We start from the raw sequence: 121,896 nt of genomic DNA, 5'->3' as shown, positions 1-121,896 counted from the left end.
ATCGATTAGTATTGGTGTCAGTACTTTTAACCCCCCACCCCAGCTGGTGTAAAACTTGCCATGGAATTCTGCTTTAACGTGTTTTTCTTTGCAGTTTAGTATACTTTTATTCATAACATCACATATTCATGATATAATCAAAATCTGTGTGACTTCCTTGCCACCAGTCAGACAGAAATTCCTAAAATTGATCCTTTGGACCCTCCAAGGACATAGAAATCTCTAATGAAAACAGACATGTCATTTCCAGCAAGCGCCATAGATAAAGATTACCCAACCACCCAGCAAACACAAGCAATGTACACAACTGCTATTGTCCAAAGTCAATACACCCCCAACAGAGATCTTTGCTTGGGCTGCTCCATCTAAACCATTCAAGATACTTGTTGAGACACCTGAGAGTCATGTCTCCCCCAAAAGTCGTCCTCCTTCTCGTGATCCTCAGTACCCCTTTGGCATGGGGGCAACGCAACAAGAAACCACCACCGCAAAATCCAATTGATAAGATACAGAATGTGGCTAACTTTGACATTAACAAGGTAAGAGCGCTGGCTGAACAAGTCTGTTACAGCATGATAGATTGTTTCACAAAGCACAAAGAATAAGGATCTTTATTTTAGCCATATGACTGTAGTTTTCAAATCGCACTAAATGAAACTGAGAATAATGCCGCGTACACACGATCGGAAATTCGGCTATCAAAAGACTGATGAGAGCTTTTGGTCGGAAAATGCAATCGTGTGTATGCTCCATCGGACTTTTACTGGCCGAATTTCGCCAGCAAAAGATTGAGAGCAGGTTCTACATTTTTCAGTCGGAAAAAGTTCCTATCCGAAAATGCTTTCATATGTATGCAATTCTGACACGCAAAAACTCACGCATGCTCAGATTTAACTACGAGACAGAAGCTATTGGCTACTGAACTTCCTTTTTCTAGTCCCATCGTATGTGTTGCACGTCACCGCCTTCTTGACGGTCAGAATTTGGTGTGCCCATGTGTATGCAAGACAGCTTGAGCGAAATCCCGTCGGAATTCCGTAGGGAAAACCATCAGAGCTTTTTCCCGATCAAAATTCCGATTGTGTGTACACAGTATAACTGTTATGCCCTATACACACGGTCGGACATTCCAACCACAAAATCCATCAGATTTTTTCCAACAGATTTTGACCTAAACTGGTGTTGCATGCACACAGTCGGACAAAATTGTCGGAAAATCTGATCGTTCGGTACGTGATGACGTTCGTTCGTTACGACTGGGCTACATTGAGGCTAGTAGCCAATAACTTTGGTCTCGTAATTTGATCTGAGCATGCGTGGCACTTTGTCTGATGGGAAATTCTCTACAAACGATCGGAAAAAGTCAGATCGGATTTGTTTGTTGGAAAAATTTGAGATCCTGCTCTCAAATTTTTTCTGTCGGAATTTCTGACGGAAAAAGTCCGATAGAGCCCACAGGCGATCAGATTTTCCGATAACATAATCCGATCAGACTGTTTCCGTCGGAATTTCCGACCGTGTGTACAGGGCATTACTTTTGTGTAAGGATCCCGGTCCTAGAGTATTAGTTTATGTGCAACAAACGATTCTGTGTGCAGTAGACAAGAAAAGGGCTTAGCAAATCCCAGAAATCAGATAGATAGGCCCCATTCACACTCTCAATCCTGCATTTAAAGTGGAACTTCCACTTTTCATCCTCATTCTCCCTTCAACTTTTATCATTTCATTTTTTTTTTTTTTTGGGGGGGGGGGTACCTGGTTTTACCAGGTACCCACTCCCACTCGGATCGCCTAGGCCAGTGATGGCGAACCTTGGCACCCCAGATGTTTTGGAACTACATTTCCCATGATGCTCATGCACTCTGCAGTGTAGTGGAGCATCATGGGAAATGTAGTTCCAAAACATCTGGGGTGCCAAGGTTCGCCATCACTGGCCTAGGCTATCTGAGGCTATCTGAGCGGAAGTTCAGCTCACTGGCATCCATTATTGCAGTATAACATAATACAATGCCGCCTATGAGTGCCCACCTGTGCCGCCTATGAGTGCCCACCTGTGCCGCCTATCAGTGCCCACCTGTGCCGCCTATCAGTGCCCATCCGTGCCGCCTATCAGTGCCCACCCATGCCCATCTGTGCCGCCTATCCATGCCCACCTGTGCCGCCCATCCATGCCAATCCATGCCAGCTATCAGTGCCAATTTGTGCCACCTATCAGTGCCCATCCGTGTCGCCCACCAGTGCCACCCATCAGTGCCACCCATCAGTGCCACATATCAGTGTCCATCAATGCCACCTCATCAGTGCCACTTCATTGGTGCCACATCATTGGTGCCCATCAGTGCCGCCTTATCAGTGCCCATCAGTGTAGCCCCATCAGTGCCCATCAGTGAAGGAGAAAATGTACTTATTTACAAAGTTTTGAAACTGAAACAAAAAAAACGTATTTTTTCAAAATTTTCGGTATTTTTTTTATTTGTAGCGCAAAAAATAAAAACCGTAGAGGTGATCAAATACCACCAAAAGAAAGCTCTATTTGTGGGAAAAAAATGATAAAAATTTCATTTGGGTACAGTGTAGCATGACCGCACAATTGTCATTCAAAGTGTGACAGCGCTGAAAGCTCAAAATTGGTCTGGGCAGGAAGGTGTTTAAGTGCCCTGTATTGAAGTGGTTAAGCCTAGGTTCTAATGCAGTGTGGGAAACATCATAATCCTTGCGTGTTTCCAACAGCACATTCAAATTGCACTGTCCTTGCAATCCAAAGCAGGTGTCAATGCAATCTTAACGACAACCCAAACAGATGGCAAGCGCAGTGTATTTGCTTGCATCGGATCGCATTGTACAAAACGACCATGCAATCCATTTGCAGTATGGCTCTACAAAAAGGTGCATACATGTTTTCAGTGTGATGTGATACCATGCGGTTTGAGCCTATTGAAAATGAATGGGCTCAAATCACTGAATCGCATGTGAATTGCACAGGAATGCGGTGTGGTTCCTAACGTTTCTAAATGCAGTAATCTAGGAAATCTAAATAAATATTATGCTTCCAGATTACTTTTACCTAGGTTTAGATGTTCCCGATTTAGGGTTCATACACACAGTGGGTTAACAGGCATTTTATATGCCTAGCATAATTTCCCCACACTTTCACATGTATTTTTCGGACATGCAAATTTAACTGTTTAAAAATATGTTGGACATCCATGTAAAGAGGCATCATCCATTACAAGAGCACAGTCACAACCTGCCATACAAGCGACATGTGGCACATGCGGCTCATGAGCAAGGGAAAGCATTGGGAAATTATACTAGTCATATAAAATACTTGTTATTTAATGTCCCTTTACATAGTTAATTTGACAAAGCAGGCCCAAACATATTTTTTATTGCACTAAAAGGCGTGCTGAACACACTGTATTAACTGTATGCAGTCATATACTATATACAGAGCTGTGTTCTGGCGCTGAAGTCCCTGTCCCACTCCAGGAACAAAATAGAGTCGGGCACTGCTCAGCCATTCACTGGAAGCTTTGTATTCTATAGCCCCATACAATATCAGATTCTGCTGATTTTTACCTTGAGATTTACCAAAACCATATAATATGAGGTCAGAGGTGGCTCTCTAATTAGGCAAATTAAGCAGTCGCCTAAGGCCTCACACTCACAGGTGCCTCGCGACCGCCTAATTGAAGAGCCGCCTCTGCTGACAACAATGGCGCTGCGCTTCGGCCAGCAGTGATTTAATGCTGCTTGTGAGCTCCATGGCCAGGCAGTGGAGAGAGAGAATGGAGCCGTGGCTGTGTCTTGAGCAGCAGGCAGGGCCAGCACTGTGTTGTCTGGGGGAGAAGAAGGGGAGGAGACTCATTCCAGCCGGATTCCCCGCTGCTCCGGAGACGCAGATCGCCGCCCACTGGAGTGCTGCGCTGAGCGATCCCTGCACACCTGGAGGAGGCATCTGGTGTCTGGCATGCGGTGGCAAGGCGAGGGGAAGAGGAGGGCTCCGCAGAGGAGGCATCACCAGCACTGTATGAAACCGATGGAAGAGGAGGTAAGAAGGAAGAGGTGTCTGGGCCTCCCTTCTCTGGGGCTGTCAATCAGTGCGGGGGGATCCGGGGCTCCAGCTGCAGGGAGAGGCACAGCTACCATGCCACAACCCCCTTCTGCAGCCAACTACCACCATGCCACGACCCGCTTCTACAGTCAGATACCACCATGCCACGACCCCCTTCTGCCAAGTTTTCATACAGTTAATTTTTTTTTTTATTACTTGAATTATTTTTCCCATTATGGGTGTGAGTGGGGCCTCATGTCTAAGTTTTGCCTCAGGCCTCACAAAGCCTAGAGCCGCCTCTGTATGAGGTCAATCAAACCTTAGGTGTTTCAATTTGTATGCAATCAGGCAGGCCCTTGTACTACATGGTTTTGATAAATCTGAAGACAAAAATCAGCAGATACATACAGTACTAGTCTTTCCTCAGCCTTTATGGTAAGCAATGACAGCTGCCATATTTCTGTTCTTTCATATTATAGCTCCTGGCCATAAGCCTGTGGTGCAGATTCCCCCTGCAGCGCTGCCAGCTTCCTTCCTCTTCTCTCCCGTCGGATGCTGCTGTGGGCACACAAGGGGATGTTTCAGGATGGATAGCAGGGGAAGAGGATGATAAATACTGTATGTCATTTACCGGCCCCTTTCTATTCTGAATGAACACAGAGAGCGATCGGTACTGATCACTCACTGTGTTCATTCATAACAGAAACATAGTTAACTGTTTAATATGGTTAAGTTTGTGAATGAACAAGAAGTCGCTCAGCACAGGGCACTTCCCATTCATTCACTGTCCAGTGCAACCGAGGCTGCAAAGAAATGGACTGGGGAATCTCTGTCCTCAGCCCCCTTCTCTGTCTCAAAGGTGATATATCAACAAACCTCCCAACGGGGCTCCTAAAAAAAAACTGTAAAAAAAAAACTAAAAAGAAAAATAAATAAAAATACTGACACCTTTCACTGCCCTACTGACACCAATATCTGCCCTGCTGACACATCCCCTGCTCAACTGGCACTGCCCACTGTTGTTGACACCATCCACACTGTTGTGGGTCTTGGCACCCATATTGTCAATGCGTTTCTCAGTAATGCCGTTTATTTAGGTGTGGAGTTTTTTTAAACACGATGTGTATTTTTGAAACAGTGCTGTCCCATCTCACCGAAGTGATATCATATATGTAATATGGTCGCATATCAAGCATAACCATTTGAAAAGGGACTTTACACACCAAGGAGTACCCCAGGTTTAGCCCCCTTGCCTGGCCCATGAAGGGAGCCCCCAAACAGATGTATATAATGGCATGATCCTGACTGAGAGAGATGTACCATTAAACTTGACCAATGTAGATTGTATCATGTACTCTCCCCAGAAAGGTCCCCAGCAGGATGCAATCGTGCACAAATGGTGGGCAAGCGGTGGTGTGGGTAAACAAGAAGACAGGAACTCCAGAGTGGCGCAATATGAATCTATTCAGAGACACCCCCCCCCCCCCCCCCACAAGCCAGGCTAAACCTGGGGAAGTCCTTGGTGTGTAAAGCCCCCTTACAAGTGGTTGTGACTGATAAGTACCTATCAACCCAATACATGATATCCCTGCTGTGAAATGCATATGTTAGACAATCTGACCACATCATGTGTTCATAAAGAGCCCAAAGCGGAGCACCACTGCAAAACACATTGACAATGTGGGGGCCAAGACATACACAAATGTTTAAAATGGATTACATCTATGCTCAAAGCAAAGGAATGAGGCTTGTATGTATCTAATTGATTGTACGAACACCACTAATTAAATTTAATGTATACAGAATACAATTTTAAAACCTAAACCTAAGCAGTCAATGTTCCCCATCACTGCTACAAGCAATGTCACAAAAACTATTTCAGTTTGTGTATAGTTGAAGTTTTGCAAACAGGTTTATCTAACTGCTTTCTTCTCAGGGTAATAAAAGTCTAATTTTGTTGCCCCTCGGACAGGGCCACTTAAGGGCCTGTTCACTCTGGTGTGCTTAAAAACACAGTTTGCGTTTTTTCCAAAAAAAGCATATTGTCTTTTTTACACATTATTGCATTGCATTGTAATGCATACGCATTTTAGATTTTAGATAGTTTTGCAAGTGCTTTTATCCCTGGTCACCTGAAAAAAATTTGACATGCGACTCAAAAAAAGTACCAAAAATGCACTGTGGTGTGTTTTTCGATGTTCCCATTGATTTTGAAACAGGACACCAAAGATGTAGCATGCTGGACTTTTAAAAAAAACAGTGCACCTGCACCACAGTGATGTGAACAGTTACATACGATTTAAAAAAGACAAATTTTCATTCATTTTTGCAGGGCTGGAAAGGTGCTTTTTAGCATGGCAAAATTGCACCAGTGTGAACAAGGCCTTAATGGTAATGACATAATTTCTTTGTATGTGAGAGAGTAAAGCCTTAGCCCTTGTACACACGGTCGGAGATTCTGACAACCAAATCCGTCGGAGTAATTCCGACTGATTAATTCCGGAAGAGGTCCGGAAGTGATGTTGCATACACACGGTCGGACTAAATTGTCGGAAAATCCGATTGTACATAACGTGATGATGTTATTTCATTACAACGGGACTACGTTCAGGCTAGTAGCCAATAGCTTTGGTCTAGGAATTTGATCTGAGCATGCGTGGCACTTTGTCCGTCGGAGTAGGCTACACATGATCGGAGTATGTCCGATAGGAGCATTTTGTCGTAAAATTTTACCGGCGAGTTGGAAAACTTGGTCCGTCGGATATACAGTCCGATGCAGACCACACACAGTCGGAATATCCTACAAAACAGTCCGATAGGACACATTCCGTCGGAATTTCCGACCGTGTGTACAAGGGCTTACAGTGTTCTCCTACAGCCAGTAGGTGCAGAATTTGTGACTCTTCTGATTCACATCTGGATGTTCTAGAGTCACAGACAGAATTGCGTGATTCTGCCCATGATTCTATAATGTGCTAAAACCGCCACAAAACATGCAACGTGTATCTGAGTGGTAATACTGTGAAAAGGCACCAAACGCGCAAAATAAATGGGTGTTTTGTTCCATGGCAAAACGTTCAAAAACATGCCAAAGTTGGCTCCAAAAATAAAAAGATATAGGAGCTACTTTTGTATGTTTTTGGGGCAGAGAGTGGTCCGTTCAAATGAAAGGTGCTGCTCTGAAAACACACCATTGCTAGATGAGAATGGGGCTTAATTGAGATTCACAGTTTGCTGACTGAAGGATCATGGAATTGAAAAAAATAAAAATAGTAACAAACATCTCCATTTGCCAAGCATATTGCACATAGTTCACTTTGTATTAATCTGGTCTGAGAGTCCTCAATTTTTGTCTGTACAATCAGTTTGCAGGGAAGTGGTACCTACTGTCCGTGGCCTCTGAGTGTAATTATCTGAAAATCAACAACCATCGTGTGGAAGCCACGTTAATTCAAGCATCAGCCTCCAAGAACTCCCAGGGAGCGGAGATCCTAGCTGTTAGCACATTCAGAGAGCTGTAAGTGTATTGTATTTGCATTGTATTCCCGGACAAAAAATTGTACCGATTATGGTGGAATATGTTTTTATTAACACGTTTCAGATGATTACAATCCATCTAAGTGGATGCAATAAAATATCCATGAAAACCATTAAAAACTGTACCGATTAAGTGAAAATCATGCAAACTGGTATCGTAGAAGAAAGATTTTCCATTTTGTCTCTTCAGATAATTTCGGACAAAAGCTTTTTAAGAACGATCAGATTATCATACAAGTGCTTCAAAAGCGGCATTTTTTGTACAATTTTCTGATTGTGTGTATGGGCCTTAACCACTTTGCGCCCACGCTATAGCCAAAAGACCTCTGCAGCGTGGACGCTAACTTCCGGGAGGCCGTCCCTGGACGTCCTCCCTTTAACTTTCCCTCTGCGCGTCACCGCGGGCACGCATCGGGGAAGTTCTGTGCTGCCCGTGTCTCCTGGACACAGCCAGTCACAGATCACTGTAAATGGCAAATCACAGCGGCCGTTTACAGCGTGATTGGCGTGCCCAATGAGAGATGATCTCATATGTAAACATATGAGATCATCTCTCATCGCCGGCTTTCCCTCCTCACATGCTGTGTGAGGAGGGAGAGATGAACCGATGCAGCGGTCAGTGTAAAAAAATAAAAAAATAAAAATAAAATGAAAATACAGTGCCCATCTGTCCCCACTGCCACCTGTCCCCACTGCCATCTGCCCCCAGTGCCACCTGTCATCAGTGCCATCTGTCCCCAGTGCCACCTGTCATCAGTGCCACCTGTCCCCAGTGCCACGTGTCCCCAGTGCCATGTATAAGTGCCATCTGTCATCAGTGCCACATAGTGCCACCTGTCATCAGTGCCACATAGTGCTATCTGTCATCAGTGCCAAATCAGTGTCACGTGTCATCAGTGCTACATATTAGTGCATCAGTCATCGGTGCCACGTATCAGTGCCATCTGTCATCAGTGCCACCTGTCAGTGTCACGTGCCATCTGTCATCAGTGCCACGTATTAGTGGCATCTGTCTTCAGTGCCATGTATCAGTGCCATCTGTCATCAGTGCCACGTCGGGGGCACATGTCATTGTCCTAGTGCTCCAGGGCCTTCAAAAGTGTAATAGGTAGTCAACAAGTTAGATGTGTAATTTATGCTCCTAGAACACGTGATGGCGCTCCCTGCATGTTGGGCCTCTCTATGTGGCCAGGCTGTGGAAAAGTCCCACATGTGGTATTGTAATACTCAGGAGGAGTAGCAGAATTTATTTTGGGGCATTATATGTGGTATACACATGCCATGTGAGAGAAATAACCTATTACAATGACAATTTTGTGGGAAAAATTTAAAGAAAATAAAAAATCTTAATTTTGCACAGAATTGTGGGAAAAAATTACAACATCAAAAAGCTCACAATTCCTCTTACTAAATACCTTGGAATGTCTACTTTCAAAAAAGGGGTCATTTGGGGGGTATTTGTACTTTCCTGGCTTGTTTGGGTCACAAGAAATGATATTGGCCACCAGTACATCAGATGTGATCAATTTTGTATGATTCGCACCACAGCTTGTAGACTCTCTAACTTTCACAAAGACCAAATAATATCCACTAATTTGGGTTATTTTTACCAAAGATATGTAGCAGTATAAATTGTGGCCAAAATTTATGAAGAAAAATTCATAATTTGCAAAATTGTATCACAGAAACAAAGAAAAATGTTTTTTTTTTCGAAATTTTTTTTCTTTTTTCATTTATAGCGCAAAAAATAAAAAACCCAGAGGTGATCAAATACCACCAAAAGAAAGCTCTATTTGTGGGAAAAAAAAGGACAAAAATTAATTTGGGTACAGTGTTGCATGACTGAGTAATTGTCATTCAAAGTGTGAGAGCACCGAAAGCTGAAAATTGGTCTGGGCAGAAGGGGTGTTTAAGTGCCCAGTAGGCAAGTGGCCCCTTTCACACATGCGGATGGTATGTCCGTATTTCATCCATCCGTTTGCGGATGAAATGCGGACATACATTCATCCCTATGGGATAGCAGGTGTCTGCGGATGAGCATCCGCAGACACCCGATTTCGTCCGCCTCCGCAACAGTCCGATTCTGCAGACGGAGGAAAATCCTATTTTTCTATCCGTCTGCAGAGCGGATCGGATGAACACGGACAGACGGTCCGTGCTCATCCGATCCCCATAGAGGAGAATGGAGAGCTGACAGGGCGGTCCCTGCACAGTGTGCGGTGACCGCCCTGTCCGCAGCCAGCTCAGCGGGGACAACGGAGCGATCCCCGCTGAGCGAGCGGATCTTCACGGGGCGGATCATTACTGATCCGCCCCGTGTGAAAGAGGCCTAAAACTCTGAGCACACAGGTAAATAATTCTACCAATAGCTTAGTGGAAACAGTGTTACAAAGGCGAATAAACAAAACAAAACAAACTCCATCTAACACACACACACACCTGCATCCCCTCTTCTCCCGAGTGCATTGCAAAATCCAAGAAGCATATGGAAGCAGTACCCTAAGAAATCCAGTGAGGACACTTCCAAGGAAGAGGTCATAGATGTTTTCCAACCATGGATTTCAAATTTTCTGAAATCTTTTGGGGCATGCTCTGCCTTAATATATTACTTTGAACTTGGGTTACTCTGCATTAACTGTATGCGAAACTTGATTGGGAGACATGTCCAGAAAACATGATATAGAGTGGCTGGAGAGACTCCACATTAGATCTCATCGAATGCACTGAGCATTTAGAGTGAGACTCATAGCAAGTACCTGTCTGGTGTGTAATGCAGATAATAAACACATTTAAATAGGATAAATTTGTCTGCTGTGCTAATTATATCGGCAAACAGGTGTCTGTTGCCTCCTCCCAGCTATCTTCAGAAAGGTCCGGTATGAACTTCAACCATTTTGTGTAAGAGGATGCATATGGTTGTGGTCCTGAAGCTTGCAGAATTTGGTAGAAGGTGGTAGTCAATTTTGTATGATTGTCCTTAAACAGAGTCCGTTCCATAGGTCGAGGAGCCAGTGTTTAAGGCTGGATTCACACCTATGCATTTTTTGTGTTTTTTGCATTTTGCAGATTTGCACTGCAGAATATGTTGCATAGGAAACCACATTAAAGTGGTTGTATACCCACATTTTTAACTTTTACCTACAGGAAAGCCTATAATAAGGCTTACCTGTAGGTAAAAAAAATATCTCCTAAACCTGAACGGTTTAGGAGATATTCCCCTCGGTATGCGCCGCTGACTGCAGCGGCGCATGCGCACAAGGGGGTTCTCGCCGTCAAAATCCGGCAGCGGCCGACCGGCCGGACTGAAATCTCCCACGCGCATGCGCGGGAGTGACGATATCGCGGCTCCGGCCACTCACAGCGCCGGAGCCGCGATACCCGGAAGAAACCCCGAGGGAGCATGTCAGCTCCCTCGGCGTGGATCGGGCCAGATGTCGGGGCCTCGTTCTAAGGTAAGTATTTCATAATGAGCTAGTATGCGGTGCATACTAGCTCATTATGCCTTTTGCTTTGCAGGTTTAAAAAAAAAAAAAAAATGTGCGGGTTTACTACCGCTTTAAATGGACTGTAGTGCAAATCTGCAAAATGCAAAAAGCACAAAAAATGCATAGGTGTGAAGTCAAGGAACCAAATTGGTTATGCATGTCTTATTAACAGGTATTTGAAGAAAAATTGTTAGAGATATTGGAAGGAGCCCACAGATCTTCAGAAAGATCCCAACAAATAGACAAATAACTGTCCAATATGAGTGATTCCCTTAGAGATCCACCAGGTAGAATCTGGATGGGCCAAGAGTTCTTTAAAGAGTGGATTACCCCACAAGAAGATAAGAGAAGATGTACTAGCATCTGTAAGAAATAACAAATCCAGCTATTAGCCAGGCCAAATAGGAGACATCCAAAGGAGATCTTCTGTTACAGGAATGTATTGTGATGCCAAACAGTCTGTCATTGAGGACCTGGGAGAACCCAAAAGAGCGGCAAATAGAGCAGCAGCCAAACTAAGGATAGGACAGTGCAGCCAGTTATGTATGTTAATGGGAACACAATACAGTAATTATACAGGCACGGGACAGCTAACCCACCATCAGTTGTAGCTCTTGTAGGGATTATTTGGCAATTCTGGTTTGAGCATTTTTCCAAAGGGAGTAAAAACATAACCTATACGTTGAAAATGTTTATTGCTAAAAAAGGGGGGGGGGGGGGGTGTACTATTGTTGCTGGGGAGGTCTATTTTTGCTGGTGGGGGATCTTTTTTTTTTTGCTGGCAGGGATCTACTGTTGCTGGCTGCTGGGAGATCTACTGTTGCTACCAGGGGTCTACTTTTGCTCAGGATTTTTTGTTGTGAGAGAGGGGTCTGTTGTTACTTGGGTATTGTTGTTGCTGGCTGCAGGGGATTGATTTTACTGCGCTGCTTGTTATCATTAAAGCGGTAGTAAACTTTTTTTTTTAAACCCTGTAAGACAAGTGCATAATGTGCTGGTATACATCGCAACACAAACAAAACATCCATTTTGCGAATCTGAGCAGTCGCTTCCAAACAGGTTTTGGCCACTCTGCAAAATCTGCCGCTTCCAGCGGCTAAGGAGGGACTAGAAAGAAGCCGTAAGCGGCTTCATTCCAGTCTCCTAATTGTAAACACGGAAGCGACGTCATGATGTCACTTCCGGTTTACTTGGCTGCCAATGGCGCCAGATTTAAAAATATATACACTATTCAGAATCGCAGAAAACGGCGATCTGAATACTTTGAAGTGTAAAGGAGGGATCGGGGGTCTTTTAGATCCCTCCATAAAGAGTACCTGTCACCACCTATTACTGTCACAAGGGATGTTTACATTCCTTGTGACAGCAATAAAATAAATAAATAAGTATAGCGATACCCTCACTTAAGAGGGCCGCAAGTTTGGTTTGGGCCCTGAGCACAGCTCCGCCAACCCCCCCCGGCAATCTGCTCTACCCACTCTGGCACAGTTAGTATCTAGCAATACACATTAAATCGCTTATACTCTAAATATGTGTGTGTGCGTGGGTGGGTGGATAACTCAAGCTCATAGACAATCTTTGAAAGTATATAACTGACTTTACTTGTTGTTTTTATAAAAGGAATAACATGAATCAAACATTTGGATTGCAACACATAAGCAGGTCCCTGCAGTAACCGTAATAAAGATAAACAGAGTAATCAGCATAATAAAGTATTGCTATGCAACTCTAACGCTGCCCTTTTTCAGCTACTTCCCCGCATGGGTAAACTAACACCCAGCACTATCTACCTATGCAGTCAGGCCTGACTGATCTAGATGGAAGTCCAGTAAAACAATATTCGCTAGCAATCTTTCGGTGGTGCACTTGAAGAACAACTTTGTAATCCAAACGAATAATAAAGATAAAGCATCTGTCTTTAAACAGCTCTCACCACCCGGACAAGTCCAAGTCCGTTTTCTCTGCCTTTTCGTCTAGGAACAGGAATCCACCGACCTCCGAGTCTTCAATCCTTCTGGTGTACTGCAGCAAGGATAAGAAGATGTCTCTCAGGTGCAGCTAGGCTGGCAGAGGGCTCTTTGGAAAAGAGCACAAGGCCCAGGCTTCAGGCCTTGTGCCTCCAGCAGTTCAGCACAGATCTCCTCTTGCTAGGAGAGGGGGGGGTGTCCAAAGAGAGCGAACTAGGCCTCTCCCCCTACTTATATGCCCTCCTCCATGAGTCTCTGGGGCATAACTCCAAACATCCTGGGAACCAGTGGGGTTCTGGGAACAGTAGTTTTATAGTCCTTAAAGAGACCCCGCTACACACTCTTTGGTCCCCAAAGATACATTTTAACACATATCCTGTACCAATTTTGAAAGTGCTTGGTATGATGTTGGTACAGGGAATTTCCACCAGAACTCAGAGGTGGGATTCCCTGTCCCACAGGTCACACTGGCATGAGTGGCCTGCCTAACTGTGCCAGAGAGTGAGCTGGGGTTGCCCTCCACCAAATGGTCAGTGGAAGGATTAGAGCGTTCAGCACTTCTTCTAGCAGTCACAACAGAGTCCTCAGAGCTCTCCCCCATTTGAGAGTAGGTTAGCTTCTTGGGGGGTCTCACAACTCGGCGAGCTCTCTGTTCTCTTGGGACTTCAGGCTCTGGTGCCACAGGCTCTACTTCAATAACATATTCTGACAGCATCACTGGTTCTGGAACATCGGTTCCTTCCTCTTCTGAGTTAATGCTAGGGATATCTTCCCAGCCGTCAGGCACACCACTAGATGGAATGAACTCTGTAGCTTCTGGGTTCAGTGCCCCATCCTGTGTATCCTCAGTAGGTGGGAGATCTATGGCAGAATTTCCTGGAGTTGATGAAGGCCACAGCCACTCAAGCTCTCCTCTTCCACCTTCACCTCGTTGGGGATCTTGTCCATCTCTAACCCGGGAGGTCTGAGACCGAGTGCTAGGTCCCGGGGTATCCAGAATGGAAACAGGTTCAGGTGAATTTCTCACTGGAGGTATTCTGACTGCTTCAGTAAGCGGGAGCAAATGATTCCTGTGCCAAGTCTTCAAGGGCCCCACTTTCCCCTCTGGTTTTAACTTATACACAGGCAATCCAGGTAGCTTTCTGCAAATGACATAGGGCTCCGATCTCCATCTATCAGCAAGCTTGTGCTTCCCAGGGATCCCCAGATTGCGTAGCAGTACTCGGTCCCCAGGCATCAGGTCTTGCACTCGAACCTTCAGATCGAAGTTCCTCTTGTTGCGGGCTCCCCTTTGGTCCGAGGCCGCCTGAGCTCGTTCATGGGCCACTTTCAAATTGTGTCTAAGTCGGTCCACATATCCCTTGTGGGAGGTAGCAGAGGCATGGTCTAGGGAAATGCCAAAGGCCAGATCCACCGGCAATCTTGCTTCTCTCCCAAACATGAGCCGGTAGGGGGAGTAACCCGTCACATCACTTGTGGTGCAGTTGTAAGCGTGCACCAAAGCTGATATGTGTTGGCTCCAGTGTTGCTTCTTCTCTGTCTCTAGAGTTCCAAGCATGTTTAGTAAGGTCCGATTAAACCTCTCAGGTTGGGCATCTCCTTGTGGATGATAAGGTGTAGTCCTGGTCTTCTCTACTCCCAATAAGTCCTGTAGGTTCCGGATCAGACGACTCTCAAAGTCCCTTCCTTGGTCTGAGTGGATTCTCTGTGGTAATCCATAGTGGACAAAGTATTTTTCCATGAGCACCTTGGCCACAGTGGAGGCCTTTTGGTCTTTGGTGGGGAAAGCCTGGGCATAACGGGTGAAATGATCGGTTACCACCAGAACATTTCCCAATCCACTCAAATCGGGTTTGAGGCAGAGAAAGTCAATGCACACCAGATCCATTGGACCCTGACTCTGTAGGTGGCCCATTGGGGCAGCTTGATGGGGTAGAGTCTTCCTCTGGATGCATCGTGCACAAGAACGGCAATATTCCTCCACTTCTGCCCTCATACAGGGCCAATAGAACCGGCTTCTGACAAGCTGGAAAGTTCTCTCCGCCCCTAGATGGCCATGCTGGTCATGTAAGGCAATTAGTACCGTCTCTCGGTGCTTCTCTGGGAGAAACAACTGCCACTTATCTTCTGAGTTATCAGAGGGGCCCCTTCGGTAGACCACTCCCTGATGTACTTGTAGCTTATCCAACTCTTTCCTCAGCAGGCGAGCCTCCTTGGAAGGGTGATGTCGAAGTCCCTCTGGATTCTCGTTCTCCAAAGCTTCAAGGATCAATCTCCCCATGGGGTCTTCCAATTGGTCATAGCTCAGCTCCTTTCTGGACAGCTTTGGCAGGAGTTCCTCTGCTAGTTGAGTTACCCCACAGTAGGGTTGAGGGACTCCCACTGCGGTGACTCCTATCTCCTCTGCTCTGGGGCCCCCTCTTGCTTGAAACTCAGCACCCTGACAGAGTGCTCGCACTCCTTCCGGTGCTACCTGGGTCCAGTCTTCCCAGTCATTGACCATGACATGAGATCTTCGGGACAGGGCATCTGCATCCCTATTTCCAGCCCCTGGTCTGTACTTTAGACTGAAGTTGAATCCGGATAATGCAGCCAACCATCTGTGTCCGGTTGCATCTAACTTTGCAGTAGTGAAGAGGTAGGTCAGAGGACTGTTATCTGTCTTTACGGTAAACTCCGCCCCATAGAGATAGTCCTTCAGTTTGTCTACTACTGCCCATTTGAGGGCCAAGAACTCCAATTTATGAGTGGGGTAGTTCTTCTCCGAGGGAGTCAGGCTCCGGCTCACATAGGCCACTGGTCATAGCTGCTCTTCATACTCTTGATAGAGCACTCCGCCTAGGCCCTCATGACTGGCATCGACATGTAGCTCATATGGTCTGGTGGGGTCGGCATAGGCCAGGACTGGGGCCGTGGTAAGGCTCCTCTTCAAGGTTCGGAAAGCCTCTTCACACCTTGGGTTCCACTGATCTTGAACCAACTCACCGGCCCTCCTAGGTCCCAAGCCACCCTCTTCTCCTTCAGTCTTGAGCAATTCGTTTAGTGGCTTGGCAACCGGCCAAAACCCATCCACAAATCTTCTATAATAGGAGCAGAACCCCAAGAAAGATCTGAGCTCTGTGACTGTTGTCGGTCTTGGCCAAGAGGTAACTGCCTCCAACTTCTCAGGGTCTGTAGCCACTCCCTTTTCAGACACTATGTGTCCCAGATAGTTCACAGAGGATTGGTAAAACCGGCACTTCTCGGGAGAAAGCTTGAGTCCCTCTTCGCTGAGTCTTCTCAACACCTTCTCCAACCTGGCCTCATGTTCTTCCAAAGTCTTCCCGAAGACAATGACATTGTCCAAGTACACAAGGACTTCTATGAGGTTCATGTCTCCAACGGTCTTCTCCATGAGGCGTTGAAAGGTAGCAGGGGCTCCAGACAGGCCCTGAGGCATTCTGTTGAATTCGAAGAATCCCACTGGGGTTATGAAAGCTGTCTTCTCTCGGTCTTCCTGGTGCATGGGGATTTGGTAGTACCCACTCTTGAGGTCCATTACACTGAACCACTTGGCACCAGACAAACTCTGTAGGGCATCCTCTATTCTCGGTGTGGTATACTGGTCAGGGATGGTCCTCCTGTTGAGAGTCCTGTAGTCAATACAAAGCCTCAACGACCCATTCTTTTTCCTGACCACCACTATGGGGGAGGCATAGGGACTTCTAGACTCCCGAATCACGCCAGTCTTCTTCAACTCCGCAAGCTGCTCTCTCAGATCCTCCAGGTCAGCTAGAGGGACCCGCCTAACCCTTTCCCTGAAGGGTTTGTCTTCTTGGAGGCGGATTCGGTGGGTGGCACTCCTGGCACATCCCACATCAAACTCATCCTTTGAGAAAATCCTCTCCCATCTAGTCAGCTGGGCCTTGGCTCTCTCCTTCCAGGCTCCAGGTAGGTCCGGGATCTCCATGGAAAGTTTCTCCCAAACATCTCCTCCTTCACCCGTTCCTTTTACTTCTGACCAGCTGACTGGGGCCGCAGGACTCACCTGCCCCAACAGCATCCTGGCAGGGATCTCTATGGGTCTCTCCATAGGGTTTCTCACACTCACTGGGACTCTTCCTCGAGCCTTCTTCAGGGCCTTGATTGAAATCACTTCCGGTATCACTTCCAGGCCTGAGTGGTCCTCCCTTGGATCGGATTCCAGCATTACAAAGGGGCCAGGCTGCTCCCAGGTAAGCTTCACCGTGGCCCTGAGGCAGGCTACCTCTCCGGGCTGCAGCACCACTCCCTCTCTCCCAAGTCTCCACACCTTCCCTATCCCCTCTTCTGGGGTCTTCTGCTCTAGGACCAACCGTTGGTAGGCTGTCTTCAGCATGGGATGGATATTGGGATCTTGATGGTTTCTCGTCTCCACTAGAGGGGTCAGAAGTCTTCGCACCAGATCCGTATTGGTCCCTATGATGAGGGACATCTTGTTGGCCCCGGGCGGTCTAGGACACACAACTGCCAGGGTGTCAAACACCTCTGTTTTCCCCGCCACAGAGGGATCGAAGGTCAGCTTTATGGGCAGGTAACCATCGTAGGGGAAACTCTGAGCTCCCAGGCCCCATATCTCCCGCTCTTCTATCTTCTGTATAGGCAAATGGCTCAAGTGCCTATCATAGAAGTCTCTGTACAACAAAGTCACTTGAGCTCCAGTGTCCAGGAGGGCCTTCGTGTAGACTCCTTCCACCTGGATGGAGACAGTGGGGGACGGGCCGACCAATTCTTCTGGGTAGGGCCGGGTTGAGGCCACCCTCTTCTGGGGACCCGTCTTCATCCAGTTGGTTTTAGACTTTATTCTTTTTCGAGCCTGGTATGCATTGACCCTCCCCACAGTAATGGGAGTACAAACCCGCTGAGGGATGTTATTGTCTCTTATTTGTAGACATTCCTTCTGAGGGGTCTGGTTTTCTCTCTCTCTCTTCCTTCTATTCAGTTTGGAGTTCACTGAAAGGCATGGGCACCCGGTTGACTCCCTCACCGGGGCCCTCTGAAGTTTCCCGCCGGCTGGCGGTTATCTATCTTCTTCTTCTTGGGACTGGAACATCTACTGGCGAAGTGGCCACTGCCCCCGCAGTTGTAGCATAGCATCTCTTCTCGGTCTCGAGTGGGGCTTGGTGTTGGTGTATCTGGAAACAACTCCTTCCTAGGACTTGGTTTCTTGGCTCCCCCTTGACCTTTAGCCATCATAGCAGTCAACATCTCCATCACCTGGGACATCTGTAACTTCAAAGTGTCCACCTCTTTATCTCTAGCGGGAGTCATGGCCGGTGTAACTATTGCTACCGGTTGTTCAACGGGCTCGATGAGATGTTCTTCCCTTTTCTCTTCCAGTAGGGCCTCTTCCTCTCTGATCATTCGGATGAGGTCAGTGTACTCCAGATTCTTCCCATCCAGTCGGGCACGCAGTGTCCATGCAATAGAATCCATGGGTTGAGCTCCCCTCAGTACCTGTTGAGCACGGGCCTCATCTACTTTTCCTGGGCTGATCCCCTTCTTTAGGATCATCCTATGCAGGATTTTATCTAAACGTCCCATGTAGTCTGATAGTTTTTCACCTTTCTTCTGGTAGCAATGCTCTAACTGATACTGTAATACATCTAGGTACTCCTGCGCATTACAGTCTGTCCTGCTCATCTTCAGGTTGCGTACGGCCTCTAGAGCAGGCCCCTTTAGACTTTCCACAATCCTCTGCTTCTTTCTGCGCTCTGGAACTTCCCATTCCTCTAGTGCCTGTGTTGCGCTATCTAACCACTCTTCAAATCCCTCTTCTTCCGAAGGTACGGGTTTCCTCCCTGAAAACATCCGGAGTTTTCTGTACCCCGACATCGGGTAATCTGTGGGATCCTTCTTGCACTGGGCCACAATCTCCCCCAGGACAGCACACAGTTCTGCACTAAGGGTGGCCGGTGCTGATCTGAGACTCTCGGGTGAGGTACGGGCCGCAGCCTGCGGTGATCCCGTTGGCGATGGCTCCTCCTTTGTTGCGTGCGCCAACCTATAGGATCTGTTGTCTTGTGTCCGTACACAGTTTCGCTTGCAAGCCTCCGGCATCCCATCCCAGTATTCCACTAGCGCGTACTGATATGAGATGTCTGGGTCTGATTTTATCTCCATCACCCATGGTTCATGGTCTGGGGACACTGACTTCGACCATTTCTCCCCTGGGAGGCTAATGACCACTGACTGCCTTGGGTCGGCCTTAGCCGCTTCACACCACGCTCTGACTCCCTGTGGGTCCATGCCGGTACCTCTGGCGTGTTCACCGCTGTCTCAGAAATCCCGGATTTACGAGCCCCCACGTATAGCGATACCCTCACTTAAGAGGGCCGCAAGTTTGGTTTGGGCCCTGAGCACAGCTCCGCCAACCCCCCCGGCAATCTGCTCTACCCACTCTGGCACAGTTAGTATCTAGCAATACACATTAAATCGCTTATACTCTAAATATGTGTGTGTGCGTGGGTGGGTGGATAACTCAAGCTCATAGACAATCTTTGAAAGTATATAACTGACTTTACTTGTTGTTTTTATAAAAGGAATAACATGAATCAAACATTTGGATTGCAACACATAAGCAGGTCCCTGCAGTAACCAGTAATAAAGATAAACAGAGTAATCAGCATAATAAAGTATTGCTATGCAACTCTAACGCTGCCCTTTTTCAGCTACTTCCCCGCATGGGTAAACTAACACCCAGTACTATCTACCTATGCAGTCAGGCCTGACTGATCTAGATGGAAGTCCAGTAAAACAATATTCGCTAGCAATATTTCGGTGGTGCACTTGAAGAACAACTTTGTAATCCAAACGAATAATAAAGATAAAGCATCTGTCTTTAAACAGCTCTCACCACCCGGACAAGTCCAAGTCCGTTTTCTCTGCCTTTTCGTCTAGGAACAGGAATCCACCGACCTCCGAGTCTTCAATCCTTCTGGTGTACTGCAGCAAGGATAAGAAGATGTCTCTCAGGTGCAGCTAGGCTGGCAGAGGGCTCTTTGGAAAAGAGCACAAGGCCCAGGCTTCAGGCCTTGTGCCTCCAGCAGTTCAGCACAGATCTCCTCTTGCTAGGAGAGAGGGGGTGTGTCCAAAGAGAACGAACTAGGCCTCTCCCCCTCCTTATATGCTCTCCCCCATGAGTCTCTGGGGCATAACTCCAAACATCCTGGGAACCAGTGGGGTTCTGGGAACAGTAGTTTTATAGTCCTTAAAGAGACCCCGGTACATAAGCAAAACATTTTTTTAAAGCGCCCCCCCCCCCCCCATCGCCGCGAGCTCGTGCAGCAAAGGAAACGCATACGGAAGTCGCACCCGCATATGTAAACGGTGTTCAAATCACACATGTGAGGTATTGCCGCGATCGTTAGAGCGAGAGCAATAATTCTAGTACTAGATCTCCTCTGTAACTCTAACCTGGTAACTGAAAAAAAAATTAAAGCATCACCTATTGAGATTTTTAGGTACTATAGTTTGTCGTCATTCCACGAGTGCATGCAATTATAAATTGTGACATGTTTGGTATCTATTTACTCGGCGTAACATTATCTTTCAATTATGCAAAAAAATTGGGCTAATTTTACTGTTTCGTTTTTTTTTAATTCATGAAAGTGTCCCTTTTCCCAAAAAGTGTCGTTTAAAACACCGCTGCGCAAATACCGTGTGACATAAAATACTGCAACAATCGCAGTTTTATTCTCTAGAGTCTCTGCTAAAAAAATATATAAAATGTTTGGGGGTTCCAAGTAATTTTCTAGCAAAAAATATGGATTTTAACTTGTAAACACCAAATGTCAAAAATAGGCTTAGTCATGAAAGGGTTATTGTAGACTCTTCTTTCTTCCTGTTGATGGACTGGATAATCATTAATGTCACCTTTTGTACTTTTTTACGTGAAATTTATTATAGACGAATTGAACCGTAAAATATTTTTCAATATTAGGTAACAGGCAGACCTGATTGGAGGCTCCATTCAGGCCTGTGCAGCAGCAGATGTTAGCGGTGACATGTCCGCTGTCACCCGCTGTTATCCGATCCAATCCTGTCTCTGAATTCCAGACGGATGGAATCATCCGATGGGCGGTCCGTTTTCAACCGATCTCCCCATAGAAGAGAGTGGGGCTCCAACAGGTCCATCTCAGCACAGTGAGCGGAGACGGACCTGTCATTTGCCCTGCTCAGTGGGGATCCATTGACTTAGCTTTCCTCTATGGGGGGATCGGATGAAAACAGACCACCTGTCGAATGATCCCATCCAGACGGATGGAAAATAGGGTTTCCATCCATCTGCATTTCACGGACATGATCAGATCAGATAGCAGCGGGTGTCAGCGGACATGTCATCGCTGACATCTGCTGCCCCATAGCGCTGAATGGAGCCTCTGGTTAGGTCCACTTGAAATCTGACAGGCGGACCTGATCGGAAAGCCCGTATGAAAGGGGCCTAAGTCCCCATCCAAGAGACTTCCCTTCATTTTCTGTCTCAGTAAGAACTGACACCTGGAGAGGAAGTGAGAGTGAATCTGCCCAGCTTAATTGCAAACAGCAATACAACCTGACAGAGGTTCTACCCTTCACCACATTATTTATTACTAACAAAAATGTTTTAGGAAATATTCTACTTTAACATAAAATTATTGGTCTGCTGGGTTGTTGCATGTGTTCAGGTGACAGGTCCTCATTAGGCTGCATTCACACCTGAGTGTAGCGTCTTTAAACGCTTTTCTGGCAGTTTTTTGTGACTTGAGCGCAGCTTTTTGGGCTTTGGAATTTTTTTTATTAGCCAACAGAGAAAACTACTATCTGTTGCATCATTTATTGCTATGTATTTCAGCTTTTTTTTTTTTTTTTTGCTTTTCCATTAGCTTTTATTTCTTATTTTATTATTATTATTATTAATTTATTATATTTTTTCGTTAGGGTAAGGGGTTCGAGCTCAGTTTAGGTTAGCTTTAAGATTATGGCTATTTTATATTATTTTATTTAAATTGTATTTATTATTATAAGAATAAATGTAAAAAAAAAAAAAAAATACACAAATAAATAAAAAATCATAAATAAAAAAAATAATTCAATAAATTAATACTAAGTAACAATAAACAATTAATTACCCTTAACTTTAATCCTTACACCTTAAAAAATAAAATAACAAGTAACTAAACACCCTTATCCTAACACAAAAAAATATTATTATGATTAATAATGTCTTTTTTGAGTTTTCATTATTATTATTATTATTATTATTATTATTATTAATAATAATAATAATACATTTCATATTTAAGGTTAGAGTTGAATTATTAATTAATGTATTATTACATATTATTAATTTATTTGACTTATTTATGATGATTTTTAGTTATTTGTGTATTTATTTTACATTTATTTAGGATAGTAATGCTCCAAAAACATGCGTCAAAAAAAGCTTCAAAAGCTGCAAATTGCTCAGGTGTGAATGCAGCCTTAGAGCATAGATAAGTGCAGCTAATGTGATAATAAACCTTGCATAGTGGTAATTATCTTACAGTATATATTTTTCTGTTTCAGGGACGGCATCTGTTGGGAGATTAAACATGCCTATCAGACAAATAAGATCAAGGGTCGGTTTACCATAAAAGGTAGGTACTTACATCATTATATATATATATATATATATATATATATATATATATATATATATATATATATATATATATATATATATATATATATATATATATATATATATATATATTTTTTTATATATTTTTTTTTATATATTATATGTCATAACATATCTGCTAAAAGGGGGGGGGGGGTCAAGAAGTGAGAGTGCCATCTTGGTTCACACGGCTGTGATCCAAATTTGATCCAACATTCAGTTGCGATTACATAATGTAACGTGAATGATACTGCTTTCGTGCTACTTTGAAGTGGTTTGCATATTTTATGGGGCCAAAATCGTGCTAGAATTGCACCAATGTAGTACAGGAACCTTTTCCAAAATGACACCGTGCTGTGCAGCTATAATGTGAACAGGCACCACTGAAAACAATATGATTTCCATTGTCATTCAATTCTGTGCAACTCAAGTTATATCTGAAAGCACAATAGTGTAAACCAGGCCTCATAGTTCCAGCTGATTTTTATGTGTCAAATTGGGGCTCACAGGAGTAGCCAATGGGGGGATTCGATAAAGCTGCTGCACCACTTTTTTGGCATTGATTCCTTATTAATGAGTTTTACCAAATTCATGAAACATCTGTGTCACTTTTGGTTCTGACAGCAACTCGTGCGCCAGTTTTAGGTCTACACCACACTCAAAAAAAAATAGACCATTTATATCTTACAAAAGTGGACCAACTTTCTCTTCGCATACAAAGAGAAACCCTGACACAGTTAGATTTAGCAAAAGTGACTCACTCTGTGTTCTGAAAGCACCTTGTGCCAAATTCAAGTACAAGTTCTAGACAGGTACATGAATTTCGGCCTCTAGCGGGAGTTAAAAGCGACCCGCTAGCAGCCGAATATCGCTATGCTAAAATGACGGTAAAGCGCCGCTAAAAATAGTGGCGTTTTACTGTCCACGTCCGCCCGCCCCAGTGTGGAAGTAGCCTTAAGCCCCATACACACGAGCGGACTTTTCAACATCCAAAGTCCGACGGAATGATTCCGTCAAACTTTTCGATCGTGTGTGGGCTGCAACGGACTTTTGATTCGCAAAAGTCTGACAGACTTTAGAAAATGGAACATGCTTCAAATTTTTCTGACGGAACTCCGCCGGACCGAGTTCCTACCGAAAAATTCGCTCGTGTGTATGCTATTCCGACGGACTAAAACCGACGCTAGGGCAGCTATTGGCTACTGGCTATGAACTTCCTTATTCGAGTCCAGTCGTACGTCATCACGTTCGAATCCGTCTGAGTTTGGTGTGATTGTGTGTGGCCAAGTCCACTCATTCGAAAAGTCTGTCAGAACTCTGTCGGAACTCCGGCAGAACTCCTTCGGAAGTCTGTCGGACATAAGTCCGCTCGTGTGTACGGGGCTTAAGAATGCATACAAGGCACTTTTCCAAAATGAATCTGTGCCCGACTTTATGAATTGGGAATGGAAAGGGAATAACCGACATTAGCTGGCCATAGATGAGTAGAATTTTTTATGAAAATTCATAGAAAAAGAAACTTAATTTGTTTTTTCTAATCATTAGTGGGTCAAATCGATGTTCATGTTCGACCACAGTGATAAGAACATTTGAAAGAGCAGGATGGAAATTTTTTCTTTATGGAAGGGTGGCAAGAAGAAAGCCATTTCTCAAAGATATCCATAAAAAGTCTTGTCTAAAGTTTGCTACAAGCCACCTGGGAGACACACCAAACATGTGGAAGAAGGTCCTCTGGTCAGATGAAACCAAAATCGAACTTTTTGCCCATAATGCAAAACGATATGTTTGGTGTAAAAGCAACACAGCTCATCACCCTCAACACACCATCCCCACTGTCAAACATGGTGGTGGCAGCATCATGGTTTGGGCCTGCTTTTCTTCAGCAGGGACAGGGAAGATGGTTAAAATTGAGGGGAAGATGGATGCAGCCAAATACAGGACCATTCTGGATAAAAACCTGTTGGAGTCTGCAAAAGACCTGAAACTGGGACGGAGATTTATCTTCCAACAAGACAATGATCCCAAACATACAGCAAAATCTACAAAGGAATGGTTCAGAAATAAATGTATCCAGGTGTTATGCCGCGTACACACGGTCGGATAATCCGTTGGAGTGCGTCTTATCGGACCGTGTCGTCAGATAATCCGACTGTGTGTGGTATGCATCGGACTGATTCCGTCCGAATCTCCGTCGGACCCAATTTTCCAACATGTTGGAAATATTTCCCGACCAACTGGGCCGGCCGGACGTAATCCGATCATGTGTAGAGAATTTTGATCGGACCAAGTGCCACGCATGCTCAGATCAAATTCCTACATCAAAGCTATTGGCTACTAGCCTGAATGTAGTCCCATCGTAACGAAATTACGTCATCACGTTCTGAAAGATCGGATTTTCGCCAACTTTGTCCGACCGTGTGTATGCAACAGTTTCGGACAAGATCCGATGGACAAAATCCGATGGGCAAAATCTGACGGATTTGGTTGTGGAAATCTCCGACCGTGTGTACAGGGGCTTAAAATGGCCAAGTCAAAGTCCAGACCTGAATCCAATCGAGAATCTGTGGAAAGAGCTGAAAACTGCTGTTCACAAACGCTCTCCATCCAACCTCACTGAGCTTGAGCTGTTTTGCAAGGAAGAATGGGAAAGAATTTCAGTCTCTCGATGTGCAAAACTGATAGAGACATACCCCAAGCGACTTGCAGCTGTAATCGCAACAAAAGGTGGCTCTACAAAGTATTAACGCAAGGGGGCCGAATAATTTTGCACGCCCCACTTTTCATTTTTTTATTAGTTAAAAAAGTTTCAAAAATCCAATAGATTTTGTTCCACTTCACAATTATGTCCCACTTGTTGGTGATTCTTCACAAAAAATAAAAATTTTATATCTTTATGTTTCAAGCCTGAAATGTGGCAAAAGGTTGAAAAGTTCAAGGGGGCCGAATACTTTCGCAAGGCACTGTATATATATTATGTGGGATGCCTAAATCTTTTGAATGACATTGCAATGTTCTGACATTTTTCGTATGAATTTTCATTTGAAATTCTATCCCTCTATAGCCAACTTAAAGCGGAGATCCACCCTAAAGTGGACCTTCCGCTCATTGGAACCCTCCCCCCCCCCGGCGCCACAATTGGCACCTTTCAGGGGGGAGGGGGGTGCAGGTACCTGTACAGTACAGGTATCTGCACCCACTTCCGGCGTAGATTCTGCAGAAGCTACGCCCCTTTCCGCAGAATCTACGCCCCCTTCCGAAGGTCCCCCGCTGCCTGCTGGGAAACACACGGATCCCAGAGACAGCGGGGACCATCCTTATTGCGCAGCGCGACTCGCGCAAGCGCAGTAGGAAAACGGAAAATGAAGCCGAAAGGCTCCACTTCCTGATTCCCATACCCAAGATAGCGGCGGCAGCACCCGAGAGAGGATCAAAAGATCGGCTTCGGGTGCCGACATCGCGGGCGCGCTGGGCGGGTAAGTGTCATTATTTTAAAAGTCAGCAGCTGCAGTATTTGTAGCTGCTGGCTTTTAAAAAAAAAAAACGCGGACTCCCGCTTTAAGTAGCACACTAAACTGGGAGGAAATGGTTAAAATGGAAATGGTTAAAAGGATAAGTTCACCTTTCACCGTTCACCAGGCCATACCACTCACAAGGTCTGGCAGCCTTTGCAGCTGTCGGCCTGTAGTTTTAGTTTTCAATTAACTACCACGGTGCTATGGAGCACCGTGGTAGTCCATTCTCTCTTCCTCTCAGATTGTATCTGTTTGCCCATACGAGATGTACAGTAAAGCACATACACTGGCAGATCCGTTGGATACTCGCATGCCACCAGTGATCTACTGATCACTAGTGTATTGCTTTACAGGCTCCAAGAAAAATAAATGCACATTTTTGCAAAAAAAAAAAAAAATTTATTTTTCTAAAAATTGAACTTATCCTTTAGAAAAAATCTATACAGAGGCCTGTTCAATGACCTAGCTTCTATAAGGCTCCATGTAAACGGAACGCTGAGGCAAAGTCCTCTGAACGTTTTTTTTTTTTTTGAAAGCTTGAAACCAGCGTTTAGAAACGCCTGTTTAGCCACATTTGCATGCTGCGTTTAGCCGCGTTTACGTCTAGAAGTGTTTAGTAAGGATAATATTATAAGACCCTCCCCAAGCTCAAAAAAAGGTTTTATTTAACTATTTCAGCCATTTTGTGAGACCAGAGTGAGTAGCAGCAGCAGTGTCCTTGTATTTGTCCCCATTTTTTATTTTTTTTTACAATGGATCCCATAATGAGCATATGTGAGGAAATGCTCCTGACGTTGCTCTTGATGAGGCTAGAATGACTCCAGAAATTGCGTGTGAGGGCCAGAGTTCATCGCTACTGGACCCATCCATTGATCGCTCAGTGCATGTAGTAGGCTATTTTACCAACATGTACGTACAGCTGCGTACCTACCCCGATAATTTTTTTAATTTTACACGCATGTCCATTGCCTCATTTGACATTCTACTAGAAAAAGTTTGGCCCAGTCTGACACGCTTGGACACGAACATGAGGAAGAGTGTGCCACCAGAGGAATGTCTATTGGTGACTATCAAATTTCCTGAAATTATGTTTGCTCACATCGGTGGTCAGGGGGGTCATCTTTTTCATATCTAACAACATATGGGTCAAATTACAATTATACTTTGTAAAACAAAATTGCTAGTGGTGTATTGGATTGGATCAAGGGCTACATACGGTCTATGAATCATTGCAAGTAATTACCAGTTTTAAACTTTTTTTTTTCATCGTTTTCCATCATTTTTTTGTGTTTTAATGTCCAAAAAATTGGGTACCTTTAAAAACACTTATAAACAAAAACGTGCCTTCAAAGAAAAGCTGTTAAACGCAACTGCCTAAAAACGACTGTAGACGAAACTGTGTACATAGTCACATAAGATAACAACGAATGAGTTCAGGGGCAGTTGAAAAAAGCGTCCAACTGCCATTGAACGTGCGTTTAGCAGCAGAAGTGTACATGGGGCCTTAAAGTAGAAACATAAAAGTATGAAAAGGCAGTATAATAGTCCTTTAATGCCACTCTCGGGTACAAACTATTTCCCATCCGTGAAAAACAACAGCTTATTTAAATTGGACAATCTCAGACTGTCAGAGATTAAAGGATGTATTGAAGGGGAATGCTTTTTGTTCATTACTAAAATTAGGAGCTAGATCTGGCTCTTCACCATGGGAGGCTTTGAGATTTAGGCAACGTCAGCATTTTGTGGATTCATTGCCAAGACCCCTATGCTCAATTCATACGTTTAACTACTTTATCTATAGGATGTTGGTGTCCCACCTGAGTCCGGGGGGGTTTCATGCCTTTTGAGTGGATGGGAGTTTGAATTAGATCAACCCATCTCAGAAGATTTATTTTTTCACAATCAAAATGTATTGAAAGTTTATAAAAGATGACAATATGACATCATAGCAATTATTAAATATAGGTTGAGTATATATGTCAACTTACATGGATTTAAAGCGGAGGTCAGTCCACCACTGCAAACATTAAAAGCCAGCAGCTGCACGTACTGCAGCTGCTGACTTTTAATAATCGACCACTTACCTGTCCTGGAGTCCAGCGATGTCGGCATCGCAGCTGATGTTTCCATCAGCTGTCGGGTGCATGCCGCCTCCATTGCAAGTAAGGGAACCCGGCAGTGAAGCCTTACTGATTCACGCCGGGAACCCTACTGCGCATGTGGGAGGCTCCGCTCCTCTCTCCTACTGGCCCAGTGGCTGGGGAAGGAGGAGGGAGCCTGAACGTGACATCAATACTCACGGCTGAGGCTCCCGGAAGTGGGAACAGGATACCTGCGAAGGACAGGTATCCTGGCTCCCCCCCAAAAGGTGCCAAATGTGGCACCTGAGGGGGGGAGGAGTACAACGAGCGAAAGTTCCACTTTTGGGTAGAACTCCGCTTTAGAAGAGACAAAAAAAAATAAGGTACGTATATTCTTAAAAAAATGAATTAAGGGGAGCAGAATATATCTGATTCTGTAACGCAGGGGTTGGCTACCTTTTGAGCACAGTGTGCCGAAATCTTTTTTCAAAGAAAGTGTTTCATTTTTATAACAAAAACATGTTAACTTCAAACTCTCAATCACAAAAAGGATTTTTTTTTTTTTTATAAAGTAAAGTAAAGTAAAGTAAAGTAAATGCTGTAAAAATTAACATCCTGCACTCTCACGCTCAGATTAGCCCCAATTCCTGCAACTCCACACCTCAGATTACGGTCCCCCCTGCAAATCTGTTTCACCCCTGTACCCCCTTGCACATATGCCCCACCACTGTACCCCCCTGCTCATCTGCCCCACCACTGTAACCCCCTGTACATCTGCTCTACCAATGTTCTCCCTTTCTCATCTGCCCCATCACTTTACCTCCTGCACATCTGTCCCACCTCTGTTCCCCCTGCTCTTCTGCCCAACCACTGTAATCCCCTGCTCATATGTTCCATCAATGTACCTCCTTTCTTCTCTGCATCCCTCCACCTCTGAACCCCTTGCTCCTCTGCCCCACCGCTGTAACCCCCTGCTCATCTGTTTGACCAGTGTACCTCCTTTCTCCACTGCCCCAACACTGGAACCCTGCTCATCTTTTCTACCACTGTAACCCCCTGCTCATCTGCCCCATCACTGTACCCCCCTGCCTTTCTATCCCACCGCTGAACCCCCTTCTCATCCCTCCCACCACTTTACCCCCTTGCTCTTCTGTCCCACCACTTTAACCCCCTGCTCATCTGCCCCATAAACATAAACACAAGGTTAATTAGCACAAACAACAATGTGTGAATACTCCTACAAGCCAGACTAGACTCATTTACACAACAGACAGGTGGCTGGAGTTCATGACATTAGCATCTAACAGTTTGAGTCCCAACAGCATGATGCAACACACATTATATATACAGCACAGATTATAGTGGGGTTCTCATTCACCCTGTGCCCCTTAAAATCCAGGGCCCATAATCAGTCGGCAAGAGGCTTGCATTCAGTCCTCTCAAAAAGCCTGTGTCCTGGCTAGGTCTGTCACAGAACCCATCTGCTCCACCACTGTAGCCCGCTTTATCATCTGCCCCATTAATGTACCTCCTGCACATCTGTCTCACCTCTGTACCCCCCTGTTCTGTTCTCCTGCACCCCAATACACTTCCTTTCACATCTGCCTGACTGCTCTACCCCCCTGCTTTTCTGTCCCACCATTTCTGTATCCCCTTGCTCATCTGGCCCACTGCTGAACTCCCTTCTCATCTCTTCAACCACTGTACCTCCCTGCACATCTGTCCCACGCGCTGCACACTCCTGCTCTTCTGTCCCACCTCTGAACCCCTTCTTATCATTTTTCCCACCGCTGCACCCTCATGTTACAACCAAAAACATATATGTATTTTATTGGGAATTTTTTAAAGTGATAGACCAACACAAAGTGGCACATAATTGTCAAATGGAAGGAAAATGATAAATGGTTTTCCAAATTTTACAAATAAATATCTGAAAAGTGAGGTGTGCATTTGTATTCAGCCCCCCTGAGTCAACACTCAATACATTGTAGAACCATCTTTCGCTGCAATTACAGCTGCAAGTCTTTTAGGAGATGTCTCTACCAGCTTTGCACATCTAGAGAGTGACATTTTTGCCCATTCTTCTTTGCAAAATATCTCAGGCTCTCTCAGATTGGATGGAGAGCATCTGTGAATAGCAATTTTTAAGTCTTGCCACAGATTCTTAATTTGATTTAGGTCTTGACTTTAACTGGGCCATTCTAACACATAAATATGCTTTGATCTAAACCATTCCATTGTAGCTCTGGCTGTATGTTTAGGGTCATTGTCCTGCTGCATGGTGAATCTCCGCCCCAGTCTTAAGTGTTTTGCAGACTTTAACAGGTTTTCTTCTAAGATTGTCCTATATTTGGCTCTATCCATCTTCTCATCAACTCTGACCAGCTTCCCTCTCCCTGCTAGGGATGAGCTTCGTGTTCGAGTCGAACATACGTTCGACTCGAACATCGGCTCTTCGCCCGTTCGGCGAATTCCGAACGTTATGGGCCATTCGCGCCAAATTCGTGTGGCGCTCACGGCCCACAATGCACTGCGTCATCGCAGTGCATTGCTGGCTCATGATTGGCCAAGCATGCACTGTGGCCCCGCATGCTTGGCCAATCACAGCGCCAGCAGCGAGGAGAGCCATGATTGGCCACAGGCAGGATGCCTGTGGCCAATCATAGCTCAGGCTGTGTAGTACACGCCCCACACTATATAAGGCATGGCGGCCTAGTGTAGTGTGTTGGCGTCTGAAGCAGTTAGTGGGTGTTCGTTTTCGGCCGATTTTCGATCTTGCTCTTCTGTAGTGGTTGTTGTCTGCGTGCCTGACCTCAGTATACACCGCTATATTCACCTCACCTATATAGCTAGTGATCTATCTTTTATAATAGAGCTTGCAGTCAGTAGTGTTAGGAGCTTGTGCGTGCTGTCTGCGTGCTCTGTACCCAGTACACACCGCTATATCCACCTACATAGCTCTTCTCTATTTGAGCCCACTTGCCATCTGCAGGAGTTATTGGAAGTTGTGTGTGCCTCCAGCACAGCACAGTATACATCTGTATATACCCCTTTATCTCTGGTGTTCTATAAAAAAGGCATCTGCAGGAGTTAGTGGGTTTTTTGTGCCTCCAGCACAATATACACCTGTATCTACCCTTTATTGCTGTTCTCTAATAGAGCCATCTGCAGGGCTTAGTGGGTGTTGTGTGACTCAATTACAGTATATCCCTTTATCTCTGGTGTTCTATAATAAAGGCATCTGCAGGAGTTAGTGGGTGTTGTGTGACTCCAGCACAATATACACCTGTATCTACCGTTTATTGCTGTTCTCTAATAGAGCCATCTGCAGGGCTTAGTGGGTGTTGTGTGACTCCATTACACTGCTGTTTTACCCAACTCCCTTCAGGCCATTACCATGTCTGGAAGGCCAGCAAGGAGAGGCAGACAGGCGCGAGCCGATAAAAGAGGGCAAGCAGGCTCTGTGTCTAGAGACAACAGTGCTGGTCGTGGACGCGGTGCATTGTCATCAGCACGTGGCCATGGGACACGCTTGTCCTTCTTTTCGGCAGCTGGACATGTTGAACCGCAACATGCCAACGACTTGGTAGAGTGGATGACCAAGCCCTCTTCATCCTCCTCATCCTCTCTCACCCAGTCTCAGGGTACTAGCAAAGCAGCTGCCAACGCATCGTCTTCCCTCCTCTCAATGTCATCATCAGTGACTCCTTCCCTAGACCCACCACGTCCTCCTGAGGAGTCTCCTGAACTCTTTGAGCACAGTGTTGGGTACATGCTCCAGGAGGATGCCCAGTGTTTTGTGGGCTCTGATGATGACACTCAGCTAGAGGAAGGCAGTAGCGTGAGCGCAGAGAGAGGGGATGCTCAAGAAGGACAGCAATCTGGCAGTCATGTTCCACAAGCTGCAGCATACTGCCAGGTTTGCTACAGCGATGAAGAGGGAGGGGATGATGAGGGCACTGACTCCACGTGGGTGCCTGGTAGGAGAGAGGAGGAGGCACATGTCCAACGAGGCAGGATGCCCTCCGGGGGCCAGCTTAGGGGCAGCACACCGAGTGAATCACACCGCAGAGCTCCGCCTGTGCAGGGCGCTGCCTCTGCGCGTTACTCTAAAAGTTCTTTGGTGTGGGCCTTTTTTGAGACGAGTGCATCAGATCGCACCGCTGCTATTTGCAACATATGTTTCAAGCGTATCTCGCGTGGCCAAAACATCAGCCGCTTGGGCACCACATGCTTGACCAGACATATGTTGACCTGCCATGCAGCTCGTTGGCAAGCGTACCTCAAAGACCCACACCAAAGAACAAAGCGGACCTCTCCTTGCTCCTCATCAGCTGGCATCTCCAACCCCACTAGACCTTCAGTCCTCTCTGAAACCTGCTCTGAGAGGAATGAAGGTGTAGAATTAGGTGTGTCACAGCCAAGTGCTTCCGGGAACTCTGCTAGCGGTACACCCACGTCCGATTATAGCAGGCAAATGACCCTGCCCCAGCTGCTGGACCGGCGAAAGAAGTTCACTCCCAGCCATCCACATGCCCAGCGGTTGAATGCTAGCTTGGCTAAATTGCTAGCACTTCAACTGCTGCCTTTTCAGTTGGTAGACTCGGCCCCCTTCCGTGAGTTTGTACAATGTGCGGTTCCTCAGTGGCAGGTCCCCAAACGCCACTTTTTCTTACGGAAGGCGATTCCGGCTCTCTACCGGCATGTGGAAGGCAATGTCCTTGCCTCGCTGGGCAGGGCGGTCAGCGGTAAGGTGCATATTACCGCTGACTCATGGTCCAGCAGGCATGAACAGGGACGTTACCTGTCTTTCACGGCCCATTGGGTCACTCTTCTGGCAGCTGGGAAGGATGCAGGACAAGGTGCAGTAGTGTTGGAGGTTGTTCCGCCACCACGCCTCCAAAATGCTACTATTGGTTGTGACACACCTCTCTCCTCCACCCCCCTCCTCTTCTTCTTCCTCCATGGCCTCTTCCAGTGCTCTGTCCTCAGAACCAGCGGTGCTCCGTAGGCGTTCCAGGGGCTACGCAAGTACGCAGGCAAAACGATGCCATGCCGTGCTTGCGCTGGTTTGTTTGGGGGACAGGAGCCACACTGGGGCGGATGTTTTGTCAGCTCTGCAGGGGCAGGCCGAGAGGTGGTTGACGCCATGCCAGCTTAAGCCCTCCACCAGGGACAACTGACCCATGTGCCCTGTGTAGCTCACGTCCTTAACCTGGTGGTGCAGCGGTTCTTGGGCAGGTACCCCGGCTTACAGGATGTACTGAAGCAGGCCAGGAAAGTCTGTGTGCATTTCCGCCGATCATTTAATGCCTGTGCTCGGCTGGCTGAGCTACAAAAGGAGTTGAACCTGCCCAAGAACCGCCTTATATGTGACATGCCCACCAGGTGGAACTCAACGTTGGCCATGCTGCAGCGGCTGCACACGCAGCAGAGGGCCATCAATGAGTACCTGTGCGACTACGGCACCACGCCAGTGGGGCATGATCAGGGATGCATGCACTGTCCTGTCACCGTTTGAGGAGGCCACAAGGATGGTGAGCAGTGACAGTGCATGCATCAGTGACACTGTACCTCTTGTCCACCTCTTGGAGCATACGCTGCGTGGAATAATGGACAGGGCACTTGAGGCAGAACAGAGGCAGGAAGAGGAGGACTTCCTTGCCTCTCAAGGCCCCCTTTATCCAGACAGTCTTCCTGCTGTGCCACCCATCACACAGGAAGAGGATGAGGAGGAGGAAGAGGAGGAGGAGGATGATTGTGTGAGCATGGAGGTGGAGGCTGGCACTCAGCATCAGCAGCAGTCTTGTAGGGATGATTTACAGTCCCAAGAAACACGTGGACTTGTACGTGGCTGGGAGGAGGTAGCTGCGGATCATGTTGCCCTTAGTGACCCAGAGGACTCCGGACCGAATGCCTCAGCTAACCTACTCTGCATGGCCTCCCTGATCCTGCAAAGCCTGCGGAAGGATCCTCGTATTCTTCGGATCAAGGAGAGGGACCATTACTGGCTGGCCACTCTCCTTGATCCACGGTACAAGGGTAAGGTTGCCGACCTTATCTTGCCATCGCAGAGGGAGCAGAGGATGAGACATCTCCGGGAGGCCTTGCAGAAAGGTCTGTGCAACGCGTGGGAGGTTACAAACTCCTGGTCCTGGACAATGTGTTGCTGAGGCATCGGTCAGAAGGAGCGGTGGAGAAGGTGGCCGTCTGACTGATGCTTTCAGACAATTTTTTAGTCCGCAGCCCCAAGGTATGATCGGTTCCAGCAACCACAGCCAGCATCTGATTTACATGGTGCAGGAATACCTAGGGGCAAGGTCAGACTTGGACACCTTTCCCACCGAAAATCCTCTGGCTTACTGGGTCTTGAGGATGGATCACTGGCCAGAGCTTGCACAGTATGCAATTGAGCTACTGGCCTGTCCTGCATCCAGCGTTCTTTCGGAACGCACCTTCAGTGCTGCTGGTGGCTTTGTTACCGATCACAGGGTGCGCCTGTCCACCGAATCAGTTGATCGACTGACCTTCATCAAGATGAATCAGTCTTGGATCACCCACAGCTACCAAGCACCTGAAGCTGATGTAACCAAAATTTTTTTAACAGGGGCGTTTAAGTACAATTTTTGATGCAATGCTTTGCAGCAGGGCTAATTTCTGCAATAAAACTAGAGTATATGGGAGAGGTTGCAGTGTGGTGGCACCAGCACCAGTGCCTAAGGCCCAATTTTTCTGCCCCTGTTTAAAGGGGGCGTTTAAGTACAATTTTTGATGCAATGCTTTGCAGCAGGGCTAATTCCTGCAATAAAACTAGAGTATATGGGAGAGGTTGCAGTGTCGTGGCACCAGCACCAGTGCCTAAGGCCCAATTTTTCTGCCCCTGTTTAACAGGGACATGTCATTACAATTCTTGATATAATATTTCACAGGAGGGCCCGTTCCTGTGCCCACCCAGAGTAACTGTGAGGACTTATAGTGTTGTGGCACCAGCACCACAACCACCAAAGGTAAATTTTTCTACCACTGTTCAACAATGGCATGTAATTACAATTCTTGATATAATCGTTCACAGCAGGGCGCTCCAGCGCCCAGCAAGAGTCACTTTGAGGGCTTACAATGTTGTGGCAAAACCAACACCTTGAGATGAAAAAAGATGGACGACAAAACAAATTATACAGGGGTGATAACCCTTCCCTATGTTTTCCAAAAAGCTTAAAAATAGTTTTTTTGACTGGAGCTACACTTTAAAAATGTACCAGTTGAAAATTGCAAACAGATTCAACTTAACACAACAAACCTACACAGTCCCTGTCTTGTTTGCACCGCCTGTATACTGCTGTTCTGAGTATATAGGGCCTGGGGGCCACACGCATTTCCTTTTTTTAATATGGGTACGGGGTTCCCCTTGATATGCGAACAAGACCCAAAGGGGCTGGTAATGGGCAGGGAGGGCTACCCATGCCATTTTTCTCAATGGTTTTCAACCATATTGCAGGAACCAGATATAACATTAAAACCGCAAGCAGTTTTCAATGATGTTATTTCTGTTTAATGTCATTTTGTGCAGGGACTGTTCTAAACACGGGAAACACGTGGCACTTCACAGGCATACTACAGACACCCCCCAGGCACCATATTTAAAGGAATATTTCACTTTTTTTTTCACTTTAATCATCATTAAAATCAGTGCTCCCGCCAAAACGGCCATTTTTAAAAACATTTTAGGCATTGACCCATGTCCCCTGGGGCAAAAGCCAGGTCCCCAAACCCTTTTTAGGACAGTATCTTGCATATTAGCTGTTAAAATTAGCACTTTTAATTTCGAACGTTCGAGTCCCATAGACGTCAATGGGGTTCTAAAGTTCGTTCGAATTTGGGGTCCGTTCGAAAGTTCTGGTGCGAACCGAACCGGGGGGTGTTCGGCTCATCCCTACTCCCTGCTGAAGAAAAGCATCCCCACAACATGATGTTGCCATCACCATGCTTCATGGTGTGTTCAAAGTGATGTGCAGTGCTAGTTTTCCGCCACACATAGCGTTTTGCTTTTAGGCCAAAAAGTAAAATTTTGGTCTCATCTGACCAGAGCACCTTCTTCCACATGTTTGCTGTGTCCCCCACATGGCTTCTCACAAACTGCAAACAGGACTTCTTATAGCTTTCTTTCAACAATGGCTTTCCTCTTGCCACTCTTCCATAAAGGCCAGATTTGTGGAGTGCACGACTAATAGTTGTCCTGTGGACAGATTCTCCCATCTGAGCTGTGGATCTCTGCAGCTCCTCCAGAGTTACCATGAGCCGTTTCGCTAAATAATGCTCTCCTTGCTCGGCCTGTCTGTTTTGGCAGATGACCATGTCTTGGTAGGTTTGCCGATGTGCCATACACTTTCCATTTTGGGATATTTATTTATAATCTAACCCTGCTTTAAACTTCTCCACAACTTTACCCTGACTTTTCTGGTGAGTTAAATTTAGAGATGTGAAATTAAATTACACACAGGTGGACTCTATTTAGTAATTAGGGAACTTTATCCCTGAGCTGTCTGGTGAGTTCCTTGGCCTTCATGATGCTGTTTGTTCACTAAGGTTCTCTAACAAACCTCTGAGGGTTTCACAGAACAGCTGTATTTATACTGAGATTAAATTACACACAGGTGGACTCTATTTACTAATTAGGTGACTTCTGAAGGCAATTGGTTCCAGTAGATTTTAGTTAGTGTTATCAGAGTTAAGAGGGCTTAATACAAATGCAACCCAAACTTTTCAGAAATGTATTTGTAAAAAATTATTTAAAACCATTTATCATTTCCCTTCCACTTCACAAATATGTGCCACTTTGTTGTTGGTCTATCACATAAAATCCCAATAAAATACATTTAAATTTTTCGTTGTAACATGACAAAATGTGGAAAATTTCAAGGATTATGAATATTTTTTCAAGGCGCTATACATGAACTTTAATGGATCCTAGTCTTAGAACTGCTAAGGGTGGGCCAACTCAATATTGAAACCTATGGATTAACAGCTTCAACTTTTCTGGGAAGACTGTCCACAAGGTTTAGGAGCGTGTCTGTAGCAGGGGTGTCAAACTGGTGGCCCTCCAGCTGTTGCAGAACTACACGTCCCATCATGCCTTTGCTTGTGGGAATCATGCTTGTAACTGTCAGCCTTGCAATGCCTCATCGGACTTGTAGTTCTGGAGCAGCTGGAGGACTGCCAGTTTGTCACCTGTGGTCTATAGGAATATTTGACCATTCTTCCAGGAGCGCATTTGTGAGGTCTGGCACAGATGTTGCACGAGAAAGCCTGGCTTGCAGTCTCTGCTCTAATTCATCCCAAAGCTGTTCTATTGGGTTGAGGTCAGGACTCTGTGCAGGCGAGTCAAGTTCCTTCACTCCAAACTCGCTCATCCGTGTCTTTTTGGACCTTGCTTTGTGCACTGGTCCAAATCATTTGGTGGAGGGGGGATTATGGTGTGGGGTTGTTTTTCTGGGGTTGGGCTTGGAACCTTCGTTCCAGTGAAGGGAACTCTTAAGGCTCCTAACTTTGTGGAAACAGTTTGGGGATGGCCCCTTCCTGTTCCAAAATGACTGCACACCAGTGCACGCACAAACAATCTCGAGGTATAGTTGTAAGGACCTGGTAGTCACTAGATCTTTCTTGGTGAATATTCATATTCATTCTTGTTGTCCCTATCCTACGTTTTACAAAATTATTATGGTTGCCATGATAAATTTACAGGGATCTAGGAACACACTTATCTATATGTTTGTGGCGTGTATGAGGTTTGTAAACTAACATTAATAACAAAAAGTTTAAATTAAAAGGAATCTGATAACATTTGTAGGCAGGCTTTAGGTACCAGAGCATTTCTGTAAGATAAAACTAGTTTGCCCATTTGCCTCTAACATCAGAGTAGCGGTCACAGAAATACTCCAACCAGGCCATATGACCTCACTACTCATACTATGGTCAAATTCATTTTGTTTCACATTTTAATGCTAGATTAGAACATTACCTGTATCTGCATAATGTTATGCCTTGTGCTGCTTTGATTTGATTAGCTGAGTAGATCAATTCATAAATAAGCAGGTGTACCGGTGTTCATAATACATTGCTTGGTAAGTATGTATGTATACTGTACATATGGCAAGCACATTTTTAAGGTAATGGGGAGCTTGGGCATGTTTCAGCAACATAAAATGTGAAAAGAAACAAGTGCATTGAGAACTGCAGGCTTGTATAATGGTGTCACCCTCTAAGAGGATTAGCTATTAGACTGAGAACCCTACATGGACCAAGTGTTGGCTGCATGAAAAAAAAAAAAAAGATTTTAAAGGAGTTTTGTCTTACTTCTGCTTATCTCTGTACACACAGGGAAGGGGTACATGGGACAGGTAGACGTGGTGCTCGGAGAGACAGACTACCAGAACTACGCTATATTGTATTATCAGAGGAGGAACAAGATCACCCTAAAACTGTATGGTGAGTGTGTAAAAGACTACATCCGCACAATGACACTTTAACTCAGTATTCAGTTTGATTGGTGGTAGATGAAAACTGTTAAGCCGCGTACACACGTGGCGGACTGTCTGTCCAACTTAGTCCGTCAGACAATCCGACGGACAGTCCGTCATACTTTCGAATGAACGGACTTGCCCACACACGGCACTTTTTGAGCGGACTAATACGGCGGACTAAGTCCGCCATACTATCCGCCCTACTTTTGAAATTAACGGACTCGCCCACACACGCGGAGGAAAGTCCGCTCATTTCGAGCGCGTCTCCAGGTAGGCGGGGCCCGCGAAGGAGACTCCTCCGCTATCTTCTTGTAGCTCTTTTGCTAGCGGAGGAGCCCGGCTTTCTTCCTCGCCGCCGGCCTCTTCTCCCGACTTCGGGGGTCTTGTCCCACTCTTCGGTTCTTCTGCCGGGCCACCGCGCCTTCTTATAGCTCTTTTACAGGCGGTGGCCCGGTCTTCTGTCGCCGCCGCCTTCCGTTCTTCTTCTTCTTCTTCTTCTCCAGGAGATGTTGCCTCGACGATCTCTCCGGCCGGAATGCCAGGGACGCACTGCGCGGCCACTTATATAGGGACAATGGGGCGGTGTCACATGGCTTTATGTCACATGGGTTGGTCACATGGGTTGATGTCACATGGGGACTATGACATCGTAAGGGGCGGGGTCACCATGTGACCAACCCATGTGACATAAAGCCATGTGACACCGCCCCATTGTCCCTATATAAGTGGCCGCGCAGTGCGTCCCTGGCATTCCGGCCGGAGAGATCGTCGAGGCAACATCTTCTGGAGAAGAAGAAGAAGAAGAAGAAGAAGAAGAAGAATGGAAGGCGGCGGCGGCGGCGACAGAAGATCGGGCCACCGCCTGTAAAAGAGCTATAAGAAGGCGCGGTGGCCTGGCAGAAAAACCGAAGAGGGGGACAAGACTCCCGAAGTCGGGAGAAGAGGCCGGCGGCGAGGAAGAAAGCCGGGCTCCTCCGCTAGCAAAAGAGCTACAAGAAGATAGCGAAGGAGTCCGGCGAGAAGACCCCCGAAGACAGAAGACCCCCGGAGCTGTGCAATAAAATATTTTAACCCTGTGTTGTGTTTTTTTTGTACTTTTTTCACAGGTGAATGGGTAGGGGTACATTGTACCCCATACTCATTCACATAGGGTGGGGGGCCGGTATCCGGGGGCCCCCTTATTAAAGGGGGCTCCCTGATTCCGATAAGCCCCCCCCTGCAGACCCCGACAACCAACGGCCAGGGTTGTCGGGAAGAGGCCCTTTTCCTCATCAACATGGGGACAAGGTGCTTTTGGGTGGCATCCCCCCATGTTGAGGGCACGCGGCATGGTACGGCTCAGGAGGGGGGGGCGCTCGCTCGCCCCCCTTTCCTGGCCGGCCGGGTAGCGTGCTCGGACAAGGGTCTGTTGTGGACTTGGGGGGAACCCCTACGCCGATTTTTTTCGGCGTCGGGGTTCCCCTTTAAGTCCATACCAGGCGGCGGGGCCAGCGAAGTCTCCGTCGCGGGCCCCGCCTACCTGAATACCCGCTCGAAATGAGCGGACTTTTCTCCGGGCGGGAAAAGTCCGCTCATTTCAAAAGTACGGCGGACTGGCACACACACGGGCGGATTGTCCGCCGAAATGCGAGTCCAGCGGACAGTATTTCCAACATTCCGAAATACTTAGTCCGCCAGACTGCACGCTGAAAAAGTCAGCTGAAGCCCACACACGAGCGGACTGTCCGCTGAAATGTGTTTCGGCGGACTAAGTAGGCCAGACAGTCCGCCCGTGTGTACGCGGCTTTACTCTCCAGTACTCTGGATTTTGTGGCCGGATCGGATAGCGGCGGGTGTCAGCGGACTTGTGCCCGCTGACACCTGCCCCTCCATAGGGGTGACTGCAAGATCCAATCAGTTCCGCCTGAAAAAGTGACAAGCGGACCTGATCAGATAGCCCGTGTGAAAGGGTCCTAAAAGTGAAACTTTAAAACGTTAGAAATAGCAGTGTGCACAACAAGGTGTGCATCATCAACTTATAGTTTTTGTCAACCCAAAAAAAAAATTCAGATCCTGGTCCCTTAAAGCAGATTAAACAGCACAGTGGTTGTGCTGTGTAATCTTCCCTTTCTAAACTTTAAAAAAAAAACCTGGCTTAACCTGCCACTTCCTGAATTCCCCCTCTGCACTGACCACAAAAAACAGGGCTGTGGTCAGTGTATGTTCCTCCATCATCCGCAGCTGTCCTCTCTGCTCTCCTCTCTCCCCCTCCTCCCTGCCTGTCAGCTCCATGCCTGTGTCTCTGTCTCTGTCTCCCCCACTATTATTAAAAATAAAAAACTTGCAATGGTCACTGCCAGCCCCTCTATTAAAAGGCAGGCATACCACACCGTGTAAGTTTTTTTCTAAAAACGAACCTTGTAAATACCTATTTAGAGCTATTTTTAGGCCGGTCACGTGACTCACGGCTCCTTTACATCTCCGAAGCAGGGCTTTTGCGGGAGGGGCTGAGCGGCCACGCGACCCCCCCAGCTGACATCAGAGGGAGACTCCTGCCTGTCAGGTAAGAGCATTCTGGAGGCTCTGCTGCTGCCCGATCGGTCACACATGCCCCTGGTACCAGCACTCCCCCCCACCGCGGCAAACCGCCATGCTTACCAGGTTCTGCCTGCCCATCATCAGGTAGAGGGGAAGAAGAAGTGTGGACATACGTCCGCTCTCCTCCCCCTTCTTCTTGTGACCTGGAAAGCGACATCTCTGACATAGAGCACAGGGGTCAGTATAAAGTGACACAGAGTGCAGAGATCAGTAGTAAGTGACAAAGAGTACAGGGTCAGTATAAAGTAGCACTGAGTGCAGAGGTCGGTATTAGGTAATCGCACAGGGCATTACCATCCTAAACTTACCCAGGTGCAAGAAAAGGCGGGGGGGGGGCATTAGTGCAACTGCAAACTAAGAACTGACATAAAATTATGAATGATATAAAAAGAAAGCGTATTTTTAGTCCTTCAGAAAAGTCCATATAAAAACAATATGGCATGAAGTTCGGTAGGTGATGCAGAGCACAGAGGTCAGCAATAAGTGACACAGAGTATAGGGGTCAGTAGAACATGAGACTAAGTGCAGAAGTCAGTAGCATGTAATGCACAGCACAGGGGTCAGTAATATGTGATGCAGATCTTATAGGTCAGCAGTAAGTGACACAGAGTATAGGGGTCAGTATAAGGTGGCAGAGTGCAAGGGTCAATAGTAGGGGCGCAGAGTTCAGAGGTCAGTAGTAATGACACAGAGTTCAGTACTGATGACACAGAGTTCAGAGGTCAGTAGTAATGACACAGAGTTCAGTACTGATGACACAGAGTTCAGAGGTCAGTAGTAATGACACAGAGTTCAGTACTGATGACACAGAGTTCAGAGGTCAGTAGTAATGATGCAGAGTTCAGAGGTCAGTAGTGAGTGACACAAAAGTTAGGAAAGGCTAGCCCCTAGTAACAAAGTAAAGCCGTTTTCAGAGAGGCATACAAATGGTTTACTAGTAAATAATACCAGATCCTTTCGTTTTAAATACTTAAATGGATGACAGGTTTACTTCACTATCTGCCAGACATGAGGTTCTTGCACACAGCCATAGTTTACTCCATCTTTCCCCATCACCTTTTGAGAGACTACAAGCAAAGTATAATAACCCAAAGGACTATTGTTCCCTTTGTAATTGTATATTTCCCGCTCATGCAGTGTACAGGAGAGGAGTTACTCCTTTAACCCCCGAAGAGACTGAATGCTTGTGGGGCAGAGAAGGTTTATTTATACAGCTGCACTTGGAACATACACTCATCCTGTGGCTGCATGCATATGACCCCTGATCTAAGGACTTTGGTTGATATTTGTAAAATAAACCTAAATAGCATTAAATGTTTATACACAGTTTGTAACGGAAGAAAAAAAAAAATCAGTGTTTTGTATGTAGTTTTTATTTTTAAGGATCTGAACACAGGTTGTGTTGCTGTCTATGGGACAATGCACATGGCTACATACAAGCAAACTGGCAGCTAGAAGAGGAATTTTAAGTGTGTATACATGCACCCACATTTCTGCACCTGTACGCATGTATACAGAAGGCCTTTATAGAACATACCATGTGATTTTTACTCAGAATCTTTTGGCCAGCCTCTGCCAGCAAGATCATGCATATAAACATCAGTAAATTATTACATCTGTTTGCAAGAGGCCTAACAAATGTAGCACCCTCCTAGATAGTTTGCTAGTTAGGGCATGTAAATTTAGTTCTTCTGGCTCCCCTGTAATCAGTGAAGCAGATTGTGATAACTTTGGGCTGTTCTAGATTTCATTGGTTGCAGGTTTGACTGCTTCCCCTGCCTTCTGGAGGATTCTGGAATGTAGTGAACTGGAAGAATCAAAATTTTCAGTCTGAATATTTATGTTGTCTCCAATCCTTGGGAAAGGGTGCCCAGTATGTGGCAGGGTAGTGCATAAATAGTCTGAGGCCTGGAGCAGCAGGGTTCTGATCCAGGAGAAGTTCCCAGCCTGAAGGGCTCCTGACCTTCTGGGCAGTCCAGCTGCACGTCTCCTTTTGCTCATTGAGGTCCCAGCTAGGCTAGAGCTGGGAGTCCTGTTTTAGTGCTAGAGGTCCCAGCTGTGAAAGAGCTGGGGGGCTTACTCTACTGAACTACTGGAATGGATTGTGTGGTGTTACCAAAGATCTGGTCTGGAGAGTTCACAGGAGAAATGTCTGACTGATATTGGAAGGAGGTATCCAGGGACATTTGAGTACAGACCCGTGTGTAAAATCTGAGTGACTGTGTGCTGCTACTATCCCTTATGCTATCCCTTAAGAAGCTTTGAGGAAGTGAGAAGTTTCCTAGTGTTATATATTGTACTACTGGAGAATCCCACAGCTCCCTTTATCCTCATCCATGTTTATTCAGCAATACATATAAAGAAAGATACCCATTGAGCCAGAACAGCGACTAATACTTTGTGACTGGCTGCCGATACTCTGATTTGGGTAGAAGAACCATGGGACTTTTCAGCTGGCCCTTGTGAGCACTACACAAAGTTTTTTTTTTTAAATATACATATAGTAGGGGAAGCCTAGAATCCTTGTTACATTTTTATTGCTGTCTGAGTTTATTCGGATGATTTTTCTTCACTTCCTCTCTGGTGCAACTGTCTCCAGGACAGTAAATGAGGTGAAATCTCTCCAAAGCTCTGAAGGTCTACAATATAGAAGTAAAAAACAGCCAAGGTTTGTATTTCTTCCCCTATTTCTTAATAAAACTGTTTTAGTATGACATACACTTCTTAAACTCAACCACGAATTAAAACAGTTAAAAAAAAAATCCAAATTTCTCCTTCTTATCACTTCCCTGTTGAGTCTCCGGAACAGGAAACAAATACATTTTTTCCCATGGGAAAGGACAATAATAATATATAACTTAAAGTGGTTGTAAACACTTACAACACACTTTGACCTACAGGTAAGCCTAGATTAAGGCTTACCTGTAGGTCCAAGAAATATCTCCTAAACCTACACGGTTTAAGAGATATTTGCCGAAAGACAGGCACCGCTGTCTACGGCGCATGCGCCGTAGACAGCGGCGCGCCGCGGTCAACGGCGTTATGATGAGAGTGGCGGCTCCCGTGCGCATGTGCGGGAGTGACGTCATCGCGGCTTCGCCGAATGACAGCGGCGGAGCAGCGAGACCCACCGAGAAGATGGATGTGCTGGACTACAGGGGACAGCGGTGACTTCGCTGGCTCCTGTGTTAGGTAAGTGACACATAATGGACTACTATGCGATGCATAGTAGTCCATTATGCTTTACCTTTGCAGGGAATGAAAGAGGAAGTAAACTCATCTGGGTTTACTTTCTCTTTAATCGGGACTTTTTGTTCGGTACAAGTGATCAACCACAATACTTTGAGAAACATATTACGGTTTTCTTAACTTGCTGCGCCATTCAAAAAACTATCCACATATAAAAAAGTACATGTATCATAGCCAGTGTTGGTCATCTTACTGTAAAAAAGTAAAGTTACAAATTACTTCTCCCAAAAAGTAATTGCGTTAGTAACTCGGTTACTACATTGGAAAAGTAATTAGTTACTCAGCAAAGTAACTGACTTTTTTTTAAAATATTCTATAGATGGGACTAGCGAAGGAAGTGAATGTCGTCGTCTCCATCGGCGAGATTGACACCTCGCAAGCCCCGTCGCCTGGTATGGATTTAAAGGGGAACCCCTACGCCGAAAAAAACGGCGTGGGGGTCCCCCCAAAGTCCATAGCAGACCCTTATCCGAGCACGCAACCCGGCCAGGCAGGAGAGGGGGTGAGCGCCCCCCAATCCTGAACCATACCAGGCCGCGTGCCCTCAACATGGAGGGTTCTTTGGGGAAGGGGGGCCCTGCAGCCCCCCCCACACCCCAAAGCACCTTGTCCCCATGTTGATGAGGACAAGGGCCTCTTCCCAACAACTCTGGCTGTTGGTTGTGGGGGTCTGCGGGAGGCGGGCTTATCAGAATCCGGGAGCCCCTTTTAATGGGAGCTACCCTATGTGAATGAGTATGGGGTACGATGTACCCCTACCCATTCACCTGGGGAAAAAAGTGTTAATAAAAAAAAACACAACACAGGTTTTTAAAGTACTTTATTAGACAGCTCCATGGGTCTTCTTCCAACTTCGAGGGTCTTCTCGCCGGGCTCCTCCGCTATCTTCTGCTCTTTTACTAGCAGAGGAGCCCGGCTTTCTCCTTCGTCGCCGCCACCGTCCAGGGGTCTTCTTCCGACTTCGGGGGTCTTGTCCCACTCTTCGCTTCTTCTGCCGGGCCTCCGCTATCTTCTTACAGCTCTTTTACTAGCGTTGGCCCGGTCTTGTCGCTTGTTGCTGTCGCCGCCGCCTTCTTTTTCTTCGGAGGAGGAGCCTGGCGAGAAGACCCCCGAAGTCGGAAGAAGACCCCTGGAGCTGTCTAATAAAGTACTTTAAAAACCTGTCTTGTGTTTTTTTCCCCAGGTGAATGGGTAGGGGTACAACCCCATACTCATTCACATAGGGTAGGGGGCCGGAATCTGGATTATGATAAGCCCCCCACCCGCAGACCCCCGACAACCAACTCCAGGGTTGTCGGGAAGAGGCCCTTGTCCTCATCAACATGGGGACAAGGTGCTTTGGGGTGGGGTAGCCGTAGGGCGCCCCCCTTCCCCAAAGCACCTCCCCATGTTGAGGGCACGCGGCCTGGTATGGTTACGGAGGGGGGGTGCTCACTCATCCCCACCCCTTTTCTGACCAGCCGGACTGCGTGCTCGAATAAGGGTCTGCTATAGACTTTGGGGGGACCCCCATGCCGTTTTTTCAGCGTAGGGGTTCCCCTTTAAATCCATACCAGGCAACGGGGCTCGCGAGGTGTCAATCTTGCCGATGGATGCGGCGACATTCACTTACTTCGCTAGTCCCGTCTACCTGGAGTCACGTTCAAAATGAAGCTGGTTAGCTGACTTCATTTTTCAGTGTCCGCCCCGCCTCCCTACATCCTCTCTCTCTGGATGGGGGGGCGGGATGGACCGGTCCAAACAGGATGTAATTGCGGTAACGCCGCCCAAGTAATGGGAATGGCGTTACCATGAGGGGAAGAGTAATCAGTTAGATTACTCGTTACACTCTAAAGTAACTGTGTTAAGTAACTCCATTTATTTTAACTGGGTTACTTACATCACTGATCATAGTGCAACACATATTAGGAAACTACCAACCTTCCTTATCACCCTGAACATCCAGTGTTATCCTCTATATTGTCCTAATTATAGTTTTTTTTATCAGTATTAAGGATCACTGAAGCAGGGAAATATGTGTTCTTCAACATGTTTCTTAGACCAACAATCTACTTTTTCAGGAGGGACAAGGGAGATCAATATACAGTATATGTTAACACAAATATAAAGCAAACCGACCTATGTGTAATACATTTATTCCCTCATGTGTACACATATGTTTATTGTTTTATATTTGTGCTAACATAGATATTGAGCTGCCTTGGTCTTCCAGAAGAATTAGACTGTTTGTTTAAAGTGGTTGTAAACCCTTACAAACCTCTTTGACCTACAGGTAAGGCTTACCTGTAGGTCCAAGAAATTTACTAAAAAACAGTCACAGCTGTCTACAGCGCATGCCGCTGCTAACGGCGATATGCCGTTAGTGGCGGCTCCCGTGCGCATGCGCAGGGGTGATGTCATCACTGCTCCGGCGCTAGGACCCTCCGGACTACAGGGGACAGTGGTGACATTGATGGCTCCTGTGTCAGGTAAGTGATACATAATGGGCTACTATGCGATACATAGTAGCCCATTATGCTTTACCTTTGCAGGGAGACAAAGAGGAAGTAAAACCATCAGGGTTTACTTCCTCTTTAAGAAATTATTTGACAAATACATATCCCCCTGCTGCAGTAATCCCTAATACTGTTATGAAACATATCATTAAACATATACACTATATTACCAAAAGTATTGGGATGCCTGCCTTTACACATACATAAACTTTAATGGAATCCCAGTTTTAGTCCGTAGGGTTCAATATTGTGTTGACCCACCCTTTGCAACTATAACAGCTTCAACTCTTCTAGGAAGGCTGTCCACAAAGGTTTAGGAGTATGTCTATGGGAATGCATGACCATTCTTCCAAAAGCACATTTGTGAGGTCAAGCACTGATGTGGATGAGAAGGCCTGGATAGCAGTCTCCGGTCTAATTCATCCCAAATGTGTTCTGTTGGGTTGAGGTCAGGACTCTGTACAGGCCAGTCAAGTTCCTCCACCCCAAACCCACTCATCCATGTCCTTATAGACCTTGTTTTTGAATTTGAATTTTTGGAACAGGAATGGACCATCCACAAACTGTTCCCACAAAGTTGGAAGCATGAAGTTGTCCAAAATTGTCTAGTTATGCTTACGCCTTGGGAGTACTCTTCCCTGGAAAGAAGGGTCCAAGCTCAACCCCTGACAAACAACCCCACACCATAATCCGCCTCCACCAAATGATTTGGACCAGTGCATAAAGCAAGGTGCATAAAGACATGGATGAGCGAGTTTGGGGTGGACGAACTTGACTGGCCCGCACAGAGTCCTGACCTCAAAGCGACAGAACACCCTTGGGATGAATTAGAGTGGAAACTGCGAGCCAGGCCTTATCATCCACATGAGTGCCTGACCTCACAAATGCGCTTATGGTAGAATAGTCAAACATTCCCATAGACACACTCCTAAACCTTGTGGACAGCCTTCTCAGAAGAGTTGAAACTGTATAGCTGCAAAGGGTGGGCCAACTCAATATTGAACCCTACAGACCCCAATAAACTTCATGTATGTGTAAAGGCAGGTGCCCCAATACTTTTGACAATATCTTGTATATGTGTGTTAACAGATATTGAGCCGTTTAACTACTTGCCGCCCGCCCTATAGGCAATTGACGGCTGCAAAGTAGTTGCATAATCCTGATCGGACGTCATATGACGTGATCAGGATTTCGAGCCGCTGCGCGCCCCCGGGGGCGTGCATCGCGGCGATCATTGTTGCGGGGTGTCAGTCTGACACCCTGCAACTACGTTCTCTGTAAAGAGTCTCAGACGGAGAGTCTTTACCACGTGATCAGCCGTGCCCAATCACGGCTGATCACAGTGTAAATAGGAAGAGCCGGTGATCGGCTTTTCCTCACTCGCGTCTGTCAGACGCGAGTAGAGGAGAGCCGATCGGGTGCTCCTCTGAGAGGGGGGGGGTCTGTGCTGATCGATTATCAGCACAGCCCCCCCCGAGGATGCCCACACTGGACCGTCAGGGACGCCACCAGACCACCAGGGATGCCCAGCAAAAGGTAATCCTCCCTAGACCACCAGGGATGCCAGTCAGTGCCCACAATGGATGCCAATCAGTGCCCATAATGGATGCCAATCAGTGCCCACAATGGGCATCACTGATTGGCATGCATTAGTACAGTATAACATAATACAATGCCACCTATGAGTGCCCACCTGTGCCGCCTATCAGTGCCCACCTGTGCCGCCTATCAGTGCCCATCCGTGCCACCTATCAGTGCCCATCCATGCCGCCTATCCATGCCCATCTGTACCGCCCATCCATGTAAAACCGGGCCAGCTATCAGTGCCAATTTGTGCCACCTATCAGTGCCCATCAGTGTCGCCCATCAGTGCCACCCATCAATGCCGCCCATCAGTGCCACCTATCAGTGCCACATATCAGTGTCCATCAATGCCACCTCATCAGTGCCACTTCATTGGTGCCCATCAGTGCTGCCTTATCAGTGCCCATCAGTGTAGCCCCATCAGTGCCCATCAGTAAAGGAGAAAACGTATTTATTTAAAAAGTTTTGAAACTGAAACAAAAAAAACAAAATTTTTTTTTTTTTTTTATTTGTAGCGCAAAAAATAAAAACCATAGAGGTGATCAAATACCACCAAAAGAAAGCTCTATTTGTGGGAAAAAAAATGATAAAAATGTTGTTTGGGTACAGTGTAGCATGACCGCGCAATTGTCATTCAAAGTGCGACAGCGCTGAAAGCTCAAAATTGGTCTGGGCAGGAAGGTGTTTAAGTGGCCGGTATTGAAGTGGTTAAGACATGAAAAATCTAGCAGTTCACTAGAAGTTCAGTGGTCTCCAAACTGTGGCCCAGGGGCCAAACATAGCCTTTTGCTTGCTTTTATCCAGCCCTTGGGGCACCGTTTCATCCACTGATAACAACAATGGGGCCTAATTCAGCCCACTGACACCAACGATGGGGTTCGGTGACATCAACGGTGGGGCACAATTCCTCTCACGGAGAAGATATTTGCCAGCACAGCATGGAACGACATAAATAGCGTCCAAACAGATGATTTATTGCATGATCACAAAACAAGGATAGGGCAATGTTTTGGAGCCGTGCAGGACCCCTTCATCAAGCATGTGACGAAGGGGTCCTGCGTGGCATCCGAAATGTTGCACTATCCTTGTTTTGTGATCATGCAATAAATCATCCGTTTGGACGCTATTTATGTCATTCCATGGTGTGCTGGCAAATATCTTCACTGTGACTTGAACCAGTATCCAGCTGGTTGTTGCTACAGCACCCAAATCCGAGAGCTCATCCAGGAATATGTGCAATGGAATATAAAGTACTACATTTCCTCTCATGGACACCAATGATGGGGCACAATTACTTCCACTAAAACAAACTATGTGGCATTATTTTTTTCGCACTGATGTCGGGACCTTGTCTACTCCCAATCGCCACCATCTGGCCCCCCAAAAGTCCTCAGGACAGTAAACCGGCCTTTGTTTAGAAAGTTTGGAGACCCCTGTTATAGATGGCGAGAGACTGCAGCAGTGTAATGAGAGGAGCGGAGTGATGTAAAAAACATAGCACTATCATAGGTTGTCATGTTGTACACTCATCATAATAGGAAACATGGAGGTTGGGATTAGGACTACTAAAGGTTTAATCAAAACTATTTTTTGCAGTTCTAACTTAAAAAAAAAAAAAATTCTGCTTTCAGCACGGAAAACTAAAGTAACAGATGATATCTACAGGAAGTTTGATGACCACGTCAACAAGCAGGGTATAGACCTAGAATACATCTATCCATTCCCAGCATACGGTAAGTGACCTAATCACGTTTATTATTTACATTTTGGTCCTTGCTGTATATCTGGGGGAAATAAATGGTCTACATTAGATAGTTTGAAGTGTAGTCAGACCTCACAAAATTGTTAGGGCCACGTGAAATCACCTGAAAAATTCTGAACATGCCCAAAATAGTCATAAATAATCATACACCATAGTAACAAAATTTATATGGGAATTTCAGAGCTGAAACAGTAATTTTATTAGTCTTAACAAAAACTCCCACCAGCTTTTTGAAAATGAACATACCCAGCCACAACCAAACTAAAGTTGGCTATAAGGCAAAATGAAAACAAAAAAACAAATAGATCTCTCCATCCATGCAAAAAAGGTGGATGGAGGAATCCCCACCATGGGGACATTGCATTCTGACAGTGGCAATCAACTTCTGTCCCACACGTTGATTGAAATTTGGCCAATCCCTGTTGGACTGGATGAATTTCGATCAATGTATGGCTAGCTTTATTCAACACAACCTAAATAAATCTCAGTTAAAATAATAGACATAACATGGCTAATCAACCTGTACTGAAGGTTTATACCACTTTGTATAAACACTTTAGGACATTAAATTGTACCTAAACCCAAGAACACAAATGTCATATTGAAGCTTACTAGTCTTTCGATATAGTAGCTGCTTTTTTTTCCTTTAGGCTTTTCTTCTTTATTTTCACCTGTTGATCCTGTCAGTAACACATTCTATAATTACAACGCTCACCTACTGTACATATGGAGCAGCTTTACAACACTAATCCATGACTTATGTTAGGGCTGCAGATTATATTGCCCTCTCCTTAACGCCATAACAAATGAAAGGTGGTGTTCTATAGTCCACAGGGAGAACGTAAAGTGCTGATAACACTACTTGAGATAACACTACAGAATAAGCAAGGCTGCTCTGGATTTCTGGCAGGATCAACAAGTGTTTCTTTTACACCTATTAAACAGCTACTGTATAACAAAATGCTTTCAATGGAATATTGAACAGACATTTGTTGTAAGGGCTTACAAACACTTGTACTTTATGCAACCCAAAGGCTCCATGCACACTGAAGCTAAAAAAAGCTATTTCTGGACGCCAGATTGCTGGCAGAAAAAGCTGGTTGAAAAACCTGCTTTTAACAGCGTTTTATACTAGCGTTAATGAGCGTTAATGAGCGTTTTACAGCGTTAGCGTTAATGGGCGTTTTTTATAAAAATACACAGAGGACACTCCAAAAATCCCACAATGCATTGAAAAATAGAATGCCGAACACTAATGAACGAGCGTTAATGAGCGTTAATGAGCGTTAATGAGCGTTTGTCGTTTTTGCCGCTGAAAAACGGCACTTTGAACGCGAATTTCTGGCGTTCAGAAAAAAGCCCATAAACTCCACTGCTCATTAAAGCTGAAAAACGTCCATGTGTGCATGGACACATAGGCTAACATAGAGTGGAGTTTATGGGCTTTTACAAAAAACGCCCAAACTCCAATAAACTGCAGTTTATCAGCTTCAGTGTGCATGGAGCCTTAGCAAAAAACAAACGTGTGTCAGCAGTTCTGACTGCACTTTGATTTTAATTGCTGCATGCTTGCTCCAGGTGCGATTCATAAAGCAAAGAGGATTTGCATGACAGAAAAGCACCTGGCATTGTCGAGGGGGGTGGGGGTAGGGGGGTTCTGTAAGCAGTGATTGCATTCCTCTTAGCACAGGTTTCCTTTAATGTGCTTTGCCATGCTCTTTAAATTGTATATAAAATATATATATATGTATATATTTTTTTATTATTATTACAGGTTTCTGTGAGCAGGCCGATCAGTTCCACATTCTTAACGGTAACATTTTGTGATTTCTATATGTATCTGTAAGAAAAGAACGATGTTTTTATGAGATAATTCCTTCCTTTGCAAGTCCTGCTTTGAGTGTTTGTATATGGTAACTATATGTCTCCATTTAGGTGGAGGTATAGGGCTCCAGCAGGGTCTGCTTTGGTGTCTATCTCTTACCTCCCAACATTTTGAGATGAGAATGAGGCACACCTACTAACAAATGTAGGCAGGCATAGGGCACGCCCCCTTGGCACACCCCCTTCAAAGGAGAATTAACCAAAAAAAAGGTTAATTAAATCCACAGGGACTTTTTACCACTATTATTCCTTTATATTTGCTTTTAAAATGTACACATGCAGCAATTTAGAAATTGGATGAAAGGTTTAGCACTGGGAAACACTTGATAGGTAAAAAGTGCATTTTATATACAACTATATGGATCAGACCAAAATGAGGGACAAATGAGGGGGAAAGAGAGACAGAGGGACATTGCTCGAAATCAGGGACAGTTGGTCTATCTGGCAGGGGCACCTCCAACAAGGCTGTGACAGCCTGAGCTCACATTTTTAGCCAAGCTATTTATGCCATTAACCTAAGTGAGGTCACCTTACTTTCCTGCGGAGGGTCCTGTAGACTAGAGGGAATCTAACATAGCATTGCTGTGCCCTGCACCCTCTATGACTCCAAGGCTGGGTTCACACCTATGCATTTTTAGTGCTTTTTGCATTTTTCAGATTTGCACTACAGATCGTGTTCCATAGGAAACAATGTTAAATGGACTCTAGTGCAAATCTGCAAAATGCAAAAAGCACTAAAAATGCATAGCTGTGAATCCAGCCTAAGTGTGAAAGGTTTTACTCTGGTCTTGAACATCCCCCAGAGTGCAGAAATAATAGGATTTTCGTACTCAACGTAAAATCCTTTTCTCTGAAGTTCACTGACTGACACAGCTCCATTATTCTTGACCATAGGGTTGTTATGCCACCTTCAGGAGAGGACTAGGCAGAACATGTTACACATGTACAAAAACAGAACTTTCTAGTTCCGCCCAAGGGGCGGTCCCTTCAGTAACAAACCCCCAGCCTGCTTCCTGCAGCTTCAGTACATCAACAAGCAGTATAACTAAATCAATAGGAGGGGAGGGTGCTGTGTCAGTCGGTGAACTTCAGAGAAAGGGATTTTAGGGCGAGTACAAAAATCCAATTTTTTTTGGATCAGCTTCCGAAATGAACGACGAACGTCTGACTTCCGAAAGGGGGCCGTGGCAGACAAATACACCCTTAGAGCCCGGGCCACGTCCAGGGAATGGAGGGCCACCTCCTTAAGATGTGTCGGTTTAGGACACAGAGATGGTAACACAATGTCTTCATTGATGTGGAACGCGGAAACCACCTTCGGCAGAAAAGAAGGTTGCGGATGCAACACCACCTTATCGTTATGGATAACCAGATAAGGCGACTTGCAAGACAAGGCCGCCAGTTCCAAAACCCTCCTGGCTGATGTAATAGCCACTATAAAGACCACTTTCTAGGAAACAGTCAACAAGGGAATTTCTCTGATGTTCTCAAACAGCGGTTTCTGAAGTGTTGATAACACCAGGTTCAGATCCCACGAGGGTAACGGTAGACGCACCGGAGGAACTACATGTCGGACCCCCTGAAAAAAAGTGCTCAGTAGAAAGTGAGACGCCAGGGGTTGCCGAAAAAAAAAAGACAGCCGAGGCTGATATTTGTCCTTTAATGGTGCTCAAAGCCAATTTCTGGTCTACTCCCCACTGTAGAAACAGCAGGATCCTGGAAACAGAATAGGACGTCATCCTTTCTCGTCACACATAGAGATGTATGCCTTCCAGGTACGATTATATATCTTCTGAGAAGATTTCCATGCTATCAACATAGTAGAAATCAGAGAGTCTGATAGGCCCCGGTTCCTTAGTACCTGGCTCTCAACAGCCATGCCGTTAAAACCAGCGATGGTAAAGCAGGATGGAGAATCAGACCTTGAGACAGAAGGTCTTCTCGCATCGGTAGTCGCCAGGGAGTGTCCGCAACCAGGCATACTAGGTCGGCGTACCAGGAGTGCCGAGGCGCATCTGGGGCAATCAGAATTACTGTAATCCCCTCGGTCTCCACTCTGTGAAGCAGATGTGGAAGTAGCTTTAATAGAGGAGAGACATAGATCAGTCAATACTGACCCAGCGGAGCCACCAATGCGTCTGACGTGTCTGCCCAAGGATCTCTTGTCCTGGATACGATCCTTCACTAGGCAGAAAAAAACTGAAGCTGCAGGAAGCAGGCTGGAGGGTTGTTACTGAAGGGACCTTTGGGGGAACTAGAAAGTTCTGTTTTTGTATATGTGTAACATGTTCTGCCTAGTCCTCTCCTGAAGGTGGCGTAACAACCCTATGGTCAAGAATAATGGAGCTGTGTCAGTCAGTGAACAAAAGAGAAATACCATTTTTGGATGGTAAAAGGATATCAAAAAGTAGAGAAAGGACTAACTGAAAGATCCTTCACAGTGAACATAAGGACCCTCATAATTTATGGAACAATCCTGTCACCATATCTAGAACGATCACTCCATACTGTGTAACTGCCCCTCATGATATTTCTAGAGATCTCTGGTAGATTTACTAGGGAGAGCCATCATATGTGCATGCGGTGTACTACATCTGGTAATTGGGGCAAATCTTTAATTTAACACCTCCTCACCCTATACATCAAAATTATCTTCATTAGAGATGTAGTAAGGCCAAAGCTCCTTTGGTCCTATGTCTCTTATGGATCACAGGAGTACAATAAGTTGTGTACTCCCATAAACCCATTTTCAGCCAACAGCGGGGTAAAGCTTTTGGTTGATGTCACACAGCCGATCCATGTTTTGCAGGGACTGCGACTTTATTGCTGGGATCCATCCAGAAGCCTAACTGGCAGCTTGCTCAGCCTCAAAGCAAGCTGCTGAGAGCCTGAGCCAGCCACTCCAGCGCCTGTCGCTCTATTGAGCGGTGGAGTGGTAGAGCAGAGAGCCGGTGACTAACAGTCACCGGCTCTTTCAAACTGAGGACCAAGAACTGAGTGATCAGCTGTCTGATCACTCAGTTCCCAGTCTTAGAGGTGGCAGGGGACAGATGCAGCATTGGACCGGCCAATGATGCATTCACCTAGGTGAGTATGAATGTTTTTTTGTTTATTTAATCCCATATTTCTCTTTTAATACTCAAGAAAATAACAACCCCCAGTGTAATCTCCTTTCATTAGTGGTTAGTGGTAGGATCATTAACATCCAGCGTTGGTGGTCTTTGACAGGCTGTAACCTCCCTCCACCGCACCATCAGTGGCTGACTGTAAAAATCACCACCATTGGTGGTCAGTGGTCGGCTGTAAAAAATACTGCCCTTCAGTCAGTGGCTAGCTGTAAAAATACTAATAAATCTCCAACATTGTTGTTCAGAGAGAGAAATCACACTACTCCAGCTCGGTCTCCTGTTCCACCTCCACTACCACACTAATGGGTGCAGGACCTGTCCGCTGCAGTCTTCATGTAAAAGAAAAATTCTGGTTGGCTGCACATCCAAAGAAATCACCTTTATCAGAAAGCTTTATTAAACATTTTAACAATGAGGGGATACAGCATATACAGCTAATGTGTTTCACACTAATTCAGAACTTAATCATAGCTTACTAAATATAAGACATTTGTCCCTAAAGAAAAGAGATTGTGAGCCCTAAAATTCTTCCCCCACGCTCAGAAATAGCCACACTATCTTCTCTCCATGGCAGCCCTGAATATGAATAATGATTTAAAATCTTTTTTTCAGAGGTCCCAAGATGACGTTCCTTGGAAGGTGTCTTGGAAGGAATCCCCCAGACTGGACAAGCCACACACCTCAATACAAGCACAAATATATTATCACCATTCGTAATTATTCTTTGCGGCATTAAAAACTATTTAAAGTGGAGCCCTAACAATTTTTTCCTAGTTTTGGATAAATTGGGAAAGGGTTAGAACCCTGTCAGCTTCTTTTTTTTTTATATATCAAAAGGTTTTTATTGCTCAAGAAACAAAAACATAACCATACACGAATCGCAGTATACTTTGCTTTGTCACTGAATTATCCATCATACAATCATTTTTTACATCATACAGTGTATATATACCTGCTGATCAGCATTGCATCATGCATACCCTGTTGGATTCTTCATCTAGTAGTACTTTTCAAACCCCTGCCAGTGAGTGAACATCTCCTGCATTCCTGGCCCTTGCCCTGATCTGCATTTTATTATTCCAGTCAGCATTTTAATTGCTTTGCTTCCATTAAGGAGATTCACCCTCTCATTCTGCCCTGGTGATTATTAACACAAGAACAGAAAATGATGGAAATTCTAAAATGTTACAGCTGTCACTAGGACAGGATGTCTTTCAATGGGGGCAATGGTTCCAGTGACAGCTGTCAGGAGATGAAGTCTCCACTCTCTGAAGAGTTATACTGACTCCCTATCGTGTTGGGTGAGCAGAAGCTAGAGGCGTAATTGGCAGAGAGGGGTGGGAGACTGGGTGGTTAGTAAGGTGAATGAGTCTGGCAGCAACATTAATGATGGGCTGAAAGAGGGATAGTCTGTGTAGAAGTAGGCCAATAAAGAGGGAGCTGCAATAGTCAAGGCGAAAGAAATCAAAGGAGTGAATTAGTAACTTGGTCTTTGGTTAAGAAGGGGCAAATTTTGGAAACGCTATGGAGGTGAAGGTGGCAAGATTTGAACAGTGATTGGATGCAAGCTTGAAAGGAGAGGTCAGGAGTCCAGGACTACAAGGGGATGCAGACAGATGGGGGAAAGGGAGAAAATCGTAAGAAATCAGTTTTGGAAAGACTGAGTTTGAGGAAGTGGTGTGACATCCAGATTGATATGTCAGTTAGTAAATTAGTGACAGGCAAGGAGACTGACGGGTTGATCTGAGTAGTAGAGAGAGAGATGTGGATATCCTCCGCAGAGAGATGGTGTTGCAAGCCATTGGAGAATATCAACTAACCCAATGAGGGAGGTGTAGATAGGGAATCGAAGGAGTCCGAGCAGAGAGCTTTGGGGGACCCCAATGGGGAGGAGGAGGAGGAGACTGAATTGTAGGGGACACTGAGGGAGCTCTGAGACAGAGGTCAACTCTATCAAAGGCAGCAGAAAAGTCTAATAGATGGTAATAAAAACCTGATGATGATCCTAACTTTTCCCCATTCTATCTAAAATTAAAAAAACAAGTTTCAGCTAGAGCTCTGCTTAAATAGGTGCAAATAGCAAGTGCCCGAAACCCCACAACGAATCACAGATCATCTTTTGCCAGTCAAATCACATAAAACTATTGAGAATGGTGTCGCTTTGTGTTATGTTGTTAAAGCTACCCTGTCTAAATAATATATGTAAGAGACACACTGTAAAACAACAAGTTTAATGCTTACAATTTCTGAGTGTGTCGGATACCTGCCCCCCTCCCTTTGCATTATGTTTTGATTTATCACCTACTATGTGTCTACCATATTCTGCACTGATTGCAGCTTATGGGAGGAACCACAGTGTTGGAGCAGGTATCTGACATACCTGAGCATGTTGGATACCAGTAGTGCCTGTAGCCCTTTAGATTTTTACTCACTGCTCCCCGGAAAGAGAAGTATTAAACATGTTTTACAGGGTCCTCCTAACATTTTTTTTAAACAGTAGAAAGGGTCACTTTAAATTGTTCTTTTCAATTGAATTTTTATTAAATTTACATTTTATAGTTGTTTCACAGCAATATGCAGCTGTACAAAAGGTAACTTGCCGAATTATTGTGATAAATGTAATAAATCACCATTTTCAAGCATTAAACATAATACCGAGTTCCCAATAAAGGCTGAAATGTTGCATTTTATTAAACAAAACCATTTTTATAATGTGTTGCTTTGACAAGTGCACTACTCATAGCTTGGAGTGATCACCTTAGATGACAGTGCATTTTGTTTATTGTACCTCTTGTGTACACACATGAGTTCCAGAACTTTCCCCACCGAACCCCCACCCCCTCGGCTAAGCTCCATCCGAGCTGACCACAGCCAGAATAGCCGGCAGCAAACACCTGTAAAGCCCAGCCTGGATCCTTCCCTACTAAACAAAACAAGCTAATTTTTCCCCAAGAGCTTCAGGTCAGCAAGTGGAGAGGCCCAGACCTTCATCCCGAAGTTTCCCTTTAAAATGAGCCTCTAAAGCCTCCCCCTGCCTAATTTCTCTGCAGGCACTGAGCTTTCATAATATGGAATGGAATTTTTTCAGCACACGCTGAGAATCACAGCTTATGTAAAGCTGGATGTAAACAGCCAGCATAATTTTGTTGGAGTTCAGATGGAGGGCAGTATTATACAGGAGGCCCACAATTGTATCTGACAGCTGGTCTCATTTATCAAATCATAAGAACTGAGCATTACCCATAGCTACCCATTTTTCCAGTGGTGTTGAGAAGATATGCCCAATATGAAAATGATATTTAGACACTAACTGGAGGCAGATCACTTGTATTGACCCTGTGAGAACTTGCTGCAAGATGTGCCAGAAGAAAAGTGACTGTACACTTGGGGTTGTATAAATTACATATTTAGGCTGAGAAGACACTCATCCATTGAGTTAATCCCAAGGGTTACGTTACGGTTAGGATCAAGGTTTACTGAGTAACAGTCTAACTCTATCCAAACATTATATTTAGTTTTAGATTAGAACTTTTGCCAGATTTTGTTGTTTTTCCCTTTTTGCATTTACAAGTCCTGATGAAGGTGGGCCCTCAGAACCCCGAAACGCACAGACTATTTATTTTACTTACATCTTGACTGGTGCTCTCTGTCTTATTCTTCATGTTACCTAACTGAGGCTCTTTTGAAATTATACAACAACCTACCCAACCAGGACCCAATCAATACTAAGTGGTTCAGGGTTCCTCAACCCAACCATGCAATAAAAACCTGACAGGTTCTAACCCTTCCCCCCACTCTATACCAACAAAACCATTTTGAATGGAGTTGGACTTTAACTCCAACACTTTACTTAGTAGCGATTGTGGGTAACAAGTCAGGTGACAAATTCTTACACATGGTTTTGGCACTGAAAAAATGATTTCATGATCTGTTGCAACTGGCAACACGTAAGGGAACCGGTCATAAGAAAATATGTAGGCTACTATAGCCAATCTCCTTTTCAATATTCTGGTTAACTGGCTGTCTGTGAAATATTTTCACTGACCTGGAACAGCATGCTTACTTCTAGTTCAATGACTCAGAATGTTAAATCAGAAGACTACTAGCATTTTGCAGAAGGAGAGGTCAGTAATGGTGGCTCCTATTTAAGGATTATCCCAGGGTCCCTTTAAAAAGCAATCTCAGGTATCAAATTTAACAGGGAGTGGCTATTCCAGGAAACTGCTAAATTCCTAAAGCTCAATCCTGGACCTATCATCCTGGCCCCCAAATACAATTTTCAGAGGTCTTCGGTCTACATACATAATGTGCTGGGTTCTCTTCCACTTCAAAAATACTCTTTTGGTGGGCAATCCTTGAGTATACAAAAAACAGGGTTGTTGTGATGAGCTCAGTGATATTCTGTGCCTCATTGTATGTAAATGCAGGATGCTATGGTGACACCCTTTCAGTGGGCAGGTCTATGGATCCCTGTACTCACAGGATGTTCTTCTGTGGGGAATGCAGTACTGGGCATCATTTAAGCCAAAAGACTGAGGTCATCTAGTGGTGGAAAGATTTAACTGTGGTGGGCAACATCAGGTAGAAGAGAAGTATTTCTGCCAGAGGTAGGAGTAGGGGGTTTAAGACAATTTGCGGTACTTTTTTTTAAAACTTGGGTTATTATATGGAAAGCTTCACAAAGGGTTTCTGGATAGGAATACATAAATCTAAATACACAATATTGTGTTGTGCTGAGAATAAAAGTGGAGACTTGAATCAAGTAATAAGCCTGCATTTTTCTAGGATCAGAATGTTCCTATTGGTAAATGGAAGCCTTTATTTGTTCTTCATTCAAACTGCTCCACTGTAAAACGCTAGGGGAAAAAGAATAGTCCCACATAGCCACTACACTTTTTAAAATCTTTTGCATGTGTGTATACAAAAGCCATCAAACACTGAAAACCCCAAAAAACAGAGCAATCAATTTAGCTGCAAAGATTTTATTCTCTTTTATTATTTGATTTAGACACTGACAAATGGGACAATTGTAAGTTTGAAGAATGTTTATTTGCACCAGTGCAAAAAATGTGATTTATGCCGCTGAGGCTTGACCCTCATGTATGAGATTTAGGTATCCCACATTTCCCTGTATAATGGGATTAAATTCTGGAATGCACTGCATTGGGGTGTCAAGGTGAAGGATACCCATTGCTATGGCAACTGGTACTGCAAAAAACCCAGCATGCTTGGCTCTGATTAAAATGGATTATTCCTATGTCGTGCTGAGCACCTGGCCTGACCCAGTAATAGGGCTGGGGATAAGTCCCATGTTTTATAGGATGTGGAAAATTCTGGATAAAGCTGATTATTTTGCTTGTTTATGTGATGTAGGATAAGGTTCTTTTGTAACATGGTTCGAAGGAACGCATTTCTTTTACTATGGAGGTCACCCATGTTAAGACTGTATTTTGCCCTGCAAGCTTACGTGGAAGTACAATTAAAGCGCTTATCCATCAAAAGCATGTATTCTGGTTATTGCTAGATGCAGACTGAACAAGTAAACCACTGACTTCTTTCATTCACTTCATTTTCCCTGCTCTGCCCTTGTGTTACAGAGTCCCAGTCTTTTCGCTGAATTCTTCAAATTAAATAAAAGTGTAAAACTCCATATCAAAAGGCCAGTCCAAATAACAGTTCAGTTTTCAGTTGAGGTTGGAATGTTCAGCAGGCTGATGGTCCAAGCAGGCACAGAAAACAGATATTAAACAGGGTCCAGGTGCCAGACGGTTATTGTACCTAAATGGAGCAATGACTGACAAAGCAGAGATAACATGCCGATGATAAGGAGAAGCACAGACAAGCTGAGTAAAAAAAAAAAGAACACCATCCAAAAACAATATATAGGAATAATCCAAAGGCATGGTCTGTCAGAGACAAGTCATTCACATACATTTTCGTCCGAATTTTGGGTATTTTCATTATCGTTTTCATTATCGTTTTAACAAACGATAACAAACATGCAGAATCCAAAAACCGAAAGATCCAACATAAACAAATACTTTATTTTCGTTTTCCTTGCGACAACAGTTCGATATAGATAGGAGATTCGACATGATGCTGACAATAGCGATCTGTGTCCATCGAACCTGTGGTCAAATGTGCCTAACCTTAGCTCTATTAGCCCAAGATTATTCTACATAGAGAGAAAAAGATTTGACAGAGAGAAAAGATTCAACATTATAGAGACTATAGCATAAAAGGTCGAATGTGCCTAACCTAACTATTAGTCCAAGATTATTTGACATAGAGAGAAAAGATTCAACATGAAGATTCGATGAAGCCCATAGGCTATAGAAGAATTCTAATGTTGGTTGACTAGTAATAATAATTAATAAATATAACTATTACTAGTGTCATACAACATTCGACCGGAAATGTACGATTGCAACGTCGTACAGTTTAGCTGCTTCGTCGAATCTTAGAACATTCGACAGACACCATAAGCCTTCAATGACAGATTATTTTGGATTTTCGGACGAATGCATTTTTTAATTAAATTAAATAATAAAAATTTCGGGAGTAACTAAATAAAGTTATTTTTCGGAAGAAAACCAAATTCCAAAACAAAATATTTCAGGGTGCACGTCTATTGACCAGGCACAGGCTAAATGTTAAGCAGTCTATTCAGGACCTTGCCTGATTAGGGTAGGTGTGGGCTTTAGCGCTTAGCAACAACCATCAGATGGCAAAGGTTTGAAGTTGAATGTTAAGATGGGTATACATATACAGAGAGTTAATGTATGTACCGCTGTCTGTTCAGTCTAACAAAATCAGCATATGATCAGCACTTGCAGCCAATGTCTGCAGCGCTGATCTGTTTATTTTGGCGGCAGGGAGTCCCCCCTGTCAAAATACAAAAACACAGTGGGAGAGATTCCTGCATTAACATAGTTTGTGTTGAAGCATAGAATTCTTAATTCAGAGACAGAGGAAGGCATTGCCAGCGGTACTGTGATCTCTATGAGAGGTAGTAAACACCTGAAAGTGTAACACTTACAAACTATTTAAAATGCATACACAAATATTCAGTACACTGATCAGCCATCACATAATGACCACCCACCATAATCATGGCCACCTTTAATTTTGACTGGGCCCTGGCTAAACATTTTTTTGAGACATACAAAACAATAACAGATAGACTCAAAATCAGTTTACTGCAGCAGATCATGCAGCGATTACAATTGTTTACCAGAGGTTACAGCCTATCCTTACTGCTCACTGCCTGGTTGCTAGAGGTTACAACACATAATTTCTGCTTGCCGATTGGTTGCTAGAGGTTACTGCACATTATTAGCGCTCACTGATTGTTTGCTATAGGTTAATGCACATCATTACCACTCACGGAGCAGTGGAGCAATCCCAAATAATTGAGCAAGTAAAGCGCTACATTAATACACATACTACAGGAGAGGGTCAGAGAGTGCAGACATACTGCAGGAGATTACCAGACTGCGGACATACCGCAGGAGATTACCAGACTGCGGACATACTGCAGGAGATTACCAGACTGCAGACATACTGCACAAGATTACCAGAGACTGCGGACATACTGCAAGAGATTACCTGTGAATTGGGGCCCCGCTGACAGCTCTGCAGAGTGCACAGAGGACACAGGAGGCTGTATGCATGCATTAGCCAGCAGAGAGGGGACAGGGCCGGGAGCTCGACTGACACTCTGATCCCACTCCATGTATCCTGTATGCTCAGAACAGAGCCACTGTAGTGAGAGCCAGTGATTGGAGAGGGCGTGTCAGTGGAGCTCCAGACTCTGCCCCGAACTTCTGTATTCCCCAGCCAGTATAAAGGGGGCGGGGCCAGGAGCTCCCCTGATGCGCCCACTCCGATCACTGCTCTAACTACAGCCACTCTGTTCTGAGCATACAGGCTACATGGGGCGGGGTCAGCGCATCAGTGGAGCTCCCAGCCCCACCCCCTCTCTGCTGGCTAGATCAGGAATACAGCCTCCCGTGTCCTCTGTGCACTCTGCAAAGCCGTCATCAGGGCCCCAATTCACGGGTAGTGTGGGCCCTACAAAGATTGGGCCCAGGGCAGGTGCCCCATTTGCCCCAAGGTATGGACTCCACAAGACCTCTGAAGGTGTGTTGCGGTATCTGGCACCAAGTCAAAAGTAGCAGATCCTTTACATCCTGGAAAGGTGGGGCATCCATGGATCAGACTTGTTTTTCCAGCACAACCCAGAGATGTTCGATTGGATTGAAATCTGGAGAAGTTGGAGGCCTTGAAGTCAGCACCTCAACGTTGCTCCTCCAGTGCTTACTGGAGTTATGGGCGGGGACAGCTGGTTTCCACTCTCAGCCATGCACTAAGAGGCTGAGCCAGCTGTCAAGCAGGCTCGGCCAGGTAGAGACTGACAATATGCACAAGATTACCAGAGACTGCGGACATACTGCAGGAGATTACCAGAGACTGCGCACATACTACACGAGATTACCAGAGACTGCGGCCATACTGCAGGAGATTACCAGACTGCAGACATACTGCACAAGATTACCAGAGACTGCGGACATACTGCACAAGATTACCAGAGACTGCGGACATACTGCAGGAGATTACCAGAGACTGCGCACATACTACACGAGATTACCAGAGACTGCGGACATACTGCATGAGATTACCAGAGACTGCGGAAATACTGCATGAGACTACCACTAATTTCTGCTTGCCGATTGGTTGCTAGAGGTTACTGCACATTATTAGCGCTCACTGATTGTTTGCTATAGGTTAATGCACATCATTACCACTCACGGAGCAGTGGAGCAATCCCAAATAATTGAGCAAATAAAGCGCTACATTAATACACATACTACAGGAGAGGGTCAGAGAGTGCAGACATACTGCAGGAGATTACCAGACTGCGGACATACTGCAGGAGATTACCAGACTGCGGACATACTGCAGGAGATTACCAGACTGCAGACATACTGCACAAGATTACCAGAGACTGCGGACATACTGCACAAGATTACCAGAGACTGCGGACATACTGCAGGAGATTACCAGAGACTGCGCACATACTACACGAGATTACCAGAGACTGGGGACATACTGCAGGAGATTACCAGACTGCAGACATACTGCACAAGATTACCAGAGACTGCGGACATACTGCACAAGATTACCAGAGACTGCGGACATACTGCAGGAGATTACCAGAGACTGCGCACATACTACACAAGATTACCAGAGACTGCGGACATACTGCACGAGATTACCAGAGACTGCGGACATACTGCACGAGATTACCAGAGACTGCGGACATACTGCACGAGATTACCAGAGACTGTGGACATACTGCACGAGATTACCAGAGACTGCGGACATACTGCATGAGATTACCAGAGACTGCGGACGTACTGCAAGAGATTACCAGAGACTGAGGACATACTGCAGACATACTGCACAAGATTACCAGAGACTGCGGACATACTGCATGAGATTACAAGAGACTGCGGACATACTGCACAAGATTACCAGAGACTGCGGATGTACTGCAAGAGATTACCAGAGACTGAGGACATGCTGCGGACATACTGCACAAGATTACCAGAGACTGCGGACATACTGCATGAGATTACCAGAGACTGCGTACATACTGCACGAGATTACCAGAGACTGCGGACATACTGCACAAGATTTCAAGACTGCTGACATACTGCACGAGATTACCAGAGACTGCGGACATACTGCACGAGATTATCAGAGACTGCGGACATACTGCACAAGATTACCAGAGACTGCGGACATACTGCATGAGATTACCAGAGACTGCAGACATACTGCACGAGATTACCAGAGACTACGGACATACTGCACGAGATTACCAGAGACTGCAGACATACTGCACAAGATTACCAGACTGCAGACATACTGCACGAGATTACTAGAGACTGTGGACATACTTTACAAGATTACCAGACTGCGAACATACGGCACGAGATTACCAGACTGCGGACATACTGCATGAGATTACCAGAGACTGCGGACATACTGCAAGAGATTACCTGTGAATTGGGGCCCCCGCTGACAGCTCTGCAGAGTGCACAGAGGACACAGGAGGCTGTATGCACGCATTAGCCAGCAGAGAGGGGGCGGGGCCGGGAGCTCGACAGACACTCTGATCCCACTCCATGTAGCCTGTATGCTCAGAACAGAGCCACTGTAGTGAGAGCCAGTGATTGGAGAGGGCGTGTCAGTGGAGCTCCAGACTCTGCCCCGAACTTCTGTATTCCCCAGCCAGTATAAAGGGGGCGGGGCCAGGAGCTCCCCTGATGCGCCCACTCCGATCACTGCTCTAACTACAGCCACTCTGTTCTGAGCATACAGGCTACATGGGGCGGGGTCAGCGCATCAGTGGAGCTCCCAGCCCCACCCCCTCTCTGCTGGCTAGATCAGGAATACAGCCTCCTGTGTCCTCTGTGCACTCTGCAAAGCCGTCATCAGGGCCCCAATTCAGGGGTAGTGTGGGCCCTACAAAGATTGGGCCCAGGGCAGGTGCCCCATTTGCCCCAAGGTATAGACTCCACAAGACCTCTGAAGGTGTGTTGCGGTATCTGGCACCAAGTCAAAAGTAGCAGATCCTTTACATCCTGGAAAGGTGGGGCATCCATGGATCGGACTTGTTTTTCCAGCACAACCCAGAGATGTTCGATTGGATTGAAATCTGGAGAAGTTGGAGGCCTTGAAGTCAGCACCTCAACGTTGCTCCTCCAGTGCTTACTGGAGTTATGGGCGGGGACAGCTGGTTTCCACTCTCAGCCATGCACTAAGAGGCTGAGCCAGCTGTCAAGCAGGCTCGGCCAGGTAGAGACTGACAATATTGTTGGGATCCTTCTAGATCCTGGAGTGGCTCTGGTATGTCAGCTGGGAGCGGGCAAGACCCTGCTTTGGCTATACTTATTTTATTTCATCTCAGTCTGTGAGACAAATGGGTTGATTTACTAAGTTTATTTTCCTTGCAGATGATTGGGTATTTTTTGAAACGTAAAATTTCTCTTTCAAAGTGAATAGCCCAGTTGCCTTTAGTAGATCAACCCATAGGATGTTTGCACAGGTGCTATATGTAACAGTGGGGACACAATAAGATAAGAAACAAGTGAGGTCTACAGCAGTGGTCGCCAACTTTTCGGACCACACGGAATTTTGTGAATTTTACATGCCTTAGCCCTTGTACACATGGTCGGAGATTCCGACGGAATGTGTCCTATCAGACTGTTTTGTCGGATAATCCGACTGTGTGTGGTCTCCATCGGACTGTTTCCGTCGGAATATCCAACGGACCAACTTTTCCAACTGGTCGGTAAAATTTTCCGACAAAATGCTCCGATCGGACATACTCCGATCATGTGTAGCCTACTCCGATGGACAAGGTGCCACGCATACTCACAATCAAATTCGGACACGGAAGCGCTCGCTCAGGTAAAACTACCGCTCGTAATCGATATAGCACATTCGTCACGCTGCAATGTTAAAAATTCTTTCATGAAGCACATTCTCTTCTTCTTTACAATGCTGAAAGAATGAACTTCTTTTGATGCTCAAAGTCACACACACTTCTCCCGAACATATTTCAAGTCTTTTTTACTCATTTCAGCAATACAATATTTTAAATTGTCACATCTACACAATTTTTTTTTTTTTTGGGGAATTTTGTGGTTGTTTTTTTCATCAACATCTCCTTTTTTGTCAGTTTGCTCATTTTTGCATTTTTTTGGGGTGTGTTTTGGGTTTCAACTTACCACAATACCATTATTATCTTTTTTGTATTTTGTTTTTCTTTTTTAATCTACAGGAGGTTGTTTAGTGTTGGTGCCCCTTGTTATTCATTTCACTTTGTATTTTTGAGATGTACCTGCCTGCTCACAAATAAACTGTCCTTTTTGAAGTAAAACACATACGCAAGTATTTCTTCAAACAAAAAAAACCTTTATTTAGGTGTCAGTAACAAATAAAGAGGGAGGCAGCGCTGGAGAAACTGGCGAGATTAGCGAAGCCTTTGGCCCCCAGGGCACACATCAACTATTTAAACGCAAAAATTGGTGGCCTGAGGAGTACATGTCTAAGGGAGAGAAGTCTGGTCCTGAAGTCCAAGAAACCCGGAACAGCAGCAGCTGACATCTATGTTCCCAGACTGTGGTACTACAAGAGGCTGCATCTTCTGTCAGACCAGACTGAACAAAGGATCTCACACTCTGGTCTTCCTTCCATGCTTCCTTCCAGGTTGTGGCTGTGGTGCTGGAGGTGTGGCAGGAGGAGGAGGGGCATGGGCCAAATCACACAAGTGTGTTGCTTGTGTGATTTGGCCCAACAGACCCTTGTTGAGGGTGTGGAGAATTAGCTCCTCACACAAGATCTTTTGCCCCGCCTCCATTTGCTCGAGTTTACATGCAGCCAAGGCGGCAAAGGCCTCTTGATAGGTAGGGGTGGCTTTGAGGGCCGCTGAAGCCTCCCCGATGAGCCTCAGAGCCGACTCCTCCACATTCCCCCCCCTTTCTCGCCCTTTTGTGTGGAAGGCGGAGGCGAGGGACCTGGGATTCTGTCAGGCTCCTCCGCCTGCCCACCGCCTGGCTGTCGCTTACCCCTGCCTCCTCCTGGCTGCCACTTTCCACAGCCACCTCCTGGCTGCTGCATTCCACACCCTCCTCCTGGCTGATGTCTTCCTGTGTATGAAAAAGGGACATAGTTTTAGTTTTTGGTTCATCAAACACACACAATTTTCACATCAAGACTGTTGCAAATTTTTAACCAATAGAAAAAGACTATCATTCTGAGCCCAGCATTTTTCATTCTTGGCCCAAAGGTTTTGGCCACTACTGTCTATTGATATGTGAAACACTTTCTAAAATTTGCAATTAGTGAGCAAAAATCAAGTTAACATCATTCATTTTTACTCCCAAAATATGTACAACAATACTATACCTGGCTCAAGCTAGGCTCCCCCAGTTCTTCCTGAGTGGAAGGCCCAGGTTGGGCGTCGGAAGACTCAGCGGGTGTGGAATGTAGCATAGAAGGACGCGTGGAAGGAAGGGTAGAGAGGGATTCCCTGACCTCAGCCTTGACTAGTGTAGTCTGAATGTTCCCCTTATATTATTCCTTACCCATACCTTCCCCTATTAGAAACGAGACCACACCATAGGTTGGAGTAAACTGGCCACAACAGCCTTTATTAAACATAACTCAAAATTCACTCCAATAACTTGTAAATATGAAAATATCTAAATATATATAGATATATAAATATAAATAACTTTATTACCATTAAACCACATTAAATAACATTAACTGCCCATTCTGGTGATCTCTGACGGTGACCCCACTTAAGCCAATACCAAATCACTGCGGTACACCTCACCAACTTCCCAAAGGCCTCCACCTGTGACCGGTCGGAGACAACTTCCGCCAGTGAACATAACCGTATTCCCTCCAACGTTCAGGAATACCCAGAGGGGCCGATCGTTAGATGAGCCCCCCACACCCTCAGATCCCTTCTGAGTACCTGTCTACCGTCAGAAACCACCAGAAAACACACCGCCAACACAGGAAAACCTTCAGCTGCCGTGACAACCGACGAAACCTGCAAAAGAAGAAAAGACCAGCAACAAACGACACAACAAAACAAACACATAACATTAGGGCGGGAGGGCGGGAAAAACTGCCTCCTCTGTGTCACGCTGGGATCCGAATGATCCCCTAAAGCCACACCCCTCCCTTTTATATGACCCCTCCCCTACACTGAACTTGCTTCCTGCAAACCTTTTTCCTCAGCTCCACCCATAAAGCTTAACCCACTGTGTCCCTCATCCACACTGTCATGTCCAGCACTCCTTATATCATTGCATTCATAATCCGTGCTTCTCTGGTCTGACAGAAACTGCATCCTCTCATAATACCACAGCCTGGGGACATAAACTTCATCTGCTGCAGCTCCAGATTGCATGGACTTCAGCACCTTCTTCCTCTCCTTCAGATATGTACTCCTGAGGCCACCAATTTTCACTTTTAAATAGTTGATGTCTGCCCTGGGGACCACGGCTTCACAAACTCAACCAGTTTCTCCAGCACTGCCTGCCTCTTTAGTTTGTTACTGTAATGAGGGTGCGTCGATTGCCACAGGCAGGGCAGCTCCCTGTATTTATTGATGAACAGAGGGAGGAAACTGTGGTCATTGAAACCGTCCATAATCTCTGCAAGGCACAACACAAGACAAACCCTAATGTCAGGCTAAACTCCACTAATTTAGGCCTCAATCTAGAAGCAGTATAGGCTAGTAATGTACCAAGTTCAAAATGTTACCTTCGTTTGCACGATCGTCGCGTCAGCTTCTCCCTCTGTTCACAGATCGTACGTACGACACACGCGTGTTGCGTTTTATATACAGTGCGAATGCGTGAAACTCTGCCCGCCCCTGACATTCTTTCTAGACTATCTCCCGCCCCTTCTCTTTTGGCGCAGTGGGGAGAGCACATGGCAGAGAGAACGCAGGTGCGCAATCAGAGTTCCACTAACGAGGAGGAGGGTGAGGAAAGCCTGGAGCCTGAAACGTCCCGATCCTGGAAGAAAGGATTTAAGGCCTCAAATATGTCTTTTGGAGAGATGTTGGACATATTGAAGAGGACCGACTATGATGGGAAGTATGGACCTTACCCAAACCCAAATATCAGAAAGGCCAAGATTATGACTAAAGTTGTGAAGAGTCTTCAGAAGAATTTTGGGGTACGATGATCCAAGAATCAACTGAGAAAACGCTGGTCAGACCTGAAACTGAGGGAGCACGATCAGTACAGAAGGATAAAGCGTCTTCTTCAAAAAAGTAAGTAGTTGTCGTGTGTTCATATGATTATTCTTGCTTGCATACTGCTCCATGTGCTTTGTGTTCATGTTGTACAGTTTAAAATGGCCACTTTCAAGTTCATGGGTTCAATCGTTCGTAAGAAACATTGTTGCAGGTAAGTATTCCATCTTAACAAAGGGTCCACAATAATGTTCTCATCTTTGAACTCGGCCAAAAAACACAATTGTACCACGCTTCCAAGCAATGTTTTGATATTCCTATTTCTGCCCTCTGTGTGCTAAGTATTCCTTTTTTACATTCTCATAGGGGAGAGAAGACTCGGGAAGTCTGAGGACACCAGGGACCCCACACCTCCCAAAGAAGGTGAAATTCCAACACCAGAAGCAGAGGAGCAGGAGGAGGAGGAAGGAGAGATCGTTGAAGTTGGACAAATTGTCACCACAACAGGTGAGTGTCGGAGACCAAAGCTTCCGGTAAGCTAATCAATGTATGTCGGCATATTTATAATACATGGTGTTTTTTTTTGCTTTTTTTGTAGGTGATGTGGAAGAAGAATCCCATTTTACCAGTGAAAGTACCCAGATCCTGATTGGGGAGATAATGGGGTGCAATCGGGATTTAGAAAATATACAGCAAAACATCAATGATGTTCAAAATAAAATGAAGACCATCATTGATGTTTTGGGGAGAGTCTGAAACACCCCAAACTAGCTAGGGTTTTATTTTTGTGTTTTGAAACAACAACTTTTGTATTTTACAAAAAGCCAAATTTGGAAGATGCACACAGTGTGTCAACATGCCCTATCTCCCGTCATGGGGGTCAATGTACGTGTTTTGTGGAAAGTGGTTGAGATGAAGGGGTTGCAGCCCCAAAACATGTACATTGATCCCCCATGATGGGAGATAGCACATGTTGACAGACTGTGTGCATCTTCCAAATTTGGCTTTTCCAGGGGTGACACCCCATGTGACATATGTTCGACTCAAACATCGGCTGTTCGCCCGTTCGGCGAATTCCGAACGTTATGGGCCGTTCGCGCCAAATTCGTGTGGCGCTCACGGCCCACAATGCACTGCGATGGCGCAGTGCATTGCTGGCTCATGATTGGCCAAGCATGCATTGTGACCCCGCATGCTTGGCCAATCACAGCGCTGGCAGCGAAGGAGAGCCATGATTGGCCACAGGCAGGATGCCTGTGGCCAATCATAGCTCAGGCTGTGTAGTACACGCCCCACACTATATAAGGCCGCCAGCGCGGCGGCCTTGTGTAGTGTGTTGGCGTCTGAAGCAGTTAGTGGGTGTTCTGTGTACCTTCAACACAGTATACACCGATCGTTATCGGCCGATTTTTCGTTCTTGCTCTTCTGTAGTGGTTGTTGTCTGCGTGCCCTGACCGCAGTATACACCGCTATATTCACCTATATAGCTAGCGATATATCTATCTTTTATAATAGAGCTTGCAGTCAGTGTTAGGAGCTTGTGCGTGCTGTCTGCGTGCTCTGAACCCAGTATACACCGCTATATCCACCTATATAGCAAACTATCTTGCTCGTTTCAAATAGAGCTTGCAGTTCGCGGTAGGAGCTTGTGCGTGCTGTCTGCGTGCTCTGAACCCAGTATATACCGCTATATCCACCTATACAGAAAACTATCTTGCTCGTTTTATAAAATTATTTATTTCTTTGCAAGAACAAATCAGTACAAAACAGTACATGGATTATTAATAATACTTATACATAAGAAACATTTTCTAATAACCATATCTTGCCATTTGTTTTATAAACAAACAAAACAATATCCGTACTATAACAATACAGTATCAATTCCCCTCAATGATTCCCTACCTCCTCCTTTGGGGAAAAAAAAAAGGGGGGGGGGGGAGACCAGAAAGAGGATAGGGAAGAGGGAGAGAAGAGAGGGGGTCCGGCATCGCCCCTCCATGAGGTAAGCTTGCTCGTTTTAAATAGAGCTTGCAGTCAGCGGTGTGCGTGCTGTCTGCGTGCTCTGAACCCAGTATACACCGCTATATCCACCTACATAGCTCTTCTCTATTTGAGCCATCTGCCATCTGCAGCAGTTAGTGGAAGTTGTGTGTGCCTCCAGCACAATATACACTACCCAATTGCTGTTTTTCCCCACTCCCTTCAGGCCATTACCATGTCTGGAAGGCCAGCAAGGAGAGGCAGACAGGCACGAGCCGATAAAAGAGGGCAAGCAGGCTCTGTGTCTAGAGACAACAGTGCTGGTCGTGGACGCGGTGCATCGTCATCATCAGCACGTGGCCATGGGACACGCTTGTCCTTCTTTTTGGCAGCTGGACATGTTGAGCCACAACATGCCAACGACTTGGTAGAGTGGATGACCAAGCCCTCTTCATCCTCCTCATCCTCTCTCACTCAGTCTCAGGGTACTAGCAAAGCAGCTGCCAACGCATCATCTTCCCTCCTCTCAATGTCATCATCAGTGACTCCTTCCCTAGACCCAACACGTCCTCCTGAGGAGTCTCCTGAACTCTTTGAGCACAGTGTTGGGTACATGCTCCAGGAGGATGCCCAGTGTTTTGTAGGCTCTGATGATGATACTCAGCTAGAGGAAGGCCGTAGCGTGAATGCAGAGAGAGGGGATGCTCAAGAAGGACAGCAATCTGGCAGTCATGTTCCACAAGCTACAGCATACTGCCAAGTTTGCTCCAGCGATGAAGAGGGAGGGGATGATGAGGGCACTGACTCCACATGGGTGCCTGGTAGGAGAGAGGAGGAGGAGGAGGCACATGTCCGAGGCAGGATGCCCTCCGGGGGCCAGCTTAGGGGCAGCATACCGACTGAATCATATGTCTCAAGTGTATCTCGCGTGGCCAAAACATCAGCCGCTTGGGCACCACATGCTTGACCAGACATATGTTGACCTGCCATGCAGCTCGTTGGCAAGCGTACCTCAAAGACCCACACCAAAGAACAAAGCAGACCTCTCCTTGCTCCTCATCAGCTGGGATCTCCAACCCCACTAGACCTTCAGTCCTCTCTGAAACCTGCTCTGAGAGGAATGAAGGTGTAGAATTAGGTGTGTCACAGCCAAGTGCTTCAAGGCACTCTGCTAGCAGTACACCCACATCCGATTATAGCAGGCAAATGTCCCTGCCCCAGCTGCTGGACCGGCGAAAGAAGTTCACTCCCAGCCATCCACATGCCCAGCGGTTGAATGCTAGCTTGGCTAAATTGCTAGCACTTCAACTGCTGCCTTTTCAGTTGGTAGACTCGGCCCCCTTCCGTGAGTTTGTACAATGTGCGGTTCCTCAGTGGCAGGTCCCCAAATGCCACTTTTTCTCACGGAAGGCGATTCCGGCTCTCTACCGGCATGTGGAAGGCAATGTCCTTGCCTCGCTGGACAGGGTGGTCAGCGGTAAGGTGCATATTACTGCTGACTCATGGTCCAGCAGGCATGGACAGGGATGTAACCTGTCTTTCACGGCCCATTGGGTCACTCTTCTGGCAGCTGGGAAGGATGCAGGACAAGGTGCAGTAGTGTTGGAGGTTGTTCCGCCACCACACCTCCAAAATGCTACTATTGGTTGTGACACACCTCTCTCCTCCAACCCCTCCTCTTCTTCCTCCATGGCCTCTTCCAGTGCTCTGTTCTCAGAACCAGCGGTGCTCCGTAGGCGTTTCAGGGGCTACGCAAGTACGCAGGCAAAACGATGCCATGCCGTGCTTACGCTGGTTTGTTTGGGGGACAGGAGCCACACTGGGGCGGATGTTTTGTCAGCTCTGCAGGGGCAGGCCGAGAGGTGGTTGACGCCACGCCAGCTTAAGCCAGGAATGGTGGTTTGTGACAATGGCACCAACCTCCTCTCCGCCCTCCGACAGGGACAACTGACCCATGTGCCCTGTGTAGCTCACGTCCTTAACCTGGTGGTGCAGCGGTTCTTGGGCAGGTACCCGGGCTTACAGGATGTCCTGAAGCAGGCCAGGAAAGTCTGTGTGCATTTCCGCCGATCATTTAATGCCTGTGCTCGGCTGGCTGAGCTCCAAAAGGAGTTGAACCTGCCCAAGAACCGCCTTATATGTGACATGCCCACCAGGTGGAACTCAACGTTGGCCATGCTGCAGCGGCTGCACACGCAGCAGAGGGCCATCAATGAGTACCTGTGCGACTACGGCACCAGGACAGGGTCAGGGGAGCTCGGTTTTTTCTCACCACGCCAGTGGGGCATGATCAGGGATGCATGCACTGTCCTGTCACTGTTTGAGGAGGCCACAAGGATGGTGAGCAGTGACAGTGCATGCATCAGTGACACTGTACCTCTTGTCCACCTCTTGGAGCATACGCTGCGCTGAATAATGGACAGGGCAGAACAGAGGCAGGAAGAGGTGGACTTCCTTGCCTCTCAAGGCCACCTTTATCCAGACAGTGTTCCTGCTGTGCCACCCATCACACAGGAAGAGGATGAGGAGGAGGAGGAGGATGATTGCGTCAGCATGGAGGTGGAGGCTGGCACTCAGCATCAGCAACAGCAGCAGTCTTGTAGGGATGATTTACAGAAACCCGTGGACTTGTACGTGGCTGGGAGGAGGTAGCTGCGGATCATGTTGTCCTTAGTGACCCAGAGGACTCCGGACTGAATGCTTCAGCTAACCTACGCTGCATGGCCTCCCTGATCCTGCAAAGCCTGCGGAAGGATCCTCGTATTCTTCGGATCAAGGAGAGGGACCATTACTGGATGGCCACTCTCCTTGATCCACGCTACAAGGGTAAGGTTGCCAACCTTATCTTGCCATCGCAGAGGGAGCAGAGGATGAGACATCTCCAGGAGGCCTTGCAGAAAGGTCTGTGCAACGCATTCCCAGAGACTGGGAGGTTACAAACTCCTGGTCCTGGACAACGTGTTGCTGAGGCATCGGTCAGAAGAAGCGGTGGAGAAGGTGGCTGTCTGACCGATGCTTTCAGACAATTTTTTAGTCCGCAGCCCCAAGGTATGATCGGTTCCAGCAACCATCGCCAGCGTCTGATTTACATGGTGCAGGAATACCTAGGGACAAGGTCAGACTTGGACACCTTTCCCACCGAAAATCCTCTGGCTTACTGGGTCTTGAGGATGGATCACTGGCCAGAGCTTGCACAGTATGCAATTGAGCTACTGGCCTGTCCTGCATCCAGCGTTCTTTCGGAATGCTCCTTCAGTGCTGCTGGTGGCTTTGTTACCGATCACAGGGTGCGCCTGTCCACCGAATCAGTTGATCGACTGACCTTCATCAAGATGAATCAGTCTTGGATCACCCACAGCTACCAAGCACCTGAAGCTGATGTAACCGAATAATTTTTTTTTAAATATCACATCCCTTCAAGACTGCCTATGCTGATGCTGAGTGACTGTCCTGTTATGTTGATTGTCTATCCTCTTCCTCCTCCGCTGATATGTTGGAAGAACATTTCTGGTTCTGGGTGATGCCATCAGCCTAATTTTTCTGCCCCTGTTTAACAGGAAAGAGGGCTTAAATGGGAATACCGGGTAGTCGCTCACACCAACCCCATATGTAGTTCCATTCAGCCATATAATAAATTGGACTATACCGGTACTTGGTAATGGAAAAACACTAATAAAATTTAAAACCAATATAATGTTTAATAAAGATATAAAACAAAACAACACTGAAATATCACTTGAAGGAGTACAATAATATGCACATCACAGTTGAGGTATTCCTGACGGGTTCTCCATAGGGAACATTCAACCGTAGAGAGTGCACAATAAATTTCCTCGACTAGTTTCGCGGGAAAAGGCCCGCTTCTTCAGGAGGATATCTATATAAAAGTATCACAGTCATTAGACAATACACACATGTAAAGATATAAGCAATACAGTTATCATAATGTTATTGATTTTACATACACAAATTCCCTATATGTTTAAAAGAGGAGGTCAGCTCACCCTACTTCAAGGAACAGGCTGCAGGTAAGGAGATCCGCAAAGTCCCCCCACGGTGAACATGGGGGATTGGTAAACGCCGGCTCTGGATAAATAATATTATAATAATTTATCAATTAGGAGGGGTATATCTTGAATTAAGGAAGAAAGGGGAAGGGGGGGAGAGAGAAAGAAGAGGAAGAAAGACCTCGTGAGGGTGAAACCGTGATATTGGGTGGCTAGAAAAGTGGGGAGGGGGGTGGGGTTGGGGGGAAAGAAGAAGGGGGAAGGGGAAAGGGAAAGGGGAAGGAAGGGAAAAAGGGGGGGGAGGGGAGGGGGGGGGAGGGGGGGAAGGGGGTGGGAGGAGTGAGGTGAAATGCTCCAAGTGGCTACATATAATTACCAGAGGTATAAGGTCAAAAGTGATTAAACCATACTATTTGATATAAATGTGTGAAAATTATTAGCAAAGCAAACGTGAATAGTCAAGTGTATCCATGTGGATTGAGCAGTGTAAAAGGAGGAAAAGAAAGAAACCCTTCACCCCAATAAGGATCCTTAATTCCAGAGAGGGTTACAATAAGAACGAATCGGCTTACCAACAAGCCAATCAAGAAATCGTATAAAGACAGGACATCAAGGTTGAGCTGGTTAAACAAGCTTGTAAGGATATTGTACCGTTCGCTGAGTATCAGATACCAGGTCCACTGTTAGATAGCTTAATGGCCATCAATACTGCAAAAGGTATATAAAACATTTGAATATAGACAAGGTAAAAGGCCGACGGGCATTATAAAGCCAAAACGTCAGAGAAAAAATTGGATAAATTCATAAGTAAGTAACATCATATAAAGTGGTTACCTGTCAGCGGGGACAATATCCTAATACAGCCCTGATGGAGTCCGTGCGAACCTGTCCATTCAGCGGTCAAACAGCTGAATGGACAGGTTCGCACGTTTTGGCTTTATAATGCCCGTCGGCCTTTTACCTTGTCTATATTCAAATGTTTTATATACCTTTTGCAGTATTGATGGCCATTAAGCTATCTAACAGTGGACCTGGTATCTGATACTCAGCGAACGGTACAATATCCTTACAAGCTTGTTTAACCAGCTCAACCTTGATGTCCTGTCTTTATACGATTTCTTGATTGGCTTGTTGGTAAGCCGATTCGTTCTTATTGTAACCCTCTCTGGAATTAAGGATCCTTATTGGGGTGAAGGGTTTCTTTCTTTTCCTCCTTTTACACTGCTCAATCCACATGGATACACTTGACTATTCACGTTTGCTTTGCTAATAATTTTCACACATTTATATCAAATAGTATGGTTTTATCACTTTTGACCTTATACCTCTGGTAATTATATGTAGCCACTTGGAGCATTTCACCTCACTCCTCCCACCCCCTTCCCCCCCCCTCCCCTCCCCCCCCCTTTTTCCCTTCCTTCCCCTTTCCCTTTCCCCTTCCCCCTTCTTCTTCCCCCCCCCCCTCCCCACTTTTCTAGCCACCCAATATCACGGTTTCACCCTCACGAGGTCTTTCTTCCTCTTCTTTCTCTCTCCCCCCCTTCCCCTTTCTTCCTTAATTCAAGATATACCCCTCCTAATTGATAAATTATTATAATATTATTTATCCAGAGCCGGCGTTTACCAATCCCCCATGTTCACCGTGGGGGGACTTTGCGGATCTCCTTACCTGCAGCCTGTTCCTTGAAGTAGGGTGAGCTGACCTCCTCTTTTAAACATATAGGGAATTTGTGTATGTAAAATCAATAACATTATGATAACTGTATTGCTTATATCTTTACATGTGTGTATTGTCTAATGACTGTGATACTTTTATATAGATATCCTCCTGAAGAAGCGGGCCTTTTCCCGCGAAACTAGTCGAGGAAATTTATTGTGCACTCTCTACGGTTGAATGTTCCCTATGGAGAACCCGTCAGGAATACCTCAACTGTGATGTGCATATTATTGTACTCCTTCAAGTGATATTTCAGTGTTGTTTTGTTTTATATCTTTATTAAACATTATATTGGTTTTAAATTTTATTAGTGTTTTTCCATTACCAAGTACCGGTATAGTCCAATTTATTATATGGCCGAATGGAACTACATATGGGGTTGGTGTGAGCGACTACCCGGTATTCCCATTTAAGCCCTCTTTCCTTTAACTACAAATTCTGGATGATGGTACATTATACAATACTTATAAAGATTTAGACCAGAGGCAATACTCATAATATGTGACCCTGTTTAACAGGGGCGTTTAATTAAAATTTTTGATGCAATGCTTTGCAGCAGGGCTAATTCCTGCACTAAAACTAGAGTATATGGGAAAGGTTGCAGTGTCGTGGCACCAGCACCAGTGCCTAAGGCCCAATTTGTCTGCCCCTGTTTAACAGGGACATGTAATTACAATTCTTGATATAATATTTCACAGGAGGGCCCGTTCCTGTGCCCACCCAGAGTAACTGTGAGGACTTATAGTGTTGTCGCACCAGCACCACAACCACCAAAGGTCAATTTTTCTACCACTGTTCAACAATGGCATGTAATTACAATTCTTGATATAATCGTTCACAGCAGGGCGCTCCAGCGCCCACCAAGAGTCACTTTGAGGGCTTACAATGTTGTGGCAAAACCAACACCTTGTTCCGCCATTTCTGCAGAGCATATAGGGCAGGCGCCTACTTTCAAACATCCAACTTACAAACATCTCCTACTTGCAAACGGAAGGAGACAACAGCAAGTGAGATGAAAAAAGACAGACGGCAAAACAAATTATACAGGGGTGATAACCCTTCCCTATGTTTTCCAAAAAGCTTAAAAATAGTTTTTTTGACTGGAGCTACACTTTAAAATGTACCAGTTGAAAATTACAAACAGATTCAACCTGTCTTGTTTGCACCGCCTGTATACTGCTGTTCTGAGTATATAGGGCCTGGGGGCCACACGTATTTCCTTTTTTTAATATGGGTACGGGGTTCCCCTTAATATGCGTACAAGACCCAAAGAGGCTGGTAATGGGCAGGGAGGGCTACTCATGCCATTTTTCTCAATGATTTTCAACCATATTGCAGGAACCAGATATAACATTAAAACCGCAAGCAGTTTTAAATGACGTTATTTCCGTTAAATGTCATTTTGTGCAGGGACTGTTCTAAACACGGGAAACACGTGGCACTTCACAGGCATACTACAGACACCCCCCAGGCACAATATTTAAAGGAATATTTCACTTTTTTTTCACTTTAATTGTCATTAAAATCAGTGATCCCGCCAAAACGGACGTTTTTAAAACTTTTTTTTGCATTGACCCATGTCCCCTGGGGCAGGAGCCAGGTCCCCAAACCCTTTTTAGGACAGTATCTTGCATTTTAGCCGTTAAAATTAGCACTTTTAATTTTGAACGTTCGAGTCATAGACTTCAATGGGGTTCTAACGTTCGTACGAATTTGGGGTCCGTTCGAAAGTTCTGGTGCGAACCGAACCGGGGGGGGTGTTCGGCTCATCCCTAACCCACAGTAAATTTTCACAATCATGCCATTTTCCTGACCCCACATATTTCTGCCATGGTGCTGAAAATGAGCAAGATTTTTTTCAGTAATGCACTACATATATTAGTTAACAAAAACAAGGTGTGTGTGTAGCAGACCCACAACATAATAAGATTATCTGAAGAAGAGACTGTCCCCTCATCTCGCTCAGAACTTGGGTTTGCACTGTTGTAGAAAAAGGCCCAACAACAAAAATCAAAAATGTACCTAGGAGACACCTAAAACCAAGCCAAGCAGTCAATGAAAACAAAGATTATTGTCGTTTTCAAAGAAAAATGTATTACAAAAATGCCTCTCAGACATTGTCTGGCATATCAATGGCCCCCCTACCCACAAAGTACTCCATGTATAGGGTTCGGACCTCGCGGGCGCTTTGGGGGGGCAAGCCAGGACAAGCAGCTTTAAGGGCCGTGAGGTTATCATTTTCAGGCAAGTCTGCATCTTGGCCAACTGAGGCCACATATTTTGCTGAATATCTTTTCTAGAAATTGTGCAGAACACAGCAGGCAAGCACTATGTGATTGAGTTTATATTCAGCCATGTAGATAGGCCTTAAAAATAGGCGGAACCGGCTGGCCAGTATTCCAAAAGTGTTCTCCACGTCTCTTCTGGCTCTGGCCAGCCAGAAATTAAAGATCCTCTGGTCCGGGGTGAGGGTCCTCATCGGGAAAGGCCGCATCAGATGGTTTGCCAGGGCAAACGCCTCATCCGCAACGATGAAGACTATTAAACCCCTTGTAATTATAATAGTACGATCCCGAGTTGGGGGGTGGGACGATGCGGATGTGTTTCCCATCAATTGCACCTCCACAATTGGGAAAGTTCCAACGACTGGCAACGACTGGCAAAGTGGGAGGCCACAGTCTGCCATTCCTGTAGCGTTGAAAAAAAATGTGGAGTGAAACAAGACAAAAAAATAGTAATTTTGCTGATCAACATTGCAAGCAGATTAGACACCAACATTTTTGGCCAAGATCAGTATAATATTTTGGGAAATTAGTATTTAAAGCCTAAAGTATAAGGTCCCCTTATCAGAGTCATCTGATATAAGAGCAATACTATGGAGCTGACAAAAGACATTGCCAGGTGACTAGACTATAGTTTTATGGGCCCAGAAGAGCATGGTGGGGAAGTTAGTGAGGCAAATATGCATGAGGACAAAGGGGCAGAGCATATAAATTAGAGCATATCATGGTAATTAGGGGATGAGGAAAGAAATCCAAGACATTAGCAAGCATTAAATAGATAGAATGTGATGTTAAAGGATAAAACTTACCTTCATATAGTCCTTCTGCAGGACCTGAATGATGGCAGAACAGGTCTCTGGAATAATGATCCCCAGAGCCTGCGGGGAGATGCCTGTGGAGAACTTCAGGTCCTGAAGGCTTCTCCCTGTCGCCAAGTAGCGCAATGTGGCGATGAGCCTCTGCTCCGGAGTGATGGCTTGCCGCATGCAGGTATCCTGCCTGGTGATATAAGGGGACAGCAAAGCCAGCAGACGGTGAAAAACGGGGTCCGTCATCTGGAGATAATTCCTGAAATCATCAGGATTATTCTCCCGGATCTCATGGAGCAAAGGCATGTGCGAGAACTGGTCACACTGGCGCAACCAATTCTTGGTCCACAAACACCTCCTCGCCCTGTTCATGGACTGGGCTTGTGTGAAAGCCAAAAGCCCAACACCAAGCCCATGCACAGCACAAACTCTACGACGAGTACGTACATGAAACATGGTTTAAAACGGTCGGCTGCTCAGAACGGACAACAGAAAGCACAGATAAACAGCAATTCCTGAAAGAACGACCTGAAAAGCAGAAGCAAGCAGACAATAAGCAATGCAAATCAAAGCATACTATACCAAGATATAGTCCACAATGAGAAACAAATGCTTACTGACTACATGCACTGATAATCAGATATGCAAAGACAAGCAGAAACTGAAGAGCAGTATCGAACTGAAGCACAAATCTGAAAAGCGCGAATTGTCTCTCACCAAACTTCTACTAACACACGATAAACACGAGATCAGCAGAAGGAGCCCAAAGGGTGCCGGACGTGGTGCTGAACTTCCTTTTTCTAGTGCCGTCGTACGTGGCTTACGTCACCGTGTTCTTGGCAACCGAAACTTCCGGCAACTTAGTCCGACCGTGTGTATGCAACATCACTTCCGGACCTCTTCTGGAATAAATCTGGCGGAATTTATCCGACGGATTTGGTTGTCGGAATCCCCGACCATGTGTACAAGGGCTTATACACACAATGCTCCAGCTCTCTCCAACCCCCCCCCCCCCCCCCCATCACACTGCTGCTTTATATACATAATGTTCTGGCTCTCTGCATCACACTGCTGCTACCTTACACAGACACAGACTTATTGGATCTCATCTCCTTATCATTGGGTCTCACCTTCTTATCCAGACATGTGCTCAAGCTCTGTGCTCTCTCCCACACTCTGATCAGCGCTGTCATTGGAAGTCCCCCTTTACTTACTGCTCTCTGCAATACCCCCGGCAGCTCCCTCTGAGTTCACAGGAGCCGGAACTACAGAGGCGGCTATGGGTATCAATGCACGTTGACAGTATTGACTTTCAGCACTCATTGAGAACACTGGAAACAACATTGGGCAGTATACATCCACCACAATGTTGATTTATGGCAGAACTCCTGGAGACCACATTTTTCTCGTGAACCATCAGTGATCCACTGGTTGGCAACCACTTGTCTACAGCATCAAATGCCCTCATATACTTCAGTCTACTTTTGTTTTAACACAATGCATGGCCAGTAATTTGTATTAGCATGATTCCCCTATGCAGGGAAAGTGGATCAATAGAAATCTTCTGGCAAACAAACCTGGCCCCCTCACTCCCCCTACCCAGTCACTCGCCCGTCGCCTGCCAGCCCCATCTAGGTTGTGGCTTCGGTGGCCACACCCCCTGCATCTCCTCCCGAATCCTGGTGGTGGCTTCTCCTCTGAACAATCAGGTCTTGGGACTCCTGGCCAATTGGTCTCAGGACCCGTTTTCTGACTGGCTGGGAGGAGAAACAGAAAGACATTACCCACCAAAAGTGGATAGGGAGCCCACCCTTTTTGAAACCAATTGGAGCCTCAGGCTGTAATTATATGCTTAAAAAAATAAACAACCCATTGAAATCCATGCATCCTGCACCCTGCATGGAGATTAGGGGCCAGGCGCATGGATTGGGGGGTGGGTGGCCACCACCGTCTTCTAAAAATCATCATTTGGACACAAATGAGGCCAAAGTCCCAGACATTGTTCCTGGTCTGAATCTGCCCTGCAAAATTCCACTTTTCATAAAGTTTTCTCACTTCTTAGACACATAAGGTATAATTTTATAACACTGGTCTGTTATTACATAAATACGTGTTATTGTGTAATGTGCATATCATGTATGCATGAAGAAGATTATATAATGGTATGTTTTTGAAACGTGCTTACAAGGGCAAGCTACAGCAGATGCAGGAATGTGCTAGTGGCTGGAAAATATATAGTTATTTAATGCTTACAGACAGAGGACATGTTCAACTATGCCAATTCCTTCCGGGAGAAACCGTTGGAAATGTCTGATTGAATCATAACTACACAGCTCAGTATGCACATGACTACGAGCACTGAGGCAGAAGTAAAGGATGGATCTGCACCATCCAATTGCATGAAAATTGTCATATAAATTGTGTAAGTGTCTGATATGTTATATACCCCGATCAGCCATAACTTTATGCCCACCTAATACTAAATAGGTCCCCCTTTTACCACTAAAACAGCTATGACCTATCAAGTCATGTACACCACTAGACCTCTGAAGATATGCTGTGGTATCTGGCACCAAGTTGTCCGCAGCAGATCCAGTTAAGTTGTGTGGTGGGATCTCAAGGGATCAGACTTGTTTTTCCAGCACATCCCACAGATACTTGATTGGAATAAGATTTGGAGGCCAAGTCAACACCTTAAACTCGTTATGTTCCTCAAACCATTCTTGAACCATTTTTGCCATGTAGCAGGGTGCAAAATTCTGCTGAAAGAGGCCACTGCCATCAGGGAATATCATTTCAATGAAGTGAAGTACTTGGTCACCAACAATTTTTAGGTAGGTGGTATGTGTCAAAGTAACATCCACATGAATGGCAAGGTCATGTTTTCTCAGCAAAATATTGCCCAAAGCATCACAATGCCACATACTGCACCATCTTTGCCAGGTAAGTGATACACACGCACCTGGTCATGCATATGATGTAAAAGAAAATGTGATTCATCAGACCAGATCGGATGCTCACGTGCCCATTGTAGGAGCTTGTGGCTGTGGACACAAGTCAGCATGGGTACCCTGACTGGTCTTCAGCTACACAGCCCCATACACAACAAACTGCGATGCCCATTTTTTTCTGCTTTTAACATATCAGCTTCAGGAATAACATGTTTACTTGCTGCCTAATGTATCCCATTGACTTTTTATTGAGATAATCAATGTTATTCAATTAACCTGTCAGTGGTCATAAAATGATGGCTTATGGCTGATATATATATATATATATATATATATATATATATATATATATATGCATACATACATACTATTTTGTTTTAGATTACATTGCTTTGCGTTTATAAAACAATGAAAAAAATGATTCCTATAAAAAATTCAAGTCTTTCCATGAAAGAAAAAAACATTGCTTCTTACAATGTTGTGTGAGGGGTTAGCTCGGCAGCGGGTGTGTGTGACCCCCTGGATGGGTTCACAACACAAAATCAGGCACAACAGACAGCGTTGTAGGTGCAAAAAACAAAAGATGCGGTTTATTTATGCTACATGCATTGATACATATAACAGCCAAACAAAAATAAAACATGAAAATAAATCCTGGTCAGCTTGACCTCTAACTACCCACTTAGATTCCCTGTCTAACAACTGAATGCAGCCTTGTGCTGCACCAGTCCCTGTCTCTGTTGTAGAGGTTTGCCACACAGGCGTTAACTCACCGCACAGAACAGATATCACACTCCCCAGTCTATACAACACAAAACTGGTTCCAGGATGGAGCATCTCCCTAAGCATGCTGGGGTTTTTTGTAGAGGTCTTAATGAGCCCACTTACTTCAGCTGGGCTCATTAACTCTTCCCCTCTAATTGTAAAAGTCTGCATAAAGCCTGAATCTAGGGCACACATATTTCCCATCCTGGATACAATCAGGTGACTTTACCTGCGTGCTGCCACATACCCCCCCTCTTGTTTCAACCTTGGGGTTGTAACACAAGCAGTCAGACACGCATGTATCCGAGACAAAGCATCCACATTCCCCATTTTAACACCAGGGCAATGCTTAACTGTAAAGTTAAATTCTTGTAGGGCCAGGAACCACCTATTTACCCTTCTATTGGTCTCCTTGTTCTGAGCCATCCACTTTAAAGGAGCGTGATCAGTCACCAGGTCAAAGTGCCTACCTAGCAGATAGTACCGAAGGGAATCTAGAGCCCACTTCACTGCTAAACATTCCTTCTCAATCGTGGAGTAATTTACCTCATGGGACTTCAACTTCCTGCTGAGGTAAATGACTGGGTGCTCTTCCCCGTTCCAGACCTGGGATAACACTGCTCCTAACCCAACGTCTGATGCATCAGTTTGTACAACAAAGTCCTTAGAGAAGTCTGGTGAGTACAACACTGGCTGGCTACATAAGGCTGTTTTTAAGGAATGAAATGCTTCTTCAGCCTCTGGGGACCATTTAACCATGACTGACTCTTTCCCTTTTGTCAGGTTGGTGAGGGGCACAGCCTGAGAAGCAAAATGGGGAATGAATCGTCGATAATAGCCAGCGATTCCCAGAAAGGCTCGTACCTGTTTCTTGCTGTTGGGATGTGGCCAACTCTGTATGGCCTCGACTTTATTGACTTGGGGTTTTATCACCCCCCTCCCAATAGTGTACCCAAGATATTTGGCCTCCTCCTGTCCAATGGTACACTTCTTTGGATTGGCCGTAAATCCAGCTTCCCGGATAGAGTCTAGGACTGCTTGTACTTTTGGCAAATGTGAGACCCAGTCTGTGCTATGGATAATCACATCATCCAGGTAAGCTGCAGCATATTTCTGATGGGGCCTCAGAATCTTATCCATTTTCCGCTGGAATGTTGCCGGTGCATTCTGTAACCCAAACGGCATTCTCTTATATTGGAATGCCCCATCTGGGGTTACAAACGCAGTTTTCTCCTTGGCCGACTCGGCCAGGGGAATTTGCCAATACCCTTTGGTGAGATCAAGAGTTGTCATATATCGGGCTGTTCCCAGCCGGTCAATCAACTCGTCTATGCGCGGCATGGGGTAGGTGTCAAATTTTGTAACTTTATTCAATTGTCGAAAATCGTTACAAAACCGCCAGCTCCCATCAGGTTTGGGCACTAGTACGAAAGGACTGGACCAGTCACTCTGGGACTCCTCTATCACACCCAATTCCAGCATCCTTTGAACCTCCCCACGTATTGCCTCCCGTCGGGCCTCTGGTATTCTATAAGGTTTTAGTTTTACCCTTTCTCCTGGCGGGGTGATAATGTCATGCTCTACGCCAGATGTTTGTCCCGGCAGCTCAGAGAAAATCTCTTTGTTATGAAGTACAAACTCTTTAACCTCCTGTTGTTGGGCTTTCGATAGAGTGTCTGCTATTCCAACCTCAGGAACTAAGCAATCAGGCTGTGCTTGTGACAAAGTCTCTGCGACTAGGGATTCCCTATCCCTCCAGGCTTTCAGCAGATTGACGTGATAGATCTGCTCCGGCTTTCGCCTTCCTGGCTGTCTAACCCTGTAGTTCACCTCACTAATTTTTTCAATTACTTCGTATGGACCTTGCCATTTGGCCAGAAATTTGCTTTCAACCGTAGGGACTAGCACCAAGACCCTATCCCCCGGGGAAAAAGTACGGGTCTTGGCCCCACGGTTGTACACTCTCTGCTGTGCTAACTGCGCTTGGGTTAAATGTTCCTTTACGATTGGCATTACCTGTGCAATTCTATCTTGCATCAGGGCGACATGCTCAATCACACTCCTGTGAGGAGAACTCTCATTTTCCCAAGTTTCCTTGGCGATATCCAGCAGCCCTCTTGGGTGTCTCCCATAGAGCAACTCGAAGGGTGAGAAACCCGTAGAGGATTGGGGTACCTCCCTAATGGCAAACATCAGATAGGGTATTAGACAGTCCCAATTCTTTCCATCTCTATCCACCACCTTCTTTAACATTTGTTTAAGGGTTTTGTTGAATCTTTCAACCAACCCATCTGTTTGGGGGTGATACACAGATGTACGCAATTGCGTCACTTTGTACAACTTGCATAATTCTTTCATAACCCGGGACATAAAGGGTGTACCTTGGTCCGTAAGCAGTTCCTTACAAATACCCACGCGGCTAAAAACAAGAGATAGCTCTTTGGCTATGGTTTTGGCCGAGGTATTTCGGAGAGGAATTGCTTCCGGATAACGGGTGGCATAGTCCAATATAACCAAAATGTATTGATGCCCCCTGGCGGACTTCATTATCGGACCTACCAAATCCATTGCGATCCTCTCAAAGGGGACCTCAATGATAGGAAGAGGTACCAGCGGGTTACGGAAATGTGGCATAGGTGCCGACTTCTCACACACAGGGCAGGAGGAACAATAATTTTCTGTTTCCTTCATGACCCCAGGCCAATAGAATCTCTGCAGTACCCTCTCTCTGGTTTTCTCGGCCCCCAGATGACCTCCCAGAATGTGCCCATGGGCCAATTCTAACACCAACTTCCTGTAAGGTTTGGGCACTACAAGTTGCTCAATGGTTTCTTCTGCCCTTTGAGCCACTCGATACAGCAGGTCCCTTTCCATAGTGAAGTAAGGATAAGTGCAAGTCTTATCTGGGTTCACTAACTCGCCATCTATTTTCACCACATTTTCCCGTGCCTTTATTAGGGTGGGGTCTTTTAACTGTTCTGTGGCAAAATTTTCCCTGTGAACCTCAAGATCCGAAAACTCCACAGACTGCATGTTTTCATCTGAGGATGTTGGCTCCTCCCCAGTTTCTCGAGTTTCCCCCGCCAATACCGACAAGGGAAATTCAGGAGAGTCCTCACCACTCTCTGAGGAATTCTGGTCATCTTCCTGGTTTATAGGGGCACCAGTGGGGGGCTCAGGACAATCCCAGAGTTCCCAGAATTTTGGAAAATCCCTTCCCACAATAGCATCATGTGGTAAGTGAGACACTAACCCCACCTGATGAGAGAGGTTACCTTTGGGGGTCTCAAAAAACACTGAAGTTACAGGATACTCTCGGGTGTCCCCATGCACACAAATAACAGCCACCCTGTTCTTCCCAGAGACCTCTGTAGTAACTAATTCAGCTTTTATCAATGTTACCAGGCTACCTGAATCCAGCAACACATCAACATTTCTACCATTAATACACATTTTACATAAATGTTTTTCAGGTCCCCGAATGGCAGGGCATGCAACTGTCGCAAACAGCGACTGACGTCTCTCCCTTATAAAGTCACATAGCATAGGCTCATCCACAACGGGGCAATTGGCTGCAATATGTCCCTCTTGCCGGCAGCGGTAGCAAATAATCTTTTTCGCTGCCTCTTGCAGCATGGGCTTCCTGGGCTGCTCCCGCCAGACCTTAGGTAGAACTCCCACCCTCTCACTCTCTCCACCCTCACCCCTTGGAGTCATCTTACCCGCCACTGGGAATGATCTGGTCTTAGGGTGGAAAGTCCGTGAGTCCCTGGAAGAGGTGGTCAGGTTCTCTGTAGCCAAGTACCTCTCAACCAGATCCACAAGTTTATCTGCATTTTCTGGATCTCCGTGGCTTACCCATTTTTGGATGGCAGTAGGAAGAGCTCTCAGGAAACGATCCATAACAACACGTTCCACAATGTTTGGTGCGGTCAAAATCTCTGGCTGCAGCCACTTCCTGCTCAGGTGAATGAGATCATACATTTGAGACCTGGGTGGTTTTCCAACCTGAAAAGTCCAATTATGCACACGCTGAGCCCGGACGGCCAGGGTGACACCCAGCTATGCCAATATTTCTGTTTTTAGCACCACATAGTCTTTTGCTTGGTCAGGCTCTAGGTCATAATAAGCTTTCTGCGATTCCCCAGTTAACAGAGGGGCCACCAGTCCAGCCCATTGCTCCTTAGGCCACTTTTCCCTTTCAGCAGTCCTTTCAAATGTGGTCAAAAACACCTCCGGATCATCCTCTCCAGTCATTTTTGTCAGTAAACGGCTCACACCAAAGGATGCGGTATTATTGTAACCACTTGCTTCATTGGTCTGCGGACGTTGCTGTATTAATGTCTCTATTTGCCGTTGAAAACTCTGCTCTTGCTTCTGCAACAGGTCTATGAAGCGGGCTTCAGATCGCTGCTGGGCTTGTTGCTGAGCTTCCAAACTCTGCAGGTGAGCTTTCTGCTGAGCTTCCAGACTCTGCTGCAAAGTTGCATTTGTCTGCTGCTGGGCTGCATTTGCTAGAGCCAGCTGTCTCAGTATCTCCTCCATGCTGGCCTTAACAAAAAAAAAAAAACTGCCAAAATTCTCCACCAACTGTGAGGGGTTAGCTCGGCAGCGGGTGTGTGTGACCCCCTGGATGGGTTCACAACACAAAATCAGGCACAGCAGACAGCGTTGTAGGTGCAAAAAACAAAAGATGCGGTTTATTTATGCTACATGCAGTGATACATATAACAGCCAAACAAAAATAAAACATGAAAATAAATCCTGGTCAGCTTGACCTCTAACTACCCACTTAGATTCCCTAACAACTGAGTGCAGCCTTGTGCTGCACCAGTCCCTGTCTCTGTTGTAGAGGTTTGCCACACAGGCGTTAACTCACTGCACAGAACAGATATCACACTCCCCAGTCTATACAACACAAAACTGGTTCCAGGATGGAGCATCTCCCTAAGCATGCTGGGGTTTTTTGTAGAGGTCTTAATGAGCCCACTTACTTCAGCTGGGCTCATTAACTCTTCCCCTCTAATTGTAAAAGTCTGCATAAAGCCTGAATCTAGGGCACACATATTTCCCATCCTGGATACAACCAGGTGACTTTACCTGCGTGCTGCCACAGTTGATGTGCAGTATAGCTTGACCAAATGAGGTTTCAGAAGACCTCAGAAGAGGAGCTGCTGAAGCTCATATATACAGAAAGTAAAGAGGGGTCATCTACGCCTAGTTCCAAGAGCCCAGCTATCATTGTTTCCCAACTGTATTTTACCAGCTCTGTGCAGACATTTTGGACAAAATAAAGCAGTTCTGTCCTCGGAATAAGAAAAAGAAACCTTCTAGGTCCGATTTTGGAGGCAGATTGGAACAACAGTATGCTTTTTATAAAAAAAGTTAAATTTTATTTAACATCAATATATGAACATATACAATATAAAATAGTTATAAAAAGGTATTGTTCACTAGCGGCCACTTAATGGCCAGAAAAGGAGGATGTTACATATACCCAATGAGCGAAAAAATTACGGTTTAACAGTATGACATTGGAACATGCGTGAACCCCTATGCGTCATAGGGGTTCACGCATGTTCTGATGTCATACTGTTGAAACTTAATTTTTTCCTCTCATTGGGTATATGTAACGTCCTCCTTTTCTGGCCATTATGTGCCCACTAGTGAACAATACCGATTTATAACTATTTTATATTGTATATGTTCATATATCGATGTTTAATAAAATGTAACTTTTTTTTATAAAAAGCATACTGTTGTTCCAATCTGCACTGGGACACACTGGGACGACTTGTCAGGCATCTTAGCCGCCTGACAAGTCGCATCCCGTTCTGTACAATGGAACCGTTATAATCGGAGCGACACAATTCGCTCCAACTTAGAAAAAGGTTCCTGTATGACTTTGGGGGCGACTTGAGGCGACTTGCATTGACTTCTATAGAGAAGTCGTTTTGCAAGTCACCGCAGCGGTCGTGTCTAGGTCGCCTGAGGCAGTCGCGCTGAAAGTCGTGCTGCCTCAGTGTGAACCGACACTTACTGTATTTATTAATTGTTATTTGTACATAAAACTAAAATAAATATCCACATATGCCTTGATATCAGTCTTCTGTAGTCCTTTGAACAGCAGCACATGATCGGATTTCCCGACGGGAATTGTGTGATGACAGGCTGTTGGCTGAAAAATAGGATTTTTTGTACTCACCATAAAATCCTTTTCTCTGTAATTCACCGACCGACACAGCTCCTCTCTTAGACCATTGGGTTGTATACCTTTCCCTTTAGGAGACACTAGGCAAAGTTGTAACACAACACTCAGAACTTTCAGTTCCACCCAGGGGGCGGTGCCCTAGGTATCAACCCTCCAACCTGCCTTGCAGTAATCAGTACGTCAACAAGCAGTATAACGTAAAGATAAAAGGAGGGGTGGGTTCTGTGTCGTTCGGTAAATTACAGAGAAAAGGATTTTACATTGAATACGAAAAATCCTATTTTTTCTTATATTCACCGACCGACACATCTCCTCTCTTAGACCATTGGAATGTTCCCCAAGCAGTGCCAAACGAGGGGTGGGAAAAACAGCATAAAAACCTCATCCACCATGGCCAGTGGGAACTAGTAAAACTGTACCCACAAAACAATAGTGCGTGGAAACCTCCACCACAAAATCAGGATACCCTCAACAGGAGTGACTACCCACAACCGCACAAAAAAAACTGCGGAAGTAATGCAACAGTGCATTCTTAAAAGGTACTGTGTTTTTATCGAAAAACCAGAAAAAAAAATATTGCATATTCAATTGCAACTATACAGCCGCCTGCAAAAACTTTGCGCCCAAACAGGCATCAGCCGATGCACTGACATCTACCTTGTAGAACTTGGTAAACGCGTGGACAGACGACCAGGTTGCCGTCTTACAAACCTGAGGGACAGATGCTTGGTGTTGGAAGGCCCAAGACGTTCCGATTGCCCTTGTGGAATGGGCCGTAACCGGAAAGAGGGGCACCTGCCCCTTTAAGGCATAGGCTTGTACTACAATCTGTCTGATCCACCTGAAAATGGTGGCTGATGAGACCGCCATGCCTTTCTTGGGACAAAGACCGAGGCTGACTTCCTAAAGGGAGCAGTGGTAGACAAATACACTTTCAGAGCCCGAACCATGTCCAGAGCGTGAAGGTCCACCTCCTTAGGGTGTTTCGACCTAGGACAGAGAGATGGTAACACAATGTCCTCATTAATGTGAAAAGCCGAGACCACCTTCGGTAGAAAGGACGGTTGCGAACGCAGCACCACCTTATCCTTATGGATAACCAGATAAGGCGACTTGCAAGACAAGGCCGCCAGTTCCGAAACCCTCCTGGCCGAGGTGATGGCCACTAGAAAGACCACTTTCTGGGAAAGAGTCAACAGGGGAAACTTCCTGATATTTTCAAGCAGCGGGTCTTGAAGCGCCGATAACACCAGGTTCAAATCCCATGGGGGTAACGGTGGACGCACCGGAGGGACTACATGACGAACCCCCTGAACAAAGGTACTCACTATGAGTGAGATGCCAGGGGTCCCTGAAAAAAGACAGCCAAAGCTGAAATTTTTGACCCTTAATAGTGCTTAACGCCATTTTCTGGTCTACTCCTTGCTGAAAAAAAACAGCAGGATCCTGGATATGGAAAAAAGAGTGCAGATGGAAACCTTTCTCCGCACACATGGAGATGTAGGCTGCCCAGGAACGATGATATATCTTCAGAGAAGAAAAATGTCCATGCTCTCAACGTAGTTGGGATCACCGAGTGCGACAGACCCCGATTCCTCAACCCCTGGCTCTCAATAGCCATGCCGTTAAAGCCGACGATGGTAAAGCAGGATGGAGAATCGGACCTCGAGACAGAAGGTCCTCTCGTAATACCACCAGACGCACCAGGTCTGCGTACCAGGGACGCTGAGTCCATTCTGGGACCACCAGTATTTCTGGGATCCCCTCGGGTTCCACTCGGCAAATCAGATGTGGTAACAGCTTCAGTGGAGGAAAGGCATAGCTCAGCTGGCATAGATGAGACGTGCTGGTGGCTCCGAGGGAGGCGTTTGCCCCCGGATCTCTTGTCTTGGCACCCTCCGATTGAGACGGGGGGCCAGAAGATCCACATCTGGTGTGCCCCACCTCAGGCACAGTAACCTGAATATCTCTGGATGCAATGCCCATTCTCCTGGGTCCAGCATCTGGTGACTCAGACAGTCCGCCTGCCAGTTCTCCACCCCGGGAATGTAAATGCAAGACTAAACCAGTACATGTCGATCTGCCCATAGAAGTATGTGAGCGACCTCCTGTGCCGCGGCTGAGCTACTAGCCCCCCCTTGGTAATTGACGTATGCCACTGCAGTGGCGTTGTCTGACTGGATCCTAATAGGACATCCTTGCAGTCTCACAGTCTCATTGACCATGTGGAGAGGCACAGCCTGATCGCTCTCAGTTTGTGCAGAACGATCGGCAACTTGGATTCTTCCATCGACCAGAGGCCCTGAGCCGACTGAACCCCCATTACTTCACCCCAGCCAAAAAGGCTGGCATCCTGTGTGATCACTGTCCACATTTAGAAGGAGGAACGACTTTCCGGCCTGAATCACCAGGGACCTCAGCCACCAGATCAGTGATTCTCTGACTGACTCGCTCACCTGAATCGGACGATCCAGGGACAACTGAGATCTGTCCCATTTTGACAAGATCTCCTTCTGCAGGACTGTGGTGTAGAATTGGGCAAACGGTACAGCCCCAAAGGAGACCACCATGAGCTACAGGACTCACATGCAAAAGCAAAGCGATGACCAGCTGCGGTTCATCTGCAGTTTTACCGCGGATCTAAGAATCTGCAGCTTGCCTGAAGGGTGAAAAACTCTTGCTTCCATTGAGTCTAGCAGCAAGCCTAGGTACTCCAAACGCTGAGTCGGTACAATCACCGAGTTCTTTAGGTGCAACAGCCACCCAAATTTTCGCAGATTCTGCATGGTGATCACCACATCCTCCACTAATTCTAAAGGCAGAAGATGCTCTCAGGAGGAGATCGTCTAGATATCGCACGATTGCGACCCCATGTTGCCGTAGCAACGCCAAAACCGGAGCCAAAACCTTGGTAAAGACTAGGGGGGCTGATGCCAGACCAAAAGGGAGAGCCACAAACTGGTAGTGGGCTTCCCTGACTGCAAATCACAGAAACTTCTGCTATCACAGGCATATGGGTATGTGCAGGTATGCATCTTGGAAGTCCAAGGGCACCAGGGAGGACCCTTGGAGTGCAGCAACTACTGGGCAAACTGATTCCATTCTGAACCTCTGCACTTTAACAAAGTCATAGAGAGCTTTAAGGTCCAAGATTGGACGTAGCCCTTCCTTCTTGGGAACTACAAGCATATTTGATTAGAATTCCTGGAAACGTTCCGATTCCGGAACCAGTACAATCACCCTGCGTCCCTTACTGCCCCCAAGAGGGCCTCCAGGCGAGCCGGGGATACGGGTATGCTGGAGAGGAAGAATCTGTTTGTTGACCAAGAGAGAAACTATCTTGTAGCCTAAGGAAATCAGATCGCAGGTCCATTGGTGCAAAACCAAGGGGACCACCGGGCTGCAAACTCCCGAAGGCGACCCCCCACCAGAGACAGGGGTGGGGACAAACCTTCATGCGGTAGCACTTATACTCGCAGGCTTGTTAGGCTTGCGGTTCCAGGGCCATTTTTGTCCATCCGTGGGTGTCCTGTCGGTCTGGGGACGTTATATTGAAGCTCCAGGTGGACTAAAAACTGTTAGTGAACGGAAAAAGGGGCCTTTGCCTACAGCGTGGCTCCTTAGCCTTCCTGGCCTGTGGGAGTAGTGTACTCTACCACTGGTGGCATTTTTACTAATGCCATCCAAAGAGGCTCCAAAGAGCCAGTCGCCAAGGAGGGGAAGATCCGTCAGGGCTTTTTTAGATTTAGATATTAGCCAAATCAGGCGCCTCAGCACCACAGTTGACACTGAAGCCCTAGATACAGAGGGAGGGTATTAAGTGCCGCGTCACAACGTACTTAAGGCCTTGCACTAGTTGGTCTGCTAATTTTGCGCAGACAGGAGAAGCCTGTTGCTCTCCCAATTTGCGGTGCAAAAGTTTTGCCCGCTCAGTTGGTGTCTGTGACACAAGTTCGGATGCCAGCACTGGTCGCACAGCGGACCCCACAACCGTAAATAAGGAACGAGCCACTGCCCCGGCCTTCCTGTGTGTGGGATCCTTAAATGCAGGAGTTCCCACTACCGGGATCATGGTTACTTATTTAACCTGGATACTGGAGGTCCACGACCGGAGGAGCCGATCACTTGTGAGAAGGCTTTCCTCAAAAGGGTAACGCACCACCATGTGTCTGGGGACCAAAAAGGTCTGTTGCGTGCGACCCCACTCCCTGTAAGTGAACTTGCAAATAAGTCAGATACGGGAACACCATAGGTGAATATGCTGGCTTGCGGGACCCAAAAGGGACCGGTACATCAGCAGGGGGACCTGCTGGCTCCTGAATCTCCAGGGTATCACGCACAGCTGTGATAAGTACTCCAACAAGCGCTTTGTCGCGCACGGACCCGGACAGGGACTCATCCTCACTGTCCGAACAGTCCTGGTCAGCGTCATCTGACAAGACAGAGCAGGGGTCACCAGCCTCAGCAGAGCCCGAGTCTGTGCTAGAGCTCTCCCCAGAGGACAGGGGGGAACAGGGGCCACCTTATTGCACCCATTTTCCCACGCACCGCCTCCATCTAGCAATGAACAAGTTGAGGACCACCATCAGGGTGTCCACGGGCACTGCGCAGTCTGCAGGTGACCCAGTTGCCATTGCCTGGACTTTGGAGGAAGAAACACTAGTTTCTGAGCCATGCTGACCCTATCCTTTCTGCCACCCGAAGGGGACTTAGAACAGTGACAGTCCCACCCTCCCTGCTGTCTCTGACTGAGGGGCTCATTCCCGCCAGACCCACCACCCTGGGGAGTTCTGCGCTGTCCACAAGTGGTGCCTGTAGTCCCCGAGTGCGCCTAGGTGCAGAGAAAACCAAAAATGTAGTTGGTAATAACGATGGAACGATCGCTAAAACGATCAGAAAAAATGCTCAGGCTTCCATAAATTGACCGCTTGCCATCCAGTACACAGACGGGAAACACAGGGAAAAAAGGCTGAGAGAGCACATGAGCCATGCTGTTGTCAAGGAACACTGAAATATGTTCAGGCTTCCAGAAAATGACCGCCAGTGCCTTGAATAGGAATCACATAGAAAATGGCTGCTGAAGCCCAGACAGTCAGCCTGCTCTGCCCACACCTAAAATGGCCGCCAAACATTGCCATGAGGTAGATATAAAAAAAACCTGCAAAGCCACAGTGCTGAACCATTCCCAGCAGACTCTCACAGGCACCTTCCAGGGGCACACCATACAGGTCCCAGGACCACCGCCATTCAGCCAGCCCCCCCCCCCCCCCCATGTCAGGTGAGAGCCCACAGAGAACCCCTATATAGGCATACACACACTGCTCAGCAGCCACATGTAGCTTTGCCCCCCAAAGGGGGGAAGGAGGGGAGATAGGGACAGGGGAGAGAAGATAGGGAGGTGAGGGGGCCCCCGAATCGACCTCCCAGGGAGTGCCCAGCTGCTCAGCCCCGTCAGAACAGGGAGAACTGTACTTACCAGTCCTGAAGAGCTGGGAGACATTCCATTGTAGATCTACTCCTGATCAGTACAGGGTAGCTACTGGCCTTGGTATACTGTGACGTAGACATCAGTAGCCCGATCATATGTATGCCCCGGAGCATAAAAGCTCACCGACCACCTCTGGAGCTGAGGTATGTCGTGGCCTGCCGAGCCGTAGCTGCGACCTGCACACGCTCGATGGCCGGACTGGGGAGACTACAAGGATAAGTGAACCAGCCTGTCACCCAGCCGGCTGTTGATAGAAGATCACAGGATCACTCATCTTGCGCAAAAAGAGAAGCTTCTGCATAAAAAAAACACAGACCTATGGGCCTGCAGGTTTCCTAGGTTTGTCTCCTTCACTAGGCAAAATAAAACTGAATACTGCAAGGCAGGATGGAGGGTTGATACCTAGGGGACCGCCCCCTGGGCGGAACTAAAAGTTGTGAGTGTTGTGTTACAACTTTGCCTAGTGTCTCCTAAAGGGAAAGGTATGCAACCCAATGGTCTAAGAGAGGAGCTGTGTTGGTCGGTGAATATAAGAGAAATCCGACCGTTTGTACGCGCCATCGGACAATTGTTGTCAGATTTTCCGCAGACAAATGTCTGTTGTCGGATTTTCCGAGCGTGTGTACACAAGTCCATTGCGCAAAAGTCCAAAGTACAGACACACATGCTCGGAGCGTTTGTAATGGAGAATTAACATTTGTGACGTGGCAAATTATGAAGTCTCGAAATGCAGCACACATTCTCTTCTTCTTTACTGGGATAACAATGAAGCTGCTTTGCTGGTGATACCGATGGAGTTATGGCAAACATATTTTAAAAGGCTTTAATTTTCTAGTGATATCGAGAATAATATTTTTATGCTTTTTGTTTTTTTTGTTTTTTGGGGCAAGTTACCACAACACCATTATCCCATAGTTTTTAAGATCAAAGATACAACTATGTTGGTGTCCCTTGTCAATTTTGCTTTTTTTTTTTTTTTTTTTTAAATAACTGCCTACTCCCAAACTGTCATTTGAAGTAAAAAACATAGCCAAGTACTATTCTACACAATTTTTTTTATTGTGCATTAAAAAAGAAAAACAAATAAAATTAGACATGCTATCTGCCAAAAGAAATTAACCAAAAAGTGCATTTTATGTATCCACAAATATAGAAAATATGCCAAATCAAATCATTATTCAACCAAAAAATAAAATAAAAACCTCATACATGTGTCTTTCTTCTTAATATAAGGGCTCAACAATGGCAAGAGTTGGTGAAAGCAGGGGTCTGTCATCTGGAGATAATTCCAAAAATCATCCGCATTATTCTCCTGGAGCTCCCGCAGCAAAAGCATATGACATAATTGGTCAAGATTAATAAAGTAACCAATTTTAGGTCCAAGAAATCCTCCTCTTCCTGTTCCTGGACTGGACTTAGATCAAAGCAATAACTCCTAGGCTAATAATAAATAACACATTATCTCCTCCAATTCCACAACATGGCTGGTTGATGAACGGCCATTCAGAAACGAACTGAAAAGCACAAAATGAAAAGCGCAAACTGAAAAGCACAAATCAACACTCACCAAACTTCTACTAACATAAAATTAGCAGAAGGAGCCCAAAGGGTGGCACTAAAGAGATGACAGAAACACGTAGTATGTCACTACGTTTCGGGTTTGTTGCCCGACAATTCCTTGCCGTTTGTATGCAAGACAAAATCCAGGCACACACCTTCGGACAAAAGTCTGAGGTTTTGTCTACGGAAAATCCGATCGTGTGTACGAGGCTTTAGACTACAAAGGTCAGGTCACTGATCTCAGCCAATGCTGTCAGTCTGGCCCAGGGAACATGTCTACAGATGGTGAAAGCAGAAGGATAACCTCAGCATCCTGCTGAACTTCATTATCCAATTAAAGGCTTGGGCCCTTAACTAGGCTGCATTACTTAACTGCATTATGATCTGAAAGTCGTCCAGGCCTGGCTAGTAGGGGTGCCTAGACCACAGAGTTAGGCCCGATTCACACCTATGCATTTTTAGTGCTTTTTGCATTTCACAGATTTGCACTACAGTCCATTTAACATGGTTTCCTATGGAACATGTTCTGTAGTGCAAATCTGCAAAAAGCACTAAAAATGCATAGGTGTGAATTCAGCCTTAGAACCAATCAGCAGGCCGTTTTTATACTGTGTTTTAGCTGTTATCCTGGAGTTCTGCTTTAAAAAGTGTCCAACAGTGGCGTAACTAGAACCTTCAGGGTCCCGATGCAAGAAACCATGAAGAGCCCCCCTGAACCCCAGCCAGGGCCCTTCCCTCCAAGGTGGAACTCCGGGCGTGGTCACAGGTATGACCTTTGTGAGCCCTGTAGTTCCACCACTGGCATCAGTAGTTTTTTTTTTAGGGGCCCCATTGGGGGACTGTCCCTAGGTAGGATGGGGTCCCCGTCCCCAGAAGAGATGAGGTCCTTTTCTCCAGGGCAGATGAAGTTACTGCCCCCAGGTGAGAAGGGGTCCCTGTCCCCAGGGGAGATGGGGGTCCCTGTCCCCACGTGAGAAGGGGTCCTTGTCCCCAGGGGGAGATGGAGGGGGTATGTAATGGTGTGTGGGGGATGGGGTCCTCTCACTCACCATGACCAAGCTGCAGGCTGCACACTCATCCTTGTTGGCCTGGGCTCCATCCAGTGTGCTGGACGGGCGATCAGCATATCTCCCAGGGCTGCACTGCATCTGTGTGCTTAAAGTTTGTTTACCTGGGAGAAGTATGCAGTGCAGTGTGGGCCGGACTCGGGGGAAGCGGGACTCTGGCTGGGGAGAACAGACATCGGACTGAGCGGCAATGCATGGAGCAGGAGAGGGGTACTCTGAGGAGCTGGCGCCGAGGACTAAAGAACTAAAGAGCAGCCAGTGCGATAGTCGAGCATGGAGCTCTGCTAGTCACCCTCCACCTCCAGCCACCTGTGTGCTGGTACCCCTAGCTGCCTATGCTGCTGCCGGCCATATGTAGAGGGGGCTGAATGGGCCCCCTGCATCACAGGGCCCAGTTGCGGTCGCGACTGCTGCACCCCCTATAGTGATGCCCCTGGTGTCCAAATGTAAAGGATTTTCTTCTTTTAAACAGAGAGAGAGAGAGAAGTTCTAATATAAAACCAGAAAAAAAAAAATTGATTTGCTTGTTTGTCCAAAGAAATATACACATAACATATAAAAACATAGAAGAATACATATAAATTCAATGCTGGGGCAAGGTAATCTGCCACCCAACGCAGAGATTCCAAACTATGCTCCTGTTATGGAGAAAAGAAAGAAAATTCCATATTTTTGGTTGTCTTCAAAATAAGAATACAAGGAAAATCTTCCAAAGGGGACACTAATTCTGGTGACAGTCAGGGATTCCTTCACTTTGGATGGATTTCCTCTTACCTCTTGTTTTGGTTACGGGACAGGAAGTGAAGGTAAATCTTCCCAATGGTACAGAAGTAACAAAAAAATAAAATAACAAAATAAAATAAAAATAAGGTTTTATAACACGTGTCCAGCCTAGGTGACAAGTTAGTGGAGTGAATGTAGCCACCTAGGAACAGCAAGTATGTTTAGCGCATGATTACCTGGTGAAAATAAAACAAAAACAGCCTAAAAACAGAAAACAAATGCAGCCACCACATCTAAGGACTACTTGCTGAAATACATTTTGGCTTTTTTCAGATAAGCTTTAAGGGCTTGTTAATGCCAGAATGCATGTGCTATTTTTTGTGGGCTCACGGGCTCTAATAAAACTCTGACAAGAGTTTTGAAGACTAATTAAACTTTCAGTTTAAATCAGCCGAATGTATTCTATATGTAGCCAAGTCCCGGATCCCCTTTAGTCTAATGAGAACCTCCAGAGTTAGGGATAGCTGACATCCTATGTAAAATGAGTTACGAGGAATGGTGAGTTTCATGCAAGGTAGATTTATGGGCGCAAGACACCTCTTGAATGCAAAAAGATTTATTGTCTCTTAAACAGAACTGTGGGAGAGAGGGTTTAGGACCAGGACACCCTTTAGTAGTTGCAATGTTAATTGGCAGACTCCAAGACTTCTATAGGTAGACAGCCAGGGCTGGACTGGGACAGAAATTTGGCTCTGGACTTCATTCAGACTGGCCCACTTACATTTTGAGTGTCCCATCAGCACCCACTTACATCAGAGTGTCCCATCAGCACTCCCTTACATCAGAGTGTCCCATCAGCACCCCCTTACATCAGAGTGTCCCATCAGCACCCCCTTACATCAGAGTGTCCCATTACCAGCCCCCTTACATCAGAGTGTCCCATCAGCACCCCCTTACATCAGAGTGTCCCATCAGCAGCCCCTTACATCAGAGTGTCCCATCAGCACCCCCTTACATCAGAGTGTCCCATCAGCACCCCCTTACATCAGAGTGTCCCATCAGCACCCCCTTACATCAGAGTGTCCCATCAGCACCCCCTTACATCAGAGTGTCCCATCACCAGCCCCCTTACATCAGAGTGTCCCATCAGCACCCCCTTACATCAGAGTGTCCCATCAGCACCCCCTTACATCAGAGTGTGCCATCAGCACCCCTTACATCAGAGTGGTCCATCACCAGCCCCCTTACATCAGAGTGGCCCACTGAGCCATCGGCCCACCGGGAAACTCCCGTAGTCCCAATGGCCAGTACATGCCTGTAGACAGCCATGTAGGGAAAGCCACCTCAGATAGGACACCACATCTGCATGTGTAGGCACGCTGTCTCCTATGGCCACAATCTTGAACAGCTCCTAACAAATGTTACAATAAACTCTTTCACTTCCTCTACAATATCCTATTGTAGATCTTCACTCAACTGAGCTCCCGGTCTCTCTCACTAGACTTGCTGATGCACTGCCACTGGATCTCCTGAGCTCTTCCAACCTTCTCGCTCAGTATCTTCCTCAAGCGTCACCCCCGCATCCTTGCTGGACCCCTAGCTTGGCATCCAAGATAATTCTCAAGCATCAGCCTACTCGGTCCCTAGATTGACACACAAGGCTGCCCTACAAGCATCACCTCTGCTGGCTGGGTGCCTGGCTTGACATCTGCTGAAGTTTTCCAATTCTTCTCCATCCCAAGTTAGTGAGAATACTGCTCTGGTACTGGCTTCAGCTACTCACGTTGGTCCCTGGTAACAAGGCGGAAGGGCCCCTTAAAGCGGAGGTCCACCCTAAAGTGGACCTCCGCTCATCGGAACCCCCCCCCCTCCGGCGCCACAATTGGCACCTTTCAGGGGGGAGGGGGGTGCAGATACCTGTACAGTACAGGTATCTGTACCCACTTCCGGGATAGCTCTCTACGGAAAGGGGCGTATATTACACCCCTTTCCGCAAGTGCCCGCCCCTTCCCGCAAGTGCCCCGCTGCCTGCTGGGAAAACACACAGATCCTAGAGGCAGCAGGGACCGTCCTTATTGCGCAGCGCGGCTCGCGCATGCGCAGTAGGGAACCGGGAAATGAAGCCGAAAGGCTCCATTTCCTGATTCCCATACCCAAGATGGGGGTGGCAGCACCCGAGATACGATCTACAGATCGGCTTCGGGTGCCGACATCGCGGGCGCGCTGGACAGGTAAGTGTCACTATTTTAAAAGTCAGCAGCTGCAGTATTTGTAGCTGCTGGCTTTTAAAAAAAAAAAAAAAAACGCGGAGTCCCGGTGGACTCCCGCTTTAATGGCGACAGCTTCCCCTCTACCTCTGCCCACGACAGGTTCTCCAGCCTGCAGAATAGAGGTCGACCGATATGGGGTTTTCTCTGTCCAATGTCGATGCCGATATTTAGAAATCATGGCGGCCGATGGCCAATATATGATGCCGATTTTTTTGGGCCACTGGGGCGTTTTTTTTAGGCGCTTTTGGGCTAAAAATAGCGCCTGTAAAGTGCCTGCAAAACGGCTCCCCTGCAGTCTGTGTGAAAGACAGAGTGCTTTCACACTGAGGCGATGTGCTGGTAGGAGGTTAAAAAAAAAGTCCTGCAAGCAGCATGTTTGGATTAGTGTATACCGATCCTTCACCACTCCTGTCCATTGATATTAATGGGCACCACTGCCGAAGCGCATGCAATGCGATTTGGCAGCGGTGCTTCACGGGCGCATTTAACCTCTTCTTCGGCCGCTAGCTGGATTATATGCGCCCCACTAGCAGCCGAATAGCACCGCTAAAATGATGGTAAAGCGCTGCTAAAACTAGCAGAATTTTACCATCAACGCCTGCCCACTCCAGTGTGAAAGCAGCATATAAAATAAAAACAGGTAGTCAAAACTTTTGGACGAAAAAAATGGGCTAACTTTACTGTTTTATTTTTATTTTTTTTAATCATTTAGTGTATTTTTTCCCCCAAAAAAATTGCATTTGAAAGACCTCTGCGCAAATGCTGTGTGACATAAAATATTGCAACAACCGCTATTTTATTCCCTAGGGTCTTTGCGAAAAAAATATATATAATTTTTTGGGGGTCTCAGTGATTTTCTGGCAGAAAATACAGGACTTTTACTTGTAAGCAACAAGTGTCCGAAAAGATTTAGTCTTTAACCACTTTCAGACCGGACCAATTTGCTGGTCAAAGACCAGACCACTTTTTGCGATTCGGCACTGCGTCGCTTTAACTGACAATTGCGTGGTTGTGCGACGTGGCTCCCAAACAAAATTGACGTCCTTTTTTTCCCACAAATAGAGCTTTCTTTTGGTGGTATTTGATCACCCCTGCGGTTTTTATTTTTTGCGCTATAAACAAAAATAGAGCGACAATTTTGAAAAAAACGCATTATTTTTTACTTTTTGTTATAATAAATATCCCCCAAAAATATATAAAAAAACTTTTTTTTCCCTCAGTTTAGGCCGATACGTATTCTTCTACATATTTTTGGTAAAAAAAAAATCGCAATAAGCGATTATTGATTGGTTTGCGCAAAAGTTATAGCGTTTACAAAATAGGGATAGTTTTATAGCATTTTTATTCATAATTTTTTATTATTTTTTTTTTACGAGTAATGGCGGCGATCAACGATTTTTATTGTGACTGCGACATTGTGGGGGACCCATCGGACATTTTTGACACATTTTTGGGACCATTGTCATTTATACAGTAACCACTGCTATATAAATGCAGTGATTCCTGTGTAAATTACATTGGCAGTGAAGGGGTTAACCAGTGGGTGGCAGTGTAGGGGTTAAGTGTTCCTAGGGGCGTGTTACTAACTGTGGGGGGGTTGGGCTTTCATTTAGTGAACACTGATCTCTGCTCCAATCACATGGAGCAGAGATCAGCGTCACTAGTTGCTAGGCAGAATGGAGAAATGTTGTTTACAACGGCACTTCTCCAATCGGCCGCTCCGTGAGACGATCGCGGGGATGCCCGCGGCGATCGAGTCCGCGGGTCCCGCGACCGGACTCACGGGGGTCCCGAGCAGCGCGGGAGCGCGCCGCCGGCGGCGAGCTCCCGATGGCAGGGCGGCAAATTTAAAGGGACGTACATGTACGCCCATTTGCCTGCCCGTGCCATTCTGTCGACGTACATTGTCGTGCGCTGGTCGGCAAGTGGTTAAATGGTTAAACTGAGAACTCTACACACAGAGTTGAGTTAATTCATTCAAGTGTAAACATTGTATCTTTTTGCTCTTTTCTTGGCAGACTGCCCAGAGAGGAAACAAGTGCTTCTATGAAGACTCAGCCAACTTGCATTGACTTCTATTGCAGAAGTTATTTCCAAGTCACGCTGTAGTTCTAAATCTGCCTTTTTATCAGCTCAATTGGCCGATGCCGATTAATTAATAAAACTGCAAATATCGGCCGATATATCGGTCGACCTCTACTGCAGAACCATCACTTCTGGTTGGACAGAAAGCCGCAGTCCCAACCCTACGCTGCTCTCTTGCTTCTGGATAGGCCCTCAGACAGCCTTCTCTTTAAAAAGTGTAGAAGAGTAGAAAGGTCTGTCCCTTGCCAGTGGCTGCAGAGAAGGACTCTTGTTCTCTGTGGAGTAAGTTGTCTCTCTGCAAAATTCGAACATGCCTGTTACTGGGTCAAAGCTTGAAGTCTCTAATCAGCAGGTAACAAGATTGTTGCTGATTGCAGAGCTATAGGTCTGACTCAGCAGGGGCATGCCAAACTTCTGCAGAGCAATCACCACTTCCACACAGAGAGAAGATTCTGTGCAGCATGCTGGCAGGGGACATGCTTTTCTAAGCAGACTGCTGATTGTTTTTTAACCACTTGCCGCCCGCCCTATAACAAAAGCACAGCGGCATAGTGGTTTCAAAATCCTGACCGGACGTCATATGACGTGATCAGGATTTTGAGACGCTGCGCGCCCCCAGGGGCGCGCATCGCGGCAATCGTTTTTGCGGGGTTTCAGTCTGACACCCTGCAACTACAATCTCGGTAAAGAGTCTCCGACAGAGACTCTTTACCACGTGATCAGCCGTGTCCAATCAAGGCTGATCACAGTGTAAATAGGAAAGAGCCGGTGATCGGCTTTTCCTCACTCGCGTCTGTCAGACGTGAGTAGAGGAGAGCCCATCGGCTGCTCCTCTGACGGGGGGGGGTCTGTGCTGATCGATTATCAGCACAGCCCCTCCGAGGATGCCCACACTGGACCACCAGGGATGCCCAGCATAAGGTATGCCAACCTAGACCACCAGGGATTACAGTCAGTGCCCACAATGGATGCCAATCAGTGCCCACAATGGGCATCAGATTGGCATGCATTGTTTGGCACTGATTGGCATCCATTAGTACAGTATAAAACAATACAATGCCGCCTATCAGTGCCCATCTGTGCCACCTATCAGTGCCCATCTGTGCCGCCTATCAGTGCCCATCCGTGCCCATCTGTGCCGCCTATCCATGCCCATCTGTGCCGCCTATCAGTGCCCATCCGTGTCTCTCATCAGTGCTGCCTATCAGTGCCACTTCATTGGTGCCACCTTATCGGTGCCCATCAGTGCCCATCAGTGTCGCGCCATCTGTGCAGGAGAAAACATACTTATTTACAAAGTTTTGAAACTGAAACAAAAAAAAACATTTTTTTTTCAAAATTTTCGCTATATTTTTATTTGTTTAGCAAAAAATAAAAACCGTAGAGGTGATCAAATACCACCAAAAGAAAGCTATATTTGTGGGAAAAAAATGATAAAAATTTCATTTGGGTACAGTGTAGTATGACCGCGCAATTGTCATTCAAAGTGCAACAGCGCTGAAAGCTCAAAATTGGTCTGGGCAAGAAGGTGTTTAAGTGCCCAGTATTGAAGTGGTTAAAGAAAACAAACTGTAAAGACAAATTCACACTAGTCTAATGTGTGAATGCACAAAAATTGTGACATTTTGTGCACATTCAGAAAGACACGTTGTCTTTGAAGTGGCATTTATTGCTAATGGCAAATGTGCCAAGGGCGGGAAAAAGCATGACTTAAAAACCACCCTAGGCTCAAAACTCAAAAAAGAGCTTCTTTGCTGCGTTTGTCACATGTAAGGCAGCCCATTGAAATAAATGGTCCGCCCTATGCACAAAGCATTACAACACAGAAAGTTTTATAAGAAAATAATAGGGCCCTGGGCCCTACCTCAAAGAGATATTATATGAGCTAAACAAATATTTTGGGGTTCCTCTAAAACCTCTCTGCTACACAAGGTCAGAGACCCACCTACACAGAGGGAAGACCACAATATCTTCTCTAGTGGTGAGATTACACTAACTTATCTTTTATCGGACTAAATGTCCAGTATTCCCCTATATTAGGTGCGTATACAACTAACACTTAAAATAAACAAAGAAAAGCGCCCTGTTCTCTACATACAGCCTATTAATATAAATCAACACTGGGTGCTGGGATGAATTAGGCTAATGAGATGTAGTACACAATTATAAACACAGAAAAAAATTCTATATAGACCAAAATATAAATGTGAAAGTCCTCAATCACAGTGTTTCTATAAAGTTCATTAAGTCCACAATATGTATCTCCATGTGCAAGGGAAAAAGGACATCACTAATACATCCAATGTGGCAATAATTCAAATAATGTAGTAAACAAATGTGCAAAAAAAGCACACATACAGTACTCCAAGGTTTCATAAAGTGCAGTGTGCACAGAAGTGCAAAAAACTTGTGCAGAAAAATATTATAACACCAACTAATTTTTATATCCCAAAATGGCTACTAAAAAATCTATAAAAAAAAGAAAATACGTGAAAAATAATAATCGAGGTAGATATAGAGTGCACAGTCAATGTGTAGCAAATCTCCAGAATTAAATATTGTGGCAGCACGCAGGTAAAATCACCTGGTTGTATCCAGGATGGGAAATATGTGTGTCCTAGATTCAGGCTTTATGCAGACTTTTACAATTAGAGGGGAAGAGTTAATGAGCCCAGCTGTAGTAAGTGGGCTCATTAAGACCTCTACAAAAAACCCCAGCATGCATAGGGAGATGCTCCATCCTGGAACCAGTTTTGTGTTGTATAGACTGGGGAGTGTGTCACCTGTACTGTGCGGTGAGTTAACGCCTGTGTGGCAAAACCTTTACAACAAAGGCAGGGACTGGTACAGCACAAGGCTGCACCCAGTTGTTAGACAGGGAGTCTACGTGTGTAGTTAGAGGTCAAGCTGACCAGGATTTATTTTCTTGTTTTATTTTGTTTGGCTGTTATATGTATCACTGCATGTAGCATAAATAAACCGGATCTTTAGTTTTTTTAACCTACACCGCTGTCTGCTGTGCCTGACTTTGTGTTGTTAACCCATCCAGGGGGTCACACACACCCGCTGCCGAGCTAACCCCTCACAATATGGATCAAAATAGGTGACTTTAGTGCTCATTCAGAAAGGTCCAGTGACTTCCGTCCTCGCCGCCTCGGGTCCCGACTCACCAGATCTTTGTTCCCCTAGGGGGTTGCGTGTGTATAATTCCTCAGTCGCCAACTGTTTTACATTTGATTTCTCCACCTTCTTTCACCGCTTTGTATCTAGGATGGTCCCACTTTAAAAAGGTTTATGGCAGGCAGATGGATCCTCAGAAGGAAAAAAAGCAGCCCCCATAGTGCAGTATGTTTGTCACCAAAAAATTCATTCATTAAAAAATTCTTATACAAATCAAGACAAAAAAATATATAAAACAAAAATAAAAATAGAAAAATAAAAAAGTAATTAAAATTATATATAGTGGCCGACGGCCATAATAGCAAAACCAAAACCAATATAATGCATGAGGGCAAAGACTGTAAAAAAAAAATGCACCTGCTAGGTCCCAATAGCATACACTGGTATCGCTGTAACACAGCGTGATCTACTGCTGGCCTGAGTGCTAGAGAAACTGTCCTCATACAATTGGTGAGCCACAATGCAACACACAAAGGCACATATGTGCGACATCTTTACTTTACACTACACAATGTGAATGGAGGCTAACACTTTGCACACCTTTTGTTTTGATTCACTTGGAATGTTTTTAGCTGATATAAAATAGGATTTTTTATAACAGCTTACCTGTAAAAATCCTTTTCTTTGATGTACATCAGGGCACACAGAGCCAAAGTAATAACTATGTGGGTTATATCGGACCATCAGGTGCTGGACACTGGCACGCCCCTTAAGGCATGAACTTCCCCATATAACCCCTCCCATTACTGGGAGTCCTCAGTTTTGTAGCCATCAATCAAAGTGTATAAGAAGAAGGGAAGGGACTCTTGTCCCCTGATGTACATCAAAGAAAAGGATTTTACAGGTAAGCTATTATAAAAATCTTCTTTTCTTTTCTTACATCAGGGCACACAGAGCCATAGTAATAACTATGTGGGATGTCCCATAGCAATGGCAACTGAATGGGGGGGGGGGGGGGCAGAATCAAGGAAACAGGAGGCCAGAGGTCTCATACTGCAGCCTGCAGTATATGCTGTGCCCAAAGGCAAAATCCTCATGACCTTTAATATCGATTTTATAAAATCGGATAAACGTCTGAACCAAAGACCAAGTTGCAGTCTTAGAGATCTGAGCCATAGAGGCCTGATGATGCACCACCCAAGAAGCACTAATCTCCCTAGATGAGTGTACTCTTAATCTGAGAAGGAAGAATTTTCTTCTTTAAGATGAAGCTTGATCAATCACTTGACAAATCCATTTGGAAAATAGTGGATCTGCCTGTCCATATCTTGGACCCTCTGGCAGTAAAAACAAAACCTGTGTTTTGCAAACCTGAGCGGTCGCCTTTAGATAGATTCTGATCGCTCTTACCACATCAAGAGACTGTAGTGCTTTCTCTTCCCCAGATTAAGGCTTCTGGGGAGAAAGAAGGGAGAATAATATCTTGGTTTAATGAAAACCTGTTAGTACTTTTGGTAAGAATTCAGGATGAGGACATAAAACCGCCTCATCCTTCTGCATGATGAAATATGGCTCTTACAAGACAGAGCCGTTAGTTCTGATACTCTTCTAGCAGAAGAAATGGCAAGCCAAAAAAGATTATCTTTCTTGTCAAAGAACCAAGAAAATTTCTCATAAGGTTCAAACGGCTGATTTAACAAAGCCGATAAGACCAATTTTAAATCCTAAGGATTTTGAGGTGCCTTGATAGGGGGAATAAACCGTGTTACCCCCTGAATAAGCTATGCACCAAGAGTGGGAAGCAAGAGGCCATAGGAAAAGACATCGACACGGCCTGGATCTGGCTCTTGATAAAAGTGAAGGCCAGTTTCATTTCAGATCCCATATTGAAGTATTGACATACTTCCTGGGGTGTCAACCCCTGGATCCATACCAAGAAACCTATGCCTTCCAGATTCTATAGTAAGTGATTCTGGAAGCCGGCTTCCTGTCATTAGTCAAAGTAGACACTACTGAAGGAGATTACCCACGATTTTTTATAGAGTGAGATTCAACAGTCAAACCTGTTAAACTCCTTGTCTGTAAAGTAGGATGAAATACCGGACCTTGTGCAAGAAGGTCTGGCTATAATGGCAGAGTCCAAAGAACTCCTATGTCCATCTTTATGATCTCGATAAATTAAGATCTTCTGGGACCTGGCTGGGACCACCAGAATCACCTCCTTCTGTTCCTGCTTAATCCTGCAGAGAAGGCACGGAAGTAGCAGAGCTGGAGGAAATACATAGATCAGTGAAAACTGATCCCCTGGGAAGACTAATGCGTCTCTTCCACCTGCTAGCAGACCCCTTTAATCTAAAGTTGTCGACCTCATTAATGAATCTGGATGCGAATAGGTCCATATCCGGAGTACCCCATCTGACATATTGCTAGGAAGATGTCGGGTGAAGAGATCATTCTCCTGGAAATAATTGTTGGCGTCTCAAATAGTACGCCTGAAATATTAAAATTCCCGATAGGCAAGGAGTGTTGTGTTCTGCCAAAGCTAGAACATTATTCACCTCTTTCTTGGGCTGCTCGACTTCTCGTGCCTCCCCTGGTAATCGATGTAAGCCACCGCCGTGGCTCTGTCAGACTGAATCCTGTCAGGACAGTCCCGTAATCTAACCACCAAGATTCTATGGCCAGATGTACTGCCTGAAACTTCCAACAAAGTTGATAGGCAAGGTCCTTTAATCTGGACCATCTCCCCTGGACAGAATCTTCTTCCAGGGCTGCTCCCCAGCCTAGAAGGCTGGCATATGTTGTTAACACCTTCCAGGATAAAGATTTTCCCTCCTGCTGGATAACAACCACCAATTTAGGCTCTGACCTATGTAGGGAGCCAGGCGTATTGGAAACAAACAAGGCCTGAATCCTCTTTATTCCAGACCGACAGGATGGTGTCTGGAAGCAGCCTTTGAATAAAACTGTGCGTAAGGGACAGCCCTGAAGGAGGCCACCATTTCCCCTAAAAATCTCCTGCAGCCGCATGAAGGAATTTTCCTTTATCCTGATAAGCTGAATTAGTCCTACAATGGAACTGATTCTCGTCTGAGGTAAGAATACCTTCTTCTGTATGGTATCTATAACCAGCCCCCAAGTAACCTCCTTGATGGTTTTAAGGACAATCTTCCTAGGCTGAGAATCCAACCTAGAGATTTCAGATATCTACAGCTGAGATCAGACTCTGGTTTTAGACCGGAGACTGAATGATCTATTCAAAGTAGATCTTCTAATAGGCTACGACCGTTATGCCTTGAGGCCTTAACCTGGCTAAAGGAGGTCCAGAATCTTTCAGAACACTCGTGGTGCTGTGGCTAAGCCGAATGGCCATGCCACGATTGAAAAATGAATTTTATATTTCAAACTGCAGAAATTTCTGGTAAGCGGGAAACTCTGGCACATGGAGATATGCAACTCCCCTCCTTGCAAGATGGACACAGCCGATCAAATTATGAAAGGAGCTCTCTTTTTGGCTCTGGGACCTGTTCCATTAAGGGAATCTTTGATATCACCGACTGGGATAACAGCTGATCCAGAGGCCAGAAAGAGAGAGAGACTTCTCTTTTTTTTTTCAAACCTTAGGAGATGGACACTCTTGCATAAAGACTGCTGCCTCAGCAGCCCCAAGGACTCCACAGGCAGCACCCAAATGGGACCCGGACCCCGGACCCTTAGATCGAAAGCCAACTGGGCCATCCGGGCTCTTGAAACTCTAGATGTAACCTAGAGAAAAAAATAAATAAAAAAAAATCGCAGAAATCCCTCTGCTCTTAACATTGTTCCTGCCGGACTTTGAGAATCGCAGGATCTTTCCCCTCACCCAAACGAGTGGGGGGTGCTCCTTCATGAGAAGGCCTTAGCATTCTGCTTTATGGGCTTTCTGCCCCCAAGATCCTAGTGCTGCCCCTGGGAACTTTCTCCTGAACCTGACGATTGAGACCATCGAGACTGCCTTAAGGCAGATACCCCAGGCATAGGAGAGGCTGCACGATTAAAAGGAGAACTGTTTGAACCTCCTTTTACTGGTAAAGAGAGCTTTACCCCTTTTGGATGTACTTATCCACTCTAAATAGTCATACCCCAGGAAGGGACATAGAGTGGCTAAGGGACCTCTGCAAAAATGCAATAGTACAAGTATAAGCCATAGGGCTTAAACGATCAAGTCCTTCATAGCATCTGTGAGACACAGTGTGTTCAAATACACCAGCCCCTTGCTGGGCATGCTGATCAGGCAGAACTTTCAGGTATTTCACACCTGTTCCTTAACCCCTTGGAGTCCACATTTTCCAATGCATTGGCATGACTCAAAATGTGCTCCACCAAAATAATGGAGCAGACATTAAAGGGTTAATGGACTGAGCTACTCCAATTGCAGCCAAAACTGCAAAAGACATCTTGTCTTTAAAAGGAAAATCCAACCTTAAAGTGGTTGTAAAGGGAATTTTTTATTTTTTTTTAAATAACAAACATGTTATACTTACCTCCACTGTGCAGCTTGTTTTGCACAGAGTGGCCCCGAACCTGGTCTTCTGGGGTTCCTCGGTGGCTGTCTTGGCTCCCCCCCCGCAAGTACTTCTCACGTTCATGCAAGCTCCCTCGCATGGTGAGAAGTACGTGCGGGCACGCTCCCGTGATACAGCTGGCGGTTATAGCCGCTCACTGTATCACTCGGCCCCACCCCCCCGGCGCGCTGTGTCATTGGATGTGATTGACAGGAGCGCGCGCCAATGGCTGCGCTGCTTTCAATCCATCCACTCTACTCAGCGGCCAGACTGAGCGGCGAAGAGGATGTCGGAGGCGAGCACGGGACTTTTGAGGGGTCAGGTAAGTAAACGGGGGGGGGGGGGGGGCTGGGGGTGCCGGGACTGTCAGATGTTTTTTCACCTTAATGCATTAAGGTGAAAAAATGATTACCTTTACAACTCCTTTAACTTGCTGGATCCTTTAACATCAGTGCATTATCCACTGGACATGTGAGACTCTGCTCACTGAGGTGATTGCAGCATTAATAGCTGGAAACCCCCATTATCTCGCAGCAGGGTTTATCAGAGAAAAAAAAAAACAATCTTCGACCTTCACGGTAGGCTCCGAGACCTTAAAAGGAAACCTTCAGGAACCGGGGAACACTCAGGTTATCCCACAATCCTAGACCTGTGAGAAGACCTTGCCAGTAAACTTTTATTGGCCTTACTACCAAAAAGTACTGGATCCGAGGGCCCAGATCTTAAAGCGGTAGTAAACCTGTGCGTACAAAAAAAAAACCCTGTTAGGCCCCCGTATCGGTGCCTGGTCCAGGCCGAGGCAGCTGACATCTTGCCCTCGGCGTGTCTTCCGGGTTCGCGGCTCCGGCACTGTGAGTGGCCTGAGCCATGATGACGTCACTCCCGCACACAAGTTTTCTTCCCGGCAAGGTCCGGCAGAGCTGCCGGACCTTCAGCTGGGGCATTCAGAGCGCATGCGTCTGCTGACGTCAGTGGCTGTATGCATAGGGAATATCTCCTGAACCATACAGGTTTAGGAGATATTAATTTTACCTACAGGTAAGCCTTATTATAGGTTATAGGTTTACCTGTAGGTAAAAGTGTAACATTTCAGTATACAACCGCTTTAAAGCATTTGCAAGCAAAACAAGCAAGCAAAACCTCGCGTCTTCGGATGACGAGGCCCAGGTACCATTAATTTAGTCCATTATGGAGACATCAGAATGGATCCGGTCAGGATGGCTGGCTCTCATCAAAGGATTACTGCCTGTGGAGCTCAGTACAACACATCCTAACACGTGCCCAACACCTTAGACACTGGCAAAAAAACGGAGGACTACAAGTAGTGGGAGGGGTTATATGGGGAAGTTCAGACCTTAGGGGGTGTGCCAGTGTCCAGCACCTGATGGTCCGATATAACCCACATAGTTATTACTATGGCTCTGTGTCCCCTGATGTAAGAAAATAAATATTTCTCTTTTGGCTTTAACGTGATTTTAAAAGGATTTTATTTTTTTTCATAATAAACATGTTATACTTACCTGCTTTGCGCAATGGTTTTGCAGAGCATCGCCATTTCTCCTTTTCTGGGATCCCCTGCCATCACTCCTTCCTTTCTCTGAGTGCCCCCATAGCAAGTGGCTTGCTACTGGGGCACTCATATGGGCTTGCTCCCAAGCCATGCTGTGTGGGTTCATTGACACACACAGCATGGCTTGGCTCTGCCCCCCACTCTTTCCTCGCTGCCTGTAATTGACAGCAGCAGGAGCCAATGGCTCTCTTTGATCTCCACTGATGGGAGAGAAAACCGAGAGATCTGCTGCTCATGCACATCATTGAATCAAGATCGGGCTCAGGTAAGTATAATGGGGGCTGTTGGAGGGGGAGCTGCACACAAGTTTTTTGTTTTTAACTTAATGCAGGGAATGCATTAAAGTGATTGTAAAGTCACATATTTTTTTCCATAAAAATAACAAACATGTTATACTTACCTGCCCTGTGCAGTGGTTTTGCACAGAGCAGTCCAGATCCTCATCTTCTTGGGTTCCTCTTCGGCTCTTTTCGCTCCTCCCTCCTGTCGAGTGCCCCGACAGCAAACAGCTTGCTATAGGGGCACCCGAGCTGAGCTGCAGCTCTGTGTGTCCATTCAGATACAGTGCCCTGGTTCGGCCCCACCTCTCTCCTGATTGATTACCTGACTTTGATTAACAGCAGTGGGAGCCAATAACTGCAGTGTCTCGGCCAATCGGGAAGGAAAGTTACGGACGGCTGAAGCACTCGTGGAGATCGCTGGATAGAGATGGGGCTCAGGTAAGTATTAGGGGTGCTGGTTGTGGCTACTTCACACAGAAGGCTTTTTATCTTAATGCATAGAATGCATTAAGATAAAAAAAAAACTTCTGCCTTTACAATCACTTTAAGGTAATAAAACCCTCAGCCTTTAGAACCACTTTAACCTTGGCTATTTTTATATAATTGGGCCTCCAGGCTATTTTTTTTTTCTGGAACTTTTTTCGGATGACACACAACTCTGCGATTCAGGTGCCATTGACAAATAATGACATCGAAAACGCGCTCCACGTTTTGCCGCATTTGTGGAATCGTGGGCAGACATGTGGCGATTTCAATTGCCTAGGTGTCAATGGAACCTTACCACTGACAGGTTGAGAGAGGGGTTTATGACAGACGAGACCTACAGGGTCTCTTCTGTCAATTTAACCCTACATATCAGCGTAAATGATTCCACACTATATCCAAAACTCAACAAAAGGTTTTGGCTTTAGATACACTTTCATTTAAAAGAGATAACATCTTAGAGCTAGAACACTAATAATCTTGCTTTACTAGTGAGAGGCATGCTTAGAAGTTAAACAACGTTTTAATAAATGCATTAAATGGGAGTGCAAGGTTTGCAGAATAAGATACAATCCTTTCCTCAGTATTCACATACCTTGCCCAGTAAGGGCTCCACTATACATACAAGATGTAATTTTGTTCTGTGATTATTGACTCACGTTCAAAGAGCATTACAACAAAAGGCAGCGGCTGGAGGCTCCACCGTCCTGAACATTGCAGTGCCCCCAGGCACAGTCACATCGGTTGTTTACAGAAATCACAACGTATGGGGATTCTACGCCTTCTCTGTCAATGTGATGCACAGCAGGAGGAGGGCAGAAAAAATGATGACACTATTACCCCTCCATCTCCCCATCCCAGCTTTCTCGCCTGATCGCTGGGTACATTCCATCACATTCTCCGCAGGGGGCATGCAGAGGCTGGTGTTCAGACTTGCCAGCACCAGTCCCTGTGGTCATGTGGCATGCTCCCAGCTGTGGGCTTGTCCAGCCAGTCTGTATAAAAGTCACAGCAGCCCTGCAACCTCGTTACCAACACCAGACGAGACAGCAGAAGCCTTTCAGACCAATCCAGGACCATGAAGGGACTCGTACTCAGCTTAGCCCTCGCCACTCTGTATGTCCTGTATGTACAGGCTGACGTTCCCCTCCAGCCGGACTTCCAAGAGGACAAGGTAAGTGCCACAATTTCCCATCACATATACCCAAACCAGCTACAACTTCCTTAAAGGGTCGCTCCACCCAAAACTGTTCATTTAGTTTTGGATTACTCATCTAATGACTTCTCATGTCTGTTGGGAACTATAGTAGTTAAATCACCCTCATGGAGTTCCTGGCTCTGCCTTCTAGCCCCTGACTTCCCTGTTCTGTGTCCGTGCGGACACCAAAAGCATACAGAACTTCCAAAAGTCCAACCAGTCCCCAATGTTTTGTATTGAGGCTTACTCCTCTTATTGCAGCAAAAGATTTCAATCTTCCTATGCAGTGTCTGTTATATTATATTAAAGGTTAACTCCATCCAAAAGAAAAATTGAATTTTTTAGTGGGGAACAGTGGTCTCAAACTGCAGTGACAAAATTATGTCATTGTCATTTGTGTCTCTGATAATAAAAAGGTGTCACTTTCTCAAAGTTAGTATTGACAATTATGTATTATATACTAAAGTCATTCTAGCAGGGGAGGGTGATACCAGCAATTAGGTTGGTAATGTTTACAGCTGGTGGATGGTAGTGGAAATCTGGCAGGGATATTGTGAGCTTGCAGAGATATAAGATTAGTTCTGGGTTGATTGTCAAAAGGGTGAGACTCCTTTGTGTTGGCAAAAGCAGGTGAACTGGGCTGAGGGCTCCAGTGTGGAGATCTATTTAAGAGAAATATATGAGGTGGCGAGTTATTCAACCTAGTAAACCAAAGTACCAGTTCAGGTTGGGCTGATCCTATAAAAGATTGCAGCCCTTTTGCTAAAATTATGGGCAACGAAATAGTTAATCAGTTGTTGTGTAATACAACCCACACATGTTCATGTTGCTATAAAGTTCTCTTGTGCCCACCTGTGCTCTATCGCTGGGAAGTTGGGAGGTCTTCTTTGGCCCAAAGGGTGTCTGGCATTTCTATGACATCTGTATAGTAGCCAACATTTTCAAAGTATACAAGAGTCCCTATGCACATACATGACTCCCCAATGGCCCTGGAGCAATAAGTTAAAATAATTACATTTTTCAGACTGTAACATGTCCCACTTCAAGCTTCTGTGGTTTAGTGATGTCTGGGCTGTGTTGGCAGCCTCTGGGACTCAGTGCGAGGAGATAAGACAGTTTATGAACCTCCATACCTAGTACTTGTCCATGCACGCTGGTGCACACGTGCCTGCCATTGAGAGCCTGTAAACGTTGCCCAAATAGAGTCTGTGGCAGCATACAGTTGGAAAAGCTATATCCTCCAGTCTTAGGAAGTATTATGCAGGATTTATATAGCACGGACAGTTTACACCGCGCTTTACAACTTGAGTGTAGAGGGTGGACAGTACAACTACAATATACTTTAATACACTAGGAATCCTTGCTCCTTAGAGCTAAGAGCGAGGGTCAAGTGATACAAGAGGTAATACGTATGGGGGATGTGCTGATGGAGAACATAAATGTACAATTGTTAGGTGGATTCCAGATAGGTTTTGCTAAAGAGATTCTCTGAAGTGTTCCCTGAGCTTCCATCCTCTGACAGGTGTGTTGGCCATTCAGGGGGCAGAAGCAAACTGCACACTTTCTATCGGGGTAATGGCACACTTTCTAACGGGCCTCCATAGAATAAAGCATATTTGCCCTCCATCCCCTTAATGTGACTAGGGCAGCTGGGAGAGCATTCAAATGTGGCGAGAGGTCATATGGCCCGCCTCCACCTATGGATGCAGCAACCTTTGCCCACCCTTCAATACAAGGGACTGTCCTTGGAATTTATGAATGGTTGACAACAAGACATGTAGAATACACATATAGGATTTATGAAGGTTATACAACTGTTGGTCACCAAACTTGAAGAACTAAGAAAATCACAGAATAAAGGGGCCCAGAGGACCCAAAACTAAATATCAGCCTTGAAGAGAAACTAAAAGCCTAACTCCAGCCAAAACATTTTATATAGAACATAGAGAGGTTAGAGTGTCTGTCAAGCATATTTCCCCTTACCCCACAATCAGAAAAGGTAATCTCTCCAATTAGAACACAGAAAAAACAATTTCAGTAGAGTGAGAAAGAGTTTGAACTTCTGACAATGTATCATGCCTTTTGACAAACAAACCCAAAATACTTGTCACAAAAAGCGGAGGGAAAGCCTCCCCAATGGGGCCATAAACTTACCTTGGGTAGACTTGAAGCAAACATGGAACATCCCTCAAAATCAGGGATCTGATTATTTTCTCTAGGCTGCTACCCAATGATTGCTCTAGGCTGCTACCCAATTATTGCACTAATCTTCTTTGCCCTGGTACCAGTCATTTAGCCCATGTCTTTTTGCTTTCTTTTGGCTGTAGATTGTTGGAAAATGGTATGGCATCGGACTGGCCTCCAACTCTGGCTGGTTCAAAGCTAAGAAGCAGCTCTTGAAGATGTGCACCACTGTTATTACCCCCACTGCTGATGGGAACCTCGATGTTGTGGCCACCTATCCTAAGTAAGTGAACCATCTGTTGATCAAGGAAGAGGGGTTGTATTTGTAAGAAAATTACATGTTTCCTTTAACAATAACAATATTCCCTTTGTCAGTCACAATATTAACCGGTAAATCTATGGGAGAATAAGATGAGATCTTTCAAAGAATACCATACACAAGTAAATGCGCAAAAACGGGGTCAAAGATTTTCCCAATGTCCACCAGTCTCTCACCAATTGAAACCAAAAATCCAATTATATAAATGAGAGTCCATATTATGTAAAGATCCGTATGATTATAAATATAAAAGCTACTGTCCAGTAGAGCAAAGGAAAGCATTTAAAACCAGGAGTTCCATATCCAGGGCTGCCATCAGTGAAGGACAGAAACCATGTTCCAAAGTCTGTGAAAAAAAGCAAAGGAAGAGGCACCTCTGGGTGTAGAGATAACATACACTTTAATTATAAAAACGTATTTAATACAGGCAACTCACATTTTGGATGTGGTCTATGAGCATTCAGTCACTTTAAAAGCTGAGCATGGATGTGGTCATCTGATATTCCGTCAAGCTGAGGCGCTGTAGCCGCTAGTGGCCAGGAAGTGGCACAGACGCCGGCCGTGGAGCGCAGTTCAAAGCAGAGCGAAGTCTGGAGCGCCGGCGGAGAGAGATGACATCATGAGGTGGGTGCGACCGGTTTCGTGAGCCTGTACGCTCACGAAACCGGTCGCACCCACCTCATGATGTCATCTCTCTCCGCCGGCGCTCCAGACTTCGCTCTGCTTAGAACTGCGCTCCACGGCCGGCGTCTGTGCCACTTCCTGGCCACTAGCGGCTACAGCGCCTCAGCTTGACGGAATATCAGATGACCACATCCATGCTCAGCTTTTAAAGTGACTGAATGCTCATAGACCACATCCAAAATGTGAGTTGCCTGTATTAAATACGTTTTTATAATTAAAGTGTATGTTATCTCTACACCCAGAGGCGCCTCTTCCTTTGCGATCTTTCAAAGAAGCTTGTGATGGAAAAAAAAAATTGTTGGACATTGTTGCTGACCTCGCTCTAAAAAACATTAGCTCTCTAGATTTCTGAATTGCTGACCTGATCAAGAATGCAGCAGGTGAGGACAGAACACCTGATCCCTGTACATGTTCTGGGTTGGCGTCTCAGAAAACTTTAAAAAAAGAGGATCCACCAGACAAATAGCATTTTCAGAAGGCGGAGCAGTAGTCCCTGTATTTCTCTAATGCCACGTACACATGATCGGAATTTTGGTCGGAAAAAGCTCTGATGGTTTTCCCAATGGAATTCCGACGGGATTTTGCTCAAGCTGTCTTGCATACAAAGGGCCACACCAAATTCCGACCGCCAAGAACGCAGTGATGTACAATACGTACGCGGGACTAGAAAAAGGAAGTTCAAGCCAGTAGCCAATAGCTTCCGTCTCGTAGCTGAATCTGAGCATGCATAAGTTTTTGTGCGTCGGAATTGCATACACACGAACGCATTTTGGGATAGGAACTTTTTCCTACAGAAAAATTGAGAACATGCTCTCAATCTTTTCCTGGCCGAAATTTGGCCAGCAAAAGTCTGATGGAGCATACACACGATTGCATTTTCCGACCAAAAGCTCTGATCGGTCTTTTGCTGGCCGAATTTGCGAATGTGTGTATGCGCCATTATGCTCGGTTTCCCTTGAGATATCCATAAAAAATGTATTAGTCAAAACCTGATGCCATGTACACCATATGTAGGTGGACAACTGAAACAGTTGACTTTTGAAGGAATGAAATCACAATTACCAAGACAGCTGTAAAGATGAGTCACATTCTGCTGATTGCCAGTTAATAGTTTGCGTAGGCTTTAATAAAAGCAGAATATCACCACTTTGATAGGTGAGTTTTTTAAGCATTGTGAAGTAGCTAACAGAGATTAAAATGGGTCAAATTCATTCTGTTCATACAGTAAAAAGAATAACATCTATACAGATGTAAAATCACAGACAAATTAATTCTGATTGGTTGTGTTGATGACAGCACTTTTGCCTTTTACTTTTGCTTACTGAACAACTAGTAGCCTGTAGCGATCACTATTTCACACCAGTTTGTGTTTGGTTCTGTTCCAGGCAAGATCGATGTGAAAAGAAGAGCATGACCTACATCAAAACCGATCAGCCTGGCCGTTTCCTGTCTAAGAGCCCACGTAAGTCAATGCCATAAATGTCACATTATCCATTATAACGAAAAGGGATACCTACTTTGTACAGTATTAGACATCTGCTTTGCTGCATGCAAACAAAATACTTAAACTTCTGTTCTCTCTAAGGTTACGGCAGTGATCACGTAATTTCAGTGATGGAGAGCAACTATGATGAATACACCATGATGCACACTCTGAAGACCAAGGGCGGTGAGGTCAACACTGTTGTATCTCTGTTTGGTAAGTGCTTATTCACACCTCAAAGTGAACCAGTGCTTAGAGCATGCAAAGCAACAGGTTCACTCAGCTGCCCATTTGCTTACCAGGGAGAATGAAAATGCCCTGTGCAGACAAGCTCTAGGTTGATCACCAATGCCCATAAGTGCAAGTATTTCCCTTTTTTTTGGCAGGCAATTTGATGGGTGGGAGACGGGAGCCTCTCCCCCCTCCTCTGTGACAGATGAAGAAAGATTTTAAAGTTTTAACCTAATTCCTGAAATTTGACCTAGGCACATATATCTGTAGTGTTTACTTATCTATCTGCAAAGCCCTAAGTCTCGTGTCTTTCTACAGTTTCATTCCTCTGTTATCAGCATGATAACTTCGGACAGGTTCTCCGACACCTGAGATAAAAGCAGCTTGAAATTTGTGTCGGGAAGGTGCTATAAATAGATTAGCAGAGAGCTTGTCTTGTCACAGCACAGCTCTAACTGTATCCCCATTCTTCTGTCAATGTGTGTGTGTGGGGGGGGTGCCTTTCCTCCAATCAGTTGTCACACAGTGTATGCCAGGAATCCCCTCCTACTGCTGAATGAGGAAGTAAAAATTCTAACACAATGTTAGAATTCTAACGAATATAGAAAGACAGCAGATATACATGTAAAACTTACATAAGGAGATCTGTTTCATCTTTGTGTTTCATCTGAGGCTGTTCACTTCAATGGGTAGAGGAGAGGGTTAACATCCTCTTTAACACATCTCTGCCCCTTTGAAGGATTGTAGGGAAGAGAAGACTGCAGATAAATAAAACCCTATGTGGAAGGATTTGTTTTATCTTTGTGTATCACCTGAGGCTCTTCACTTCACTGGGTATCTGTGAATGTTTACATTCACTTTTAAGTTACAATAGACAATATCCTTCTCCAAAAATAAATTAATACACATCCACTACTTAATGGAACTCTAATCTTTATTTCCTGAAATGGCTTATTACTGTGTTTTTCTGCCTCCTTGTAATGTCCTCAGCGAGCTTCCAAACCCCAAACCTCTTCTCTCCCCCCTCCCCTTCTGTATGTTTGGAACATATAGTGCACATTAGTTGCAGTCATGTGGACTGCCCTATGCACACTACAAATCCCATAGCCCATTTCAGGGGTACGCAAGAGAGGGTGGCTTCGTACCTACATACTGCACAGTTGGACCATGGAGAACAAATGGAGTCACCCCTAAAAGGAAATCTGATCACAGCAAAAAAAAAGCGAATGAGGCTCCAAAAGGGTCATGTGTTCTCACACTGGAAAAGGAGAAAACTGAAATTTCACTTGCAAGCTGTATGCCCCCATCCAAAAAGAAATACAATTAGACAGCAGAGCCTTTAGTTTTGGAAAACATGGGAAGGGCATGGATATAACAGCCCCCATTATCTGTTGTCAGAACAGAAAGTGAGAGGGAATCCAAAATGTTACAGTTTCAAAGTCAATCAATTGACTTCTCATGAATGGGTTTGAATGAAAAAATTAGCTTTGATCAGTTCAAAGAACTGGTTTAGTTTTTCTTTGCACACTGACTAAACAAAAAAAAAAAAAAAAAAACCTGAGCCATGAAAGGCCAGCATTACTGAAACAATAAAGCA

General features: G+C 45.7%; 2 protein-coding genes across 2 annotated transcripts in view; both read left to right on the top strand.

Moving 5' to 3' along the window:
• The first annotated feature begins 292 nt into the window (after window positions 1-292).
• Window positions 293-60,991, top strand: C8G (complement C8 gamma chain). Its single transcript, XM_077476975.1, has 7 exons — window positions 293-539; window positions 7,420-7,571; window positions 22,608-22,678; window positions 38,669-38,776; window positions 50,348-50,449; window positions 52,253-52,291; window positions 56,103-60,991. The coding sequence occupies exons 1-7, from the start codon at window positions 405-407 to the stop codon at window positions 56,114-56,116; spliced, it is 621 nt and encodes a 206-aa protein (XP_077333101.1). The 5' UTR covers window positions 293-404; the 3' UTR covers window positions 56,117-60,991.
• Window positions 60,992-115,185: 54,194 nt separating this feature from the next.
• LOC143974996 (lipocalin-like) overlaps window positions 115,186-121,896 on the top strand; it is a 9,415-nt gene continuing 2,704 nt past the window's right edge. The window contains exons 1-4 of the mRNA XM_077476908.1: window positions 115,186-115,374; window positions 117,726-117,865; window positions 119,971-120,047; window positions 120,171-120,284. Of these exons, the coding sequence (XP_077333034.1) occupies window positions 115,279-115,374; window positions 117,726-117,865; window positions 119,971-120,047; window positions 120,171-120,284 (427 nt within the window). The 5' untranslated portion in view covers window positions 115,186-115,278. The remainder of the gene's footprint in view (window positions 115,375-117,725; window positions 117,866-119,970; window positions 120,048-120,170; window positions 120,285-121,896) is intronic.

This window comes from Lithobates pipiens, unplaced genomic scaffold, assembly GCF_037356315.1.
Source record: "Lithobates pipiens isolate NorthernLeopardFrog02 unplaced genomic scaffold, aLitPip1_a1.2 Scaffold_1, whole genome shotgun sequence".
NCBI lineage: Eukaryota > Metazoa > Chordata > Amphibia > Anura > Ranidae > Lithobates > Lithobates pipiens.
Note: the sequence above shows the minus strand (reverse complement) of the source record. Positions and strands in the feature narration are given on the sequence as shown.

What these genes read in the sequence shown, in the direction of transcription:
- C8G (XM_077476975.1), top strand. Translation starts at nt 405, where the DNA reads ATGTCTCCCCCAAAAGTCGTCCTCCTTCTCGTGATCCTCAGTACCCCT. An exon ending in GTTAGCACATTCAGAGAGCT is followed by an intron (nt 7,572 to 22,607) that starts GTAAGTGTATTG and finishes TTTCTGTTTCAG; the next exon opens with GGACGGCATCTGTTGGGAGA. An exon ending in GGGTCGGTTTACCATAAAAG is followed by an intron (nt 22,679 to 38,668) that starts GTAGGTACTTAC and finishes CTGTACACACAG; the next exon opens with GGAAGGGGTACATGGGACAG.